The sequence below is a fragment of the Betta splendens genome, chromosome 19 (assembly GCF_900634795.4).
Source record: "Betta splendens chromosome 19, fBetSpl5.4, whole genome shotgun sequence".
Taxonomy (NCBI): domain Eukaryota; kingdom Metazoa; phylum Chordata; class Actinopteri; order Anabantiformes; family Osphronemidae; genus Betta; species Betta splendens.
Window position 1 is genome coordinate 1,789,624 of NC_040898.2, and position 142,169 is coordinate 1,931,792.

Sequence of the window (142,169 nt, forward strand, 5' to 3'; positions counted from 1 at the left end):
GTCCTTTTTCTTATATAGATATATTCGGCAGTACTTTTAACGTCTCAACAACGTTGAGCTATTTGTTCTAATGTTTCAGCATTTCTTCATCATTACATTACATAGTGAGTCATTGTTGGCACACCAAATGAAACTGCAGGTGGTAGTCGAAGGCAGGAGCCTAGGTGACCCAATCCCTGTATAACCAATCTGGCTATTGGGACATGGAATGTCACGTCACTGGGGGGGAAAGAGCCTGAGCTTGTGCAGGAGGTCGAGCGGTACCAGCTATAAATAGTTGGGGTTACCTCCACACACAGCCTGGGCTCTGGAACCCAACTCCTTGAGAGGGGCTGGACCCTCTTCTACTCTGAAGTTGCCTGCTGTGAGAGGCAGCGGGCTGGTGTGGGCTTGCTCATAGCTCCCTAGCTTAGCCGCCATGTGTTGCAGTTTTCCCCGGTGGACGAGAGGGTCGCTTCCCTGCGCCTTCAGGGGGAGGGGCAGGTCACTCACTGTCATTTGTGCTTACAGCCCAAGTGTGGAGTACCCGGCCTTCTTGGGGTCTCTGGAGGGAGTGTTGGAAAGCGCTCCAACTAGGGACCCCATCGTTCTTCTGGGAGATTTCAATGCCCACGTGGGTAAAGACAGTGATACCTGGAGAGGCGTGATTGGGAGGAATGGCCTTCCTGATCTGAACCCAAATGGTGTTATTTTATTGGACTTCTGTGCTAGGCACAGTTTGGCCATAAAAAACACCATGTTCGAACATAAGGGTGTCCATCGGTGCACATGTTTTGGACACTTGGGTGAAGAGAGGGGCTGAGCTGTCACCTGGTGGTGAGTAGGATCCCCTGGCAGGAAAGGACGCTGGAACGACTTGGCAAGCCCAAACGCATTGTGAGGGTCTGTTGGGAATGTCTGGCAGACCCCTCTGTCAGACGGACCTTTAACTCACACCTCCGGGAGAGCTTCGACCAGATTCCGAGGGAGGTTGGAGACATAGAGTCCGAGTGGACCATGTTCTCCACCTCCATTGTCAACACGGCCGTTCGGAGCTGTGGATGCAGGGTCTCCGGTGCCTGTCGGGGTGGTAATCCCTGAACCCGGTGGTGGATGCCAGAGGTAAGGGACGCCTTCAAGCTGAAGAAGGAGTCCTACCAGGTCTGGTTGACCTGTGGGACTGCTGAGGCAGCTGATGGGTACCGACAGGCCAAGCTGCTGCAGCTCGTGCCGTTGCGGAGGCAAAAAGTCGGGCCTAGGAAGAGTTCAGGAGGCCATGGAGGAGGACTAACGCTCCTCCTTGCTAAGAAATTCTGGCAAACCGTTCGGCGCCTCAGGAGGGGGAAGCAGTCCTTTACCAACTCTGTTTTCAGTGGAGGTGGGAAGCTGTTGACCTCAACTGGGAATGTTATTGGATGATGGAAGAAGTACTTTGAGGATCTCCTCAACCCCTTCGACATGCCTTCTGCTGAGGAAGCAGAGGCAGGGGACCCAGATGTGGACTCGCCCATCACCCAGGCCGAGGTCACCAACTCCAAGGTGCATGTTGGACTTCGACAGGGCTGCCCTTCGTCACCAGTTCTGTTCATTATTTTTATGAACAGATTTTCTAGGCGCAGCCAGGGGTCGGAGGGGGTCTGGTTTGGGGACCACAGGATAGCATGTCTACTCTTTGCAGATGATGTCCTGTTGTCTTCATCGGGCTAGGACCTTCAGCATGCGCTGGTGCGGTTTGCAGCTGAGTGTGCAGCAGCTGGGATGAGAATCAGTTCCTCCAAATCTGAGGCCATGGTTCTCGACCGGAAAAAGGTGGTTTGCTCTCTCCAGGTTGGAGGTGAGTTCCTGCCCCAAGTGGAGGAGTTCAAGCGTGAGTTTGACGGATCGGTGCGGCGGCTGCGGTGTATTGGTCCATCGTGGTGAAAGGCAAAGCTCTCAATTTACCGGTCAATCTACGTGCCTACCCTGACCTATGGTCATGAGCTTTAGGGGTTGAAAGGGCAAGGTCAAGGGAAGGTGTTCCGGGCATGTTCCACCGGAGGCCCTGAGGAAGACCCAGGACACGCTGGAGAGACTATGTCTCTCGGCTGGCCTGGGAATGCCTTGGGGTCCCACCGGAAGAGCTGGAAGAAGTGTCTATGGAGAGGGAAGTCTAGAACTCTCTGCTCAGACTGCTGCCCCCGCGACTCAGCCCCAGATAAAGCAGTTGAAAATGGATGGATGGATGGATGGATGGATGGATGGATGGATGGATGGATGGATGGATGGATGGATGGATGGATGGATGGATGGATGGATGGATGGATGGATGAAGTAAGCATATCTAGAACAAATAACTGCATTAATGTGTCATAGACGCGTAGCTGATAATGCGCTCCCATGCAGCCCAACCTCCGATGGAGCTTTGTCTTTGTCCCGAAACTGAAGAATTTGCACCTGATGATCGAGTAGTAACAACACATTAGCATGTCTAGTCACCTTTACAGAGTAGGGGGAAGGGATGTGAAGTTTGCCTTTTGCGACTGTGAGCAAACATGAGGCGCTGTGTTTACGGCGCAGTTTCCGTGGAAATCAGATCCCAGGATTGCGGGGGGGGCTGCTTTTCTGCTTTTAGACACTACATAACTACAGTTTAGTTGTGGCAGTTTAAAACCTAAATAAGCAGCTGTAGCCACAGATGGACTGCGCTTTACATCTTTACTTGGCCATGAGTATTCAAATCATATTAATCAAACCGCAACCCATAACCACGGAATTATGTGAAGCCCATATATTGTATCAGACGTTAGATTGGTGGGTATGTACATATTTAATACATATTTAAAGACATGAAAAAGCTGCGGAGAATGCAAAAAAGAATGTTTTGCTGCTGTGGCGCAGGTCTGACCTAAACTAGAGAGAGAGATTATAACTGTACTACTGCTGTAGTGCATTGGAGGCTTATAAACAATGTTGCGCCACCTGGTGGTTAAAAGAAGACTAGCGATTTCTTTCAGCCCGCTGCAGGATTAAACAATTAAAACAACACAAATTAAAATTCCTTAGTCGCTGACAGACCCGTTGCGCTGTGGTGATACAACTGTACTGTAGTGAAAACGCTAGTCACTATGAATTGCTACCACTGTATATCAGCCAAAATTAGTTAGGAAAAGACGGAATTAATACGTTTGAAGACCCCTGGAAACACATGTACATAAAGCCGTGGAGACCTTTCAGTTTCTAGATTTATCTGCTAAACTTGAACGAACAGACAACTCCAACCTCATCTGGAGAATTTGAGCTCACTCAGGCTGGACTTAGGATGAGACATGTAGTGGCCACAGGTTCATGTGATAGTTTTGGGGTCTGAGCAATCTATGATATCGTAGAGCCAATATATGATAGTTTTGACACTGCTGTTAATCATGTTTTGATGTTGTTTTGATTGAAGAGCACATCTCCAGAATTTTTTTCACTCGTAGCTGGTTGGCTCCTCCCCTCTGTCAATCACATCAGCAGCCCTGCTAATTGGTTTACTGATCTGCTCATCTTTTTTTGCACAGTTGCAATATTCATCCAGCATCACGACAACAGCGAAAATAAGACAACATGAGTTCAGAACTGAAGCAAAACACTAAAAGATAAGAGTCCGATGGTGCAGAGAATGGTGAGTAAACCAAGTAGCTTTATTGGCCTGTTTGTGAGTTACAGTAGACGCTATGTTTCAGGGACGGACTGAACTTGTTGAACAAGGCCTTTTGCCACTGCTGCGTTGTTCAAGTGGCATCGGACGTAAACGTTCGAAGTTCCTGTTTTACTTCTGTTAACAAAGTAGGAAAGAAGTACAGTGATCCTTTTTGATTAGATTTTAGCCTTATGTATATGTGTGGTGATTGAATACGTGTGTAGTGGTAGCGTTGTAGTGGTAGCGTTGTAGTGGTAGCTTTGTAGTGGTAGCGATTTCCGAATTCAAATCCCTGTGCGACAAATGCTTTAATTTAAGAAAATAGAGCGTTTTTTCATAGTTTTACTCATTTTAGTAAGTTTCCGCAATAATGAGTCGTTGATCTGCTGAAGGGATGTGAGGTTTGCCTTTGCAACTGTGATGAAACATGAGACTCCATGTTTACAGTGCAGAGCAAGTTCCAGATCCACTGTGTTGCCTGTTCCCATGTGCAGTTGGACTTTTATTTACATTGCGCTGAGTTCAGCCCGGCTGTGAGTTCATCATGTCCCTTCTCCCACGGACGGGCATATTCATATGATAATGTATCCTTATCTTGGCTGAAAGTTCTGTTGAAAAATGCATCTTAACTTCACCATCAACCGGTCTGCTAGACTACTTCATTAAAACTTTACGTTCAGTACAATAATTAGCCAATTGATTTAACCAAAAAACATGTTAATTATTTAGGTGGACTGTATGAGCTGTATGAACATCTCTTCTATATAACCATTCCCATTAAAGAGTGAAGGACCTTTATTTTGATCGTAAAATAAGCACAGCAGTACTACGTATGTATTCATATAAACCATAGCGGTAAATGTCCGCGAACCAATCCACATGGCAATCAAATTAACTGTCGACTATCAACGGACTGCCACCATGACATACTTCTCTATGGCAACCGTTTTCTAGAACCCCTTAGCTGTACGCTCAGATGCCTGACTTAAAAACGTAAGACGGCGGTATATCAATAATAATAATAACAATAACAATGGGAATTTACAACAAAACATTTATATTAATTCAGTGGCTTTAGAGAACAATGTTTTGCTGCTGTGGCTCAGATCTGTCCTAAACTAGACAGGATGCTTATACCTTTGTATTGAACAGAAAATAAAAAAGACATCTACTATGTTGTTCAGAAAGACAATAAGTCAAGTCAAGATAATAGTCAGACCAGTAACCACTGGACTATCGGAGAACATAGAAATGCCTCCATAGAATAGTCATGGATAATGTCTCTGTGAATGCGACAATGGTTTTGAGAGCTAGTTGATGTGCTTCATACACTCCACATTTGCGCACACAACAAATACTTCATAGTAAAATAGGTTCACTGTAATATATGTATGTTACAGATACAAACGAAGCGCTGTGGCGATGAACGGTACTGCAGTGAAAACGCTTGTCACTTTAGACTGCTACCACTGTATTTGTTACTTTAAATTGTGTTTATTAGAGTTTACCAGCAATTTGATTGAGGACACGTTGGATCTATTTGATTGAAAATCTCTAGACAATTGAGTTTCTGTGTTTGACCATCTGCTAATTTGTTTAGTTCTTTAGAGTACTACAGAAACAGGAGTATTCTACAGTAAAATGTTACAAGGGTTAATAGGAGAATGGCTACTCTACAAGGCTACAGGTACAGTAGTCCAATGATATTAACTTAGTATATTCACCTGCTTAACCAAAATATAAAAGTTAAATCATAACATTGTGTTTACAGGTGGTGATGTGGAAATCTTATAAAGAAACCAACTGGAGATCATTAGTATCATAAACCATCTCAAAGTTTACTCTCATGTCGACACGGATTGGATCACAATTACAGTACATCTAAGACGTAAGGCACATCTTATTTTGTAAAAAGTATCCACTGAAGGACTGAGGACACATGCCCTGTATTTATACCCTGTTACAAACCCCCACATGAACTCTTGACTGGTCTTTGAAATACATGAGTGCAGTAAACCCCCCTTTTACTTCCTTAACAATCTTCCTGTGGTCACCAAAGTAAAACCCCCACCATTTGATAACTAAATGCTTGTTGAACGACCAAGAGCAACCCACAGAGGCACAGCATGTCATGACAAACACACAGTGGTCAGGCAAAAAGAAGACTTATTATGATTCCACCTGATTAGGAGGCTAACACTCCCTCTAATCTGCAATTTACTGGAACAGGGAAAAAACATTATTTACATTGTTCCTACTGTATGAAGCAAGAGTTCAACCTTGCACCTCTACCTCCAGATTCCTTTCAGTTTTTCAATATGCCAAAAGGAGAATGGCAACCATGCAAAGTGAGCTTTCCATTGTTGTAGGCTGCTGTTATTTTGTCAAAACCAGAGTGGGCGCTGCAACTGTACAGCACAGGAATGAATACTGCTCACATGAGTGAATCAAGAGGCTGTTGCAGGCAATTACTAACCGAGTTGCTGCGTGAACACAAAGCAACGACATGTTGCACTAACTAACTTGACTTGTAGCATGTAGCCCACATCAGCTTTCACTGCTACGAGTAAAATTTGGTGATGTTATATATCAATAAGCCAATTATAATGTGAACCAGTAGTTCAGAAGCCATATGCATTTAAGAAACTTCATAGCACTTAAACAAAAAATAAATAAATCAATAAAGGTCCTACTCATACGAGATCACAGTTGTGTAAAATGGCTCACCACTGCCACTGGGGTTCCCTTAGCCTTTACGGCACAGGGAGAATCCCAGCAGAAGGAATCTTCCACTGTTGAAATCAGGAACACGAACCAAGGAAAGAAAAAGACCTGGCCTGTATCGGCCAAAAGAGGATTATAATAATATTCTTAAGACTAAATACATATTATTAATGTATATCAGTACATTCAACTGTCATTCTTAGTGTCAGGAAACCAAATTGTTACCAACATCATTTCGCCAACACTCGCGCCATAAAAACAGAAAGACAGGGATTGTATTTAAGATTGTTATTATAAACAGGGTTTTTATTTAGGCATAACACATACGAACTTAACACTTCCTCCCTACATGCTATCATTAGCATAAACACATATTAATGACTAGCGTGAGTAACTCACTCACCAGAGGTTCAAGAATCAAACACAAACACTGTATTATAAATGCAGGTCACATGGCTCCAGGTTTTGGACACAGGAATTCAGTGATGCACAATTTCGAGCTACAAACCTAGCAAGGCTCATGCGACTACTAGGCCAAGCTAGTGCCATAACGGCTAACAAGCATAACTCACTTTTCTCTCCGTATTTCTCACAAAATACACGCTTGTCTCACCAATCCACAGTCAAAAACTTGAACTGTCTGACTCTTTTCTACAAAAGGCTTCAACAATGTCCTGCAAAGCGTTAGCGCCCAGTCACCTTGACATTGACTCCTAACTAACTCATGACCGTGTCTGACCAGTCACATCGCATCACATCACGATGGACAGTCATCCCCCTTCTTGTTCTGTCTGGGGAAGGTGTTAAAATTTTGAGGCAACGCCCATTTTTAGCACCAAAGAGGCAATTCCAGGGTAAAACCAAAAGGTGGAGCTTTAATATCTGACCTGTAGAGTTAGGGTCTAATACCAAGTATAGGCACAGTTCTGAGAACAGGACACAGATCTGATAATGTCAGTTCTACACTGTTTGCTAGGGCAGACAGACAAACAGACAGGCAGGCAATAGTCTGTCTAAACAGTCGACTAAAAAGTTAAGAAAACTTGAAAAGTTGACTTCATGTCAGAGTTGAATGTTGTACTTACTTTTTTTAATCATAGATAAGCATTGGCAGAGCTCACGCTGCCACAGCTGCCAAATTACCTTCTGGAGGTTTATCAGTTACTGGGTGTATTAGGTTGACTTGGACTTTACAAATGTACCTAATGAAATTAAATTATCATTCTATATTTTCGGCCTCACTTGGATGTAGTGTGCGTCAGTTTGTCTGCTTCAGGAGCTGTTTTAAATTAAAAAAAGAGCATTTGAATCTTCTAATCAAGCTTAGATGAACATAACAATAGAGAGCCTCTTTTCAGACAGAACGACCAATCCACAGCACTAGTTAGACTGGTTTCACACCACCCCCTTCTCCCCAAAGCATCAGAGTCCTGCAGTTCGGTTACCTGATGTGATGTAACCAGATACATTTGTGAACTACTTAAACAGAAGATCCTTCAGAGATCAATCACTTCAAAGAGCCTAGTGGTTAAAGCACAACACTTCCCACCCACAGTTTTTTAAATAAACCTTTTTTGTTAGTTGGTGGTTTAATATAAGCAACTTTTTTATCTTGAAGCCATAAACTTAACACTTTCTTTTTAACAAATTTTATTTACAATTTGTATAAACGTCCAGTTCATTTGACCATTTTCTAAACCAGGTTATCTGAAAGTTGGGTCACTACATTCCTTTAGAGCAGAAATGTTTCTTAAGGAGCTTCTACGTTATACGTCTTTCATGGGGGATGTGGTCTTCACACCTTCTCACAGTCCTTTGTTCAACTGATGAGACAGTTCTTTACAGGTGTGAAGTGAAGCCTATTGTAAATGGAGGACAATGTGTAACTTTACTCAGACTGAAGGTTCCTGCACTTTTGGTAATGTTTCTACTTTAAGAAAAGTCTGTAAGTTTGTGAGTCTGTGACTTTTTTTGTGGTGACATTTGGCATCAAATGATGAGCCATTTCTTTACAGTTGTGAAGTGAAGCCTATTGTAAATGGATCCATTAAGAATTTTCTTGTTAAGCAGTTTACAAATATATTTGGTTTTCATGGCTCAGGTGAAGTGAATGTTGAGTCATTTCAACTCTTTCAGTCTGAGGCAGAATCCTCATGAACCCTCCCCCCTTCTTGGGGGGAGGGTTCAAAATATCCATGTGGATGTTGACTGAATGTAACGAATCCCCGTTATATCCCCGTTCGAATAAGGGCAAGAGGTAAGCTACCGCCTACCTCATATCATGAGAGACAATGAACCACATGAGATACTGGCTCAGACGTCGCCCGGTCTAACAAGGTCTGCGTCAGGTGTTGGGGAACCAGAGCACCTTGACGAGAAGTGGGCTACTGGAACAAGAAAGAAATGGCTAAGATGCGAGAACAAGGCTCTGTTGGAATGCTACTACTCAAGTAACCCTAGTCAGAGGGGTTACATGCAAAGAATGTGCTGTGAATGGGAACGGAGAAACCCACATTCAAGACTGACGGCGAAGCAACTAGTAGTTCAGTGTTCCAACATCCACAAACGGCAACTGCTATCACAACTTGAGATTGACGAGATACAACACAAATGGTATGGCAGGGGGCAGCCAGGACGCCAGGTCAGAGGGGAGGTTTCACCATCTCCCCAACCGGAAATTGGGTACGAAGCCCCAATGAGCACAGATATGCTGAGCGAGGCAGCGACTGACCTGAAAGACAAGATCATGGCGAGATTGAACAGGCAACCCCGAAGCCAACTACAACGGCTAAGTGAAGTACCATCAGAAAGTCTCATGGAAGATGTGAATGCAGCATTGAGAGCGATCCCTACCACAACAATCACAGAAACCAATGAGCTGATATACGCTTCAGCATCAGTGATCCTAGAGGTGCTTGGCTATAAGAGCAACCATGGGATGGGACTCACCCTGAATGGCTAACCGAAGGGCGAACGATCCTGATAATGAAGGATCCCTCAAAGGGTACAGTCCCATCCAACTACCGGCCAATAACCTGCCTCTCCACGACATGGAAGCTCATGTCAGGCATCATCGCGGCTAAGATAAGTGGGCACATGGGTCAATACATGAGCGAAGCACAGAAGGGCATTGGTAAGGATACCAGAGGAGCCAAACACCAACTCCTGGTAGACAGAACAAGTGCCCAAGACTGCAGAGTGCGAAACACCAACCTGTGCACAGCCTGGATCGACTACAAAAAAGCCTATGACTCAATGCCGCACAAATGGATCACTGAATGCTTGGAGCTGTACAACATCAACAGAACTCTAAGGGCCTTCATTGCAAACTCGATGAGGTTGTGGAGAACCACCCTTGAAGCCAATGGGAAGCCACTTGCCCAAGTGTCCATCAAATGTGGCATATACCAAGGAGATGCACTGTCCCCACTGCTGTTCTGCATAGGTCTGAACCCCCTCAGCCAAATAATAAACAAGACTGGCTATGGATACTGACTCCGGAACGGGGCCACCATAAGTCACCTCCTCTACATGGATGACATCAAGCTGTACGCCAAGAGTGAGCGAGACATCGACTCGTTGATCAACACCACCAGGATCTACAGCTCGGACATCGGGATGTCATTCGGCTCGAGAAATGTGGGAGAATGGTGACAAAGAGAGGCAAGGTAATCCACAAAGAAGGGGTCTCACTCCCAGAAGTAACAATAGCAGACATTAAAGACAATTACAAGTACCTTGGAATACCACAGGCAAATGGCAACCTTGAACAGGCAACAAGGAATGCGGCAACAGCCAAATACCTCCAACGAGTACGGCAAGTCCTAAGAAGCCAGCTCAATGGCAAGAACAAATCCCGGGCAATAAACAGCTACGCCCTGCCAGTGATCAGATACCCTGCGGGAATAATAAGGTGGCCAAAGGAAGTGATACAGACCACAGATGTTAAGACACGAAAGCTCCTCACCATACATGGAGGGTTCCACCCCAAATCCAGCACCCTGAAACTGTACGCTAGCCGCAAGGAAGGAGGCCGAGGACTAGTGAGCGTGAGAGCCACTATCCAGGATGAAACATCTAAGATCCATAAGTACATCAAGGATAAGGCCCCGACAGATGACGTGCTGAGTGAATGTCTCAGGCAGTGGAGAACAGAGGATGAGATGCTGGAAGAGGGACCATCATGGCAGGACAAGCCCTTACACGGGATGTACCACCGGAACATAACTGAAGTGGCTGATCTCAACAAATCCTACCAATGGCTTGAAAGGGCTGGGCTGAAGGACAGCACAGAGGCACTCATCCTGGCTGCACAGGAGCAGGCCCTGAGCACCAGAGCCATAGAGGCCCAGATCTACCACACCAGACAAGACCCAAGGTGTAGACTGTGCAAAGAGGCCCCTGAGACGGTCCAGCACATAACTGCAGGGTGTAAGATGCTGGCAGGGAAAGCATACATGGAACGCCATAACCAAGTGGCTGGCATAGTATACAGGAACATCTGCGCAGAGTATGGACTGGAAACCCCAAGGTCAAAGTGGGAAACACCTCCCAAGGTGGTAGAGAACGAGCGAGCCAAGATCCTGTGGGACTTCCAGATACAGACAGACAGAATGGTAATGGCAAGCCAACCAGACATTGTGGTGGTGGACAAAGAACAGAGGAAAGCCGTAGTGGTGGATGTGGCAATACCAAGCGATGGCAACATCAGGAAAAAGGAGTATGAGAAAATAGAGAAATACCAAGGGCTCAGAGAAGAACTGGAGAAGGCTTGAAAGGTGAAGGCCACAGTGGTGCCTGTGGTGATTGGAGCACTGGGGGCAGTGACCCCCAAACTGGAGGAGTGGCTACAACAGATCCCTGGAAAATCATCCGACATCTCAGCCCAGAAAAGTCGAAAGTGGATGAGAATAGAGTGTGTATATATATATATATATATATATATATATATATATATAGTCGCAGGACTAACACACAGGGGCTCCTTGGTTCGACCCACACTGCCCCGATGGGGCAAAGTGAGCATCCAGTGTGGTTCTTTGGGCAAGACCCTTCAAGCTACTGCCTACCTCATATGATAATAAGAGACAATGAAGCACATGAGATACCGGCTCAGACGTCGCCCAGTCTGACAAGGTCTGTGTCAGGTGTTGGGGAACCAGAGCACCTTGGCGAGAAGTGGAATACTGGAACATGAAGGAAATGGCTGAGATGCGGGAACAAGGCTCGGTTGGAATGCTACTACTCAAGTAACCCTATTCAGAGGGGTTAAATACAAAGTGTGGTGAATGGGAATGGAGAAATCCACATTCAAGGCTGACGACATCCACAAACGGCAACTGCTATCACAACTTGAGATTGACGAGGTACAACACAAGGGCAAGGGGGAGCCAGGACGCCAGGTCAGAGGGGAGATTTCATCATCTCCCCAACCGGAAATTGGGTACGAAGCCCCAATGAGCACAGACACACTGAGCGAGGCAGCAACTGACCTGAAAGATAAGATCATGGCGAGATTGAACAGGCAACCCCAAAGACAACTACAACAGCTAAGGGAAGTACCATCAGAAAGTCTCATGGAAGATGCATGCAGCATTGAAAATGATCCCAACCACAACAATCACTGAAACCAATGAGCGGATATACGCTTTAGCATTAGTGATCCTGGAGGTGTTTGGCTATAAGAGCAACCATGGGAGCCATGAGAAACAATACCCACCATGGAAACGAAGGTTGGAGTGAATGTGCAATTGCAGGTCATTTCTTAAGAAAGATTTAGGGGGCGTTAACAAGGCAGCTACGCATTAAGTAGGTCACAGTGGGGGCCAAGACTGGTGTAAGGGGGCTTGTTGGAATGGTGGAGTGTTCAGGTGAAGAGATCAGCGTGAAATCCGGCTGGAACGAGGTAGGGAAAATTTGCCGCTCCATCTGTATACTCTGACACAAAATAATAAAATATGACAATATTAATAACAGCAACAACAACAACAATAATAATATTAATAATAATAATATCACATTATGGACACAATAAATGCACCATATAAACATATTAGGGAACTTATTGTTACATTTTCTTTAAAAGTCTCCCTGTGTTAGACAATAATGGCAGGGAAGATTTTTTGTGCATTTTGTGTATTATAATTTGTCCGCTGAAGCAAACCATATTGTCTTCAGTATATAGTGTTTTTGTACAATGCCCCCAAGAGGGTTACAGCACTGCCTGCTGAATGAAGGTGTCAGGCTTCGGCAGATGTCAGACGCACATGCACAGTAGACTCCAGGGCTTGATGAGTAAAACAGTGTTTATTGTATTGGCGTAGTCAGGCAGTCCGGGTCATACACAGTGTATCTCAGTTCTTCAGGTACAAAGAGGGACAGGCAAGATCAGATCCAATAGACAGGCAGAGGTTCGGTTCACAGATAGGCTCGGCAAAGGTACAGGCAAGGGCTATGCAAAACTCAATGGTCAGACGGTCAGACAATGTACCGCAATCCAAGGCGAAGGTACAGACGAGGGTCAGGCAGGAATCGGAGGTGGCAGGCGAGATCAGCAAACAAGGTAACTATACAAGAACGCTGGAATGTGGTGCTAGGACTCAACAATCTGGCAGCTACAGTAGAGTGTGTAAGAGGTGGAGGCTATATACTGGTGTGGATTACTAATTGCAGACAGGTGTGGATAATGGGAACTGGTAATGACAGAGAAACAGCTGAGATGAGATGTGAACAGGAAGTCCTTTCAAAGTAAAACAGGAACTGACATAGATCGTGACAGAAGGAAATGAACAAATGGCTCAAAACTATTCATTCACTTTACCGTTCGAGAGTTGGAGATTAAAGTCAGCTAAAACAATTAAACTTCCCATCTCTGCAGTCTAGAGGTAACAAATGTATTGTAGCGATCCGGGGGGGGGGGGGGGGGTGTACATAGTTTGGTTGAATGTTCCAGTTCGTATTGTGTTATGTGGCTCTTTTATTTTGAAGCGCAGATTGTTGCGTGATGCCAGGTGTGCTTCCGGGAAAAGAAGGGACCCGGGAGAGAGAGGCGGGAGTTTTTTTGTTCTGTGTAGTTCCGGGGGAGCTAAAACGACTGTGGTGAGACTTGTTGTGACCCCGCTGTTGTTATAAGAAAATAAAAGAAGTGCTGTTCACACGGAGGCTCGTAACATTGGTGTCAGAAGTGGGATCTTTAACCGTCTTGTTAGACTAGAAAGAGGAACCATGGAAGGAGAACTGCGGGAGCTGGAGCGAGCTGTGCTGGAAAGCAGCTTGCTTCTGAATAACCTGATGCGGGAGAGGCCAACGCGGGGCGGCCGCGATCCAGACGCACCAGATGGCTCCAGCGTCCCCAGGTTTCCTCTGCATAAAACGAGCAAAGCCCGCGGTGATGAACAACCGTTACGAACAGAGACAGTCCCGGACAGCGCTGCACCGAGCCCGACACCCAAAACACCAGTCAAGCTCCCGAGGTTCAACGGGCTGACTCCCCTGGAGCCCTACCTCGCTCAGGTCCAGCTCGCAGCGCTGCACGGTGGTTGGAGCGGCAAAGACACGGCGACGCAGCTGGCCCTGGCTCTGGAAGGTCCCGCTCTGCAGGTGCTAATTGATGTCGCACCGGACCAACGGCAGGAGTTACCGGTGATCACCGCGGCGCTGGAGAGACGCTTCGGACAGCGGACATCGACAGAACAGGCTCGCGAGCAGTTAGCCCTTCGTCGTCGCAGTAAGGGGGAGAGTCTGGGGACGTTCGCCGCCGATCTACAACTCCACTCGCGGCGCGGCTACCCATCATTTCCTGCCGCCGCTCAGGAAGAGCTGAGTTTGCACGCTTTCCTGCGGGGACTCACGCCAGAGCGGCTCCGCCAGCACGTCCGCCTCTCCATGCCTAACTCCCTGGAAGAGGCGCTTCGCGAAGCAGAGCGGGCCGAGGAGGTACTGAGCCCAAGACCATCACAGCGGAGGCTCCTGGACCAGCCATCGCTAGCGAGGGCGGCCAAGTGCAGCGGTGAGACGGAGGCGTCAGAGGAGAACGTCAGCCGAGCCCAACCAGCTGCCGTTCCGGCGCGTCGACCTCGCCGGGAGGACAGCGGCTGTTTCCGTTGTGGTGAACTGGGACATTTTGCTCGTGACTGCCCCGCCCCCTCACCGAAAGCTAAGGCCGGGTCACCGTCGGGAAACGGGAGCGGAGTGAGGTGGTGAGGGGATACTCACTCCAATCACACACACCCCTCTCCGGGAACTTTCACACAGTGGGTCGCTGCGGATTTATTAAAGGACTATATGTGGACTGTGTTATAGAGGGTCAGCAATGTCGGGCCCTGGTGGATACGGGGTCTACCATCTGCTTGCTGCGACGGGGGTTTCTCCCGGGGACAACCGGTCCACTCCCGGAGGGGTGGACCCCCACTACAACAGAATTAGTGACTGTTACTGGGGAAAAGACTGTGATGCCAGGAAAACGGGCGCTGCAGGTCACTGTGAAGGAGCTAGAGGTGAGCCATGAGTTTTGGCTTGCTGACATCCGCGACGAGTGCATCATTGGCCTAGACCTGCTAACCCGCTGGGGTGCGTGTGTTGATGTGTCGGGGCTAGCCCTATGCTTCGGCACGGAGACCGTGCCACTTCAGTCGGGTCGGGGAAGGAGCGTCAAACCCAGGGGACGCCGGGCTCGTCGGCGCACTGAGGCCAACGCACTCAAATCGTCACCTCCATTAGCCAGCATCCCGACAACAGAGACCGCCAACGCTGTGAGGGAGCTGGGTCTGCGTAGCGGCGCACATCTGGGAGAGCAGCAGAGAAAGCAGCTACAGCAGTTGTTAGCGGAGTTTGTGGATATTTTCGCTGCACGTGATGAAGATTGCAACAGAACAGGGCTGGTGCAACACCACATCAACACCGGTGAGGCACAGCCCATCCGCCTGCGACCCCACCGGCTTTGGCTTGCTGACATCCGCGACGAGTGCATCATTGGCCTAGACCTGCTAACCCGCTGGGGTGCGTGTGTTGATGTGTCGGGGCTAGCCCTATGCTTCGGCACGGAGACCGTGCCACTTCAGTCGGGTCGGGGAAGGAGCGTCAAACCCAGGGGACGCCGGGCTCGTCGGCGCACTGAGGCCAACGCACTCAAATCGTCACCTCCATTAGCCAGCATCCCGACAACAGAGACCGCCAACGCTGTGAGGGAGCTGGGTCAGCGTAGCGGCGCACATCTGGGAGAGCAGCAGAGAAAGCAGCTACAGCAGTTGTTAGCGGAGTTTGTGGATATTTTCGCTGCACGTGATGAAGATTGCAACAGAACAGGGCTGGTGCAACACCACATCAACACCGGTGAGGCACAGCCCATCCGCCTGCGACCCCACCGGCTGCTCCTCTCCAAACGCCAAGCGGCAGCAGAGCTGATTACCGGAATGGCCAAAAACGGCATCATCGAGCCGTCGGACGGCCCCTGGGCTGCCCCGGTGGTGATGGTGAGGAAGAAAGGGGGTAGCTGGCGACTCTGTGTGGACTACAGACGCCTTAACGCCGTCACCCTGAAAGACTCTTACCCACTACCCCGCATCGATGACGCTCTGGATCATGTGGCGGGGTCGTGTTGGTTCAGTTCTCTAGACCTGAGGAGCGGTTACTGGCAAGTGGAGCTGGCCCCGGAGGATCGAGCCAAAACGGCTTTTACCATCGGCCAGGGACTGTGGCAGTTCCGAGTCATGCCATTTGGACTGTGTAATGCCCCTGCCACCTTTGAGCGCCTCATGGAGAGGGTACTGAAGGACATTCCCCGGAGCCGCTGTGTGGTGTATCTGGACGATTTGTTAGTGCACGCCAGAGACTTTGAGGGTGCGCTTGTAAACATGCGGGAGGTCTTCACCGTCATCCGCCAGGCTGGGCTCCGGCTGAACCCAGCAAAGTGCAATCTGCTGGCCAGAGAAACGGTGTTCCTGGGTCATGTGGTCAGCGCACGTGGGGTGTCCACACACCAGGCCAAGGTATCGGCTGTCCGGGACTGGCCAACGCCCACCACCGCTAGTGAACTGAGGAGTTTCCTGGGGCTAGCCTCCTATTACCGGAGGTTCGTTCGGGGCTTCGCCACTATCGCCAGCCCACTCCATCGACTGACGGAGAAGGGCAAGCGGTTCGAGTGGTCTAGCGCCTGCGCCACTGCCTTCCAGCAACTGAAGGCGGCCTTGGTTGATGCTCCGGTCCTGGCCCTCCCTGACCCCCAGCAGCCTTTCATCCTTGACACCGATGCCAGCAATGTGGGGGTCGGGGCCGTCCTCTCTCAAGGGGGGGAGGCAGGTGAGAGAGCGGTGGCTTTCTACAGCTGCAGTCTGAACCGAGCAGAGCGCAACTACTGTGTGACCAGGCGGGAGTTGCTAGCAGTGGTCCTGGCTGTGCGGCACTACAGACCCTACCTGCTTGGCAATCGGTTCACCCTGCGCACTGACCATGCCTCTCTCACTTGGCTGCTCAACTTCCGGCAACCTGAGGGTCAGGTGGCGAGGTGGCTGGAGGTGTTGCAGGAGTATGATTTCGAGATCCAACATCGACCGGGGCGACAGCACAGCAACGCCGATGCCCTCTCCAGGCGACCCTGCGCTGCAGAGGAGTGTCGCCACTGCCAGCGTCAGGAAGAGAGAGAGCGGGCACCCGGGGCAGCCGCCGCCCGCCTTGGAGGCGACAGCGCAGAGGCAGAGCAATTGTTCACCGAGGAACAGTTACGCCATCACCAAGGGGCCGACCCTGTACTAGTAATGGCGAGAGCCTGGCTGGAAGCTCGGCAGCGCCCAGACTGGACAGCAGTGTCTGCAGAGGAGCCTGAGGTAAAGGTCCTCTATTCTCAGTGGTGTAACTTGGAGCTGCACGGCGGAGTGCTGTACCGACGGTGGCGAGCGCCAGGCCAAGGATCGGACAAACTACAGCTTGTGGTTCCTCGCGCCCTGCGGCCCGAGGTCCTCCAACTGGTCCATGGAACGGCAGGGGCTGGTCACTACGGCAACACCAAAACGATTCGCCGTCTGAGGCAGAGGTTCTACTGGCCTGGCTGTCGTCAGGATGTGGAGCTCCACGTCCAGTGCTGTGACACCTGCACTGCTCAGAAAGGACCCTGTCAGCGCTCCAAGGGTCCGCTGCAGCAGTACTTGGTGGGGGCCCCGATGGAGAGGGTCGGGGTGGACATTTTAGGGCCATTTCCCCTCACGGAGTCCGGTAACCGCTACGTACTTGTTGCAATGGATTATTTCACTAAGTGGCCAGAGGCGTATGCGGTGCCGGACCAGAGTGCCATCACATCAGCACAGAAACTGGTGGACGAGATGTTCACCAGGTTTGGGGTTCCCGCAGAGCTCCACAGTGACCAGGGGCGTAACTTTGAGAGCCGGCTGTTTGGTGAGGTGTGCCAGCGAATGGGAGTGAGGAAAACGCGGACCACTCCACTGCACCCACAGAGCGACGGGCTGGTGGAGCACTTCAACCGAACCCTGGCCACCCAGCTTGCCATTTTGACCAGCCATCAACAGCGAGATTGGGACCAGCACCTGCCTCTGGTCCTATGGTCATACAGGACTGCTGTACAGGAGTCCAGCCAGTGCACACCTGCTGCACTGATGTTTGGTAGGGAGCTCCGCACCCCAGTCGACTTGGTTTTTGGATCACCGCCAGAACCGGAGATAGCTGGCGGCCCGGAGATGGACTATTACAGGCGCCTGAGAGAGAGACTCAGACTGGTGCACGATTTGACTCGACGCGCACAGAAGGACGCTGTGGTCAAACAAAAAAGAGCATATGACGCTCGCTGTCAGGGGCACACATTTACACCTGGGGACAAAGTGTGGGTGTATTGCCCGGTGAGGAAGAGGGGGATCTCACCAAAGCTCTGCAACCACTGGCAAGGGCCAGGGGAAGTGTTGGAACGGCTCTCAGAGGTGGTTTTTCGGGTTCAGATGCCTGGGCGGAGGTGGAGGGTGGTGTTGCACCGGGATCGGCTGGCACCCTACCACCCGCTTGCTCCGGCGGGAGATGATGACGAGGGTGAGGACGACCCTCCACCTGTCATTTCTAGTGACAGTGACAGAGACACAAATGGACTTAGGACAATTTTGGACACTGGGGGTGGGGATCGGGGGAGGCCGGCGCGGCAACGGCGCCGGCCTGATCATTTAAGGGACTTTGTCACCGGGTCTGAGGTTAGTGGGGACACTTAAACCTCTTGACGGGGGGGCTGTGTAGCGATCCCTTGTACATAGTTTGGTTGACTGTTCCAGTTCGTATTGTGTTATGTGGCTCTTTTATTTTGAAGCGCAGATTGTTGCGTGACGCCAGGTGTGCTTCCGGGAAAAGAAGGGACCCGGGAGAGAGAGGCGGGAGTTTTTTTGTTCTGTGTAGTTCCGGGGGAGCTAAAACGACTGTGGTGAGACCTGTTGTGACCCCGCTGTTGTTATAAGAAAATAAAAGAAGTGCTGTTCACACGGAGGCTCGTAACAGTATGTTTCTCAAGTTAACCTTTGCCAACTATTTAATTCAAAACTGTGGCCCAATAATAATAAGGAAGGATAATAATAATAATAAGGAAATTATGGGATATCCAGCATTTGACCTCTTAAATAATAATTTTGACTGATGTTGATGTTGTTGGGGCAGTGTGAGGGTTGTGGTAGTGCCAAGTGAATTAGCAACACCACCTAGTCTCAAAAAGGGCTGAGTTTGATTAGCCTCACACGGGTTTGCACCAGTTATGTTGGGCATATGCAAGGAACACAAATTATAATAGTTGGATTTATAGCTACTGAATGGAGATACCAATTATGTTTATAATTTAGATTCACAAACTTTGTTTATTAGCTTAAATATATAACTATATGACAAAGGTCTATAGTTTGGTAAATGAAACACTTAACTATTAATGATTTAATAATTATTAATTGAATTAATAATTACTTAATTTACAGGGAACTACCCTGTTACCAGGGACCAATAACCAATTTGTAATAGCCAATACATTCTCAATTGTATTTAAGTTAGTTGAAGGGTGAACTCCGTACCATAACCAACTCAATTCACCAGTGCTGCAGAACCATATACAAATAATCACAGACGATCAATTAAATTATGAACGCTTTATTAAACAATTAATATTAACTCTAGTGTCAACCCTATCTTGAATAACTCAGAAAATCACAACTTAATCTTATGGTGTGTTAGTCTGGACGTACTGTATGTGTATGCGCGTTACCTGAGATGTGTGTGTGTGTGTGTGTGTGTGTGTGTGTGTGTGTGTGTGTGTGTGTGTGTGTGTGTGTGTGTGTGTGTGTGTGTGAGTGAGAGAGAGAGAGAGAGACAGAAGAAAGGAGGAAGGAGAGCGGGTGTGGTGAGATGACACAGCTGCGCGTGTGTGTCAGTGAGCCCTTTGAATGGAGCGCGCGTGTCTGGTGCTCACAGGGAGAGAAGCGTGTAAAGGAGTGTGAAGTGGGACTAGCGTGAATAAGGCTTGCGGTCTCACAAACACGTGAGGTTATGTTCAGCGATATAGTCACGTGATTGCGAAAGCACGCAGTGGTTGAAACGTGCGCTTGGCGTGGTCACAGCAGAGACAGAACAACCACACAATACCACAATAAAGCAAGCTTAAGTTAGCAAAATCACAGATTACACCACCTCAATATGCCCCTCTTTACGCAGATCTATAACGGCGTTACAGTCACTTGATCGTGGAAATGCACAGTGATCAGATCCCATGTTCAGCAACAGGAAAAGAAAACAACATAACAATAAAACAATTACTGATCCCCTAAGAGTTCTACTCTGCTCAGACTTAAAAGAATGCCTCTGCCTTACTGCTCACTCCTGGTAGGAAGATCCGGCGTTGCGTGCGTGCTTGCGCTGTTGCGGTCCGGTCCGGTCCAGGTGGTCGTCGCGGTGATCAAGTCGTGATCGGATTTAGGGGGCGGTTAGACGATTAAGCTGGCGGTTTCCTGCTGGGTGGCTGGAAGTAGATGGGTGATCACGTCCGTTCTCTGTGACAAAGTCCATGTTGGTTCAGCTGCAGGCTGCGGTGGAGGCTCCAGGTGTGCCAGGGCAGAGGGAAGCTCCAGATGGACAGAGAGACAGAGAGGACAAGGAGAGCAAAGGTTGCTTGATCCTGGTGAGAAGGTCCGGTGTTTTGTCGCGGAGAGAACAAAGGGAAGGAACAAGGGGGGGTCTTTGGTCACGGCAGCTTTTTATAACCATGTTTTTGGTCACGCCCGTCCATATAGTTTGGTCCAATCAGGATGGCTGAAGTCCAAGTTCCTTCTTCGTTTGTCACTTGTATCAGCGGGGAGTCCGGACGTCTTAGCAGGGAAGCCAGGTATGGTTCCCTAGCCTGGCGCCTGGTTTTGGCGCTCAGATATGAAATCTCTTTGTTTCCACTCACTACTATCAGGATGAAGACGTTACATGCAGGCCGCAGTACCTCCTTTGTTTTAACATGTGGGACCTTAATAATAATTGTGTTAATAACAGATTATACAGACAACAATGTGTTCAATTTGGTTCCAAAGACAGATATAGTTAAGTGTCATCTGCATAGCAATGAAAATTTAGTGTTTCCTAGTAATATTACCTATAGTAGACATACACAGAGTCTAGTATAGTCAAACACAGAACCCCACAGAACTACCAAACGTATTTTTGTGCAGAGGGAAAATTTGTCTTAATTCAAACTGGAATCTGTTCAACAGTGTGGAAGAGACAAATCTTCTATCAACACAAAAATTACCCAAACTAGACATTTTTACTCTAGGTCATTTGCTATGCAACTGACACTCATTAATATCTGTGTAATGAAACCCACAGAAGTGGGGAGGTGGTGGACTGAGCCAGGCCCTTCTGCCGCCCAGCTAACAGCAACTTGTGTCAGACCCGATTGCTTAGTTTTAGAATTTGTTTAAAAGCTAAATTAATGTGCCTAAATAGTTTCATTTCTTTCCACTGTATGAGGAATGGCAGCTTTCTTGAATAGTGACCCTGGAAATTCTACCATGATAAAGAGCCTTTACAAGTGTTTTTAAAAAGATAAGTTTAGCACAAATCAAGGGATTTATGCAGATTTATGCATTTCTGACAATTTTGCCCTTTTAATGTGTAGTGAATGACCCTTTGCTCATTCAAGACGTGGAAAATAATGTTCGAGGGAAAATAAAACTCCAACGGGATCATGGCTTACTTCACAGATGGTAAGTTTAATGGCAGCCAAAGTGCAGTACAAAAAACAACCAAGTGCACTATTTAAAAGGTGACTGACACAAAAACCCCAGTGGCACAAAAATGAAACCATACAAAAACACAGGTCTCCAAACGTTTCTTCTGCTCTCGCTCCAACGATATTTTGCCAACTTGCTCTCTCCAATTCCGACCTACTCTCCCCCCTAACTGGTGTTTGGCCACAGGCCTTAATGGCCAGGCTCCTCCCTCTTCTACCGGGCAGATCCATTGCCGGGGGAATTCTGGAACATTCTTACTTCCCGTACATAATAATCAGCAACTACTTCAGAGACGTAAGTAAAAACAAACATAACACAGACCAATTATAAGTAACCCCTATATGTGTGGTGTGTGAGGCTGTGTGAGAGGTTGGGATAATATGGCGTAATCTAAGCCGGAAGGTGGTGGACTGTCCAGTGCCCGTGCAATGGCGTGTGCACCCGCTATTGGCACCTACCAGCTGACTGGGATGTGGGTGTGTCTGCATGTGCTCCGACAGGCCCGCTGCTCCGTCAGCGGGAGGGACAGCCTAGCGGTTTGTCACATATTGATTTTTTAATTTTGCAATATAATATTACAGAATAATCTGGATAATATTTCAGTCATAATAATAATTACAAGCCCTATTGAACATTGATTAGTAACATGCAGGCTAAACATGATGGCAGGAGAGAAAGGCTAAGCCCACATATAGGCTAGATACGGTGCACCATCAATAGAAGGTTAAGGCGTTTAAGTGTCTTAACCATATAAAAAGTAACGCTATAGGTTTACCAACTGAATATTGTACTTGTATTGTATTCTGTTTACCCCCATCAGATTTGCCCTGGTGCTGGCCTGTTGTTGTGTGTGGGAGGGGGAGTAGGTAATCAGCACTAGGTCGGTCATGCGAGAGTAGCTACAGTGCTTGTGGTCATTACCAGAGTAAAATCTCAACATTGCAACCCCAATTAGTTTTGACCCAGAAGGAATAGTCTGTAGACTGGGAAGGGTCTTCACTCCATCCACAGCAGATTCAGATGGACGCACAGTGGCTTGTATATGAAGTTTTACTTCATGGAACATTATTTTATCTACCTTTACATCAGCCACATTTGGATGAACGTGTTGAATGCCAGAGCTTAGCAAGGATTGGAATGTTTTACTTTAAACAACCATTTTAGGGTTTTATGATTATAATTGATCTGTTAAAGGTTCATATTACTTCTATATAGGGGTCCTACCTTTTCTGTACAGTAATAACTGCAGCTTGTAAAAATGTGACATGCATGTTATTGGTACTAGAAAATTCACTGATGATACGTTAACACGCCAAAAAGCAGTTGTTGTTTTTTTCAAATTTGTTCTAACACATTCAAAACAACAGGAAGGTAGACAGGATACTAATTTAGCCACGTCAGATTGGCTCAAGTTATTTTCTTATAAAAACAGTAATTAAACAGTCAGTGAAATAGATGTGCGCCTTCTGTCTTATTGAAAGGAATTTACAGAACAAAAGGAGAATTGTGATGAGCTAGGATAATATAGAGATATTTCTCAGGGGTGATCTTGTGATAAAGCATTCTACACTGAACCAACAAAGATGCATGTAAGTCCTTGTGGTCTTCTCCTCTCACTGTGTCCAGCTTGGCCTAGACTCCTCTCTGATTTGTTAAGGAAATTATCTAATCTGTGGCCATTAGGGAGAGCAGTCTTTAGTGTATAATGTGTGGCCAGGTGGTACAGCTGCCAAACTCCACAAATTAAAGATCCTGGGCATGAAAATAATCAGTAATGAGCTGTATTTAAACACTGCCATAACCAAGCCTGCACGATCAAGCCTCAATATGGCTAGGTTAAACTGAATAACTTGACTGTTTTTTTACTCCCCAGATGCTCAGAATACTGCACACACTGTAAATAGACATTTAACGACTGTCTTCAGTTAGCAACCTTTAAGTTTCATTTACGTTTCTTTTTGCTTTTATATTTTCTATGTATTCACTTATAGCTGCATGAATTCCTATTTCAGATATCTCAGTGGAGTTAAATATAGAGTTAAATATATAACATTTATATGAATTCTAATGTTCTGGCCTCCTCATTTACAAAAGCATGGAGGGTAAAAACATTAAAACCCAACTTGTCTGGAACATCTGTTCTTTGTTATGAATTAATAACTATAGTATATAGTTATTAATTCAAACAAAACTATATATATATATACTATATGGATAGTAACTATAGCAGTCACATTGCTGTATAACAAATATTAGTGAACACAGGTTAAATTTCAGCCCTGTCCACAAAACCTGTTCTCGTTTAGTCTACAGATACAGTTTAGTCTACTGATTATTTGCATTCATAGATAAAATGTCATGACTCTGGACCTTTTGCCATTTCCGGTGTTATTTTGGTATTACCTGTTTTGTTCCTGCTGGTCTTACAGTAGTTCTAGCTTTACTTTGTCATATGTCATCAGTTCCTGTTAAACTTTTGTCACTTCCTGTCCTGCATTTAGTTCTTGCTTTCTCATTACTCATCAGCTGTAGTCAATGAATTCCTTAGTTTTCCTCACGCTTGCCGCCATATTGTCCCTGTGTCTACTATCCAGCCTTCATTCAACTAAGTCCTTATGTGTACCGACCCTGGATCTCGTTTTTAAACGTGTCTTGCTTGCTCCCTGTCTGTACTGTTTTGGACTCTGCCTTTTTCACTGAACCTAGCCTAGAAACTTACTGCCATTGCCTGATCCCTCTCTGTACCGTTGCCTTCATCCTGCTACTCTGTGTGACTTTTGCCTGCTTGACCATGAGTATTAAACGTATTAAAATTCCCTCACAGACAGCGTTGCATTAGGTCCTACACCACACCGCGTCCCTGACAGAACAATCTAGCCACTCTTGGACCCAGCCAGCCCATCCTGTTGGTGATTAATTTAGGTTATTTTTGTTTTTTGTGGACAACGTTTTGTTTTTGCCATGGCTTTCATCTAACCGGATTTGCCTGAGGAACTCCACTGGTGTTTCACAGAGCTCACTAAGCACTATGCGGAAGCGCCCAGCCGGAATGTCCGGCTTCGCGTAGTGAAGCTGCCGACATTTTGGAGGAGGAGTACTAGTGGTTTGATAACCCTGGTGTGAGGACGCTTTTCGCTAAGCTTGACTCCATGCGGAAGAATTTGGCATGCGCTCTGCGCACAAGGAAACACCAGCACTTTGGCCCCACCTCACCGGGTGCTCCTGCTATCGTCTTCACCAGTGCATCGGTCCCCGCTTCGCTGGCTCAAATTCCAGCGCAACCACCATGCCTAGCTCATGCAGGCATGCAGGCTCCCAGCCGTCGACATCCCAGGACTCGTGGGAGAGGCACAAGAAATCCCACCTAGTGCTCGGAGCCTGCGCCCTGTCCTGCTGACACGACTGATCCCAGCTCAGAGTCAGTGGGCACCCTAGTTCCAGCCATCGGGTCTCAACCTGCATCCACTACTGGACCCCAGCCACGCCTGAATCTGGCTGCACCTGTCGTTCAGCCAACTCAAACTCCAGTGCAGCCGTACCGTGCCCATCTCAAGCTCCAGTGCAGCCATCATGCCCAGCTCAAGCTCCCAGGCAGCCACGTTGCCCAGATCATGCTCCAGCTCGACCTCCACAGCCTGCTCAAGCACCTGTCCCTTATCCCTAATCTATTTCCCTGTCATTCCAAGCTCCAGCCCTGTTTCGACAAGCTCCAGTCCTCTTGGAGGAAACCCATGTTTAAGCTCCAGCTCAGCCATGTCTCGCTCTTGCTCCAGCTCTCAGTCTCAGCTTCTATATTCTATAGCTAGCTCTTCTATATATATAACTGTCTATATTGTTTTGGACTTAGCCTGGAGACTGACTGCCATTGCCTGATCCCGGTCTGTACCGTTGCCTTCATCCTGCTACTCTGTGTACAGACCTTTGCTTGCCTGACCACAAGACGTATTAAAATTCCCTTACTCGAAGCGTTGTCTTCTGTGCTGTGCATTTGGGTCCTACACCACACGTCGTCCTTGACATACAATATTATAACATCTCGTTATTATTTTATTGAAGTTGCATCAGAACAATGTGCACAGCATACTTTGCAATTTGGTGATTTGAGCTGCTTTCAATTCAAAAATAACTAATGAAATAACCGCTGCAGTTTAGAGATGAGGTTTGGTGTAAAAAGGTTAGTGTCCAACAGTCAACCCTCAGTGTGACACAAAGTACAACATCCTTCCAGAAGGCATCAAGTGCAGTATGTACCTCCACTGCCAGTCTCAGTCTTGAGTCAGTGAGTCCAGTATTGTGTACTAGGTAACGAACTGAGGCCCATCCTGGCCAAACACCAACTTATCTTGAAGTTTTCCCATTGTTCCATGGGTCCAGTTTCTCCATGTAGCTCCAGGTTTCCCCAGAGTGAGTGCAGTTCTGTGCTCCCTACATGCTCCTCCGCTGTCTTCCATGCCCACCACCTAGACCAGTAGGTGGCAGGGCATGGGTTTACTGGACGGTGTCCCGGCCTTAGCACCTCATTGGACTGCCCTACTTTTCTCAGGGCCTACCTGAGGGCTATGATGGGATACCTAGCATAGGTGTTGCGTAGCTAAGGCAGCTAATGTAGCATACTACATAAGCTAATACGGCTAGAAGTGTGCTAGTAGCTACAGTGAACATACATGTAAACTAAGATGAGTGCATCCCAAGCATGACTCATACAACAAACAGCCGCAGGGTAACTGAGTTGTAGAGAAAACACAAACATCACCACAAACGGCTATTTATAGCAAATTTATTACTAACCACTATTTATAGCAAATCACTCAACACATGTCCAAAAGAAAAAGAAGAAACTACACAACCCCAGATTAGAGCAATCGGTCAAACATACATGTTACAATTTAGGTCTCTAGCAATTTTTACCCATAATACTTAGAAAGATTATCACATTAAGCTTTATTTATTTGAAGAATTTAATTTAAACTGTCTTTCTTTGAACAGACAACAATATGAACACTATTATTGCCCAAACAAAAAACAGACCAGTCTTAATTGAAATGTGTTACAAACTCATATCTCTCCAAAGTCTCTCAATAAAATGAAAGCCACATACAGTAAATGAAGCTAGATTGCTGATTAATTTAATTGGCATTGAAAAACATATGTTGTCATTGAAAACTGACTCAAATAAAAAAGGAAATCTTTCAAGATGAAGAAGGTGCACTAAAAAATAAAAAATGGGTTTAAATATATCCACACATTAAGCCATTTATTACATTGATTATGTTTTTTTTTTCAATGACAATCTTCTTATGGTGTGTATTTTTCATTTGCAATGGCAGTTTTTTTAAAGGATGTTCCTGTTTAATATGCCAAATTACTGTCAGTGCTTTAGAGCTGTGAGGCAGGCTTTAAGGGGCAGGGGCAGCAGAGGGTGACTAATCTACAAAACAATTCAAAATTCACTCACTTTCAACCACTTTATCTTTGTAGGGATTGAAGGCCTGCTGGAGACTATCCCAGCTGTATGTCGGGCAAAAAGCAGGATACATCCTGGACAGTCCATTACTGGGCTGCACACAAAAACAACCACTCAGGAACCAAAGAACCTGGAGAAAATGCACACAGACATGCAGAGAACATGCAACTCTACACAGAAAGTCACCTAGACAACCCTGGGATTCAAACCCAAGTTCAAATAACTGAATAAAAGATACATTTCTATATACAGTATCAGATCTATATATTATCATTTATCATCATAATTGTTATTTAAATAGTGTTTTTAACTGCATTTTTTGTTGACAAACTAAAAAAAAAGACCATAGACCATTGGACCATAGTCCAACTGACAGCTTATCCACAGGTGAACTTTTGGAAGAAAGAGGTAATGCTGCACATAACAGTTCAAAGAAAAGAACATCTCATGACTTTGTTTCTTCATTTTTCTATGTGTCTGTAGTGGGCAGTAATATCGCAGTTTATTGCACCAGACACTGATCTGTCATGTAATATTTACAATGCATGTTTTTTTTTCCATTATCAGCTTCATTTATTTAAGCAGGATTTATATACACCAAGTGCACTCCATGCTCTTCGTTGACAAGAAGAAGAAAAAGATCAACTACATATATGTGCACGAGTGGTAAAAAATCTAGTTGCCAAAAAGAAATGCAGCACTACCTAGCACTTTCAGATACATTCAGTTAGAAATGTACTAAAGAGCTAAAGATCCTGCAGTGAGTGGCAACCAGACCCCGCCATGAAACCACATATGTCCTGAATTGCACATATTAACCCTATATCTCTATCTATCTGTTCTCTGTCTGTCTTTCTCTGTATTTGGTGTGATATACAGTTGCAATCTTAGATTTCCTTGGCATATTTTCAATGTGTTTTTTTTAATAAAATTCTGACATAAATTTGAAATCTGTCATAATTCCTATGTGATACATTTTTAGCTCCCTCACAACAGAATACAGAAAAAGCTCTAGTTTTATTCAGATGACAGTTTGACACCTCCCTAACTGCTGCTGTCATGAAAAAGTTAGAAGCCACAGGCCAGCGAAGGCTGAGAAGCTACATACTAAATACAGAGCCTGCTATGCAACAAATTCTGTATGTGTACATACAGTATAACTCCTTATATTCTGTCTTTGGTAGTAATTAGATTTCAGGGCCATTGTCCTACTGGCGGAGGGGATTTTCATATCTAAATATCCAGCTAATTATATTAGTAATGCACTTTTTTCCTTTTTTAGTATGTTTTAGTTTGTCTAAAACTAATTAGATCTTTGAGTGCAGCTCTGAATGCTGGCTCTGCACTTAGGTCAGCCTGTCCACCCGGCCAGACTCCTTGTCGGGGCTGATTGACCCCAACTTTAATTTCATGCACATGTGCTGAAGAGCTGTCATTAAGCAATGTGATTTGAATATTCAGATGACTGTTTTAATTGAAGAGAACAAGTGTTCACACATGGCAGGGCAGGCGGTGTTATTGAGTGCCCGAGGCCATGTCCCAGTGTGGCCCAGACCCATCTGATCATGGCTCAGTGGAGACCATGAGCCACCAACACTACTGCAAATCCCTGGCTGCTTTAAATGCCCCCAGGCTTGCATAGGATCCGCATCACACTAACACACCCACACACCCACCCACACACACACACACACACACACACACACACACACACACACACACACACACACACACACACACACACACACAAACACACAGGCCTCCATAACATAGGCAAGGCAGGGGAATGAAGGAAGAGAGAAACAGGAGAGGGCAATAAAGAGGTGGAGGGAAGGGATGAATGAAGTGTGTGACAGCATAATTTGAAGCAACAGGCTCATTAAAATACACAACAAATGGGATTTAAATAATGTGAGTCAAATACAAACTCTTTATGCTGAGCAGAATCTGGCTTCAGTTTCCATGAGCAGTAAAACATGCAATTTACTCAGATTCTACTGTCATTCGTAAGCATGTATCATCATAAGTAAATTAGTTAGTTACAGGGTATGTTATTTAATCCAGCTCAAATGTGAAAAGGTTTTTAAATGTATTTGTAATATTATTTTTTATTTGTGTGTTTGGTCCAGATAGCAGCAAATATTTCAGTTACCCCACAAAGCCAATAAAATATTTTCAGAGTCACAAAGGAAAGTTTTTTTTGGCTTACAGAGCTTTGCTGCGCTATAAGCACAATAGCAAATAACCAGTTACACAGAAAGAGAACATTATATAGAGAGATGGTAGCATTCAAACTTCAACTGAACAATTGGAACAACAAATGGAAAGAAATGCAAAGCAGCAATAATAGCAGTAGGTAACAGTAGTGCACTACATCACTCACTATTATAATGACAAAGTTAAAATGTATATTCACACAGTAATTAACAGCACATTAAAACCATACTCTATTCATTTGAAGTAATTGGTAATGTTTTGTAAACCCACCTATTAATGTGTCACGTTGATATACTCACTTGACAAACCGTCTATTAACAAATAATAGAATCAATGTGTGTAGGGGATTGTAGCTACACAGAGGATTTTTGGTTGCCAGGATCGCTGTGGAGAAGGAAATGGTTGAGTGATGCGGGGGTCTGCTAACCCTTCACCCCCTCTCGCCTGGTACTCTTACCGTGCTCAGCCACCTCCTGTCCTGCCCAGATCACCTACTTCCCATCCACATTAATTGGTTGTCAAAAATGTGCTGAATTAACGGATTAATGAGGGGGGGTTGAATCCTAAGTTTGGCAAAGAGAGGATGTTTCCCTGCTGTGGTGTAGGCTCCCCCTGCCTCCCCTCTCGTGTGCGCAGGCCTGTTACAGATATGCATCCAGGACATTTGAGCGGATTGCATTTCATTAGTTTGATTTGAGCGGACAGCACTAAGCTGCTGAGGGCTCTGCGCTGACAGCTAATTACAGGAATCAGCCTTGTCCACTGATAGAGAACAATGGGCTGGGATGAGCCCGCCTCGCCAGGGGGACTGGTCCTGCATACAGCCCCAGCATTTGGCTCCCTTATAGTCCCCAGTATGAAGAACCATTATTTGTGTTAAAATATATGGAAAGCCTAATTGAGTGCCATATATTTGCCAGCTTTCACCTCGTTTTGAGACAGATACACAAAAATATGGTAGAGTGATAGGAGAAACAGCATTCCTGCCTCCCGCCGAACACACACACCTCTCTCTCTGTCTACCTAACCACTCTACCCTCTAACCCAGAGCCGTCCAGCTGCGTGCATTGATCTGTCCACTTCCATAACTCCGTCCATCTTTAAATCATCAACATTAGAACATGCCGTTCACTCATGTGAACACTTTCCCCCTTAAAAGAGAATTAAATGGATTAGCACAAATGTCAGTAAATCTAGTGGTGCATTACTCTCGCAATATTCCAAATGGCAGAATGCAGTCAAACAACTGGATTAGCGAAGTTCCTGCTCCCTGCCTACAATCTATTGCCAGAAATATTATTTTTTCTCTGTTTCTTCTGTTGAGAAGTTTACTTTAATTTCATTGTCTAATAATCAACTTTGTTTGTAAAGCAAAACTACTTTGGATCTCCTGTGTTTGTTTAAGCTGCCACACTAATGGTAGAGGCAATTTTAGACAGGATGTCCATTTTTTGCTCCTCCGTCTTGTTTGTGAGGCACTGATATGGCCAGTGGCTAGTGGCTAGGTGTGCTGACACTGACTATTATATTGGGAGAGAGTAGCACCATCTCTCAGCTTTTTGTGCCATTTTCAGGTCAGGCCTTTAGGTCATTTTCCCCTACAGATTCTACCAGTCTCTTTTACAGTTGGCTGATGGAAGGTAATGACTGAAAGGCTGATGGTGTTGCTGGCTGTGCCTGCATGTGACCATGTCATCTCAGCTCAGTGACAGGGCCTGCTTTGGCCATCGTCTGCCAGGTTAGCACAGAGAAATAGGCAGATCCCAACGTCTGGTCCGGAGGGTCAATGTGAGGTGGCCCCTACACTGACTGACAGGACACTGGGGTTTGTTAGGGAGATTTGTCCTTGCTGCAGATCTCCTGTCGGCCCGGTTGTGGCAGTTGTGTCAATTTGCACCCCATGCACATCGCCAGTCTAGCTGACAGGTAAGCCGTGGTATGGCGTTGTGTCCGCCTAATTGTACCCCACAGTCCTTCCTGTATGTGGTTGCACAAAGGACAGTAGAGGCCTGGGCCTGTTAATGCCCTGCATGCCCTGGCGGCAAGGCCCAGAGCAGCCTTCTCAGCATGGAAGTAATCCAAGGTGAGGGCCTGTCGCTCAGTCAGCTGGTTGACTACTGGCTGCTTCCCTGAATGAAATGCAGATATGTATCCTCAGTCCCCTGCCTGCACACAAAGAGCATGCGCATTCAAACATATTCACAAACACCCACACACAACACAGGCAAACAATGAATTAAACTACATTTAAATAAAATCCAGGGATAGCTACAGAGATAGACATACATTCATGTCATGCTTGCTGTATTCTTTAGGGACTCTAAGGAAGAGGGGGGAGGGTTGTAATTGTCAAATTGTCCATTTTTGAATTCCCCAATGGACTCTGTATGTAAATATCTTGAGCATGATTCTTAAGCAATTCCTGTGTTTTGTTTCTTTTGTTTGTTTCTGCTACATAATAAATGGGCACAAATGATTGTTACTAAACTCAGAATGTAGCCATTCTGTAACCATACAGTATAAAACAAGTAGAAGGCATGTGGGGGTCTAGTCGGGGAGGTGTGCCATTTCCTGGCTCATGAAGGCCTCAGTGCCAGCTGCACAGGACTGATGCTGCTTCCTGGGGGCAGATGCCTGCAGTGCTGCCTCCATGATCCCAGCTCTGTTTCTGCACCAGCCCCTGCAGTCTGCTTCACACCCCAGGGGGTGAAGTAACACACATAAACACACAACACACACACATTTTGAGCTTGTGCATACACAGTCGCACAAAGGACATATGACTGAAAGTGCAAATACACACACCTCCTAGGCTCTGGAGCATTAATTAGGCAGCCTACAAGTCTGCCACAGCACATCACACACTGCAGAAACAGACAGAGAGAACAAGTTGCACAATTCAACATACACATTGTAGAATTCAAAGGATGTTGTGAGGTGCAATCCAATCCTACTGTAACAAAAAAATGAAAAATATTTCACTCACTTGGAAACTCCACTCATCAGGTCCCCCCTCACTTTTAACCAGATCACCCGTCTCCTTTATCGGCGTTCCCTCTTCCCTCAGTTTTCCCGCTCCTCTCCAGGCACATTGCTACTGACACTGTACTGGCATCCAGCGGCCTAGTCAAGTACTGCAGCCCTTCAATCAATCTCTCCCACACCACACACACACACACACACACACACACACACACACACACACACACACACACACACACACACACACACGTAAGGATACAAAAACACACACTCCTAACACCAAGTCTATAAATACACTTTAATTAACCACAATGCAGTACCTTTGAAGAAGATGTTTGGAGTAGAAGAGTGTGTCTGAGAGTGATTTCTGTGTCTAAAGGGTGACTGAATGTGTCCTAACATTTGCAAATTTCATTGGAGAGATGTAATCTGCTGATTAGCCAAAATGTAAAAATAACAATAACTAAGCAGGTCAGGTCAGGTTGCAGCATCCTATATATTTTAACAAGAAAATACAATTGAGGTTTCTTTCTGAATTTGGCAATTGTGTAACCAGATTGTGAAACAAAACAAGAATGTAGAATATAAGTCCTGGATTGAATTTTGATTCTTATGGAGTCAGAAAATCTTGGTTTAGGAAATGAATACAGTAATTATTAAAAATATAAATCATAATAATACCAATACCATAATATACTAAATAGAGATCCCTAAAGTGTTTGCATAATTACATCATTTTTACAAATTATATGCTATGGTTTTAAAGACTGAAGTGTTTAGCAGAATTATTGCAATGTTTTGTTTATTTGTTTAGTTATATGCTACACCATACTGTTAAGGATAATTGGAATTGTTTCAATGCTGTTAACGATAAAAAAGTTGAATGTTTTAATATCAACTAATAATATCATTTTGTTCTGTTGGTGGATCTTGATCTTAAACAGCCTAAATGTTAATTTTAATAATTAGAGTGCGATGTACCCAGCTGCAGACAGCTGCAGCTGCCCATATGGGGCCCAAGCGCTCATGGTGCACTGATTTCCAATAGGTCTTCACCTCCTCTACTGCTCATTGCCTGCGGCTTGTCCCTCCTTCTCCATCTCCTCCTCTGCACTTAATCAATCGACTGATGCTACTGACCAGCTCCCACAGCACGCTGCCGGGGGTGGGATGTTATTAGAGTCGTGTGTGTATGTCTCTGCATCAGACACGTTAGAGGGCTTGTGCATCCTGTAATATTTGAATAATCTGTGGAAAAAAATATATATTTAAAAAAATGCTAAGAAAGCAAGTGATGCATGTAGACTGGCCACAGCAATGCTTGGTATGGTGTTAAATATTGCTTTGTCTTAAACGCATCTCGGAAGGTTTTGCATTGTAATTGCATTGCTTATTTTATTTTACTATCAATCACATGCTTAGAACTTTATAAGCTTAGTTGTTCTGTTTTGTCTGCATATTTTAACAGAAACCTTACAGTATAACCCCACCGTACCATGTAATGTGCCCTGAGGTGAATTTGATTTTCATCCACTTCTAAAATAATCAACTAAATTAAATGAACTGAGATTTTGATTGCAGTAAGTAATGTTGCTCAAGTAAATCGGTGTAATCATTAAAACCAACACAGCATCAAGGCTTTAGTATTACAGGTAAACGGTAAAAGCAGAACTACCTAATGAGTATACATCATGCATCAGCATTATGTTGGTTCCCAACGGTTCAGGAAGTCAATGAAGCTACACATTTTAGCCCATGGGTGAGCAGATTCAGTCAGTCAGTGGGAAAACTGATTAGGGATTTAAAAATTCAGTTCTCACTTTTTGCATAAATAAGTTCAAATAATTGGGAATGTGATGGAAATAGGAAAGGAAAGAAATGTCATTTCAAGACTTCTAGTACTTGGACTTACTTAAACAACAAAAAGAAATATCTCACTGTGATAGAGGTTATTTACATAATTCTTTACTTATATATATATATATATATATATATATATACAACACTCTATTCTCACCCTCCGCGGGTGGTCTCATCCACTTTCCAAGCTCGGGTCCTCTACCAGAGGCCAGGGAGCTTGAGGGTTCTGCGCAGTATCCTTGCTGTTCCTAGGATTGCACTTTTCTGGACTGAGATTTCGGATGTTTTTCCAGGGATCTGTCGTAGCCACTCCTCCAGTTTGGGGGTCACAGCCCCTAGTGCTCCGATCACCACAGGCACCACTGTGGCCTTCACCTTCCAAGCCTTCTCCAGTTCTTCTCTGAGCCCTTGGTATTTCTCTAGTTTCTCATGTTCCTTTTTCCTGATGTTGCCATCGCTTGGTATTGCCACATCCACCACTACGGCTTTCCTCTGTTCTTTGTCCACCACCACAATGTCTGGTTGGTTCGCCATTACCATTCTGTCAGTCTGGATCTGGAAGTCCCACAGGATCTTGGCTCGCTCGTTCTCTACCACCTTGGGAGGTGTTTCCCACTTTGACCTTGGGGTTTCCAGTCCATACTCCGCGCAGATGTTCCTGTATACTATGCCAGCCACTTGGTTATGGCGTTCCATGTATGCTTTGCCTGCCAGCATCTTACACCCTGCAGTTATGTGCTGGACCGTCTCTGGGGCCTCTTTGCACAGTCTACACCTTGGGTCTTGTCTGGTGTGGTAGATCTGGGCCTCTATGGCTCTGGTGCTCAGGGCCTGCTCCTGTGCGGCCAGGATGAGTGCCTCTGTGCTGTCCTTCAGCCCAGCCCTTTCAAGCCATTGGTAGGATTTGTTGAGATCAGCCACTTCAGTTATGTTCCGGTGGTACATCCCATGCAAGGGCTTGTCCTCCCATGATAGTCCCTCTTCCAGCATCTCATCCTCTGTTCTCCACTGCCTGAGACATTCACTCAGCACGTCATCTGTCGGGGCCTTATCCTTGATGTACTTATGGATCTTGGATGTTTCATCCTGGATAGTGGCTCTCACGCACACTAGTCCTCGGCCTCCTTCCTTGCGGCTAGCGTACAGTCTCAGGGTGCTGGATTTGGGGTGGAACCCTCCATGCATGGTGAGGAGTTTTCGTGTCTTAACATCTGTGGTCTGTATCTCTTCCTTTGGCCATATATATATATATATATATATATATATATATATATATATATATATATATATATATATATATATATATATATATATATATATATATATAGTTCAGTCAATTGTTATTGACCCCAAATCAATTAATTGTTAATAAAAAATGGTGAGCCCAGCTTGTTAACTACTGCATTATAACTGATATTAACTTCCTATTCCAATAAATTAAATCCTCCATTATTCACTGTGCATCACTCCTTTCTGATGCACAGATTATCAGATGCTGCCAATATGTGAATCCAGCCAAATATATCAAATGTCACCAGACTTATGTGGGGGATCAGTTTTTATTTTCCCACAGTCACCACTGTGATTTTAAAACATTTATGTGAAAACAAATTGTTGGTCTGTTATTGTGTAGTGAGATTTCACCTTTGTGACAGGGAAGATGTAGAAGCCAGGTGTGTTATAGAAAGCACCTTCCGCAGGGAGTACCTGCTGTCATAGACACCAGCGCAGGTGTGTGTGTGTGTGTGTGTGTGTGTGTGTGTGTGTGTGTGTGTGTGTGTGTGTGTGTGTGTGTGTGTGTGTGTGTGTGTGTGTGTGTGTGTGTGTGTGTGTGTGTGTGTGACTGAATGGGTTAGTGTGTGGCCACCACCCCAGGGAGCTGGTCAGCTGTTGTTTCATGCAGGAGATTACACAGCTTAATCAGGCAGCCAGATCAGGTGCAGCTGATGCTGTAGAGTCTCAACACACACAAACACCTGACGGCACAACACATACACACCCTCCCTTTACACCTAATTAGCCTTGTTACCAGGCCATACATGCCAGGGGACCACAGACACACTCACAGCACCCAGGTAAGCACAACCTTATTCATGTGCAGGTCTATACTTGTAGGATAATAGTCCACACACACATGCAAATTGAGCACATGGCTGTCACATGTCATTTTAAATAGAGAGAACAAACAAATACAATTCAGACATTGTGATGAACAGCTGCTCCAAGACGGTTTTCTATTCAACCGTATGTAGTAAATGACTCCACATAATGTAAAGTGCTTTAGGATGAATTTTGCTCAGATTTGGCTTCAGTTTTTAAAACATGATGTTCCCATACAACAATCCCAGATATGCTTCTTGAGTGCAACCCAGTAAGATTGGAAAAGCACAGTTAATACCATGAATGTAAAGGTCAGAGTAGAAATAAATGACAAATACATTGATACAAGCTAAGATAAACGAATACCAACATCAACAATGATCAACCTTAATCAACATTTTCCTCAGTTAATGCTTTTAGTGTCTTTGACTGACCTGATCTAACGACATAGATGGATCAAAGGCAACACAGAGGTTCCTAAGGCTTGACTGAACAGAGAAGCAGTGGGCCCACTGGTTTTTCTTCCAGATGATGACTACTGCTGGCCATATCTTGTTATTTAATATTTCTGAGATTGTCTGCTGGTGCTATCTAAGGCAAAAAGGTTTTCTGGCAAAGTTTGTTTATGCTAATTTAACAGGTAAAGTTCAGCTGTCACCACTGAAGGCCACCAGTTGGAAGGGTAGCAAGGAGGAAAGGCAGTCAGGACTGAGGGGACAGAAATACCAAAAGGCAAGATAGCAGATGTGGAGGATAGCTACGAATGCCTTGGAATCCCACAGGCAAATGGTAACCACGAAGAGGCCGCAAGGACAACAGCAACCACTTAGTACCTCCAATGGGTAAGGCAAGTCCTGAGAAGTCAGCTGAATGGGAAGAACAAAGTCCAGGTGTTAAACACCTATGCCCTCCTGGTCATTAGGTACCCTGCTGGCATAATAAACTGGCCAAAAGTGGAGATGGAAGCCACTGACATCAAGACAAGGAAGTTCCTTACAAAATTTCACCCCAAATCCAGCACCCTGAGACTGTACGCTAAGCGAAAGGAAGGAGGCACTCTTCTGCACTCTGAGTTAGGTAGTGTTTTGTGGGAAGTGAGGAGGAAGGACCAGGTAGTGCAGCTGTGTGTTAGAGATAGCGAAATCAAATCCTCACGAATCACTGAGCAACATAGTTGGGTTGAAATCGTCACATTTCTCGACACCATTTGACACAGTCAGAACATCAACATCTGCTGTTTGTGTAAGAGAACTGCATCAGAGCAAACTAACCATCAAACCCTCACTGATACGTGGTTGTTCAGGATCACAGTCCATGTATTATTTTCAAATAAAAGTAATTTAATCAAAGGTGTGTAATTGTGTTTCTCTATGGATAATAATATATCAGTAGCCTTGATATGGCAAACATGTTGATAGCCAAATGTTATAAACACTGTATATTGTGCTTACACATCTTACAACATCGAGCAGACATGTCAGACATGTTTATCATTTTGTTAAATCAAGATTTTTATTTTAAAATCGTTTCCACAGAATGTGGCTTTAACTAGTTCTTCAGCTTAGAAGAAGAGAAGGCACTGATGTCTGACTGGGAAAAATAATTGCTTTGCTGAGTTATTTTCTTGCTTGTTTTTTCTATTTTTGTAAATATGTATCCTACACAGCTGTAAATAAATCACCAGTTCCGGAACTTCAACACAGTTGCAGGGTCTGCCTCCTACATTATTAGCCCACGTGTTAAGTTACAGGACACTTTGAAATAATAATTGAACACAGAACCACAGCGGACTAAGCAAATAACTAAAGAGCAAAATCTCTTAACATAACTTTAGATAGTAGTCTTTAGGGGAAGTTGACAAATTTCGGATTTTACAAAGTCTGCACTCAGATTTCTGTCCCCAATATCATTGAAATGCATCCAGATGCTGCTTTTTAAGTTAAGTTAGTTAAGTTTTCAAATCTGCCTCCCCATCTGTGTACCTGTACCACCACTACACTCACTGTCTTAGGAACGTCTGGCCTCCTGACTCAAGCCGCTGCACAACTGAACAAAACTCTATCAGCTTAATCACAGATAAACTTTTTAACCCTGGTCATAAAGTAGAGTGTGTCTGCTTCTAGAACCTGGACTGAAGCTGGTTCCGCAGAAGAGTTTGGTAGATAAAGGCTCTGCCTCCCATTCTACATGTAGAGCCTCTAGCTATGAGGTCTGGAGGACAAGATGGAGCTGATTAAGAGATTTAGAATGTGAGGAAAGGTTTTGAATTATATTCTAAATTTTACAAGCTGATGGAGGAGAAATATGATCACTCATCCTGAGTCCAGTTATACTCTGGTTGCAGTAGTTTCAATTAATTTGACAAACGAGAGAATTGTTTAGACAATCTTCGAGTATGGAGGTAATACATAGATTCATTTTTCAGTATCACTCTGAGAAAGAATGCTCAGATGCAATTTAGAGCGCTTGGTCAAAGATGACACCAAGGTTCCTCTCAGTAGAACCTGAAGCTAACATTATGCCATCAAGAGTAACTGTCTCCATTTTTTATTTATTCTATTAGTGGTACTATACTAATATCAATAACAGAAGCAGGGGAGGCCTTACACATACGTACTGTAAAGCAGCGGGCCAGAAAGAGTCAATACAGATATAAAATAATAGATAATGATTAAATAGATGTGGAGAAATAAACAGTTCCAACATAACAGCAACAAACCTCGATAACTCGATATAAGTGACACAGTACGCTTACTGTCAGTCAGCCAATTAGAACAGATGAGATCTGAGGACACAGGACTTTAAAGGGTTTATAAATATACATATTTGTAACTCTCACAGTTAATTAGAAAACACACAAATTACAGACTAGGGAAAGGTTTAAAGGAAAACTACACAGATTTTCTATAAGGGTTGACCAAAATTACCTCAGGTAATATTTAGAATGCGCCATAATGTGACATTCTGCTTCCGCGCCGCTAGAGGTGCTCCTGGGGCTTTTTGGTGTGGGTCTGTGAGTTTACATTTCCTGTTTAATTAGTTGACCCACCTGTTTTGGTTGTATTTAAGGCATGTCTTTTGTTCACACACTTGTTGGTGTGTACGCGGTCGTAGCTGGATGCTACACCAAGTTATATTTAAAGAGGGGAGAGTTAAAGAAGTAGAGTTCCTTTTGTTCATTTGATGTCCTGTCTCACCAGTTAAGGTTTGTGAGTGTCTTGTGTTTTATGTTTCAGTTTTAGGATCTTGCCCGTGTTACGGAGCGTGTTTTGTTAAGCCTGTTAGACAGTGCTGTGATTTAGTTCTTAGTTGTATTGAGTTATGTCTTGTGTTCATGTTAGTTTTAGCCCATAGTGTATGGAGCGTGTTAGTGTCCTTAGTAGACGTTACCTGCACTGCAGTGATTTTTAGTTTCCTTCCGTTGTGTCTGAACTAGATCCAGCTGTGCAGTGAGTTTTTTGTTGTATTTAAATAAACCATGTTAATTATTCGACTGGGTGGGGCTGTGCATTTGGGGTATTCCCTCTCCTGTGTTTCCTCTTACTCAGTGTTTTATTAGCATGGCGTGTCCGCGCGGTACCGGAGGCACGTCGGCCGTGGTGCCTGAATCCTCCGCTCAGTGTGAGCGCGTTCTCCTCCCGGCTCCGTGAGAGCCGTAGTTTTCCCTGCTCGGAGCGGGTGCAGTCATTGTTCCTCTCCACTGCATCTCCTCTCCTGTCTCAGGGTTCCGTCGGTTCAGGACCGACGGGGCGAGTTCGTAACACATAATTTCTATGCTGAGAAATTATCATTTATTCCTCAGCACAGAGACATGATGCTCTCCCGAACGCCAGCTCTCAGCTCTCTACTGCAGGTGCCGGACCCTCACAGGCAGCCTTGTACTCATACAGCGTAACTTGTCGACGCTGTACTCTGACTCATACAACTAACAACGAATATCAGGCTGTGCGTGCTGAAGTACTTGCTGTTTTCTAAATAATCTACAGTGGGACCTCCAGCCATTGAATATTAGTGTTTTAAGCGTATGCGAGGAAAACAGTGGCGGACTGAGCATTTGTGCTCCAGCAGGCTGGCTCCGCCCCCCTCTCAGTCCGACAGTTGCTGGGGCAGATATGGACAAAACACTAGTTGTAGTCTGTGAGCCCATCGCAAATAATTCGCCAGCGTGTGTTGGAGGAGGAATGAATGATAACTTTTCTGCATATAAATTATGGAGGAATCTGAGTGTCATTCTTAAATACTACCCGACCCTAATTGAAACCGGTGAAGTTTTCCTTTAAAATGTAGGTAAAGTCTACTCGACAATTTTATTCCACTTAATAATACTAGTATTTCTTTACATAGAGAAAGTTAAATAGTCAATACTATGATTAGTTTTGTTCAAACTTAAGGCGCTTTAACTTTATGGTGCAGCACACCTCAGAATCAGCAACAATCACTGCTTTCCCTTTGTTATCTGACCTAATCTATCTGCCCACTGGAAAAAGCCTCCCTTGCACACAATGCATTAATCTTTGCATATACAGCTTTATTCCCCTATTGTACATTCACTGAGCTAGAAACTAAGCAACACTGGGGCAATGCATTGTAATGAATGCCAAAGCTCACCACCATAAGAGCTATTTTGTTCTTTTTGCTCTTAAGAAATATGGATTATGAATGAGGGCAGGATCAGACCTGCTGTGGTTTCAATATGTATGATTCTTTTCATATGCACCTAGCCTGCTGCTTTATCTACCACAGCAGGCAAGGATCAGGCAGCACTTTGGACACTGGTGGAAAGCAGCTACATGGTTTTAGGTTTTAATTTCAGTCTCTTTTTTTTTCGTTTCTTTAACAAAAAATATATTATTCATTTGTACCAGTGCTCATTTGGTCGGTAATTTTGACTTAGAAATATTACTTTAGACATTATTGAGACATTATTATTAAATTTCTTTCCTCATGATGATTGCATCTATTTGTCAATTAGGCAACATATTTGATTAACTTTTGTCACTTTATTTATTATTGATATACCTAATGTTGGGGTACAAGGACAATCATTTTATATTGTTGACTGATTAAACAATTCACAATTAAAAACCCCTGTAGTGCTTGATAATAATTTGGCCAAGTGTTATCCCATCACCTCTTTCCCTCACATGCCACGCCCCTGCTCTGGACCACACCGGTTCCCTTTTTTCCCTCTGTGAACTCTGTTATGGGAAAAATTGTCTCTTCCTTATTTTTATGTGTCTTCCTTATTTCTATGCATTTCTATGCAGTTATTATACGAGTTATGACTTATGTTCTGCGATTAATATCTTATGTTTTGTCTTACTGTATGCATTTGACATTTCACCTAGATTGTTCAATGGTTGTCTCTGCCTGATAGACTCTCAACTCTAGCTCCCAAACCCAAGGTCGGGGAGTTGTGTCTCTGTCTGTTGAGACTTGGTGCTCCTTTCTCACAGATAGTTGGACGTCAGCGATGCAGGTGTGAGAAAGTAAAAATCTTCACACACACTGCGACAGGGAGGAGATGGTGCATGTAATTTGATTGGGTTGGAAAGACATTCCACCCTAGTCGGACAGAGAAGCTAAAAGGCAGAAGCAACTTGAGGATCGTGGGCTCTTTGCATCACACCTTCGTGGTGTGTGCAATGATCTCCCCAGCTGGTTTTTGGTTTGTTGATGTGCACGATCAACATCCATGCTTTTTATTTGCTTTCCCCATTATTTTTATTTTCTTTATTATTTCAATAAATCGCACAAAAGGACAACTCTCTCTCATCTACTTCTTTATGGAAAATTTCCACCACAGAAATTGGCGTTGTCGGCAGGATCCCGCGGCAGGTCGTCTGGACGGTGTGACCAGGGACGATAGTCCTGAGGACTAGGGTCGCTCAGCCTCCAAACCTCTACAGACATTCAGAGCTGGGAGGACTGCTCACCCGTCTGGATCGCCTCTGACGAGATCCACGAACTCAGATTCAAACTCAAATCCTAATTTGGCTCGGCGAGAGAGATTCCTTTTGATTCGGGAAAAAACAAAAAGATTGGAACTTTTATTTTTAATTTAGCTGAAACATTTCAATTGGTTGAAAAAAAAAAGAAAAGAAATCTTCTATTTGGTTGAAACACTAAATTTGATTAGGAAAATTATTTTTTTCGAGGAAAAAAAATATAGTAATCCCAATAATACATGTTCTTAATTAGGTCAAAGTCTGCTCTGGGTGGTGAGACGGCGGTTGCTAAGGTTTGGCTCGTGGAACCGAGCTTCCGTCTGTACTGAGGATACAGACATGTTTTTTTGATCTGTGCGTGGTCCACACATGGGGGACTGAGTATAAAAGACGGCTTCTGAAAGATGGAGTGCGTTTGCAGAGTGAAGTATTTTCAAGATACGAGGGACCCGGGCCTAGAGGGGCCTAACGTTGAGGAAATACTTCGTGAAAGGCTCTGTCGCCAGATCAGGTTGGTTCCCTTTTTACGGAGACGTCCGATAAAAAGGCATTTTGGGAAGGTTCCGGCCGGAACACACAAAAAATCTAAGGCAGGAAACCGCCGGACTCTGAAAGACGGGTTCGGGGCAATTTGAGTCTTCACCACCAGACAGCAACCGTACAAAACTAAAGGTAATTAAAAGTAAAAAGTTAATATGGTTATTAGTGCGTTTCATGTTTCCATGAGTGGGAAACTGGTTATGGGTTCAAAAGGAGAATCGCTTTGTGTAAGGACATACGCACCTTAAAAGAAAAATTAGAGACAAAAGAAAATACTTGAAAAAGCAAAACTATCAAAACTAAAGCCCTAAAAGAAACAAAAGAGAGATGAGAGTAACAGGAAAAAAGGAGATAAAAACTCTGGGGAAGAATTGTTTGCACTCTGCCACACACACACCACACACACACATATCATGCCAAGAGCAAATGCTCCCATTGTTTCTGCTCTTTGTCCTAATGCAGAACTGAGCGTGATGAGGGTAAATCCGGATCTGGACTCCTTTCCCACCATCAGCAGAAGAACCGAAGGAGAAGAAGCGCCGACCAACAACCAGAACAGGGTGGAAGCTCTGACACCACAGCAGCTGGAGGACACACACCACAGCATGGACGCCTCAGCGACTCTCACAACGTCTGCAGCCATCACGTTCTGGGCTCATCAGATGAACCAGCTAATACAAGCGTGTGTGTCTGACACAGACACCTGCTTATGACAATCAGCAAAGGAAAACAAGGACAGAGCAACAGCAGAGAAGACGTGCTCTGACACAGACACTGGTTGAAACAACAGGAGAGGCTTCAGACGTGATCGGCCCAATAGAGCTGCAACCGAGGATCCAGGAAAGGTCTGTCATCGAGGAACAACTGTCCCATTGAAAGGCTTCACCCGCTGGCGCTCACATCAGACTGATGGTTGGGGAAGGAGGAAGGTGACGGTTCCTTTTCACGTGACGTACAAGACGGTACCGCAAACACACACACACATTCATACACGCAATGAAGAAACACGCTTACAGCTGATACACGCTCAAATTCATGTTCATGCTTATCTGCTCGCAATGAAGAATCACTTTTTGCTCAAAAAGAATCCCACAGAGTGATTTTACAATGATGACAAACAGCTAAACGACAACTGCTGCATGACTTTGCAGTCTGATGGGTTTAAACTATTTTAACTTGCAACAAATTCAGTAATAAAATCCTTCATGTTTCTAAAAATACTTGTGCACAATATAGGTTTGTCTGGCCAGACTATAGAAAAACAAAACAGACTATAGGAAGACTGACTGAAACTGACTATTAATGACTATTAAAGGGAATACGACTATTAGAGAGAAGTAATAATAATTACTGTACGTACCAGACTATTAAAGAAAACTCATTTTTTCACTGTCTTATGCAACATCTGACAGCGAGACACCTTGAGATTTATTGTTGCTTTCAAATTTATGCCCAGTTAATTTTTAGGAAGAGATCCCATGTGTAGTTTAGGTATTTGATTTATTTCCACTCCAGACGGAGTGCAGGTTACATCTACAGACATTCTAAATAATCCCTCTTTTGTTGGTGTTAACTTCAGCTCAGCTGTGCTCTTATCATTAGCTGCTGAGGGGGGGCTGTAACTGAGGCCCTCACACAGGCTGCATCACAGCCTGTTTATGATTTCACACACACTCAAACTGACCTCAACTTCCCTCTATTGGGATGAACACAGGTCTGCGCTTGCGATTTCTTTTACTAACGAACAAAAAAGATTTTTATTTTTATTCTACAGTTCCACACGTCCCTCTGTGACAACATGATGGAGACAGATGACAGGACGTGGGTCCTTTCGTGAACAGATGTCAACGGGGTGGAGACTGGTGAACGACTTCTGACCCCATGTGATGTATTCACCTACTTTGCATACTTTAGAAAACTTTTTTTTTTATTCTGCCTGTCATGTGCAGCAAACAGTGAACTGGGTACCTCCACATTCTAATGACACACATTACACACTTTTGTTTTTATTTTTATTTTTCAGAGGACGCTCTGACCCAACACTCAGCCTTACAGGAAGCCCTGCTTCCCTGTGGCTCACAGTCAGATATGATGTAGGTTTGATCAGAGGATGTGAACCAGTGGTCATCACACCTAAATCTGACCACAGACCATGTGAACAACAACACCCTCTTAAAGGAAGCCATAGATGGTGTTACTGCAGACACCACTAAGCTACTGAAACATTGGATGCTATAGGCCACAAAGAGAGCCTGTCTAAATTACACTTTGTTCAGACAAAGGTTATTTTCTGGGTCATTGTAATTACAGCTAATGGCAAATCCATCTCACCCAACAGACTTAAAGCAATTTGAGACCTGCCTAAACCGTGCACGTATAAACAGCTGATGTCTTTTCTAGGTTTTTGTTCTTATTGTAGGACTTTCGTTCCTAACTTTACTGTCTTTGAGGCCCCACTCAGGGTTCTGATGCAGACGTCTTCATCGTCCACTTCTTGTCTCACGTGGACGTCTGAGGCTGAACAACGTTCACCGACCTCATGCTTGCTCTTCAGTTGGCTCCTACCTTGGGTCTTCCTGATCTGACCCTACGCGAGCTTTCACTCAAACAGTGGATGAGAGATCAGGTTGTACGACTTCTGTTCTTTTGTCCTCATACTGTGTCTTTGATTCTTTTGGAATAGATCCCACGTTCTACAGCCTGATGGCTTAGATGCAACACCACTTTGCTCAACATGCTGAACATTACTATCAAGAGTCCGTCTTGAAGTCTGGCTCTTGCTAAGACACTACTCTGCTCAGGCTGCAGAGTTGATCGCGTTGACTGAAGCTAGTAAACTAGCAGAAGGAGAGTCTGTTACCATCTACAGACTCCACAGATGCTTGTCACACGTTGGTTCTCCTTGGAAGCATGGGAAGCTTTGAAGTCTGATTGCAAACCTATCTTACATCATGATAAGGTTCTGCTTTGCTGGACGCTGTCCTGCTGCCTACAGCTAATGCTGTTTGTAACTGTCCAACATCAGTGACGACTTTGTTTCTGCCGACATGCAGCTGCAGACGCTGCTGCGAAGGTCGCTGCCCAACAACCCCTCCCTTCTCTGATCCTCGTTTTCTCTCCTGATCCTTGTTCCCTCTCCAACTCTCTCTATCCTTTCCTTCCTCATCTCCCTGTGCTTTAAACATTTTCTACCTCACAGGAACGCAGACTCTGGCTGACGAATGGTTCCACCTGTAGCCATGGAGTCTGGTTTGGGCCTGATGGCAGCCGTGCCGCCCAAACACCTTTTTCCCCACAATTCAGATTTCCCAACAGGTGAAAACAGGCGACAGGACCATTACACCATCCAACCAGGGGACTGGGCGATCGTTAAGGACTTCAGGAGGAAGCATTGGGACTCCAAACGATGGCGAGGCCCCTTCCAGGTCCTTCTGACGACCCACACGGCTGAAAGATCGCAGTGAGAGTGACTTGGATCCACTCCATCCACTGCAGGAAGGTCCCAGATCCAACAGACGACCATCCATCTACATCCCACGGAGAAAACCACCACTGACATAAAGAACTGAGAAGGACGACCCTCGCTGTGCTCACGCACGCACTGAGGCGAGGCTGCGTTGACCGTTCAGCTAAAGGTGTGAGCCAAGCGCCGCCTAAAGCTGCACCGATGAATCACACTATCAGACCATACATCTACACACACGTTCCTGAGAAAACACACACACGAGCAGCCTTGAGTTGCCGACGCTGGACGACGTGTAGACTCTTCACATCACGGGAGTGACAGTGACTCAGACGACATTGGGAGGAAACCTGGCAGTGATAACGAATCCCATGTGTCTCTGTGATCAGCTGATCACAACCTGAAGAACTCCAACGAACTGGCAATACATCAACACACAGGTTGGAAACAATCTAACGCTACTGTTCAACAGGAAGAAGCAGATTGTTAAGAGACATCAATTGTAAACATGCTTTGTTAGGCTTCATTTTATGTTACTTGGATTGTTGCCTTTATCATATGATGTTTTTATGTAACTTTACACACTACTTTTGAATGAGAAAATTTCACATAATTCACAACACTGAGTTTAAATATCCTAAAGTTGATTTGGTGTTTAATTTGCTCACAATCACTTATTCACTGCTACAATTAGTTTTTATCCTTCATCTACAGATGACAGAGGTTATGAGACAAAACGCATCATCATTCTGGTTAAATCCCTGAATCTCCTATTCGCTCTAGACGCAAATGTACAATTAAAGATCCGAAAGCATTAAATCTATCTTAAGAATATATGAAACAGAACCCCACCGGAAACCTATGGCTATCATACATTAATTGTCTTTATTACATTACAATTGAATGGCTGTAGACACGTTGTTAGCAGAGAAAAGAGGCGTTTGTGTTATGTTTGGAGAGGCATGTTGTACTTACATCCTGAATAACACTGATTCTAATGGTATTGTGGCGAAGGCGCTACACGGCCTTCAGAATCTCAGCTAACTCTGGTATAGATTCTTCCTCTTGGAATTGGCTAGACGAAATGTCTGGAAAATGGAAATCTGTTCTCATGCCCACAGCTGTTTCCTTTATAATTGAGATGGCTGTGATTCTCTTGTTTGGTTTTTGCGTTATCCCACTGGTTAGAGGTCTCATCGTGCGTGCGACCTCAGCAACACTCTCGTATGAGATGACACAATGCACTATGTTCAAAAACCCCAACTCTAACTCACTTAATGACTTTGACGATGGTATGGGCTCATTTTCTTCACATGCCGATACAGAAGTTATTCTTGTATAACTACCCACCAAAAACAGCTCCCAACCTTTTGTCCCTTAGTTACTTCCATTTTATGTGAAGGTGTATTTTGAATCTTGATGAGTTAATACCCTTATTGTTTCATTTGCAAGGATCTTTTATTATTACAGAATGTGATGTTGACAATTTTTATTCCTTTATGGTTTGATTAATGTGTAATCAAAAGGGGGGAGTGTTATGGGAAAAATTGTCTCTTCCTTATTTTTATGTGTCTTCCTTATTTCTATGCATTTCTATTCAGTTATTATACGAGTTATGACTTATGTTCTGCAATTAATATCTTATGTTTTGTCTTACTGTATGCATTTGACATTTCACCTAGATTGTTCAATGGTTGTCTCTGCCTGATAGACTCTCAACTCTAGCTCCCAAACCCAAGGTCGGGGAGTTGTGTCTCTGTCTGTTGAGACTTGGGGCTCCTTTCTCACAGATAGTTGGACGTCAGCGATGCAGATGTGAGAAAGTAAAAATCTTCACACACACTGCGACAGGGAGGAGATGGTGCATGTAATTTGATTGGGTTGGAAAGACATTCCACCCTAGTCGGACAGAGAAGCTAAAAGGCAGAAGCAACTTGAGGATCGTGGGCTCTTTGCATCACACCTTCGTGGTGTGTGCAATGATCTCCCCAGCTGGTTTTTGGTTTGTTGATGTGCACGATCAACATCCATGCTTTTTATTTGCTTTCCCCATTATTTTTATTTTCTTTATTATTTCAATAAATCGCACAAAAGGACAACTCTCTCTCATCTACTTCTTTATGGAAAATTTCCACCACAAACTCTCCCTACAATCAGGATAATTTCACACACCTGTATCCTGCTCTCTGCCTCCCTGTAAATACCCACAAGCCAAAGGGTGGGCGATGAAGTGGGGTTTCAGGTTCTCAGTAGGGAAAACTCATTTAATGAAGAGTGTGGTGGAAATTTCCCATAAAGAGGCAGATGAGAAAGTTGTCTTTTGTGTGATTTATTATAAAAATAAAGAAAAATAAAAAACATGGATGTTGATCGTGCACATCAACAAACCAATCAGACTGCATGCACCATCTCATCCCTGTTGCCGTGTGTGTGGATATATATACATTCTCACACCTGCATCGATGGCATCTGAATATCAGAGAGGAAGTCTCAACTGACAGAAAGACACAACTCCCCGGCCCTGGGTTTGGGAGCTAGAGTCCAGAGTCTATCAGGCAAAGACAACCATTGAACAATCTAGGTGAAATGTCAAATACATAAAACAGATGTAAGACAAAACATAAGATATTGATAGCAAAACATAAGTCATAAATCATATAATAACTGCATAGAATAATGAAGAAACTATTTGAAAAAGTCAAATTATATGGGCAAACAATAGAAAGTGACAGTAGTTTTAAATACCTTGGGCTGTGGTTTGACGAGTTTATCCTGGGGAGAACATGTTAAGAAAATTGTAGAAACAAAAGCATATTAAACGTAATGAGATATTTGAGGGGACGGAAATGGGGAGCGGACATATATATAATGGACTAATACGATCAGTAATAGACTATGGTTGTATTATATACTCTTCAGGGTCAAAAACGTTGCTGGGAAAACTGGATGTAATATGATAGCAAATTGTTAGATTATGCAGTGGAGCAATGAGAACCACACAGTATCAGTTCTACACAGGTGGAGATGAACTAAATGCCGCTAGAGTTGAGGAGACAACAGTTAATAAGAAATAAGAAATAAGAAAACCTTTAATAGTCCCGCAGTGGGGAAATTACCTCTCACAACAGCAGTACAGATGAGCAAGAATACAGGTACAGAACAGTTTGTGTTGGCACAGTACAAAGCAGTACAGTACAGTTAGAGTGAGTATGAGGTCATTGCAGGGTTATTGCACAGTAATGGGTATAAGATTTGTACCGGTAACAATATACATGATTGTTCACAGATTTACACAAATATTGTGCAGAGCAGGTTGCTATATAAACCACTGATGCAGTGGGTGAGTGACTGTGGTGGGATGTGGTCAACAGTTCTGATTGTACAGTCTGACAGCAGCAGGTAGGAAGGATCTACGATATCTCTCCTTCACACAGCGAGGGTGGATCAGTCTGCTACTGAAGCTGCTCTCCAGAGCAGACAGTGAGTCCTCCAGTGGGTGAGAGACCTGGTCCATGATGGATGTCAGTTTAGCCAGGACCCTTCTCTCACCCACCTCCTGCACCGTGTCCAGAGTGCAGCCCAGGACAGAGCTGGACTTTCTGATGATCCTGTCCAGTCTCTTCCTGTCCCTCGCTGTGATGCTGCTGCCCCAGCAGACCACACCGTACAGGATGGCTGATGCCACCACAGAGTCATAGAAGGTCTTCAGGAGTGGCCCCTTCACTCCAAAAGACCGCAGTCTCCTCAGCAGGTAGAGTCTGCTCTGACCCTTCCTGTACAGTGCATCCGTGTTATGAGTCCAGTCCAGTTTATTGTTCAGATGCACTCCCAGGTACTTGTAAGAGTCCACTCTCTCAATGTCCCTTCCCTGGATGTGCATCGGTGGGATGAGAGCAGGCTGCTGTCTGCGGAAATCCACCACCATCTCCTTCGTTTTCCCTACATTGATCAGGAGGTGGTTCCGCTGGCACCAGTCCACAAAGTTCTGAGTGAGTCTTCTGTACTCTGCATCGTCATCATCGGTGATCAGTCCGACGATCGCAGAGTCATCAGAGAACTTCTGCAGAACACAGCTGTCCGTGTTGTGTCTGAAGTCTGACGTGTAGAGGGTGAAAAGGAAGGGGGCCAGTACAGTCCCCTGTGGGGCCCCCACACTGCAGGTCAGAGTGTCAGACACACAGTCCCTGGCTCTCACAAACTGAGGCCTGTTTGTGAGATAGTCCATAATCCACTCCGTCAGATGAAGGTCCACACCAGCCTCCTCCAGTTTGTGTTTCAGAAGCATCGGCTGGATGGTGTTGAAGGCACTGGAGAAGTCAAAGAACATGATCCTCACAGTGCTGCCGGGCTTCTCTAGGTGGGAAAGGGCTCGATGTAGGAGGAAGATGACTTTGAGATCTACTCCTATGCCGTGTCGGTAGGCGAACTGCAGCGGGTCCAGGTAGGTTCCCACTGCAGAGCGGAGGTGACCCAGGACCAGTCTCTCCAGTGTCTTCATCAGGTGTGATGTCAGAGCCACTGGTCTGAAGCTGCTGGGGTCTTTGGCGTGCGGTGTCTTGGGCACTGGTACCACGCAGGAGGTCTTCCAGAGCTGTGGTACCACCCTCAGCTTGAGGCTCAGGTTGAAGACATGCTCCATAACTCCACACAGTTCGCCTGCACAGGACTTTAGGAGTCTGGAGCTGATGCCGTCTGGTCCGGCTGCTTTCCTGGCCTTGATCTTCCTGAGCTCACTTCTCACCTGGGTGCTGGAGAAGGATAGGGGTGGAGGGAGTGTCTTAGTGTGGTGTGAAATGAGGGGTTGAGGAAGTGACTCAGTGTGGTGTGAAGTGAGGGGGTGTGGTTGGGATGAGTCACCAGTCGTCAGGGCTGAGGGTAGAGGGCTTTGTGTAAAGGTGTGAAGGGCTGTGGGGGCTGGTAATCCAGTGGTATGAGGTGACAAGAGGTTCGGAGGCAGCTGCTGGGAGGTGTGAGTGGGTGCTTGGTCAAACCTATTAAAGTGTGAGTTCAGCTCGTTGACCCAGCTCAGGTCCCCCTCAGCCTGTGGGTGTGGAGCTTTGAAGCCTGAGATGGTTTTCAGGCTCCTCCACAGCTCACTGACATTGTTCTGCTGCAGCTGCTCCTCCATCTTCCTCCTGTAGCTGGACTTCCCCTCACGGATTTTCCTCCTCAGCTCCTTCTGCACCCTCCTCAGCTCCTCCCTGTCCCCTGATTTAAATGCTCTCTTCTTCTCCTTTAGCAGAGCTTTAATATCAGGGGTGACCCATGGTTTGCTGTTAGTGAAACACCGAACCCGCCTGGTGGGAACAGTGTTTTCACAGCAGAAGTTTATGTAGTCCGTTACACAGTCTGTTATTGCGTTAAACAATAATAGCTACCTACTGGGTGAATCTAAGAGGTCACAATAAGAACCATCTTACAAATCTGTTAATGCCATGTCAAGAAAAAAATAAAGGACAAGTCAGGAGATTTGGGTGGATTATCATCTAGATTAGCTATAGGAAGTAAGGACAACAATAACATATTCTGGAAAACCTTCGTGGCTTTGGGAGGAGGCAGCGGTGGATTTAAGACTGATGGAGAAAAGGAGCGAGGGATATAGTGGGGATGAAGAAGTTGTGAGATATATTGGGTTAAAGTATAGTGATTATATTACAGTTTATACATACATACATATATATTTCTTTTGTTGTTCCAGAACTAAATTATATGTCATATGAAAGAGTTAACGACAACTTATCTGTTTGGCAGGATGAGTGTAATAAAGGGGAAAAGGGTAAGTTTAATTACAAGATTCAAAGGAAGGTAGGAAGGATAGTTGGGTGTAGTGGAAATAGGACCAGGGATGACATTTGGGGCAGATCGCGATTTGGCCACACGGGACTCAATTGCACACCAAAGATGATGAGGAAACATGAGACAGGCAGTTTGATTGTGGTGAGGGTGAAACATTAGAGCATGTGGTATTATATTATATATATATTATATTCTTTCTATAGTCGACAAAGAAAGAAAATGACAGATTGTTTGACCTTGCAGGAGATTAGGATAGAGTTTTATTGAGGCTTTTTTCACTGGATTATTGGAGGAGACCAAAAAAAGGAGGACTCTGTTGCTGTCACGGTTCGATTCTGTTTGTTGTAACATGGCCTTGGTGTTAGTCATGCAGTGTGTTACATGTAAGACGTGCGGAGTCAAGTAATGTGTCTACCAAGCTAAGATCTTGTTAGCCGTAACCGGTGTATATTATGTACCCATATTTTGGTTGTTATTGTACAGGAGGGTTTTTGGTCATGGTACTGGTTGTACACGCCCTGCTTTGTTAAAGAACCTTTAATTATTTTACTTGCATTATCTGTGGCTCTGACTTGAATCCCACAGTACGCCGGAACCCTCCAAGACACATTCTACCATCTTCCCATGATAGAATGTAACACTATCACTGATTTACCAACCAAAATTCACTAACAATTAAACTATAGCTATTGATCATAATCTATACTGTTTCAATTCAACAAGGCCAAGATTGCCATTCTATAAACTATGCAATTCTGTATATTTAGGTTAGCACTACAACAACAATACCCAAATCTAATTGGTTCAATATTAATTTTATTATTACGTCCAACCTCAGACTGGAGTGCTCTTACCTGTTCTGGCTGGGTTTCTGGAGCATGCTAATACATAAGATAGCCACAAGATGGCCAGCTACATACACATTTCACATTCCTGTGAATTATTATATGGTTTATTTGTGACACATGCACTGACCATAAGAGCCAGACTACAGCTTTTGCTTATAGACATAAATGTCCACTAACTCTACACTGCACTAATTTTTACAGTAGTCTCACTGACTGAATGAAAAGGCAAATATATAAATTTTCAATTCAGCTTCTTGACATTTTAAAAATAAAAGTACTTTATTTTGAAAGGACATGCTGGATGTAGTAGTGGGTAATGACTAAATCGTATTTACCTAGTATAAGCTGAATTTACTATTTCAATTTAGTTTTATTTCATGCCTTTATTTTGAAATGACATAGTAATGGAGAGTTTGAAATTATAACTAAAAAAGTTAATTTCTCAAAAAAATATGTGGTAGAGGTGCAACAACAATGCCAAATACTGATTAAGCTGCAGACGTCAAAAAGTTGAGTACGACAAAACGATAAAAACGACAAAATGTTGACATCAATGACATTGAATTAAAATGATGACATTGAATTAAAACGATGACAGCGATTAAAATGATGACGAATAAAAAGTTGACCAAGGTAAAAACATGACATGTCAATGATTAAAGAGTTTACCAAGGTGCATTCTTGACAATCATGCAAAAGCTGACTAGCTTTTTAATTTGAAAGGATTTGAAGAAAGTATTTGTAATTAATTGCTTAACTGTGTAATAGTTTAATAACTAGTCATAATTAACCAGTCAGAACCAAAAATCTTGCTATTTGAGGTAATAAATAGCATTGGCGCTTTTACTTGAAAGGATTTAGACGTTGTGTGAGTGATTACTAAACAACAAAATAGTCGCTAAATAGTCGTTAAAGAGTCACAATTTATTATTCAAAAGCAAAAATGGTGCAGTTAAAGATAATAATTGCATTGCCACTTAAATTGTGAAAGGTGTAGCGGATTCAAATTAATAGTTTGATATTAATGCAGAAACATTAATATTCCTCAAAGTTGGGGCACCAGGTTTGTTTTAAAGCTGAAACCACGCTTGTAGCAATCTAGTCAATGCCAGATGTCATTTCAATAAGTTACTAGTTATGAACAACATAACAACTTTCTTGCAATAAAACCAAATCAGTTTCTAATGTTGTGAATTCTTGTTGTGGTTCAGTGCCCTCTGTTCAAATCTGAAGAACAATGCACACAAAACCAGATTCCTTTTTAAGGTGCATACGAGCGCCTGGTGGCACGTCGCTCCTTCGGGCTGTGCCCGGCCGGGCCCCGTGGAAATAATGGGGCCCGGCCGGGCACAGCCCGAAGGAGCGACGTGGGACCGTCCTCAAGTGGACCCACCATCCGCAGGAGGAACCGTAGGGGGCCGGTGCAAAGTGGATTGGGCAGCAGTTGAAGGCCCCATTGTTCTTCTGGGAGATTTCAATGCCCACGTGGGCAACGACAGTGATACCTGGGGAGGCGTGATTGGGAGGAACGGCCTCCCTGATCTGAACCCAAATGGTGTTATGTTATTGGACTTCTGTGATAGGCACAATTTGGCCATAACAAACACCATGTTCGAACATAAGGGTGTCCATCGGTGCACATTGCACCAGGACACCCTAGGCCCGAGGTCGATGATAGAGTTTGTAGACGTTTCACCTGACCTTCGGCCATATGTTTTGGACACTCGGGTGAAGAGAGGGGCTGAGCTGTCAACTGATCACCACCTGGTGGTGAGTAGGATCCGCTGGCAGGGAAGGAGGCTGGAACGACTTGGCAGGCCCAAACGTATTGTGAGGGTCTGTTGGGAACGCCTGGCTGAACCCTCTGTCAGACGGACCTTCAACTCACACCTCCGGAAAAGCTTTGACCAGATTCCGAGGGAGGTTGGAGACATAGAGTCCAAGTGGACCATGTTCTCCGTCTCCATCGTCAACACGGCCGTTCTGAGCTGTGGATGCAGGGTCTCCGGTGCCTTTCGTGGTGGTAATCCCCGAACCCGGTGGTGGATGCCGGAGGTAAGGGATGCCATCAAGCTGAAGAAGGAGTCCTACCAGGTCTGGTTGACCTGTGGGACTCCTGAGGCAGCTGATGGGTACTGGCAGGCCAAGTGTGCTGCAGCCTGTGCCGTTGCAGAGGCGAAAACTCGGGCCTGGGAGGAGTTCGGGGAGGCCATGGAGGAGGACTATCGCTCTGCCTCAAAGAGATTCTGGGAAACTGTTCGGCGCCTCAGGGGGGAAAGCAGTCCTTTACCAACTCTGTTATCAGTGGAGGTGGGGAACTGTTGACCTCAACTGGGAATGTTATTGGATGGTGGAAGGAGTACTTTGAGGATCTCCTCAACCCCTTCGACATGCCTTCTGCTGAGGAAGCAGAGGCAGGGGACTCAGAGGTGGACTCGCCCATCACCAGGCTGAGGTCACCGAGGTAGTTAGTAAGCTCCTCCGTGGCAGAGCAGCGGGGGTGGATGAGATCCGTCCTGAGTACCTCAAGTCTCTGGATGTTGTGGGGCTGTCCTGGGTGACACGCCTCTGCAACATCGCGTGGACGAGGAGGACAGTTCCTCTGGACTGGACAAACGGGGTGGTTGTCCCTCTTTACAAAAAGGGGGACAGGAGAGTGTGTTCCAACTATAGGGGGATCACACTTCTCAGCCTCCCTGGGAAAGTCTATGCCAGGGTACTAGAGAGGAGAATTCGGCCGATGAACCTCAGATACAGGAGGAACAATGTGGTTTTCAGCCTGGTCGTGGAACGCTGGACCAGCTTTATACCCTCAGCAAGGTGCTTGAGGGTTTGTGGGAGTTTGCCCAAACAGTCTACATGTGTTTTGTGGATCTGGAGAAGGCATCCAAACATCCTGTGCGGAGTCCAGGGCTCTTTGCTAAGGGCTGTTCGGTCTCTGTACAACCGAAGCAGGAGCTTGGTTCGCATTGCCAGCAGTAAGTCAGACCTGTTCCCGGTGCATGTTGGACTTTGGCAGGGCTGCCCTTTGTCACCGGTTCTGTTCATTATTTTTATGGACAGAATTTCTAGACGCAGCCAGGGGCCGGAGGGGGGTCTGGTTTGGGGACCACAGGATAGCATCTCTGCTTTTTGTGGATGATGTTGTCTTTTTGGCTTCATCGAACCAGGACCTCCAGCGTGCGCTGGTGCGGTTTGCAGCTGAGTGTGAAGCGGCTAGGATGAGAATCAGTTTCTCCAAATCTAAGGCCATGGTTCTCAAATGGAAAAAGGTGGTTTGCTCCCTCCAGGTTGGAGGAGAGTTCCTGCCCCAAGTGGAGGAGTTCAAGTATCTTGGGGTCTTGGGGTTTACGAGTGAGGGAAGGAAGGAGCGTGAGTTTGACAGACGGATCGGTGCGGCGGCTGCAGTAATGCGGTTGGTGTATCGGTCCATCGTGGTGAAAAGGGGGCTAAGCCGAAAGGCAAAGCTCTCAATTTACCGGTCAATCTACGTGCATACACTCATCTATGGTCATGAGCTTTGGGTCATGCCGAAAGGACAAGGTCACAGATACAAGCAGCTGAAATGAGCTTCCTCCGTAGGGTGGCTGGACGCTCCCTTAGAGATAAGGTGAGGAGCTCTGTCACCCGGGAGGAGCTCAGGGTAGAATCACTGCTCCTCCACATCGAGAGGAGCCAGTTGAGGAGGCTCAGGCATCTGGTTCGGATGCCTCCTGAACACCTGGATGTTCCGGGCATGTCCCACCGGTAGGAGGCCCCGATGAAGACCCAGGACAAGCCGGAGAGACTATGTCTCTCAGCTGGCCTGGGATCGTCTTGGGTTCCCACCGGAAGAACTGGAGGAAGTGTCCAGGTAGAAGGAAGTCTGGCACTCTCTGCTCAGACTGCTGCTCCCCCGGATAAGCGGATGAAAATGGATGGATGAAATAATAATAATAATAATAATAATAATAATAATAATAATAATAATAATAATAATAATAATAATAATAATAATAATAATAATAATACTTATTATTATTATTATTATTATGTCACGTTTTGGCCAAGATAAATGCACCAATGCACCAGGTAAATATTTTAGGGAACTTATTGTTACTTTGTGCTTTAAAAGTCTCACTAATTGTCAAAATAAGTTTTACTTTCACTTTACCAGCCGTCATGTAAAAGGGAGCTTGGCTGCGCGGTTTAGTTCATCATTCTCGTTCATAGTTCATCGTTCACAGCTCAGGCTCTGTGGCGAGCACCAAGTACTACAGTTCTTTTGGGACTCGTTTCCATAGGTCGTTCGTTCACTCACTAGTCACGTGACAGCCGAGCCGCGCAGGCTCTGTAGCGAGCAGTTCCTACCGCTACCAAGCAACTGTCGCGCTGTTAAACAACAATGGCAGGGAAGATGCAGGACATAAGTCACGTTAATGTGGCGCGTATTTGCTAGGTTTTCATATGGTTTGAATTGCTAGTGGTCAGTATATAGTGTTTGAGAATCGCGGCCATTATTACAACGCCCACAGCGCCACCTGCTGTAAATAAACAAAATGACTGACTCGAAATGATTCGTTCACTTTACTGAACGAGACTTAAAGATCCGAGTCAGTTGAAAGAACAGAACTTCCAATCACTGATGGACATATCCTATATGTATGTTGCACAGATTAAAAGAAGTAAAGAAGTTGAGTATCTGTATTTCAACTTTGTACATTCACATAAAAGGAAAGCATGGTGATAAGTTGAAGTTCCTATGTTGTTCTTGCGGAATTTCCTGGCAAATCTGTAGGTCAGGCATTGAACATCATACAGAAATCAATCTAATATCAAATAATAGCATTTTGTTTACATAATACAATGGCATCAGTTTCATGGCAGTTCTGGTGCATCTGAACCAGAACTTGTGTCCAATTGAAGAGTTTTCCTTTTATTATTTCACTTTCCTGGTTTCAGTCCAGATCTACTGGGCTAGTGGGAGAGTCAATGAAGTGAGTCTTGGTAGAGACAAGTTATTATGAGACAAGTCTTGGTCTGTTTACTGATAAGGTGGTGGAGGAGACTGGTGAGATTTAGGTTGTGTCACCTAAAAGTATCCATGGTTATTTGATGTGCACTTAGCCATATGTGTGTTGTTTATGTTAAATTCACAGTTCTGTTGTGAGAGGAAACAGTGTCCAAGGTCCAGACATGGATTGCTACAATCTCTCTGCTCTTTGAGGTCGATAGCGACCTCAAAGAAGTGTAGGTCTGAGGGCATAGCCAGACACATTATTAGAAAGAAAACAAATATGACTATGATTTATTAAAAACATTACATACAAAAAGGAAATACCAATGCTAACACTAGAAAAAGCATTTCCAAAAGAAAATGCACAGTGAATGCTTCAACGCTGAATGTATTGCTGAAGAAATGCTGAAAACAGCTGAAACATTTAAAACATATCTGTAAGTAGCTTAAGCACATAAAGTATGATTACATGTATCTGAACAGAACTGGGAGTTGTTTAAACAGAGCTGAATATTTTCAGAAGAAGCTGTTGAAGCAGTTGAATTCAAGAAATGCTAAAATGAAGGAAGTATTTAAAGAATTGCTGAATTTGATGAAATATAGCTGAATGTATCAAAATAGGTAAATAGAGCTCAAGAGCTTAAAGAATAGTTACAAGTTGCCGAAACATCTAAAACTACAAAAATCTATAGACGTGAGTGACACAGCACAATTGTGCTTTTTTTTCGAATGGTGTTTACTGACATGACTGCAAAAGAGGAGCTGTTGACAGTACTGCCCATGAAAGAACAAACCCGAGGGGAGGACATATTTTAGTCTTTCAAAAACTTTATCAAGAAAACCCAGCTCCCAGTCTGCAAATTGGTGTCCATCACCACAGATGGTGCACCCGCCATGGTTGGCCGCTCGAATGGATTTACAGTATCGCCAAGTGCAGGGAGGACAATGATTTTTCGGACTCCCTCAGTTACCACTGTATTATACACCAACAAGCATTATGTGCAAAAATGCTCAACATGAGAGAGATAATGGATGTGGCAACAAAGATTGCCTGTTCTATTCTGGACAGATCTCTTTAACGACAGCTGTTCCGTGCACATCTGGAGAAGGCTGAGTGCGACCACTCTGAGTTGTTGTTGCACACCGACGTGAGATGGCTAAGTCGGGGGAAATTCCTGCAGATTTCGAGAGCTTTTGCCGGAGATTAAGGAGTTTCTCCGTGAAGGTAAACATGCAGATTATAGCCAACTAAATGACCATCAGTGGCAGCTGGACTTGCCATTCTTAACCGATCTGACCAACATGCTGAATGACCTGAATCTAGAGCGGCAAGGAAAGGACAAAACTGTGATCAGTATAATCAGCTCAATTAATGCTTTCAAGTGAAAAATGTAACATCTCTCCTCAAAGCTCCACCGCCATGATTTTTGCAAACTTCCAGAACCTCGCGGCAGAACTGAAGACACAAGAGCAGTCATGTGCGCAGCTTGACAGTGCACGTTACATAAAGCAAATTGACAATTGTCTGTCAGAGTTCGACAGACACTTTCAAGACTTTGCTTTACTTGAGCCAGTCGCTACATTCATCTGCTACCCTTTCCAGGAAGATGCTGAGGTTGTTTCACTGGCATCAAAAGTTGCAACCCTGTTTCACCTAAACTCTTCTGGAGTGGAGGATGAGATTTTGACACTTCAAGCCAACATTCAGCTGAAGGCCAGAGCTCATGGACAATTCTGGAACTTACTCACAAAAGAAAAGTACCCCAACATCAGGACATGTGCTACCTTCTTGACTGCATAATTTGGCTCCACTTTTTTATGTGAGTCAGCCTTTTCCCACATGAAGATCATTAAGTCCAAGTACCGTTCCACCATGACTGATGTGCATCTGGAAGTCTGCTTGAGGCTGGCTATCAACAGTTACTGTCCGGACTATGCATCCACGGCTGATTCCATTCAGTGCAAGTCATCAGAGTAAGGTAGGAAAAATGTATAGAGTTGTATAGTTGCATATACTATAGATAAGTATTTATAAAATAAATAATTCTCAATATATTTATAATCAGTGTGTTTTGCATTTTTAGTAGGAGGTAGATCATTTTGACTCGGTCATGTCATAAGTAGCTCTTAGCCTGAAAAAGTGTGTACACCCCTGATATAGATGAAAGTTGCTGATATATTAAATACATAACTCAATTTATCTGAAGGAAATCAATGTAGTTATATTAAGAACTGAATGCATAAACATGCCTCCAATGGGAATCAAAACTAGATCTCCTACTCCCGGGTCAAGGATTTATACCATTGAGCCACAGGATATGAGTGGTGAATAAGGAAAAAGCTGCAGTAGTTGAAAACCTTTCTACGAAAGCTAATGGTTTTGACTTGTGCTTTAATTTGGGGGATGTGTGTGCTTAACTGGTAGTTAAAACAGTGCCAGTAACTATCCAGTCAAAAGCAGAAAACATGGTAATAAGCAATTAGATTGCTTTTACTGTGAAAAGATTTTGAGGGAGGCAGTGTTGTTTTTTATTACTGTATACTGTAAAATAATCTAATTAACTATTTGTAATTAATCAATTAAAACATTACTGAAACTACCTGATGAGTTGAATGCATAGCTGTTTAGATCTGCAAAGAAAAATTTGCAGAGCTGAATGTGCATAAATAAAACGGATAAGGTTTGTACTCTGCTAAATTAGTGTCCAAAAAGAAACAATCTCTGGGGTTGTCCGCTTTATAAAACACAGATATTCTCACAGATTAGCATAAGAATTAGCTGCTAGTCAATTGGCATATCTTAGCTCTTGATAAATATTTATTTTAAGCAAAGACTTGAATGTTGCAACAGTTTCAAATGTGTACACCTAGACAAATGTTGATATTTACAACATATTTAATGTGTAATGCTGATGTAAATGTGAAGAGTCACTCCTATTTACACCAGTTTCTGTTATGGTGCCCTACCCACATAGCATTGTGCTATAAATTTGCATATATATAATTTGCTCATCAGTAATATACACAGAGCTGTTGTGGAGACTGAGCATTAGGAGCTTGACTTCTCAGTCAAACTGAACTTAACCAGGCACATCATTAGAAAGAAGACATGTATGACTATGACTAAGTGAAAAAATATGTTCATGAAAGTGAAGTGAAAACTGTGGCTGTAGTGACAAGTTAGAGAAAAAAGTTCTGTTTTAAAAAAACGATAAACGAAAAAAAGATATTCAAATGGTGTCTGTAGCTTAAAGCATGCGTACAGTAGTTAAAGCTGAAAGAGAATTTGGATATGAAACATATGAATGAGAAAAATAATTGCACACTTCTCCTGAAAAAGCTGAACATTTTGATATTAGAATCGTTTCTGTAGCTAAAAGTATGCGGGACCAGTTAGATGCAGAAGAACATACAGGAGAAAGATAATAATACAGATTCAGATCTCAATACAGTGAATGCTGGAAGCCTCGAAGCACTGTGATGAAGAGCGAAGAAAACAATAGTGTGAGAGCTGTTGGCAGCTCTCCCATTAATAACACTTGGATTTAAAGCAAAAACACTGATTTTTAGGAAACAGATTTAAGATTATGTGAATGACGGTATGTGTGGGTGTCCATTTCTGAATGTGTGTTTTCTATCAATATGAGAGGTCCTTACATTCACAGACTGGTGTGTGAGTGTTAAGCTGTGTGTGTGTGTATGATGTGGTGTGCAAATCTATTTCTGGGCTACAGGATCCTCTCCTGCAGGTCTAATTACTTTAATGAGGGATGTCTCCCTCTCTATCAGCTTTGCCCAAGGGTGCACATTACCATCCCCCCCACATAATCATACACACCAACATTCACAGTTAACCACAAATTAATCAGCAGAGTAAATATTCTCACTTGTCTTTGTGTGAAAGTTAAATTCAAACTCCGTGAGAAAGCAGGTCCTCTTCACTTGTCTTCTTCAAGTGGAGCAATTCATCCCAGACTGTGTTTGACTCCTAGAGCACTTTAAGTCTATCTGACTTGATTTCCATTAAACACTAAAGAGTTGAAGAGTCTTTTTAACTGATCAGATCATATGCAATTGAGTCATTATTTGACAACGCTGCATCATTCTCACCCACTCATTCAATGTAGAATGCAACAAAGTGGCTGACAGCTGGACGTCTAATGATGATGCTTATGTGACCCTAACTATTACCCATGTGCTTTTCTTGTGTGTGTTTCTGAGTGGCTGTGTGTTAGGTTTGAGAAAGCAGTCTAGCGTTGCCAAGAGACACTGCAGACTTCTACTAAGGGCCACAGCTTTATTCATGAGAGAGGGATGGAGATTGGAAGGGTTAGTTCTTTAAACTGATCTGATGCGCAAAGCCCAAGGATATTAAATAAACATGCTGAAACTCGGACGTTGTCTCTTTTACCAGCCTCAATCACTGCTGCAGCTTATGTGTGCCCTCTAGTGGACCAGATCATTAACCACAAGCCTAAAAAGGTTAGAAAGTCTGCTACAGAAGCTTGAGGGTGTAAAATAACTACTGAAGAAAGAATTCTATCTTATATTTATGCTTTAGGATTTATGACAAATAATAAATCCATTTGATGAACCCACAAGATTTAACTTTTTAATTTATGTTTCATGTTACTGAATTACCAGCGTGTACCTGTGGGCTGGGAACAGACATCATCATTACTACTCAGCTTGTTTAATTGGACTTTTTGATTCCGGTGATGTCATCCAATTACCTCATTCTTTAAACTGCATTCATGAAGTTTATGGGAAGGAAAAATAGACTGAGAAGAACCATTGTTTTAGGATTTTCACCTTAACTATTCAATGATATTATTTGTCACCTGTGACATTTATGAATTAAAAAGTCATTTGTGCCAGTCTGAATATCATCGTAACCCATGCATTAGGAATAAGTCAGAGGGACCAGATTGGAAACATAATTTTTTTGTGTCAATGAAACACATAAAAAACAAATACAATGCTGTTTTCCTTGTAGAGGGATTCTCGACTTAATTGTTGGGATGCATGTTACGTTTATGGTATTGTTATTGATCTTGCTGCCTGAATATTGAAAATGTTTTTGTTTTTTAAAGTTATGCACTGAGCTAGTGAAGCAACTAGATAACATAAGTTTGCACCCCAAAAAATTTAAAAAGTATTAAAAAAATTTTATTGCTCACGAAAATAACAACAGTGCTATAAAAATAAGATCAATAAAAATTTTACAAATGCAGCCTTTATCAGGCACAGTTGAGACAGAAGCCTTTAAAGAGGAAACCCAGTTTTGTCAGGGTTTAGAGGCATCAGTTGGCTGTAAGGCTGCTGTATCATACAGCATCTATCTGTGCTGTCAAGTCTCAGAAACATACACCTCTAATCTCACCCCCATTTCTGCTTCCCCTCAACCATAACACATAGAAAAAATGACAACCTGTGTAAATATTAAACATCTTCCAAGACCTACTCCAACGTCTTCTCTTCTCTGACACTGTTTTACCCCCCTACCTTCCTTTATGCACTCTCCCCTTTTCATTGTTTCTCTCTTCCGTGTTGTCCTTGTCTCTTCAGTAGCCTTGGCAGCTGGATCATCTCTGTCTCTTAGTGTCAATTAAAAGTGAAATATCTGCATTTGTCAACATATCATTTGCGGTAGGCCTACTGATGCACTACTGATTTGTCGACCGATTCCTGACACCAGGAACAGCAGTCTCCCTCATTAGACATAGAACTGGCACTATGATGGCTGACACCGCCGGGAGACTTCACTCCCCGCCAACATGATCCTAACCCTGGAGCAGGCCTCGTCTGTCAATCCTGTCACTTGCCAGCCAGCCATCCAGTCAGGAAAAGCAAGGGGCAGATGGGTGGAGGGTGACGCTGAGGAAGGGTGAACAATGCGCCACAGTCTGACAGCCGAGGAGGGAGAAATTTAACTCTAAATACATTCATTCTGAATTTAAAAATAGTGTCAATATTTGGCATACAGTAGTGTCTAAAGAAAATGTATTGTGGGGACAAAGACTGTGCATTGTTCTAGTAATGAATTAAACTTTGGTCAGACTGCAATCAAACAAGCACAATACAGCTGAAAAGCTAAAGACAGTAAAGAAACAAAGAGACGTCAACAGATGAGGTCAGATGATAGGAGGGAGAATCACAGGTGCTAGTTAGATCTCCTCGTTATGGTATAGTTCTGGCAGCAATATTTGTATAAGACAAGCGTGTTTTTATAATTAGACTTTCATCTTCTAAGCCCAGAATGAATTTGTTAACAGACCCAGTGCTATATGTTTTCCTGTTTTTAAAATGATGTATCCACACAGAAACCGTTCCAAATATCAATAGATGTGCCCCTGTCCACACGTACTAGCCCTTATTAGTTGTATTAACCCCTGAGTGCACTTTGCAAGCCACTGTACTTGAACGCCTCCTCTGTAGACCCACACACCACTGAAGTCACTCAGTGAAAGAGCAAATTAAGTGTGACTGTCGTCTGTGAGTAGTTAATCCAGAGAATGAGAGTGTAGGTGGGGGAAGGGCACAATAAAGTTACTTACTGTGAAAGCAATGACAATAAAGGTGCTGAATGCATTTATTTATTTGGAATAAATTCTATCCATTTTACGTAACAAATAAATCCTCTACTGTACTGTACAATTTTTAAAGCTGAAATATTGCATTCCTCTGTGTTTTAGTGACTCCCACCTTGGCTGGTGGCTTTGTCAGTGCTGATGCTACTAATGATGGCAAGCAAATCAGGAGACACATCCTCCTCCTTGCTCTCCTCCCTGATCCCAGTGTGGGGGCGGATTACCAAGGAATGCTGGCGTGAAAACCTGAAATAGTTTTACTCTGGGGGAAGTTTCAATACGGAAGTTTTAGACTCAAAATCCAATTCACAATACATTCGTCAATTGGCAACTCAATATGCAATATTGTCGTTCAATTTAAAACTGCATTTTGCATTTGGCAATTCAATATGCAATTTGGTCATGTAATTTGAAAATGCATTTTACAATTCAATATTAAAAGTGACAATTTAATACCCAGTTGTATTAATTAAAAGTTTAAATAAAAACTTAATAAATTGAATTTTGTATTGTCATGTTTTTTTGTAGTCTGTAGTATGCATTTTGCAATTGACAATTCAATATGCTATTTGATCATTTAATTTGAAAATGCATTTTGCAAATGACTATACAATATACATTTTGAAAATGCATTCGGCAATTGGCAATTCAATATGCATTTTGAAAATGTATTTTGGAATTGACCATTCAATATACGTTTTGAAAATGCATTCTGCAATTGACAATTCAATATGCATTTTGAAAAAGCATTCTGCAAATGGAAATGCATTATTAAAAAGTGTTAATTACATACCCAGTTTCAAATAAAGACTTAATGAATTGCATTAAGTGTGTGTCAGAACCACGGAGATATCGGACCCACATGCACAGCGTCAGACAAGGTGTTTCACCGGTGGTTCACTGGAGACAGACTTTATTGGTACAATAGTGGTCAAGGCAGGCAGGGTCATACACGAGTGAGCTTCAGCGACAGTACAAAGAGAGCAGGCTGGTTCAGGTCCAGGCGAGGTTGTCAACATGTAAGCACGGCAGAGGTACAGATAAGGATCAGGCGGTCTCAGGTTAAAACAGTCAGGTACGTTACCGGGTTTTCTCAGCAAAGGTACAGGCAAGGAGCAGGCAGGAATCAGGAGTAGAAACAAGATCAGGATCAAGGTAAGCTAATACAGCAATGCTGGAAAGTGATGAGTACACGCAACAATCTGGCAACTAACTAGTGTGAGATCTGGTGCTTAAGTATTGGAGCTGAAAACTGATTACTGTCAGGTGTGCATGATGAGGACCGGCGATGGTGTGAGAACAGCTGTGATGTGACTGGAACAGGAAGTCTTTCAAAACAAAACAGGAAATGTGACCGCACAGATGGTGAGAGGGTTTTGGGGAAGAACTATTAAATTATCAATTTCAAATCCATATTTCAGGACGAGATCGAGGGTATGATTAAAACGATTAGTGGGTTCATTTACCTGCTGAGTAAAACCAATATTGTCTATTAATGAGTTAAAAGCAGTGCTGAGACAGATCCTGTCAACCTCTACATGAATGTTAAAGTCTCCCACTACAATGACTTTATCTGTGCTAAGAACTAAGTCAGATAAGAATTCAGAGAATTCAGTTAAGAACTCTGAATATGGAGCAGGAGGACAGTAAACAATACAAAACACAACTGAGTTCTGAGTTTTAGAGTCTGGGTGAGAAAGGCTCAGAGTGAGGCTCTCAAATATGTTATAACTATGTTTAAGTTTAGGAGTAATTAATAAATCTGAGTTATACTTTAAATTGCTGCTACTCCTCCACCTCTACCGGTACTTCTAGGAACATGATAGTTAATGTGACTCATTGGAATTGACTAATTTAAATTAACATATTCCTCCTGCTGCAGCCAGGTTTCAGTGAGACAGAACAGAACAGTAGGACGCCCAGCTGATGGAGTGGATGAATGTGGAGAAATGTAGTTGGGAGGCAAAGCACCGGGGTCCGCAGAGCCAGGTTCCCGACTAGCTCTGCAAGCGTCTGTCATCTTTCAACTTACTTTGTGTAAATCAGAGCCCCTGTAGCGTCTATATAGTTTTCGACTTGTGAGCGTTTAAATATCAGGTATTTTTTTAAAAAATTTCCAGCTTTTTTCCAGTGGTGTGTATTGTGTGAGCATGGCGTGATGTCACAGCTAGAGGGTGATAGATTGTTTTTTTTAAGCTAGAAATTCTGTCTTTAACTCGTCACTAGCTAGAAAATTCTTTCAAAATAAAAGCACAAATGAAAATTATTAGTTTTAATATCAATATTTTTTGCTTTAGAATGGTTAATTATAATTGACAGTTTAGTAAATACCCCCACACAGGTCATTTAAGTCCTTTTAAAATAAAAGCAAAAAGCCAAATATTTATCTTTAATAGCACTATTTTTGTATTTGAATGATAAATTATGACTATTTAAAGACTATTTTAAAGTTTAGCAATCACCCACGCGCATGCCCTCTAAATCTTTTCAAAATAAAAGCACTAATGTAATTCATGACCTTAAATGGCAAAATTTTGGATTAATTGGAATTTTTTTAAGAGTTAAGCAATGAACCATAAATACTTCCTTCAATCTTTTTCAAATGGCTTTTTCATGATTGTCAAAGATGCACCTTGGTCTGTATTTTCAGTTACCAGTTAAGGAGTTGTAAAAACTACATCTTAATAATTAAGTATAATGTTACACTTGGACTGTCAGATTGAAAAGACAGATCTAGAAATTGAAATTCTCAAACAAAAGCTGCAGGGGTCTGGGTTTTCGTGTCACATTTCCTGTTTTATTCTGTAGTAATTTCTGTTCTGACATACCCTTTGCCCGGGTTGTCTTTAGTCACGTGATGCTGCTTGTAATCATCGTCTCTGCCTGTCTCACCTTAACTGTAGCATCTGAGGATGTTGATTTATCGTGTTGCCACAGGAAACAGTTTTGTAATTGGAAATTACGGAGTTATTGCAGGGTCAGTGAATGTGACACAAAGGTAACTGTTTTCAATGGTCTTTGAATACACCACAAGAACGAGGTGCGCTCGAAAGCGAAAAAGGTGGACACGGCGGAGAACAGAAAATACTACACGGGGAGAGACATTAAGGAAGGAAGAGGCAAATTACGGCAACGGTATTTTTTGTTTTGGTTTGTTTAGCTCCGGTCAAAGTGGCAACGAGCTCTTAAGGCAGGTTTGAGGTGACCTCCACAATAAAGAAAGCCTTCAGACCACCAGTAAAGCTTGATTTTTTTTGACTGGACGCTACATTAACACCTTTGGACATCCCTGCCGGTACCGTAGCCTGAATTTATTTTTCGTGTACTGACCTAGTGCCTGTTTAACCATCCGCCTGCCTGCCATCTAAGTACGTTCGCCTATCTGCTTACCTGGTCATGACCTCTGCCTGTACCTGACCTGTGAGAACATTAAACTGTCTTCATCTAAGCCTGTGAGTCTCTCGAGCTGTGCATGTGGGTGCGCCAACGTTCGATCACACACTGCCCTGTGACAGCAGGTGAGTGTATAGTCACAGGTAAATTGTTGGAATTATTGGAAGAATCTTAAAATCTAACAATTGCCTTTGTATTTGTAGGAAATTAGGAAAAAAAACAATAAATTATGATTTACGATTTGCATTTATTGGTGGTGGTGGTAGTGATGGTTGATTAAGACATTACGGCAAATCACATCTCTGTCTGTCCTTCCATCCCGGTAATCTGCAGGGTGGATGGAGTCTTTATTTGTAGTGTAGGGTGTTGTTCCCTTCTAATAATTGCAATATTGTGAAGAACAACACATGTCACAATAATGTCACAGACCCTCTCAGGTGTTACCCTGAAGTGACGTAGGCACTGAAGACATGCTTTCAACAGGCCTCTGGTCATTTCCACCCGGACTCTTGTTCTGCAGGGCCAGATTAAAGCGCTGCTGGGGGCCTGCTTCAGGTTCTGGGTGAGGGGTCAGTAGTGTGGGCTGGTGCGGGTGCCCCTATCTCCCAGCAGAAAGCCTTCAATCTCTACTAGAAGAAAGTTCACATTACTTTAGTGCTGCATAGAAGTGTTCCTGTGAGTGTGTAGTGCATGCATTGAAATAAGTGTTTAGGGCGTACTTACCACAGTGCAGTCTGTTACTCCACGTTTGTAATAATATGTGCAGCATTACATACTGTATGATCTTGGTGTAAAAAATGATACATGTCAGTTACAGTGACCATTAGTCCAATTACAAAACTGTTTCCTGTGGCAACACGATAAATCAACATCCTCAGATGCTACAGTTAAGGTGAGACAGGCAGAGACGATGATTACAAGCAGGTAAACAAGGTGCAGGAACAGAACAAGAACTCAACAAACAAACGATCTGGCTATATGCTGAACTAAAGACCGTATTAAAAAACAGCTGCATGATCACGTGACTAAAGAGAAGAGGGTATGTCAGAACAGAAATTACTACAGAATAAAACAGGAAATGTGACACGAAAACCCAGACCCCTGCAGCTTTTGTTTGAGAATTTCAATTTCTAGATCTGTCTTTTCAATCTGACAGTCCAAGTGTAACATTATACTTAATTATTAAGATGTAGTTTTTACAACTCCTTAACTGGTAACTGAAAATACAGACCAAGGTGCGTCTTTGACAATCATGAAAAAGCCATTTTAAAAAGATTGAAGGAAGTATTTGTGGTTCATTGCTTAACTCTTAAAAAAATTCCAATTAATCCAAAATTTTGCCATTTAAGGTCATGAATTACATTAGTGCTTTTATTTTGAAAAGATTTAGAGGGCATGCGCGTGGGTGATTGCTAAACTTTAAAATAGTCTTTAAATAGTCATAATTTATCATTCAAATACAAAAATAGTGCTATTAAAGATAAATATTTGGCTTTTTGCTTTTATTTTAAAAGGACTTAAATGACCTGTGTGGGGGTATTTACTAAACTGTCAATTAGTCTTTAAATAGTCATAATTAACCATTCTAAAGCAAAAAATATTGATATTAAAACTAATAATTTTCATTTGTGCTTTTATTTTGAAAGAATTTTCTAGCTAGTGACGAGTTAAAGACAGAATTTCTAGCTTAAAAAAACGATCTATCACCCTCTAGCTGTGACATCACGCCATGTACCTGCACATTTATTAGTTTATTTCCAGAGGTCACAGCAAGATGTTATTAGCTGATCATCATTTTTCAGATTAGCCTTACTGAAACTAATTAAATACCACATACCTACAACCCTGTGCAACTCCTCTCTAATAGCTCTGAGGAGTTTGTGGACAGGAAACACAACAAAGATTTGTGGGAAAGCGCTTGAGGACGAGGCACACCATAGAGTGCCCTTACTAATGTGCTCAGCATCCCCATGTTATAAAGAAAACTACCGTTTGCAAAAAATCGTAACGCAACACAATAAATGTGCTAGAATGTAAGAGCACGGCCATGATGGGTGATGTGTCTGATGTATGGGTGGATAAGATTTTTGATATATGTTATGGAGTCTTGAGAAAAACAGTATCCGCTCAAATCAATATGCACAGGTATGATATGAGATATGACAGAAAGTTAACTTGTGGCCTCAAAATCCTCTCGTGGCGTGAATTCAATGCCCTGCGAAGTAATACAGCCTTCTCATCTACAGGATCCTCTAGAAACAGATGCCATTTTGGTCTCTGCGCGAAGTAAACAGGTGCAATCTATGAATGTACTGAAAGATTAAACGAGGTAGGCCTATTTAAACACTGTTCACTTTAAAAAGGGACGGGGACCAAACAAAACTCTGGGTTTCCCAAACAGACAATCTGGCAGAGAAAAGAAGTAAGGACTGGTGACTAAAGAAGGCACGTGACTATAAATGTAAAGCAGAAACTAACATGACAGAACAAAACCTGGAAATCAATAAACTAAAACAGGAAATGGCAGAGGTAGTGGCATAAAAGTCCAGAGTCGTGACAACGTGACCTTACGACCCTCTCACAGTAGAAAAAACCTCTAATAAGCTGCGCCTCCACATCCAAAGGCTCGTCATCAAACTGGCATGCCCTGCTCAGTAGCCTCCGAAATGTCTTCCCCCGAAACATAACCTGCTCCGGAGACTAAGTTGCTATGGTTACATACATACCTTGAAAATTACCTCCGTTTTGGAACCAAAAGCTGAAGTTAATCACTAATATACCCTCAAACCTACCTGGGTATGTCACATAACCTGCTTTCTATGGGGTGCCAAATGTAAAAGGAGCACCTACAGTATAACTAGTTTTCTCACATTTAACTAAATGACACAACATGTTTTCTCACATTTAGTTAAATGTGCAAAAGTCTAAATGTAAATGTTAAATGTAAATGTTAAATGTTAAATGTTAAATGTAAATGTTAAATGTAAATGTTAAATGGAAATGGAAATGTTAAATGTTAAATGGAAATGTTAAATGGAAATGTTAAATGTTAAATGTAAATGTTAAATGTTTGCCGAGTGTAAAACTGAATATTCATGAATGGGCAAGTAGACTCTATCCCTACCCTCAAACAGCGCTGGTCTCAGATCAGAGACGTGAACTCAATCACCTCAAACAGTGCGCGCAAACCCCGCCCACATCTGATCTGGAAACTTTTGTTTTTAGCCTGGACGTAACTTCGGCTAGCTAGTATAGTTAGCCAACTAATTCTCCACCGGCGCCACAGAAATATTCTTTTAAAACCTACTTGACTCCTCATTGATGGTGTTTACGACAGAACGGCAGTTTGAAGCGGAGCCTCAGCCCGCACACCTGCCATTACAGCCCGTTCAATCTCCCCCAACGGGAGGGAGTCGGAGCTGGCGGCCATGATGGCTTCGACTTCAGGCTTCTCTCCAGTATTTTCGTGCACCGATCCAGAGTCAGATGTGGGCGGAGCTATGCGTACTGTTTGACGTGTTTGAGTCCGCGTCACTGATCTTAGACCAGCGCTGTTTGAGGGTAGGGATGGAGTCTACTTGCCCATTCATGAATATTCAGTTTTACACTCGGCAAACATTTAACATTTACATTTAACATTTAACATTTACATTTAACATTTACATTTAACATTTAGCATTTAAAATTTACATTTAACATTTACATTTAACATTTATATTTAACATTTAACATTTATATTTAACATTTAACATTTGCATTTATATTTAACATTTACATTTATATTTAACATTTACATTTAGACTTTTGCAAATTTAACTAAATGTGAGAAAACATGTTGTGTCATTTAGTTAAATGTGAGAAAACTAGTTATAGGTGCTACTTTTACATTTGGCACCCCATAGCTTTCTGGAACACACCCCTTTTGGATGGATGACAAGTGCCCAGGTGTCATAGAACACAAAATAAGAGGAATTGCCAAGCAGACAATAATGCAATGGTCATGAGGAGATGGTTCAGTGTTTATTGGAATTCTGTTAAGTTTACACTCCCTCATCAGGATCTGTGGTTTGTGTCTTCATTTCCTGTTTTATTTTGTACTGTATGTACATCCGTTTTTTGTCATCCCATGTTTAGTCTTTACCTCCGGTCATGATCCACCACCTGTTTCTCATCCTGTAATCTATTCAGTGAATTTAGTCACCAGTCCTTACCTCAGTTCTCTGCCAGATCATAGTGGATGTGTCTCTTGCGTATCCTGTACCTCGTTTCAGCGTTTTCTGTATGTATAGTTACCTTTGCCGAAGCTTTCTTGATCATCTCAGTCTGTACCGTAGCCTTGTCTGATTACCTCATTGCCTGTCTGCCTGTTTGTGAGACTCCGCTTTTGCCTGCTTCCTTTGTGCCTTCGCCCATCGGCCACCTGTGTACCAAATCATGCCTGTATTCTGACATGGAGACTTTGATTAAACTTGAATTTACCAGATTGTGTCTGAGCTGTGCATGTGGGTCCGCCGCCTGAGAAACCCTGACACTCATTCCTGTTTTCTCGCCGAGCACTGTCATGTCAGTTGTTTTGCAGTGTGTGAATGAAAGGCAATGGCAAAATCCAGTTATGGGACACATTTGTCTTGGGCAGTGATTCACTTGTATGTGTGAGATGATTTTATTTTTATGTGTGTGTATACAGTATAGCAGATGACTTATGTCCCTCACTGCACCTCATACTAGTCGGTGTTGACTAATTCTGGGACAAGATTAGACTAATGACTTACTTACAGTACAAATTATTAAACTAATTAGCAAAATGTGAAGAAAGGAGGACACGCAGGTTATACTCAGAACATACTCTGTGTGGTTAAACAGGGACAATAGAGGCAGTCAAATAAAAGGGCAATTACAAAACTCCAAAGGTATCACTGGACAAAAGCTTATTGCTACTTTTTGCCAGATTGACTCAAATTTATAAATTAATTAAATTTATTTCAATACATTCTACCTTATTAGACCTTAAAAAACATTTAAAAGTTTTACTATTGATGAACCCTAAAATCAAACACCATAATTGTTACCAGACTATCAGCATTAGAAGCACTATGACAGTCTGGTGGGACTTTCTCTCCACCTGCTCCTTTCCAGTACACACCATTATGGAATGATCTCAACAACCCACTAAATAAAAAATTGAGCAATACATTTTTCAATTCGTCACAATAAAAGGAAAAATACTTGAAATGTGTGACTTCCATTTGAAAATTGTGTGTCTAGTTATTGATTAAGTAGTAGTAAGTAGGTAAGAAGGTCAGCAACTCAAGTCTACATTTGACGTACTCCCCGTCTGTTTGGCTTCTCTCCAGGTATAAACATGCTTAGCCCTGTCTCTAAATTGGTTGAGTGTAAGTCATTGTGTAAGTCTGTCTGTGTAGACCTGTGATGGAAATATCAGCTTGGATAAAATCCAGGAACCCTGCAACCTTACAAGGATACAGCAGTTCTGGAGATAAGTGACTGAATGAATTACAGTATCGCATGCTCCTTGTTGGTGTAAATATGATTTATTGACTGATTTATGATCACTCACAAGGTTGATTGACTTTTCTGGAGCTGCACCCTAAACACAGACATAGAAACAGAAAGTGGTTTGGGCCTGCTGACTTATTTTGAGTAAGCTGGAAAAGCCAGAAAAGGGTCAGCAGTCTTAGGGTTGAACAGTTCATGATGATATACGCCTATACTTATGCTTATGCAAATCAATCAAGTGTTTCATCCTTATATGGAATTTTCTTGTCTTCAGTATAATCTTAATGTATTCATTGTAACCATACCATACGCCCATATCATGCAACTTCAAGACGTGCCCCATTTTCTAACAAAAAGCTTGCACCAAGGAGGGCTCGCCGGAGTCCGAGTTGGCAGTTTCTGGGTGAAGCCCTTACAACTCTGAGACCTCAGGCGGGCTCCCCTTGCAAGTAAAACAAAGTTGTAGCTTGTTGTGCTTTGTTGTCTTCGTCTCTCACCGTATGTGTTGTGGCTATTTTAGACCCAACACTCCTCTTCAGCGAAGGTTAACCATCAGTGTTACAATTGCTGAGCTCATGGTCATTTTTTTGTATGTTTTACTCTTTCTATAGGTTTTAATTTATTTCATTATGTAGTCCTAACTATTAAATTTACTGTATTGTGTGCGTACTTTTGTACGTACTTAATACTGTTAAGGACGCTTTACACACCAACATTTTTATTTCATTATATACTAAATAGAGTCAAGCTATCAACTTTGAAAGTATACATGTACAGTACATGTTATGCAAACCATTACCTAGTGTACGCCAGAACACTTAATTTTGATGGTCTAAAATGAACAAAATGGCTCAAAGTTATTGCAAATGTGTGTTAAAGAGTGGTTTACATCAGTGCATAACCCATTAGATAACGTTGACCAAGGTGTAATATCATATTTTGGAGTAGAGCTCCTGCATCCTGCACTGATCCATAATTAACTGCACATTGGTAGAGATTTATCATGAACTTTGTGTAGATCCGCTTCCATTGTGTAACAAATAACATCAAAACAACCACACAATTCTTAAAGTTAATGGATGCAAGAGAACATAAAGGCACAGCTTGCGTATACCTGTAAATGTCCTGCAGCCATTTTAACAGAGCAAATAGCAAATGACATTTCATTGGAAAACTAGTAGGAGTAAAGAATAAGTCTTGCAATCCTGTTTTGTTATCTGAAGCCATACAAAGCAAACACAAAAGACTAATAATAATGAAGAAAACTTTAAAGGAGACTGTGTGAGGTAGAAGTGCACTGCCAGCTACAGTATGACAGCTTATATTTAGAATACATGGCCATTTCAAGTCAGAGTCATCCTGTAAGTTCAGTGTCTCTTACTCCTTTATTTGGTTCTTTGTTCTGGTTGATGTTAAGATGCCATCAACAGAAACAGCCTTCTAAGTAATTAGTTCAAAACTATGGAAGACATGCAGAGTTTGATTTACCTAAGGTTAACATCAAACTCCATACAAAGAGTTATTCTTACTTAGGTGAAACAAAAGCGTAGAATTGCATATTTAGCACCAACTTACGTACTACTTCTACTGTCCAGATCATAATCTTATGCCATCCTCAATATTTCACAATGTATTTAACACATTTAATAGCACTGACCAGTGTATGTGTAATTCATATTTAGCGTGCCCGTGGTTTCCCTTTGACAAAGTAGCACAGTTACAGCATATCAGTGTGGATTCTAATTAGCAGCACTAGAGAGAGGAGAAAGTAAGGCAAGTTGAAGAAAAAAGTTGCACCATACTTTCATACATAAAGGGCTTAAATGTGTCAGCCACTTTAGCTGCAGGGTGATCAGTCTGATCAGTATTTGTGATCGTGATTTTATTTTCAGCAGCCAGGCTCACAGCATGATGACGACTCATTAAAAACATTTTTTCCTTTCTTTCAGTGAGAAGAGATATGTTTAGTAGTCATAAAGTAGTTAGTGCAATTACTTAAAATAATTAAATGTACTTCATGTTTTAAGCATTGATAATCTTCAACGGCCGCCACTTTACTGTTACTATAATGACATAAGCTGCCTAATAAAGAGAGCTGGGATCGGCTCCAGCACTTCCCCAGCCCTTACGAGGATAAAGCAGTTTAGATAACTGAGTTAAAAACCTTAGTCATTAGCAATAAGAATTGATTGTGTTCATCAGTGATCATAGAGCAGCTGTTCTCTAGTCTAGTGATCAGTGTGAGCTAAGGTAGGCTAACTACTATTCTGTCTTCACACAGAGAGACAGGTTTCATGAACTGCACTGGCAGGCATTCATAAATTAAGTGAATACACTCTATTTTTTGCTAGCATTGTGTTTCTGACCCTTGGAGTGTTCACAAATACTGATGGGACTTTTTTAGACCAGCATTAAAACAAAACACACTGAAGTGAACCTTTACATCACAGATAACACATACTGTAAATTTACAAAAGACAGCAAAGATGCAGTAACATGAACATTGACAGAATACTTACAGATTAACTAAGGATGGTCCGAGTGGTTAGACTGTAAAGCCTCAGTGCACATTCAGAGAAAAATACAACAGTTATTGACATCTTTGTCTCTTGCACAGGCAACAGTGACGTCCATTCACACCCCTCACATAAGACATCTACAAATTTACACTGACATTAAAACCGGAAACATAAGGAGGCTGAAATGCACTAACTAAACAGATCAATGTAGATACTAATCCTGTAAATACATGGAACCGCCCGGAGAAAGTAGCTGAATCTTCATTACTAGTGCACAAGACTATTAGTCATTAATAAATAAAACAGCTCTGACTGAAATATGAAGTTTGTGTCAGGAACACATTTCTCCAGACACATTTTTTCCAGTAGAAGAAGAAAGATTAGTTTGGTTAGGATTGGAGTTCTCTAACCATATAAAGCCAGGATCTAAATATTTTCTCTCAATAACCTAGAAATAATGTAAAATGTATATTCTAGAAGGCATGTGTCGGCAACTGAAATGGATACAGATGAACCTGTAACTTAGCTGAATTGGTTTGGTGTCTTTTTCCAGTGTTTACATTCATGTTTTTCTCTTTCCAACCATAAATGATAAATTACTTGCTCTTTCATAGTTTCATGCAGAGAATCACTGCTCAGTCTAAATTTTTTTTTTAGTATCCCCATGTCTATGCTCCTTAAGTCCTGTTCGGAACACAGGATTTTGGTCCCAACATATTTAAAACTGAAATTGTTTTCCTTTCCTAACATATGTGGGGACATTTACAGTCCTTTTGACACAAGGACTGTACAAGAAAGCCTGAAGCCTGAGACTGCTCCGCTCAGTCACTGGTTCCTACCCGTCCACCTCTCAGGTGAAGTTGTGACTCATCTCAGTCCTCTTTACCCTTTAAACATATGAATCCACTGTCTGGAAGGCTGAGAAAGAGGTCTGCAGGCCTCAGATTAGCCTCTCCTCAGGGGGCACTTTGAGGACACTGCCCATCTCCAGCCTAGCACCAGCCACCTCCTGCGAGCTGGGGCTGTATGTACCCTCCGACTGACGCTTCTTTCGGGCTGTCATAATGAGGAAAAACACTACGAGGATGATGAGTAACACACACAGAGTGGTGAGAGGAATCGCCACCGCCAACCAAGGAATTTGTTCGAGGTGCTCCTTTTTCTGCAGAGAACATGGACAAGTCTAAAATCAAGTCTGTTTTCATAATGACCAACCACGTCTACAAGTACAAAAAGTCAGCTTGTTCTTTGATTTCTTTCATTCTGAATTTTTGCATAGTGTATATTGAACAATACAATGTGATTTCAATATGTATTTACAGTAGTTTTTGTGTGTCGGTTATTTCAGATCTCTGGAGCAATTAAAACTTGGATGTAAATCATGAATATTAAACCTGTGTTTCACATTAAATGCAAAGTAAAATAACCTGAAGCCAGTGTAATGAAAAAATCCGTTACTCACGCTTGTCTCGCAGCGTTTGCCGGTAAATCCACGCACACACACACACTGGAAGTGGTTGAGTCTGTCCAGACAGGTGGCTCCGTTGACGCAAGGGTTAGACTCGCATTCATCTATTTCTGTCTCACACCTGAAACGCATCAACAGGGTTTTAGCACAACACTGACTGACAGAGCTGCAGCTAATACCCCCACACTCTCCGAACTTTGAACTTGGATCAGACACACTTTCTCCAGTGGACAGGGGTGCAGTAAGTGTGCTCTCACCTGGCTCCTGTGTATCCAAGCTTGCAGGTGCAGTTTCCTCCTGAGTCATCTCCTATGCACACCCCTCCATTGAGACACTGCGTCTTCACATCACATGCCGCTGGAGGAAAACGCCACCTGATAGACACATGCAGTGCACTCTATCAGTCTGCAATAGAGTTCAGGATTTCACAAGTGCTAATTTATGTAAACAGACCCTAAGGTTACACCCCTACAGCGTGTGTTAAGTGTTAAGGCAGCACTGAACAGGATACAGTGAACTTAACCTCAACAAATGATTTACTAAAGAGATTTAAGAGTCAGCGTTTGTCTCAGATGTTATTCATTTGAGAATGTTTTATTAGTGATATTAAAATGAATTTATGTTGTTTTTGTTGTTTTATTTCAGTTGCTGACTTGGTATGTTAAGACCATCTCAACAATACAGAAATACATGTAGGAGAATATCCTTAGAAAAGTATTTACAGGTAGAGATAATGAGTCTTTTTTTCTGTGTACTCACTGGCAGCGTTTTCCGACGTAGCCAGAGAGACATAAACACGTGTGACTTTCATTTGTGCTGATGCAGGTTCCTCCATTTACACATCTGAACTCGAGGCAGTTATCCACCTCCTGCTCACAGTCTTTCCCTTTGTATCCAGGTTCACAGTCACACTCGTAGTCCGCCATGAGGTCTTTACATGTCCCGTAAGCACAGGGAGCTGAGGAGCATTCATTTACCTCGGCCTCGCATCGCTCTCCCTCCCATCCTGCTTTACAGCTACAGTTAAAGTCATTAAACTGGTCCTTACACTCGCCATGGTTGCCACAGGGGTTGGAATCACAAACAGGTTCACCCTGACATCCTTTTTTTGGTTCATGTCCTCCCACTTTAGAGAATCGGCTCAGCTGAGGGGGTTCTGGCACCGTGGTGAGGGGCAGGTAGACTCCACCCACCCTCACCTCCCCTAAACAGCCAGTATATTTTTCAGCCAGCCAGATTTTGGTATGGTTGAGGAAGTTGAGGTTGCCACCCATGCTGAAGCTGCCGCCTACTCTTCGCCCATCCACATTGAGGTGCCAGCGAGATGCTGACTGTTCAGGGTCAACCATTGTCAGCTGTACACGGTGCCAGCCTCCATCTGCAATGGTCTGGTCGCTGGTGAAGGCCAGCAGCTCGGCATGCAGCCCAGTGTGCAGTTTGACCAACAGAGACGAGTTAAGCAGACCGAGGCAGAAGACCTCAGAACTGCTGGTGGCTCTCAGCAACATTCCATTCTCATCCCGTGTTCGTATGTCCATGGTGATGTTGGTCACAGGACCCACCAGGGAGCTGTTGGCGACATACTGGAGAGAGTTGTTCTGAAAGATGGCTTCAGTTAAACCTGCAGGAGAAGACGCTGTGAGAGCAGCTACTAAAAGAACTATTAAAAGTGAACAAAAGGTTGAGTGATTAACAGTATTCGGAAAAAACACAATTAAACCAAGTTTATATTTCTCCAATTATGAGATCATTTTGTCAAATTAAATTTCTTCAGGCAACTCCTGAACATTTAAGGTCATTTTTTGTTTTGTTTTGTTTTTAATGTTTGTCAGGGTCCTAAGGTTGGCAGGCTGCCTGTAGCACTTAAAGTTCAATAAATCTTAAGATACCAAGTTTACTAAAGCCAATTAGGTTAAACACAAACTACCTGTGACCAAAACCAAAGGCTAACGTACATTCATAACCATCCAGCAGGTCAACACATCGCACTCCGTCAGGACAAGGCTGCTCCACACACCACAGACGTGTGTCACACAGACGGCCTGAGTAGTGAACAGAGCAGTCACACCTAAAGTCGTTCCAGGTGATCCGACACTCTCCACCATTGTGACAGGGTTCATCCTGGGCACAGTCAAACACAGATGGTTCACAGATAAGTCTACAGACAGGACTCCACTTTGCTAACACACTGTTAGAGCCACATTTTATTACTGTATGATAATAATAAAAGTGATGCAATATACATATATTTTTGAAGAGCGGCTATTAAAAGGCAGTAAAGTTATGATTTGAGCCATGTTTGACTTGATGTTGCAGGAATGTGTTTGTTTGTAGGTTAGACTACTTTCCGTCGTGTCCTTTTACCTTGCACGTGTTGTCACTCTGACATCCTGACAGCACATTCTCCTGTGTGCTGGCAAGGTAAACATCAGCTCCCTCTGGAGGAACATCAGTGGTCAGATGTCTGTGGTCCAGCCGGATGTCCTGCAGGCAGCCCTTGAAGCTTCCACCCCAGGCGATCATGCTCACACCTGCAGGAAGCCCCCCAACAAATGCCATGTCCCCTGCTTCTACAGTCACGTTCCCTAAGGCACGGCGGTTCCCTGCTTTGGTGAAGACCACGTGGCCATATTGCACCTTTATGATCACCAAGTGACGGTTTCCATCTGCGACCAACTTGGCCTCTGTCAGCAGTGTGGTGTGAGGGCTGTAAAGAGCAACGGTGCCTTCCTTGAGGTAGACTGTGAGGTAGGGCTGGCTCTCCCGGTGAAGCTGCAGCAGCAGGCCGCTGGGTTTGAGCGAGCGCATCAAAAAGGAAACGGTGAAGTTGTCTCCGTGGGTTTCTGTGATATTGAATGTGGAGTAGCTACTGGAGTTCTCATGACCGAAGGTCCAGATTGGAAATTCTACAAAGCGGGTAACAGAAAGGAACACACTGTCATACACTGCAGCCATATCTGTAATAATGATACTTTACTGTAGTTTAAGTCTTACATAAAATCTCTCGACTGATTTAAAAGCCACTAAGAATACTGAAAATTTCAATACGTTTTTATCGAGTTAACACTCGCCACTTAACACAACGAATAATAATTTGCCCTATGTTTGATAACTTGATCTGATGACACATACCCACAGCAACTTTATGGGCATGATATGTTACAAAGTGTGTGCTCTACATATAGTCAAAACAATTGATGCAGCTTTCCTAACTTTTCCTAAATTCAGGATTTAACCTCTTTCAGAGTTTTTATGTATGTTTGTAACTGACCCAGCTCTAATTGATGATAAAACGGTTAAAAGAAAAAGTAATCCACCCAATGATCTGTGATTGTAGTACTACATTGTAATGATTCACCTTTCTCACAGCTTTCTCCGTAGTAGGGCCGGTGACACTGGCAACTTGCTTGAACCCACATGTCCATGCAGCGCCCACGTTGCATGCATGGGTCCTCCTCACACCAGTCTGCTTTGGTACATCCCAGTTCCAAACCCTGGTTTTCCTCTCTGATGAGGTCCTGAGGCAGAAGCAGCTTGTGGTCGACGTGAAAGTCTTCCATGCAGCCAATGAAGCCCTTCTTGCTGGACAGCTGGCCTAAATATTGCTGCGGTACCAATCCTATGTACAGCTGTTGAAAGGAACTGAGCTGCAAGAACAGCAGGTGGTTGTGGCCCTCATCTTTTACCTGGCACCCTTTATCACAGCCAGGTCCAGTTACAGTCATAACCAGCGTTTCGTCCATGGTCACAGTGACCTGGTACCAGTCGCTGTTATTAACTAGACCAGGGTGCGTGGCCTGAAGTACCTTCCCTGACTTCACCTTGGCTCGAAGGGAGCCACCGATAAGCTCGAGAGACACAAACTGATCCATGGTTCCCCGAAAGAACAGAACCATGTCAGGAAGGGTGCTCCTGAATCGAAGCTGCATGTAGAGGCCGTGCTTATGCTCGGTTTCCCGCCTGTTCCTGTTTTTAGAAAAGGGCAGCTGCATATGAACATAGCCCTCTGAGTTAAAGGAGAAGGTGGTGGAGGTGTTGCAAAGTTCCCCCGTCCAGCCGTAGGGACACAGGCAGCTGTAGCCATGCTCTCCTTTATCAGTCAGCTTGGGGACACACTCGGCCTTGTGCTGACACTGGTTCTGCTCGCAGCCAACCAGGCGAATGTCACAGTCCTGCCCACCCCAGGGCTCCTGTCCCGGTTCTGGCAGTGGGCAGTGACATCGATAGGCGTTAGCAGCATCCTCACATGTGGCACCGTTCTGGCAGGGACTGCTGTCACACTCATTGATGTCCACCTCACAGTGCACACCTGTGTGAAAAAGCAGCCGAGTTTAATGCCACAACACATTTAACTGCCAAAACACATTTGCTACAATCAAATGATTTTCCTCCAACAGAACCTTAAAACAGACTGACACCAAAGCTTACAACCTGTATAATGTGCTTTGTTTGACACATGTCAGTTGCAGAGGAAACGACTGGATAAATTGTCCTCCATCTGTTGGATTTTTAGTCCGAACACTAATAAACTGCTGTCTGTCATAGCGATGGGAGCAACTAAACAGACGAAGTGTTACCTGCTTCATCAAACTGAACCGACATTAAGCCCTGGCAGTAGCAGTCAACCTGCATTAACATTTAGTCCTTTAAAATACTCTACACCCAAGGAACCTAAAGCTCTTCATCCTCTCTATGCCAAGACTCCACCGACACACACAAGCACACAGCGTTTCTCTCTGTTAATTAAGCATTATTAAAACTGCAGTGCCATACTGTACCTGTCAGACACCAGGGCCCAAAGCAGCAGCAGTAGCAGCACAGCAGCAGCAGCATCAACCTCCTTCTCCCCATGATTCAAAATGCTGGATGACAGAAGTGACACAACCAGGCCTTTCTCTCTCTCTCTCTCTCTCTCTCTCTCTCTCTCTCTCTCTCTCTCTCTCTCTCTCTCTCTCTCTCTCTCTCTCTCTCTCTCTCTCTCTCTCTCTCTCTGTATCTGATTAGCTTACAAGGCAGAAGTGCCACCGCTCCTTCACCGTGCATCAGGCAGACAGGCAGAAGCAATTACAAGTCAGCCCTGCCCATTTTTCCCTCTAGTTCACCCTCCTTCATTTCTCTTAGAATCCCTCCCTGACTCACAAACACCCACACTCCTCTTCTGCCTGCAGCCCAGCCCAGGCAGAGCAGTAAGCAGGAGGTTCCAGACAAAGTTTGGACGAGGAATGCAGTTATGCAATGCCGTCCCTGCAGCCCACTAGTGGCAGACACTACTGGAGTCAAATACAGAAGCTGCAGCATCTTCACATTTAACTTTTACTTATAAAGTCAAAGTATCTGGTGTTTACATTTATTGTAAATAGTCCACAGTTTTGTTATTAGTTTAAATTTAATAGTTGAAATTTAAAAAAATAGTTGGTAAATATCAGATTGAAGGCTTTATATATTGTTTTTTATTACTTAAGCCTTGTTATCTTGTAGAGTTTTTATTATTCTCTTAATATTTTTTACAAAGCTAAGATGTTTGTTTTAATTCATCATCATTTCACTACCTATAATATTGCATCATAGACTTTCACAGATCAGTAACTAATATAATCCTGTGGAAACCAGTATTAACCAATAACAATACCACTGCTATTAAACTGAGCTAAAATAAATTATAATATATAATCTATGAATTAAAGATTTTCTGTGACCTGTAATTCACCTGCAAACATGTTGTTAGTGATGGGATAAATAAACACTAGGAAGCTACAATGTTGGAAGCTGCATTTATGGGAACATGTAAATATTGAATATAACAAATAAGCATCTTGTTAACCCACTTAGTACTCAAAACAAAATATCCTGTAATAGGCTACAATGCAGGCTGTGTAAACCCACAACCCATGCGGCAGCAGAACCTGCTTAAGAGCTACTGGATTAACAGACTCGTGTCTGCCTGCTGTTGAGCCAGTGACACAGAGACAGACATTGTATTTTGTACGTATTTGGGACAAAGCAAAACCTTTTTGTTTATGGAGTTCTGTTTCATCAGGTTTTAATTAGACTTCTAAGCAGCTTTGTTATAATCCCTCATCCCCTTGACAAATATCTTAGCAGACCCATTCAGCCTGACATATGGCACTTTTTATTGGATTTAGTGTTTTTTGCAACACTATGTTCTGTCTGCTTCCACCTAACCAAGCTGCCATCACACAGCAAAATCACACAAAATAACTTACTGACAACAATATTCTAAACTAATATAAAAATCTGAATTAGTAACAAATAAATGAATGACTTCAGCACCAACTCTGAAGTCAGCCAATGTCATGCCACTGCACACAATAAAACCATCTGGTCGTAGAAACACGGTGGTGCTTCAATTTCTGTTAGGACCATCAAAGTTCTGGCTTAACCATTCTGCCCAAAATTGAGTTTTCAGTTGAATTAACTATTTTTTGTATGTTTAATTCCAGTTCCAGTCATTCATGTAAATCTTGTAAAGAAGCAGCAGAGGCAAACTCTAGTGATTCATTTGCTGTTCTGTTTCTGATTCATGTCCTTTGCTTATGTGTGATGAGTATGCCTTTAGTGCCTCCCACAAAACACAAAGTTGGGTTCCTGGTACACATGTAATGCTAAACTGTGTGTTTTGCATTTAGAAGGATTCACATGATGCCACCACAGATCGGTCCCTCTTAGTGCCTGGCCTCCGGGCGGCTGATGTTCTGTTAGTGGACTTGTGTGTGCTCAGACACTGCAATGCACTCTTTAGAAAGGTACAAAGCTCTCCTACCTATGAAGCCACCTGGGCAGATACACTGGTATGAATTGACCTGATCCTGGCAGCTGCCTCCTTGCTGACATGGAGCAGACTGACACTCATCCACATTGACTGAACAGACATCTCCTGCAAGAGCAACCATGTGATTATGTCCTCATCACTTCTGGCATTAATGATGCAACATCACAATAAATGGCGCACTTGAATGTGAGCTGACGCACCTGTGAATCCCGGTGGACAGTGGCAGATAAAACCATCTGCCTCTTCATAGCTGAAGTTGGTAGAAGCAAGTTCAGGCAGCTTCTTGTAGTTTTCCATTTCTGAGCGCTGAAAACACTCACCACCATTTTCACAGGGTAGCTGGTCACACTCATTGATATCAACCTGGCAGTTCTCTCCCTTGTAACCTGGACACACACAGATGCACACGGTTCGACTTACAGTAGGACAGCAGTGTCTTAAAAACTGTTGTCTACAGATGAAAGGGTTGGTGGTTTGATTCCTGGCTTCCCATGTCATGTGCCAAAGTTTCCTTGGGCAAGACAAGATTGAACCCCAAGTTGCCCCTGGTGTCAGCATTAGCTGTATAGCAGTTTGTTACTTGTTAGACTAGACAACTGTCACCGATTCAGAATGCTACACCATTCATATGCAGCACAAGGAATCCCTCCATGGCTTCCTGTAAGATCCTAAAAACAACCATCATTCTTCTATCTAGTCCATCATATTTTTCTAGTGGAGTTCTCTGTTCATGCCATGTACCTTGGCCTATGGAGCTTCAATCCCTTCCACTCATGTCAGTCTCAGCTCTTTCACTAAATATTCCTGTAAGTGACTAATCTGAAGCCTGCTCTGTCTCACATTCCTCATCTAGATCTTTTTTCAGAGGGAGGAGAGGTTCAACTTTGGTTCAATCTCCTAGTTTGGCAGGGAAGAAACCTTTCGTTCCTTTCTCTGTTTGTCCTCTACATATGTACTTACATGTAATGTAATATAATTTATAAACAGTAGTATATTTGGACAGGATGCTTAGATTAGAATATTATTTCACAACCAAGCTAGGAATCCTGCTGTACATTTTGGGCTTCCTACACCATATACTTTAATTTTTCTCAATTTAGACCTGTTATCCTCTAACCAAGGGCGGCACGGTGGTGCATTAGGTTGATTGGCTTCTCTCCATTGCCCGTAGGTGTGAGTGTGTGAGTGAATGGTTGTCTGTCTATGTGTTGCCCTGCCCTGCGATGGACTGGCGACCTGTCCAGGGTGTACCCTGCGTCTCGCCCGTAGCCAGCTGGGATAGGCTCCAGCACCCCCGTGACCCCGCACTAGGGAGTAAGCGGTTAAGAAAATGGATGGATGGATGGATGGATCCTCTAACCAATTGTACCACCATCCTGTGGTAAGAAAAGTGTATTACACGTGTTAATTTAAATCCAACGTGGCGTCAATCTCAACCAAGATGTGCTACAGCACATACTGAGAGAAAAATGCACAGGGTACAAAACTTAAAAACATTTCATGGTTGAAACGTGCTAAATTATGCTTTTAAATGTCTGTAGTTTCAGTTGGTATATAAATTTGACATGTTTTAGCAGTAGTAACAATCAAACTCAACACAGACGTTGATGCAATTTATCATTTTTATCAACAACAAATATTTTAACACATTTTGCCATGGTCTGGAATCGTTTTGTTGTGTCTAACACCAATTTTACGCAATATGAGGGGGATAATTTTTCTCAAAAACGACTTCATAGTCAAAGACCATACTTGGATTTTATCATTATCAATTCAATTTTATTTATATAGCGCTAAATCACAACAAAGTTATCTCAAGGCACTTTACAAAGTAAGGTTTAAGACCTTACACAACTAAACCCAACAGATCCCATATACAGCAAGCCTTTAATTTGACAGCAACAGTGGAAAGGAAAAACTCCCTCTCTAACGAGGAAGAAACCTTCAGTAGAACCAGGCTGGATGCGGGCGGCCATCTGCCTCGACCGGTTGGGGTGAGGTGATATAGAGAGAGAAAAGCACAGCAACAACAACAAACAAAAAAAGAGCAACACCTTGGAAGAGTTAATTATTGAAGTTAACTCCATATGAGTTATGGGGAAGAAGCTTTCTAGGTAAGACAAAGTACTTGGTAAATTTAAATTTGATTGATCTAGACAGTGATTTCTGTCATTTGGAGGAAGTCACTGCTGAATTTCTTCTCTAATGGTGATAATTTTATTAGTAAAGTAATTCATAAAATCATTGCTGCTGAAATTTAAGGAGATAAAAGGCTAAGCATAGCTATGACTCTTTTTGTTTTCCTCAATTAAGGAGGAATGATATGTTTTTTGTAACAGCACAAAGTGCTTTTTCATATTTTATTAGACTGTCCTTCCATGCTATGCAGTTTACATTTATTTTGTTGGAACGCCACTGCCTTTCTAGTTGTCTGGTCCTGTGCTTCAGGCTGCGTATCTCTCAGTTATACTATGGAGCTAACCTCCTCTGATTCACTACCTTCTTCAGAGGAACCACTGTGTCTAAAATTGTACGTAGAGAAGCTGCAGCATCATCTACAAGACAGTCAACCTGTTCATAAGGATTAAGGTGACTGTTCTCCTCTATGTAGCTACAAGACTATGAGGCAAAAGATGATGGAATCATCTGCTTGAATTTGGCAACAGCATTGTCAGATAAACATCTGCTATAGTAAGATTTCTTTCCAGCTGCTGTGAGGTCAATTATGGTAAATTCAAAAGTTAATAAGAAATGGTCAGATAACAGAGGGTTTTGGGGAAGAACTATTAAATTATCAATTTCAACCCCATATGTTATGACAAGATCGAGGGTATGATTAAAACGCTGAGTGGGTTCATTTACATGCTGAGTAAAACCAATAGTCTCTATTTAAGGAGTTAAAAGCAGTGCGGAGACAGTTGCTGTCAACATCTACATGAATGTTAAAGTCTCCCACTACAATGACTTTTTCTGTGCTAAGAACTAAGTCAGAAAGAATTCAGAGAATTCAGTTAAGAATATGGAGCAGGAGGACGGTAAACAATTAATAATTCTGAGTTATAAATTGCTGTTACTCCTCCACCTCTACTCTTAGGAACATGATAGTAGATGTGGCTCATTGGAGTTGACTCATTTAAACTAACATATTCATCCTGCTGCAGCCAGGTTTCAGTGAGACAGAACAGATCTATGTGATGGTCACTTATCAAGTCATGTATTAACCAGGATTTAGATCAGAGAGATCTGATATTTAATAAACCACACTTTATTGGCTTACGGTTACTTTGTTTTGTAAGAGGAATCGTTTTAATGTTTATTAAATTCTGGTAAGTCACTCCTTTTTGATTATAATGCCCCAATAATCCCAAATAGATAGGAAAAATTCAAAATGCAATGAAACCAAAGCTCGGGTCTCTAGAGGCTATGATGGTGCTAAGATTAGTGCTTACCTGGCCAACAGAGGCACTTGTAATGATTGACTCCTTCCAGGCAGGTAGCTCCATGCTGGCAGGGGTCAGAAGCACATTCTGGGATGTCGTCTTCACAGTGGCTGCCCACAAACCCTGTTCCATCACAGTCACATTTATAGCTGTGGAAAAGCATAAACACAATAGTCCCATGATGAGCTCTCTCTCTTTTTCTTTTTGCTCATGCCTTTTGCTCTGACCATTCTATTTTCCAGTCCAAAGGTTGATGTTACTAGTATTCATTAAAAACTTATATCATCAATCCAGGTGAGTGTAACAAACTTCGCATACATATATCCTCCTGAAAAAGCAAAACTTGACAACACAACAAGGCAACTAACCCAGCACATGTTGCACATTGAGCTGCTGGACACGACAGAAGAGAGTGACAAACAACACAGTTAGGAACAATACAGCCTAATATCTGGCAATAAGACTCCACCAAAGCTCCCATGGGTTTTCTGGATACACTTTAGTATGATGCACAATGAACTTCAACTGTTACAGAGCCTGGCATTTGTGTGTGATTCATGGGAAGATACATTTTCTAAAAACGTCTTTGTCAAAATAAAACTTCAAAAACATTTCATCGTTACCATCATCCACATTACAGCAGTTTTGTTATAATGTGCTGCAATGTAATTTGCAATGGCTGTCATTATCTACAGGACATACAATCATAAAACTTAGGCAGTCTGAAGTTCCTGAACTACACTGAAAGAGCTTGTTCATTGGGCTATTGGACAGCACTGCATTTAGAACAGACTATGAAACCACAAGTGTGGCTTCATAGAACAAGAGCTGCACCACTACAACTGTCAATTCCCAGATGTTCACAGACTGATGTTGAAAGAAGAGGGGATGTTACATCATGTATTTCATCTGCTTTATTCTAAGAAAATACTTCTTACGCAGCATCTCAGTTCCTTGGGAAGGGTGGGTTTTTTTTTTCATTACTTCACTGCACCAACACTGTGGTGCCAGTTGACCTACCTGTCAACCTCGTCTATACACCTGCCATCATTCTGACAAGGAATACTGGCACATTCGTCGATGTTGACCTCGCAGTCTTGACCCTGGAAGCCGGCCACACACTCACACACGTAGGCAGCGACGTAATCGCGACACGTGGCACCATTCTGACAGGGATGTACCTCACACTCATCAATCTCCACCTCACAGTTGATCCCTGATGGGGACAGAGCAGGGATGGCACTGAGTAAAGACATGAGAATAGTTTGTGTGTTGAGATTAGCAACACACAGAGGAATTTAAACATGCATCCAGATATAAATGTAAAACAGCAACACTAGAGCTGCGGAGGACAGCAAAGGTCATGCAACTTCTTTTTGGTTTTGTAAAGATCTAATAGTGAAAAGTATTATTTTAAAATGTCTTTCGCTCCGTGAGTTGATAATCACAACATACTACAAAGAACAAAGGACTTAGGGTATTTAGGGGGATTCAGTCTCTGCTAAAAATACATTTACTATATATGCTATATATACATAGAACCTGAAATATGCATGCATGATGTGGTAACTACTGTACTGTCCACCCAAAAAGTTCCAAATCCTGGGAGTTCCAGCAAAATACTTAACTAATTTATAACTACTTTCAACCTTTCAGCTCAAAGTTTGAAAAAATAAATAAACCTGAAATACCTTTGAAGCCTGGAACACAGTCACAATTATAGTAATCCACTTTATCCAGACAGGTGCCGTTATTCTGACAGGGCTGGGATGCACATTCGTTGATGTCAAGGTCACAGTGGTAGCCTTGGAAACCAGGCACACAGAAGCATTGGTAGCCATTGACCCTATCTTTACAGATGGCGCCATTCTTACAGGGCTCAGACCAACATTCATCAATGTTTTCCTCACAGTTTGTTCCCCCGTACCCAGGAGCACATTGGCACAAATGCCCAGTGTCAGGAACATCAAAACAGGTGCCACCATTTTTGCATCTTTCCTCTGAACATGTGGTCACATTGTTCTGGCAGTCGTTGCCTCCTAGTCCAGTGACACAGTGGCAGGAATAGCCATTGATTTCATTGACACACAGGGACTTGGTGCCATTGCAAGGGTTGCTCTGACATTCATCTATATCATGGGTGCAGTTGAGACCTGTGAAGCCATCTGGGCAGTGGCAGGTGAACTCATCAGTCCCAAGGTTGCTTGTACAGTTTGTACAGGGTGCCAGGAGACAGGCATTGTATAGCTCATCGCAGTTTTTACCCATATACCACACGGGCCCTTTGGGGCAAATGCACACGTAGTCACCAAGATGGTCAAGACACGTGGCACCATTGTGGCAGGGAGAAGAAAGACACATGTCGGCTGTGACTGTGCACAGGAGACCTGGAACAGGAGAGAACACTGCTGTTAATGGAACAATGCTGCAGATTTATCAGGTTCAAGAGAGACATGATCACTTTGCGTCTAATTCAGACATTGTAAACCCATGTTCTTCTGTTATAATGACCAATCTGCTTAGATACAAGTAAGCCTGTTTCATGTGGCATTGCACTTCTTTGTATATCATTTGTAGCTTATCTTAACTCGATACTTTATAGGTAACTTAGTGTTTAATACATTTAAAGCCTGAAATGTCATGATATAATCAGTTTTTTGATCGAGTGTTAACTGCTGTCTAGATCCACTATCACTCATTTCATTTCCTCCAACAAATACAGTACCTGAATAAAACAAATACAAATGTTACAGTGTTATAAAAGTGTAACTAATATACTGTGGTGAACATATAAGAAAGAATTTTGAAGCTAAAGATTCTGATATTAGATAGGTCTCAGTGGAAAACAGGTCCAAACTTAATTTCCTCCAGAAAAACACAAGATTTTCTAATGTTTACGTGGATTTTTCTATGCTACGCTATGATCATCATAATACTTTGTGTTCTTATTTGACGTGTGGAACATAATTGCCTGTGGTTATTACAAGTGGTAGTTAGTTTATGATTGGTATTTAGAAGGAAAGGCCTTTTGATGAGTAATGTTCTGCTGCTTTGTAAGCAGGTGCCTGCGACTCTTTGCTGCAACGTCTATTTTCCTCATTCTTCCCTGTATCCACTTAACACCCCTGTTCTTCTCACATGCATCTGCCATCATCTCCTTTGTCCCTGTCAGACTAACCCTTTCTCCTCACACCAGTTTCCCACCTCTTCTCCTGGCTCCATGCTTTCTACACCTGAGAACTGCTTGTTTAAGCTTTGGCCATTTCCATTTGAATAGAATTCATCCATTGATTTTCAAAAAGCTGTTGCTCAGATTTATAAGATTTAAATTTTTCACATTAAGTGCTACAGTAGTGAGATAAATATAAGCACTAAGCCCAGGTTAGAACTAGAACTAGAACTAGACCTAGAACTGTAACCCAGAGACAAGCTGAGGACCTGTGTAGGCTTTCTAGCCACCACATAAAAAGCCACCTGAAAGGCCAGGGTTCAGGCCAAGCTGTTAATGGGACAGTTGCTGTTGATGTTAGTTAACCTTTATTTTGGTTTGATTCTCATATACTGTAATGTGTCTGTTTTAATGTCAGCCCTTTGAGCTACAGTAAGCACTTTACCTGCCTAAAAACATGATACACAACAACAGATAATACAAAACTAATACAAACCAAAAGAAAGCAGTTTATCACATGTTTATTCTTACTGAAAGAAATATATTGTTCCTAAATAGGGGAAGTCCTGCTGTTTTTCAGCAGCTCTATTTCTATAAAAAGGGATGAGGATTAAGACTGGAGGAAAAGGAGCAGAAGCTTCATCACATCTAGCCCTGTTTACCTGCTCATTTCAGATTATAAACATTCTGACATCTAGTGGCCAAACAGACTCTAACATAACACAAGTTATTATGTTCCACAGCATGAATATTACAGACTAATGTTGTCATTGTTGAGATTTGTCAGTGATGTGAATATTACACACACAGCTTTGTGTAAAGTGGGCTGCAATTAAAACTAATTTACATAGCATGATAAGTAATTATATATATTTATATTTTTTATATATTTTATTTGTTGCTCATATTTTTCCTAGAAATAGCCTCCTGCAGCCATTTGCCATGTTTTTGCACTCTCACTGTTTTTACATCTTACTGTTTCATGTAAGTACAATTTATCCTTATTTTTACTGTATTTTGGATCTCTGGGTGAGATCATGGTCATCGCCGCTCTTACTGTCACTGACTTATCACCAGTGCTGAAACAATTGGTTAAGATGTTTTGTTTTCCCTCAGCACTTTTCATTAAGACTGTGATTCTAGAGTGGCTTTTATATTGTTATGAGCCTAAAAGGTTTTTTTACTTTTACTACATTTTATTGATTTTCTCTATTCAGAACTATGAAAGCTTCGTGGTAATAGTTATAAAGTGCCATTGCTTTATCCAAATATCACACCAAATATTACAACAGAACAATGATGTTAGAGTAGGAAAAGGTTGGGAGCCGCCTTTTTGCCAATATATGCAGATCAATTGTAAATCTTAAACCCCCAATACTGCAATTTTTAACAAAAAATTAATTATTTCATTGGATAGTTAAATGTTGTGTTTTTGTGTGAAATTAAAAGTAGGGGACAAGTGGAGACAGAGCTTGTTTGCTTACCTCATGACCCTGAACCTCAAAAACAAACTCAACCAAATGCCCAGAGCTTAGTTAACTAACGAGTTCATCACCCACTTTAGGGTGAATGGCCATGACTACTACAGTGTGACCACTTTCCAAAGATAGGAGAAAATGGCCCAGACTAGACTCTAAAGCAATGTTTTTGCCCTAACAGGGTATTGTTCTATGTGTCACTATGGCCCATACACCAGTAACAAGCTTACTCATAAAATGATGACAAAATACAATCCATAATAAATAAATACCACAAGTAAAATCAATTAGGATAATAGTCTATGCTGATTCTGTTTGGGAATGCTGACAGATACCAGTACCAGAAACAAAATTAGCTGCAGCAACACAACTGTGTAGACTTTGAAACGCAGCTCAAACAACAGACAAAGACAGACAATCAGATATTTATTTATAGATTTCTGTGACATAGAAATGCTTTCATTGGCCCTGTGGCGTGTGTAAACCTCAAGCATCAGAATGTGTGACTAGACATTTGATGGTAACAGTGGTGTTTTCTTCCCTTGCAGATGTTACATCATCAACCAAACAAGTCATTTTCTTTGTCTCCTATTTTTACATGTTGTATTGTGTTTTGTATTTTACTGCCTTTCACTAGCCTTTCACTATTTTTCTGTAGAAGTGGGCTGGGTCTATTCACTCTTCACCCCACCATCTAAACATAATTAACCCCTCATACATTCCTCAGAGCTGATAACCGCTCCTCCCACACGCATCACCCTAACCCCCTTATCATAGATCACAGTTATGGCCAAACAGGGCTGATGCCTGGCACTGACTGGTACGAGTAACGCTAAGCAGAGCTCTGACTGTTAAGTTAAAGGGGGGTAAAACCTAATTCTGTCCAAATATATAGGCCTGCATCTTCAAGGTGGTTAAAAGTCCACTGCTAGGTCTGATGTTCATTTAAGAAAAGAGAAAAGAAACTTTTAGCAGGTTTTCTAGTCAAATCCAATGAATTTATGAACACCTTTTTACTAAACAAGCATCACTTTCAAAGAAAGAAAAAGCCTAGAAACAATCATTATATACTGCTGTCACACTGGACATGCCACACTGCATTAATAGCAGGTCTTCAGAGCTTAACAAAGAAGGACCATGTTATTTGTTTTGCTTCTGCTTCAGTTTTTACCTAAACTTTACTATTAAGATCATACTTTATTAAAAACAATGGTAAGGAAACAACATGAAAAACAGTAGAAGGACTAAAATGTTGTTTTTGGCCCATAATTACATCAGTTGACACGAACAGTGAACTATAAAATAATACCAGACTTATTTTTTTAATATATATGAACATACTGTAGGTAAACCCATGTTGTGCACATGTGCACATGCACAAGTGTTTAAGACAGGTACAATATGAAATAGGTTCCTGTATTTTTGGAGGCAGGGTTGACCCCATGTAACCCAGAGAAATCAGACAGGTGGTGTTTGCTGCTGGGCAGAGAAAGCAGTAGTGCTGGGAATCCCAGAGAGGGGGAAGTCCCATGCTAATACAAGTTGAGCTTAGGACAGTCACTCTGAATCACTGAAATAACGGCAGCACTGATTCACTCCAGTGCTCCTGTGGCTAGGCAGATGGTAGCTTCACTTCAAACTTAAAAATGCATCTGTGGCCGTTTGTTTTAAGATTATAACTTTAATTTAAATAATTAGACTCATTGAAGAGTTCCTTAAAATCATACTTATCTAAAAGGTGACATTGCTTTTGAGAAGCTAAGTAGTGAATGAATGAAGTTTAATAAAAACTCCTGAAAACGGAAATCATCTTTATTAGCCTATGCTCTGCTTCCTGTCAGTTTGTGTTTTTAGTTTTAATCCTTAGGCACCCAGTGCCAGGTCTCTTACCAGGCTTCTTAATACGCATCGCTCCCTCCCATTCAGAGATTGAGACAAAAAAGCTGCGCAACACTGGAGCCACACGCTCAGCTCGTTACCATGGTGACCTTTAACAATGCGGCTGGCGGCCAATCCCTGCTGCTCGCCCTCCACTATTTAAATGCGCTTCAGACACTTCACAAAAATGAAGGTTGCAGGAAAAATGGGTCAACAGGGTTTCAGAAGGTGCCGGGGGTCGATCCCTCTTCACCTCTTCAGTTCAAACACATTCCAGGGCTGGAGCTACACAATACATTTATAACTTGCTCACTTCAAGACATATGTATCTATGCATATAGTTCTAAACACACATGATGCAAACAAAACTTGTGGGGATGTACAGCGTCAGATAGAGTTGTGTAATTATAAAAAGCTAAGATTTGTGCCTCTCGTCTGCAATTACTTACCTAGTTTGAACATCATTACAGTGATCAGTACTGTCTTCTGGTACTTAGACCAAATTTTTCCAAACTCCATTGTGATGTAGTCTGCTAAAGTTTCCAGGTACAACAATGCTGTCACTTCTCCATCCAGCACACTGCAGTGCTACATCCAGCTACGGATGATGAGTCCTAGTGCCTCCATGTCAGACCAGAAGGACGCTGGGTATGAATGTGGATCAACATATGCCTGAGTCTCTGTGAAGACCGCTGGTTCTGATCACTGTGAGGGGCGGAAAACATGGGGTGGAATCCAGGAATCCAGGCTCCCACCCGCTGAGACTTTCTCAGGATATCTCAGTATATAAACAGCCAACATGAGCCCCTCGCTTTTATCCTAATCATCCAATATGTTGAGTTACTTACCAAACAGCTTTAAAGACAGTCCTTCCGTGGTGCTATTTTGTTCACGTCTTGTTCATAATCGTTTTGTTATTCTTGTTTGTAGTTGTTGTTAGTAGTAAAACACAGGAAAACTTATTAAGTATAGTAAACTTAATTAAGTAATAGTAAACTTATTAAAATTGCCAATGCATTAATTATGAAAATTGTTATTTTTAGTCTTTTATGGGCTGATATAATTCATTTATTGCTTGACGTTTAATAAATTAATTATTACAACATTCCTTGTTTTTGTTAATCTTTGACCACAATCCATATTTAAATCCTGATCATTACCCTGAAATTTGTTTTTCCTTTACTTGCCCTCATGTAGAGCACTTTGCTAAACTGTTGCTTGAGGTAAAATAGTTACCACTTTTTCTACACTCACATATCTATCATTTACGAGTGATTCATAACCTGTTATTTACTGAACACACCTGATCTAATCAATCAGTATTAGCTAGGGAAGAGTTGGAAAACCTACAGGACAGTAGCTCTCAAGGACCAGGAATGGACATCCCTGGCTTAGACAATGGGTTGTCCATGGCTTAGACTATGTTTAGTACAACATGGATGTGTCAAGATGTCCACCAGTTCAGAGTACATTTAGCAATGAGAGTATGTTTTTAAAAGCAAGATCTCGCAACTGCTGATTTTTATTCTGTTAGGAGTCATGTGATTGGTTGAGCCTCAGTGAACTAACCCAGCAGGGTCAGCAGTCGAATATGAAACTCTGCAAGAAGATGAGTTAAAAGCTGCAACAAAACCTGAAAACCTAAAATAACAGTTTTGTGTTAGCAAAACAAAATTCAAAGCAGTAAAACCAATTAATACAAATATTCAGGCATTCAAATCTTATTTTCTAACCTGTGCTTTGTATTGTTCATTGTTTTAACTGTCTCGTTAGTGGAACGTGTTTACTGTCAAATGCCGGAGTGTTTCGTTACATTTGAAGCTCCATATTATCTCTATGGACACAATATCCCCTGTACATTTCAAACCCAACAACATACTGGTGGACTAGTGGACCAGACACAAAAAATCTATTTAGTGTATGCAGTTTAGTGCAGTAAAGAATGTAAAGATGCATATGTAGGGGAAACCGAACAACAGCTTCTCCAACAAGCACAACAGAACAGTCAAGTCAGTCAGGATTGAGCAGGCCACCTCCATCAGAAACGGAAGGGCAACCAGTTCAGGAAGCCACGGTTCTACTCTCGAAAGAGAAAACAGTTTAAAAGGGGAGTCAGACAGTCTACTTACATCAAAGTTGATAATCTCTCAACTGATGAGGGGGGCTAAGGCACAAATTACTGGCTGTTACTTCACAAAATGGTGAAATGAGCTACTTAGTTTAATGTGTGGACACAGTTTTTGGCAGAAAACTGGAGTTGAGCAGAAAATAAATGAAAATAATAAACGAATGACCATTACCTTGCCTTAACTACTTAGATAAACATAACAAAAAACTTGACAACATGGAAAAGCAACAAACACACTTGAGCTCCTAAGATTTTTGGCATAGAATCGTGAATGAAAGCAGATAATCTGGTCCTGTGGATGTGAATGTGTACTGAAGCTTGAGGGAAGGCATTGGTGTAAATTAAAGCTCTGTTAGAGAGCGAGTATAATAGAGCAGACCAGACCTGCAGACAGAAAGTGGAAATGAACTGAAAGGAATATGGATGGAGAGTGAATATGCTTTTATAGCTTGAAGAATACTTTTATTCATTTTTATTCAGAAATATAATTTTTTTCAGTGCCTGAATGATGTGATTGAAGTCCAGTCACTTTAACCTTTGGGCCACCAGGCCAAACACATTTCCCTGCCCCCCAAGAAAAACTTCTGTAAAAAGACAGAATAAATTATTAACATCACAACAATAATCATAAATTATTAACAGCACATATGTCACTTGATACACGCTTCAGGATTTCCAGGGTTACTGGGCACACGCTTTGAAGTCTCCGAATGACTTAACCCATCAACTGACATCGTCCACTCACAGTTATTAACACTTTAGTTCAGGTTGCCACAGTGACACACATCCACATCATCAGAACTAAAGAAGTCTTCTGAATGGAAGTTAAATGTCTTTATAAAGGTAAAACAGTTTCTGTTGAACAGAAGCTTTGGGATAAACATAAGGAATAAGAATATTAACTAGCCCCAACTTCTTTCTTGTTCATTGTGTCTCGTGTTTATTCTCTCCTCAGTTTGAAGTTTCTTGACAGTTTGAAGGAAACATAAATCTGCTTTAGATGCTGTCTAGTAATATGGCCACTTCTAGTAGACATCAAGAAACCAAGACCATCCACAGTGAAGCCCATGATGCAGAAATTAAGTCTCCCTGCAGGTTCTCTACAGTCAACACAGTGCCCCTGAAGATTGCAGCAGTATGAATGTGACAGTCACTAAGTCATGTGATCTATAATGTTCCTAGAAAAACAGTTTGAGCTGGAGGAGTAGTTGCAATCTATACCTCAAGCCTAGACTGAAACACACTTAAAATATAAAATATATCTAATCTATTTATCTAAGTCTTTTTCACCCAAACTGGAAAAACTCAAAAAACAGTTTTGTTTCTTATTTTGTCTTATTGAGATTTTGATGGAATGTCCAGAATTTCAATCTAATTTAATCCTTTGCACTGATATTCATCAGCATATGCATCAGATCATTTAGTAGTTTTTTTCTCTCAAAACTCTTAAGTTATCTGACGAGTGTTATCAATTGAATTCTATAACAGCAATTCCACAAATTCACCACAAATAGTTGTTTTGTTTTGGGTTTTTTTTAAAGCTGATACTACGTTTAAGGAAGTGATGACATTATCATTCTCATGTACTGTAGCAACACAAAGAAAAGCAGGCATCTTCAACATACAAATACATAGAGACAGCATCTGACACTCCCTGTAAATATTTGGGGACATCATGAATCTCTGATTCAAGTTGAATTCCAGTGAAAAACCCTGGATTCCTTGATTTGCTGTTGCCTCTTCTATTGTGTGGCAGCGACAGCCAATCACTGAGGAATGTAAAGCTGGGAGGCTTCTGTTCTCCACATTTGCATTTTACAGAAGTTCGAAGACCTGTGTCTTATCAACACCCTCCCTTATTAGGTGATTAATTAAATTTTGTTGTTGTGATGGCAGCAGATTGGAGATAAGCCTGAAGTTGGGCTCAGGACATTGGGATAGAGGGGGGGTGGGGATGTGTGGCAGAGGGGGAGTAGTCCATAGGGACATCTGCTAGGCAGATAGTTGGTGGATAATCTCCCTGCACCCCAAATGGAGGGAGGAGGAGCAACAGCCCACTCAGCCAAGATGTACACTCTACCCTTTAAGGTGCATGCTGGTGTCACTGCTGCATAACCAGTCTGTCACTGCTCATGAGGCTTATACTTTATAGTACTATGCTGGTTACTGTGTTACATAAGACATAGAAGATGCTGCATTTGGTAAATGTGTAAATCTTCTTTTCCGCATTGTATTATTGTATTCTTAGTGGAAGCAGTATACTGTCAATCATTTACTGACTCACTTTGGAAAAATCTTTTCAGTTTACAGATTTCCTTGCCTAAAGATAATGAAAAACATTTCAGGTAGAGCTGTGCCACATACACTTAATGAGCTGAAAATGATGAGCTAAAATCATAGTCCATCATGTTCAGCTGTCATTTAATTAATTATTTTATTTAAAAAAAACATAAACTATACAGATATAACAGTAGATGATTAGTATTATACAAATAACAAAAACTCCTGAGCAGCCTGTGCAGAATACAATGTTGGACTAGTGGTAGTTTGGAGCTGTTAAAACTGGTTTGAACTGAGGCACAGACAACTTGACAGAGCTGAGTGGTAGGAACTCCTGTAGCCACAAGATGTCTCCTGATTTACTTGAACTCTCTAAGACCAGCTAAAAGCCAACAACACTAACTAGTCCCACATAGGGAATAACTAATATACTCTGGCTACTCAACTGACAGCTGGGTCAGAACTGAGAAACATTAGGGATGACCCAACAATATTCATGCTTCAATAACTGCCAATAATTAAAGATGGAAACATAAGAATCACTGCTGGGCAAAAGGTCCAAACTTACGAACTGTGACTACTGCAGAAGCAGGACATGAACTAACACAGGACATTAACATTAATTTAACAAGAACACTGTCAAACTATTAGAGTTAATTACAGGGACAAATAACCAACAGTCTGAGAAATGTAGTCTAAATTAGTAACAAATAAAGGGCCGTCTCAAATATAGATAGTCACTTTAAGATGAATACAGATACTGTTCATGCCTTTCAGTATAAACTGATTGGTGGAGGTAGCTGTCGTGATTTTGCCCTCCGGCCTGCTGGAGGAACTTTTGGGTTGTGTTCTTTTGTCTTGATTTGTCGTCATGTGACTTTGTATATGAGTTCCTCTGTGTAATTTGTGTAAGCTATTTCACCTGTTTTGTAAGTATTTAAATTCCTAGTTAGTGTTCCTGTGTTGTTAATTGTCCTGTCTTGCAACTCAGTTTCCTCACTTTGTATGTTTAGTTTATAGTGTGTTTAGTATGCCTGTATATTACCTGCGTAGCATTGATTTTTATTTCATGTTCATGTTTCTGGTTTCTGGTTTAGCCTTGTCAGTGTATTATGCTCCCAGTCTAGTACTTGTGTTTATTTTGTAATCCTGGCTTAGTTCTGTGTGTTCTTTGTAGATGTTTTCGCTCACGTAATTTGTTTAGTGTTACATTTAAATTACTTAAAAGTTCAGGTTGCTTCTCTGCCCTGAGCTCTAAGTTGAGCAGGCCTGATGCACTGAGGTGCTTAGGCATATTAGCCTCCCTGGTAAGTGCAGCTTGTGTGAGTTGTAAGTGTGAGCCCTGAGTGTGTGTGTGTGTATAAATGACAATAGAAGTGAACAGACAACTCAACAATTCAAATAGATAGAAGCATTTCTGACAAGAAAATGGTTGTGATTTACAGGTGACAGAAATATGAATATAGAGCAACTAGACAGTGGACAAGGACATAATCTGAATTGTTGCTTATTTTTCTAGAGGTAAAATTTGTGGTCGTCTTATGACAAGAAAGACTAAATTCCCCAAGAAAAACTGGAAAAGTAACAATTAAATTGTGACCTGTAGCAGGAGATCTTAAATGTAAGATATAAATACAGGGTGTACATTGTCAAAGCGCCTATAGAAACTCAAACGTTGGTGATAAAATACAATAAACAGAGAGAGCTAATGAAAAACCCGAGAGGCAGTGCACTTTAGTTTACAGTCCTCAGAGCTGAAGATGGAATGAGAGGAAAGGCTGTAGGCCTCAGAGGCCAAACTAGAATCAAAGAAAGCCTCTTTGGACTCAAAAAAAAAACTCATGGAATGAAAAAAGGGAGTTTGTGTTTTATGAAAGGCCTCAGAAGAAAAAAAATAAATGAGAGAAGTCTGCCCCAAGCAGATAAACCTAGATGTTGTCCAAGCTATGAGTGAGGAAATGACTGGAGTCTGAGCATTTTCAACCTGTGGAAGAAGAATGTGAAGAGAAGCCAGTATTAATGATTGATACCAGTCATTCATGTAAGTGGCATTAACACTAAAGTAGGAGGAGAAGACAGGAATGAAGAACAAATTAAGGAAATTTGACAGAAACTTGATAAAATGTGTCAGAGGAAGTTTAATCACTGAACTGTATCTGGATATCTGGAGTGAGAGACCTTTGACTTATGTGTTTATTTGGTGGTTACAGGCTTGGTGCACCAGTATAAAAAACTAAACAGTGTGTCACCACTCAGGTTTGTACAATAATAATAATAATAATAATAATAATAATAATAATAATAATAATAATAATAATAATAATAATAATAATAATAATAATAATAATAATAATATTTAATAATATATAATTATAATTAATTATTATTATTGTATATAACAATAATTATATTATATAATTATAATTTATTATTATTATTATTATTATTATTATTATTATTATTATTATTATTACTAGTAGTAGTAGTAGTATTTTATTTATTTTTTATTCACCAGGTTTGCACAAGACTAACAAGGAATTGTATCCAGTCTGACTCCGTCCTTTCATACCCTCATACCAAACAGAAACAACGAATAGAATAAAATAAATTAAAAAGTCCTTTCTCTGTGTGATTGAGTTCAGCTCGAACACAGCCTGGGGGAAGAAGCTAGCTCTGTGTCTGGTGGTTCTGGTGGCTATGGCTCTGTGGCACCTGCCAGAGAGGAGGAGTTTAAACAGTTTGTGTGCGGGGTGTGTGGGGTCAGCAGTGATGCTTGCTGCCTGTTTTTTGAGTTTGGCCCGGTACAGATGCTCAATGGATGTAGGCTCAGTCCCAGTGATTTTTTTCTGGTGACTGGCTCACTCGCTGCAGTCTGTGTCTGTCCTGTTTGATGGCTGAACCAAACCACCCATTGATGGAGGTGCAGAGGACAGACTAGATGATGGCAGTATAGAAGATGGGGCTGGTTGAACTTCCTGAGCTGTCTTAGAAAGTACAACTCTGCTAGGCCTTTTCGTGGGGGGGCACTTGAGGTCCTGGGAGATTGTGGACCCTAGGAAGTTGAATGAGTCCATAGTAGACTGTATGCAGACTCATCACCTACCTGGATGAGCCCAACAACGGTCAAGTCATCGGCATACTTCAGGAGTATCACAGACGGGTTCCCTGAGGTGCAGTCATTAGTGTACAGGGAGAAGAGCAGTGCGGAGAGTAAACACCCCTGTGGTGCGCCGGGGCAGATGGTATTGAAGGCAGAGCTAACATCCACAAACAAGATCCTGGCATATGTGCCAGGGAGAGCCAGGTGCTGCAGGATGTATTGGAGTCACAGGTTTACTGCATCATCAGCAGACCTGTTTTTCCTGTAGCTAAACTGAGGTTGGTCCAGCAGGGGGTCTATGATGTCCTTCAGATGCCTCAACACCACCCTCTCAAAGTTCTTCATAATTACGGACGTCAAGGCGTCAGGCCTGTAGGCATTAAAGCTGGTGATGGTGGACGTAGGGAGGGGCACGGCGGTGGACTGTCTGAAGAAGTTGGGCACTGTAGACAGCTGCAGAGACCAGTTGAAGATCTCAGTGAGGATCGGTGCCATCCAGTCAGCACAGACTCTGTAGTAGGTTGGGGAAATACCGTTAGGTCTGGGGGCCTTTCTGGCTTCCTGCCTCTGAAGGAGTCGGCAGGCGTCACTTTTACAAATCCTTAGTGCCAGCAGGGGGGTCTGGTGACGAGAGGGTGTGAGTCAGCCTCACTCACTGTCGTTTGTGCCTATGGGCAGAATTGGCGCTGTTGAGTACCAGGCCTTCTTGGATTCTCTGCAGGGAGTGTGGTATTATGTTATTGGACCTTTGTGCACAGTATGGCCATAACAAACACCTTGTTCGAACATAGGGGTGTCTATATCAGTGCACATGGCACCAGGACACCCTAGGCCGGAATCTGATGGTAGACTTTGTAGTTGTGTCACCTGACCTTCGGCCATTTGTTTTGGAAACTGCGGTAAAGAGAGGAGCTGAGCTGTCAACTGATCACCACCTGGTGGTGAGTAGGATCCGCTGGCAGGTACGGAGGGTGGAACGACTTGGCAGGCCCAAACATATCATGAGGGTTTGTTGGGAATGTCTGGCCGAACCCTCAATCAGAGGGATCTATAACTCACACCTCAGGGAGAGCTTCGACCAGATTCCGATGGAGGCTGGAGAAAGTCCACCTCCATCATCAGCGTGGGCATTCAGAGCTGGGGACACAAGGTCTCCTGTGCCTGTTGTGGTGGCAATCCCCAAACCCAGTGGTGGACACCAGAGGATGCCATCAAGCTAAAGAAGGAGTCCTATCGGGTCTGGATGACTTTTGGGACTCCTGGGGCAGCTGATGGGTACTGACAGGCTAAGCGTGTGAGTCAAAATCTCTTAAGGAGTACAGGGAGGCCATGGGGTAGGACTATCCTTCGGCCTCAAAGAGATTCCGACAAACCATTCGACGCCTCAGAAGGTGGAAGCAGTTCTCCACCAACTCTGTTTTCAGTGTAGTTGGGCAGCTGTTGGCATCGACTGAGGATGTCATCGGACAATGGAAGGAGTACCTTAAGGATCTCCTCAGTCCCTACAACACGCCTTCTGCTGAGAAAGCGGAGGCAGGGGTCTCAGAGGTGGACTTGCCCGTCACCCAGGCTGAGGTCACCAAGGTAGTTACCAAGCTCCTCAGTGGCAGGGCAGCAGGGGTGGATGGCTCTTTGCTAAGGTCTCTGAACAACCGGAGCAGGAGCTTTGTTCACATTGCCGGCAGTAAGTCAGACCCAATCCTGGTGCACGTTGGACTTTGGCAGGGCTGCCATTTTTCACCAGTTCTGTTCATTATGTTTTTGGACAGAATTTCTAAGCGCAGCCAGGGGCCGGAGGGTGTCTGGTTCAGGGACCACAGGATTGCGTCTCTGCTTCTTGTGGATGACGTTGTCCTGTTGGCCTCATCGGGCCAGGACCTCCAGAGTGCACTGGGTTTTTTGTAGCTGAGTGCGAAGCGGCTGGGATGAGAATCACTTCCTCCAAGTCTGGGCCATGGTTCTCGACCGAAAATAGGTGGTTGGCTCTCTCCAGGTTGGAGGAGAGCTCCTGCCCCAAGTAAAAGAGTATCTTGAGGTCTTGTTCACGAGTGAGGAAAGGAAGGAGCGCAAGATTGACAGATAGATTAGTGCGGCGGCTGCAGTAATGTGGTCGGTGTACAGATCTGTCGTGATTTTAATTCAATTTACCGTTCAATCTATGTTCCTTCCCTCACCTATGGCCTGAGCTTAGGGGTCATGACCAAAAGAACAAGATCTGGTCAAGATCACAGAAGAGCAGGAGGAAGTGCCTGGGGAGAGGGTATAGTTTAGAATAGTTCTGTGACTTTTGATGTTGTTCACGCTTCACTGTGTTTAGTTTATTTACATTAAATGTTCTTACTGACTAATTCAGTAAGCAAGCTCTGCACAACAATGCATATCAGAAAAACTGCTGACCTCCTTTTAATGACATATATTTTTCTGTGTGTGGTGTAAACAGATTGTCAGGTCTCACTCTGTGCTGTCCTTTGGGTTCCTGTACACAATAATGATGAGAGTCTAATAACGCAGGAAGACAGCACCTTCCAGCAGTGGCCCCCACTGGGTTCTACCATATTTTAGAATGTTCCCCATTTGTCACCCAAACCTTGTCTGAAGTATACCCACTGAGAGTTTGAAGTAATGAAAGGGATTTAAGTTAAGCTTGGATCTGTAAATACAATAGTAAAACAGTCCATTCCATTTACCTTTTAAGGCTACCTTAGCTCACATTCCGGAGAGGGATGCACAGCAGGGGAGTCAAGACAGGCCAGATAGACACAACCTTCTATTATGCTGCTATGTTATGAACACTATGCAGTTTAATATTGTTTGTCTGTTGAAAGTTTACCAGTGTGAACCACTGCCTTTTATTATATCAACAACTGAAAGTGTTGTCTTCTCTCTATAGTTCTGCTTCATCCCTTTACTGCATTGATGTGAAATGAAAAGTGTAAATGTCCTAGAAAGTAAATACAACAGTCAATCAAGATTATAACAGTTTAAGAGGGCAACTTCAGTGGTTAATACCAAAAGGAACTTGGTAAATTGAGCAGACAACCTGGCACGTCATTGAGAGGAGCTTATTTACAGAGAGAGAAACAGGAGAGAATTATGACACTGTCAGCAGCTTAATTACATTACAGTTTGTTGTTGTTTTAGTCCTTCTAAGGCTATGTTGTCTTCTTGCTTCTCTCATGTCCTCTCATGTTTCTTCAACTCTTGAATTGGAGGCTAACTTCAGCGTTGTTGTTGTTGTTGTTGTTGTTGTTGTTGTTGTTGTTGTTGTTGTTGTTGTTGTTGTTGTTGTTGTTGTTGTTGTTGTTGTTGTTGTTGTTGTTGTTGTTGTTGTTGTTGTTGTTGTTGTTGTTGTTGTTGTTGTTGTCTTTCAGCATGTACACATCAGCAAACCATACGAGGATAATGCAGTTCAGAGGATGAGAATTCAAATACATGTGTGACAGAACAGCTAATGTGAAGTGCACAGGACCCAGCATGAAGTCAAACTCAACAACAAAATGAAAAATTCTCTGTGCCTATAAAGAGGACGTAATCCCAGCTTGCAGATACAACATATGAACAGTAGAGGTCGTAGTTAGACCATTTATCAGTCATGAGTCCAACATCTGAAAAAGAGACAGACTGAATAACAGCGTCAGGCAGACTTATTAAGACAGGAGCGACACAGACACACTGTTTAGAAAAAAAAATTGCTGGAGGTGACAGATTTAAAACAGAACTGTAGTAAATGTAGGTGCAGATGATGAGGTAATGGAGAAACCAGAGAACTGACCCAAAAATAACAAATGTGGCAGATGGAATCAAAAAACATGGTGTTCAACTAAATGTGTAACAGATAAAACTGATTTATCTTCATTATAAAAATATGGTTAACAATTAACAAGCCACCTTCCACAAACTGTATGTGCAGCTCCTGCATCCTGTGTAGTACACTACTAAATAATAAAGATAAAGGTGGGGGATAGAATATAGCCTTATTAATGTAAGATCAGCGATAGAGCAATGACAGTGACAGTGACCCTGACATTACCTTTAGTGTATGTTTTAAATGCTAAATCTGTATGTTGTTCTAGAAACAATTGATGAATATTGTCTTTTGTTAATTCTGAATCTCACTTCTCTGAATCACTTCTCTTATGGTGTTGTCTATGTGACGTGGTATCTGGCTTAAGTGTAAAATACGACCAATGTGTCTCACACTTTATTATCAAAATACACAAAAGCTGTAATAATCCTGATAATATAACCAGTGCTGAATGCTGAATTACCCTGAGAAATGCTGAGTCATCAGCAGCAGCACTGGTTTCACCAGGCTTCAAAGTGCACAGTGGATGTGCTTAATCATGACGCATTGGGCTCATAAAGTGCAGTGCAGAAATCTCCCCCTTCTTCTGAGTGAACTGGTCAAGCTCTCACCACAAAGCTTTCAATGCACACCGACCCCACCCTGAAGGAAACAATGAATAATTCAGTGAATAACTGATCTGTTGTACAGTAGAACAAAGCAAAGACTGCTGAGAAACAAAACCAATTGAGACCAAAGAGAATAACAGAGTTCTGAGGCTGCCTGCGGCATTCGAATATTTGTTTGACTTTTACACAGGCCTGTTCAAGTTCATACATCCATATTCCCTACAAGTCATTAACAAAAACTAAAACATAACCACCAACATGTATTCAGCTATTTTTGGTGTTTTTTTTTTTTAACAGACTCCCTCTTGATCACAGGGATGAAATGCTGCCAACGATATCTATAGTAGTTCATCTTAGTGTATGTTAGCTTGCATTGCTGACAAACAGCTGAACTCAACCAATATGTGTCTTACATTCCAATAGATTTGAATAAATGCATGAAATAAATCTATTAGCTTTTTGTCCTATGTTTTAAACATCCATGTGTTCAGATTTTTAATCCAGGTTAACTGGATCCGTCATCAAAAACAGACGTATCACCTCGCTGGTGTAATTGCAGGATGTCATTATTATTCATTCTAACATAGTATTTGTCACCGAACAGCAAAGAGAGGACCCAAATGCACAGCGCCAGGACACGATGTGTAGAGGGTGAAAAACGGGGGTTTATTCCAGAATCAAAGTCACAAAACAGTCCGGGTCATACACAGGTCAATATCAAAAAAAGGCTCAGCTCTCAGAGTTAGAATCGGCGGGCTTAGATCGGTCCAGATACAGGCAGAGTTGAGCAACAGAGTCAGGGATTCACATACCGGTCAGGATCAGACGAGAAGCGATGGTCAGAGATACGGAGCTGAACAATAACTGCTGGAACGTGAGGTCACGGAATCAACGATCTGGCCACTGGGGTCTGTGAGTGGTGAGACTATATACTGGTACTGATTACTGATTGGTAACAGGTGTGGATACTGGGAACCGGAGAGTGACGACTGGGTGAACAGGAAGTTAACAAAATAAAACCGGATGTGACAGATGGCGTGAAACATGACAGTACCCCCCCCCCATGGCGTCTTCCACGGCGCCAACGAGCCCCTCCCCCCTCCGCCCAGGGCGGGTGGAGGGAGGTCGTAGGAGGAGGGCCCGAATCCCCCCCTACGGCCGGACGTCGAAGCAGGGTGGGCGGAGGGAGGACATCAGGAGGAGGGACAAAACAAAACCCCACAATGGTCCAAACTGTCCCTTCCAGGAGGCCAAGGGGCGCGGCGGTCGGCTGCGGCAGAAGCAACGCCATCGCCACCGCAGGAAACGGCGCCCCGGGCCGGGAGTCGCCCCCGGAACTAGACAGCCGAGGTGGCCGACGACGCAGGAGGCAGCGCCATCCTCGCCACAGGATGCGCCAAAGGCGAGGCCACCCATCAGGCCAACGAGGTACCAGCCGGCGGAATGCCGGCACCAAGGAGCAGAACAGACGCGACCGATAGGACCGAGGTCCGCAGCAACTCCAGCCGGCGCGACCTCCGGGTCATACACAGGTCATTATCAAAAAAAGGCTCAGCTCTCAGAGTTAGAATCGGCGGGCTTAGATCGGTCCAGATACAGGCAGAGTTGAGCAACAGAGTCAGGGATTCACATACCGGTCAGGATCAGACGAGAAGCGATGGTCAGAGATACGGAGCTGGGTTGGCAACAGGATAAGCTGAACAATAACTGCTGGAACATGAGGTCACGGAATCAACGATCTGGCCACTGGGGTCTGTGAGTGGTGAGACTATATACTGGTACTGATTACTGATTGGTAACAGGTGTGGATACTGGGAACCGGAGAGTGACGACTGGGTGAACAGGAAGTTAACAAAATAAAATCGGATGTGACAGATGGCGTGAAACATGACAGTACCCCCCCCCCCATGGTGTCTTCCACGGCGCCAACGAGCCCCTCCCCCCTCCGCCCAGGGCTGGGTGGAGGAGGTCGTAGGAGGAGGCCCGAATCCCCCCCTACGGCCGGACGTCGAAGCAGTGGCGGAGGAGGACATCAGGAGGAGGACAAACAAAACCCCACAATGGTCCAAACTGTCCCTTCCAGAAGGCCAAGGGCGGCGCGGTCGGCTGCGGCAGAAGCAACGCCATCGCCACCGCAGAAAACGGCCCGCGGGCCGGCCCCCGGAACTAGACAGCCGAGGTGGCCGACGACGCAGGAGGCAGCGCCATCCTCGCCACAGGATGCGCCAAAGGAGAGGCCACCCATCAGGCCGACGAGGTACCAGCCGGCGGAATGCCGGCACCAAGGAGCAGAACAGACGTGGAGACGTGGTCAGCGCCGGACCACCAGGAACCGAAGCAGATGCGGTCAGCGCCGGACCACCAGGAACCGAAGCAGATTCGGCCAGCGCCGGGCAGCCAGGAACCGATGCAGGTGCGGCCGGAGCCGGGCCGCCAGGAACCGATGCAGGTGCGGCCGGAGCCGGGCCGCCAGGAACCGATGCAGGTGCGGCCGGAGCCGGGCCGCCAGGAACCGATGCAGGTGCGGCCGGAGCCGGGCCGCCAGGAACCGATGACCCCCTCCTGGAGGTCTGCCGGGACTGCGATGGGCGCGACCCCCGCCTGGAGGTCCGCCGGGACTGCGGCTGGCGCGACCCCCTCCTGGAGTCCTCCGTCCTTCTTCCCTCCTCCTGGAGGTCCTGGAGGACCTCTACCTGGCCGACAGGGACTGGGACGACCTCTACCTGGCCGACAGGGACTGGGACGACCTCTACCTGGCCGACAGGGACTGGGACGACCTCTACCTGGCCGACAGGGACTGGGACGACCTCTACTTGGCCGACAGGGACTGGGACGACCTCCACTTGGCCGACAGGGACTGGGACGACCTCCACTTGGCCGACAGGAACAAGAACGGCGTCTACTTGGCCGACAGGGACAGGAACGGCGTCTACTTGGCCGACAGGGACAGGAACGGCGTCTACTTGGCCGACAGGGACAGGAACGGCATCTACTTGGCCGACAGGGACAGGAACGGCATCTACTTGGCCGACAGGAACGGCATCTACTTGGCCGACAGGGACAGGAACGGCATCTACTTGGCCGACAGGGACAGGAACGGCATCTACTCTAGAGCCGGCGGCGCTGCCCTCAGGCTCTACACTAGAGCCGGCGGCGCTGCCCTCAGGCTCCTCACTAGAGCCGGCGGCGCTGCCCTCAGGCTCCTCACTAGAGCCGGCGGCGCTGCCCTCAGGCTCCTCACTAGAGCCGGCGGCGCTGCCCTCAGGCTTCTCACTAGAGCCGGCGGCGCTGCCCTCAGGCTCCTCACTAGAGCCGGCGGCGCTGCCCTCAGGCTCCTCACTAGAGCCGGCAAGGACTGAAACGGCGTCTCCTCTGGAGCTGGCATGGCTACTTGCCGCTGCCAAGCTCGACGGAGCTGACGTCGGGCCTGATCGGGTGTGCATAGCACCTGTCCGACAGGTGGTGCCCTCTGGCTGGGACAAGACCTGCGCGTGACTGGACTGAACTGGGACAGGAACGTGACTGGACTGAACTGGGACAGGAATGTGACTGGACTGAACTGGGACAGGAACGTGACTGGACTGAACGGAGGCAGGGCTCGACTGTGCTAGAACCGGGGCAGGACTCGACTGAACTGGGGCCGGGGCAGGACTCGACTGAACTGGGGCCGGGGCAGGACTCGACTGAACTGGGGCCGGGGCAGGACTCGAATGAACTGGGGCCGGGGCAGGACTCGACTGAACTGGAGACTGAACTGGGCTCGACTGGACTGGAGACTGAACTGGGCTCGACTGGACTGGAGACTGAACTGGGCTCGACTGGACTGGAGACTGAACTGGGCTCGACTGGAGACTGAGCAGCGCGCGGCTGGACTGGAGACTGTGCAGCGCGCGGCTGGACTGGAGACTGAGCAGCGCGCGGCTGGACTGGAGACTGAGCAGCGCGCGCGGCTGGACTGGAGACTGAGCAGAGCGCGGCTGGACTGGAGACTGAACAGCGCGTGACTGAGCTGAGACCTGAGCATGGCAAGGCTGAGCTGGAACCTGAACGGGGGACGACTGAACTGCGACTGGAGTCTGAACAGAGCATGGCTGAACTAGGGCTGGAGACTGAGCGTGGCTTGACTGACCTGACTGAGACGGGGGATCAGGCGTGACTGCTGGTTGCAGACCTGGGAGTTGCAGAGCCGCACGCAGGGCAGGTTCCCTCCGAATGAGGGCAGCTGCCTCCTCAAACAGTTGGTCCCTTGTGCCCGGGTCTGCTGCTGAATCAGCCGTGTCCATCAGATGAGCGAAGAGGAACGTAACCGGGGGAGAACAGTGGAGGTGGACCCGTCGGGCGACGCTGTCTGGGATACCTGCTATCAGAGGGACACAGTCAGTCGGAGAATCCAGGGGCTCCTCTGCCGGAGAAGAGGGCTGCTCGGTCCCCATGACCGGGGTCTCGGGACCCGGGGTTCTGGAACTGCGCCGTCGCCGACGTCGTCCGGAGCGGCTGCGACTGTCCGTCGTTTGAGATGCTGGGAGCGGCGGGGGCCGGATCTCTGTACCGGGGTCCGCGTGGCGAACCGAGTCGGCGGCGTCTGGGGCTTGGACTGGAGCCGCCGGCGCGGCAACGGAAACGGAAACCGCCGGAGCGGCGACAGGAACGGGAACCGCCGGAGCGGCGACAGGAACGGGAACCGCCGGAGCGGCAACGGAGGCGCGGCCAGGCGATACGCGCAGAGCGCGTGTCAAGTCCCTCCGCGTTAGTCGGAGTCCATCAAAATACGCTTGCACTCCGGGGTACTCACGCCACCAGTATTCGTCCTCCAGTATCTCGATGGCCAGTTCTACCACGGAGAGCCGAACCTGGGGGCTGGGTGCTTCCGCATATTTCCTGGCTAAGCCCTGGAGATCGCCATGGATGTCCTCCGGTAGACTTAGGCAAACGAAATCCATTGCTCCGGTGAGCGACTTGTACACGGAGCCAAACAGAGAGGGAAAAAAGGAGAGACAGTGGCGACTGACCGGGGTGGAGGCTGGGCGCTGGCTGGGTCCAAGTCGGGCCAGATCGTTCTGTCACCGAACGGCAAAGAGAGGACCCAAATGCACAGCGCCAGGACACGATGTAGATGGTGAAAAACGGGGGTTTATTCCAGAATCAAAGTCACAAAACAGTCCGGGTCATACACAGGTCAATATCAAAAAAAGGCTCAGCTCTCAGAGTTAGAATCGGCGGGCTTAGATCGGTCCAGATACAGGCAGAGTTGAGCAACAGAGTCAGGGATTCACATACCGGTCAGGATCAGACGAGAAGCGATGGTCAGAGATACGGAGCTGGGTTGGCAACAGGATAAGCTGAACAATAACTGCTGGAACGTGAGGTCACGGAATCAACGATCTGGCCACTGGGGTCTGTGAGTGGTGAGACTATATACTGGTACTGATTACTGATTGGTAACAGGTGTGGATACTGGGAACCGGAGAGTGACGACTGGGTGAACAGGAAGTTAACAAAATAAAACCGGATGTGACAGATGGCGTAAAACATGACAGTATTATGCCCTAAAGGTTGTAGAAGTCCATCTGTTCACTACACAAAGCTCAGACTATACACCCAAGATGTATAATTATATATTATTATGTATTATGTATAATACTGTGTATAACTATGTTAAGACGCAATAAATTAAAACTAAATAAAATAGGTATATTATGGTTATTCTAATTGAGCAATTGTAGATTACTGATATTGTAGTAAAAGTACTATTGTTGGAAATGTATTCTCTTTGGTAATAATATAATGTTGTGTGACTGTGTTTGAAAACAAAAACACCAATTACGCCAGCATAATATATGGTATGTGTTTATTCTTCGACCCAACCCAAATCCAGGTTCACTCTTTTCCGAATATCTCAGTCAAGCATTCTTGGGAGACGCCTGTTGTCATGTCTGCAGACAGTTCCTGTTGGAACAAAAAGTGCAAGAACACTTCCGAGTATTTAGCCTGTAGTTGGCTGGATGTGTACAGTACCTTGTATTGGAAGTTTACTTGGCCTTTGGCTGGCAAGATTTCACAAGAACAGAAGCACAGAAAAGTACACATGCATCTTGATGAAAGAGTCACCAAAAGTAGTGTGACTCCAGATATTTTATTACACCAAAACAGAGACAGTTCTCTTTGTGTTTTACTACTAGCTGTGATCATTATTAATCCCCTGGGTTCAATCCCCTCAGAGAGGGGTTGCGTTAGAAAGGGCATTCAGCGTAAGAAACTTGCCAAATCTACCATGCGAATCATTTGCTGTGGCAACCACTTACAAAATAAAGCCGAAAGGAGTTACCTTACTAAGGTTGATTGTAAACATTTATTTATATTGGCCTTCATCTGATCTGATCATAATTTCACTTATTGTATTGTTATTGATTTTGCTAGCTTTTGTAAGTTACTAACTGCACTGAAGTGAGCTATAGCTGTTTGTTATGGGTTAGATAACACAACAAAACTGTAGATCGAGTACAGATGAACGTATTAACAGTTAGCGCCACTGATGGACCGACAGGGTGGGGGACACCTCCCATTCTCATCATGACGAGTAGACTTTCCCTCTCTGCATTGCAGACTTCTATAGTAGAGCAAAATATTTTAAAGGCCTGTATTTGCACTGCAGGACAGCACATCATATAATGTGAATCAGTTGTAGTATATATCCTGAGAAATGCTCAATAGAATGATCAGCATTTATGGTCACTCCCAAATGATGGCACACATTCTGAAAAGCTCCACACAACAAAACACACAATGAATAGTAATTTATTTTACTATGAAATTGCAGGATTATGATTGATTGTATAATTGTTACTGTCACTAAAATCTAAAACGCCCCTTACAGAATCTTTTCCTCATTTTATTGAATCTTAACTAGAAAGAAAAACAACTAAGTGTAAATCCATACGGCAAACGACTGACAAATCACTGTTGAGTCACTGTGGCCAGTCCCGTTGCGACAGACAGTTTCCTCTAATGAAACATCTTGTAGCCTGGACCTTGTGTTCTGTTACCGATCCACGTGTTCTTCTTCTAAGTGGCAGTTCACTATGTTTACTTTTTAGTATTCTTAAAACCCATACATTTAATTGGGTTTCCAAGATAAAAGCTCGCGTTGTCTGTAATATACGCCAATGTGGAGCAGTGACACGTACACTAGGATCACATCGCATTGCCGTGCCGCCATCACAAAGGAAGTAGGCCGACATCTAGAATTAAACCTTGCTTATTCGTTCGACATATGTTTGATTGACAGAGACAATAATCCAATGGCAAAGAGCATGTGATGATTTGATTGACGTAAACGTGTGTCTGTAAACGGTGCAGCCGTGTATCAACCAATAACATTTTGAGACGCAGAGGAATGGGTGGGTCTAAAAGTACTATAAAGTGGGGAGCGCAGACGTAATGCGCACATACGTAAAGAACAGACAATTCATTCGTGGACAACGTCAGTCTACCACCAAGAACAAAAAAATGAGGGAAATCGTACATCTGCAAGCCGGCCAGTGCGGTAACCAGATTGGTGCCAAGGTTTGTTAAGTCGTTTAATTAATTTTTAGCGCTACATTCGGTTTCTCTTTATAGGAAACGTGTGTCCCGTGGTTCTGGAACCGCTGCTTTGTCTCTTACGTTATGCGCCGAAGAAACCACACCCTAACATTCATATGGCCTACTTACTGAAATGTATTGAAATCTTACACTTCTACACATTTCCTTTTATCGTTTTGTTTAGGATAGCTTTTTATTCATGAATTATTGCATGCAATTTAAAAAAAAATTCAATTTTGTAATTTCTAAATTTGCTGGTTAAAACATTGCAATTTGCTGGTTGCTGGTTAAAACATTGTCCGCCTCCCTAAACGTTACATTAAAAAGCTCGTCGGTCAGTTTTTACGCTAATATAATTTTTCATTGTCGAGTCACGTTTCCTCATTTTAAATCATATGACATTGGTTACGATTAGCTTGGTTACGAAACCGAAGTATATTTGATTTGATGTTACAATTATTCAACGTTATGTGAAGCGTGCAATGGCCGAAGTCGAAAAAACAAGCTTTTAATACAAGGTGGATTATGGTAAACGCAGTTACCGGCTTCTTGCGGCCTACTGAGCTGCTCCTCCATTGAGCCTTGCTTTGCCAGCGGTGGGCGGTCTCGGCAGTTAGTGACGTAGCACTGAATTTTCAAATTCCCGAGGACGAGCAGCCAGTAGGTGCGGAGACCGCGCGCGCCTAATGCGACATGGCGGGAAATTTTTTAATTTTGTTTAATATGCTATTTTTAATGTACCAAAAATTGAAATGTTCTTAATTTTCAGTTCTGGGAGGTGATAAGCGATGAACATGGCATTGACCCAACTGGTACATACCATGGAGACAGCGACCTGCAGCTGGACAGGATCAATGTCTATTACAATGAAGCCTCAGGTAATTAATTTAATTGGTTGTAATTAAATTTGCATTAACCCATACTGTTATTACTGTTTTTTATAAAATTTGCTCCTCATGGTCTTAGGTGGTAAATATGTTCCCCGTGCTGTGTTGGTTGACCTGGAACCCGGTACTATGGACTCCGTGAGGTCTGGACCTTTTGGACAGGTCTTCAGGCCAGACAATTTTGTTTTTGGTAAGCACATGTCAGTGTTCTGTCAAACTGAGTCTGTTGGTTGCTGTAATATTTAAACTTGTTTCCTGGTGGTCACAGGTCAGAGCGGTGCTGGAAACAACTGGGCTAAGGGTCATTACACAGAGGGTGCAGAGCTGGTGGACTCTGTCTTGGATGTAGTGAGGAAGGAAGCAGAGAGCTGTGACTGCTTGCAGGGCTTTCAGCTTACCCACTCCCTGGGTGGCGGTACTGGCTCTGGTATGGGCACACTGCTTATTAGCAAGATCCGTGAAGAGTACCCAGACCGAATTATGAACACCTTTAGCGTGGTGCCTTCCCCAAAAGTATCGGACACAGTTGTTGAGCCCTACAATGCTACATTGTCAGTCCATCAGCTTGTAGAAAACACTGATGAAACTTACTGTATTGACAACGAGGCTCTCTATGACATCTGCTTCCGCACCCTCAAACTTACAACTCCCTCATATGGTGACCTCAACCACTTAGTTTCTGCAACCATGAGTGGTGTCACCACTTGTCTCAGATTCCCAGGACAGCTAAATGCTGACCTGCGTAAGTTGGCAGTAAATATGGTGCCATTTCCTCGTCTGCATTTCTTTATGCCAGGCTTTGCCCCCCTCACAAGTAGAGGCAGCCAGCAGTACAGATCACTCACAGTGCCAGAGCTCACCCAACAAATGTTCGATGCCAAGAATATGATGGCTGCCTGTGACCCACGTCATGGCCGGTACCTGACAGTGGCTGCAATCTTCCGTGGTCGCATGTCCATGAAAGAAGTGGATGAGCAGATGCTCAACGTGCAGAATAAGAACAGCAGCTACTTTGTTGAGTGGATCCCCAACAACGTCAAGACTGCTGTGTGTGACATTCCTCCCCGTGGCCTCAAGATGGCTGCCACCTTCATTGGCAACAGCACTGCCATCCAGGAGCTATTCAAGCGCATCTCTGAGCAGTTCACAGCCATGTTTAGGCGCAAAGCTTTCCTCCACTGGTACACTGGTGAAGGTATGGATGAGATGGAGTTCACAGAAGCGGAGAGCAACATGAACGACCTGGTGTCAGAGTACCAGCAGTACCAGGATGCCACTGCTGAGGAGGAGGGTGAGTTCGAGGAGGAGGGTGAAGAGGAGCTGGCTTAGTGTTCATTTCCACAAAGCTCTGCTGTTTTCAGAAAGATGCAACATTCAGTGTCTCGGTGTTGTCTGTAAATGGTAATAAATTCTCATGCATATTGGAAGTCTGCCTCTGGTTTTAATTATGCATATACATGTTTACAATTTTCTTTAATAGTGGGGTAGGTTTTTAAAAGGTTTAGTGCTTTACTAATTGCAAATAAAGCTTGACTAATATGATGCATACTGACCTGTGTCTGATCTATGATAATGGACCTTTTGCAGATTTTGAGTTGGTGGTTGTATTCACAAAAAATGAAAACCTTCTACAATTTTTGGAAAAGTGGTGTATCTTTAGTCTTCAGGCTATATTAGGATTTTTCATAAACTATTCAATTCTTGACATTTAAAGCCCATTTAAAACGGCATCTCCTGCATGATGGTGATTCCACATGCAAAGACTCCATTGTGCCCCCCTGGTAATGCTGTTACTGGTAGTGTAACAGAAGATACCTCCCTGTGCTCAAAGGATGAGGCAGAACTGGGGTGGACTGTCATCTAAACAAGATAAAGAACTGGGTGAGGAGCTCATCTCCACCATCGCAGGACCAGTGGTCTTATTGCAAGATGGGCTCTTGTAGTGGCTAAATGCATTTAAAGTTAAATCATTAGCATGGGAAGAGGATATCTCCTAAAATCTGAATATTTATAGTTTACAATCTTGTTACTAAATTTAAAGCAGCCATCAGGTGCCAGTAGTTCCATCGTCCCCTAAATAAAGATTTTTTTTTCTTGTTAAATACTGACACTGATCCTCAGGCTTACACAATGTCCCTGCTCCAAAAGAAGAGTATGGAGGGAAGTATGCCGGCTGTACAGTACATGAGTGCAACTGCATTTGTATGACCCAGAATCAGATTTAAGATCATTTAACACTTGCTGTAATTCTGAATATTTAAAGAGATTAAATGTTAAAGTAAAACAGACCTGCTTCAGCAAGTACTTATGTCCTAGGTGAAATATGTACAAAGTCCGAGATCTGTTTTGGTCTTATAATATATCATTTGATTATTTATGATATTTAAGTTAATTATAAAATTTAAATTGAAATATTAATAAATATAAATATTTAAATGCGTAATTCTTTGTTCCACCACATGGTGGCAACATCACTCACGCTATTTGGGTTTGCATTCTTGGTCCAAACCCTTCTTTGCTCATTGCATTGCTAATTGCTAATAACACAAACTACGCTAAGCCTGGTTAAATAGTTTAGTCAAAATGGCGGAGTGTTACAATTGGCAAATGTTCTGTAGTGTTCAATAGTCCATAACAAACACAAGCACTTGTATCTGCCTTCCTCCGTTACATGTGTATCCTCCCTACATAGGTTTCATTCACCTCACAGGTTTCATTATGCTTGTACAACGACAGCAACATGTTTTCTGTAGGGTTCAATGTGGCTTTGCTTCCCATGTAACTGATTAACCACATTCTAAAACAAAAGATCATGTACTGTTGAATGAAATCATAATTGTTTCTACTGACATTTTCCTTCACTTTATTTATTCTGGGAATCATATCAGTATAGATTCGGTTATTTATTCATTGTGTAATTGTCCACCCATACCACTGCAAAAAAGAAAACTCCACTAACAGCCACAAGGTTATAGAGGAAGGTTGAACAAAGTAGGACGACAAAAACCAACCTCCTCCTGCTTCTGCCCACCATCCTGCAGTCAAAAATTGCAGGCCATTCCTCCTCAGTTCAGAACGCCTATAAGCCCCTCGGTGGGAGGTCTGCTCAGAAAGAGAAGGAAATTGCTCTAAATTTGTGGGTAATTGAAAACACCTATATCCCCTAGTGTCTCCATCCTCATAGGCCTCCACTCTGTCTTCTTCCCTAGTGCTTACCTCCATACCACTATGCAGCTAATGGCACCTTTCTTCAGCCTGTCCTCTGTCTCCCACTGTACTGAATTGATACAAACGATTGCTGGCCCATTTGTTGTTCAGTCACACCTCCTGTGTGACCCACTTGTGTGGTTTACTTACGGCCCCACCTTCTCTCAATTGCAGAAATATTGCTTCCCCATCATAATTTTGCCCCTGTCCAGGGGGTGAAGTGGTTTTTGGGAAAATTGGTATAACCTTCAGGCATTTGATAGCTTTTATCGATCACACCAGACTTTCCATCTGTCATTTACCCTGTACTACACCACAACAGGCTTCTTAGTTGAAGGCTGTATGTGCACAGTATTGTGTCAACTCAAACAATTGAAACATTTAATAACAATTGTCTAATCACTGTGCGTCTACTTTACTTTTCTTGTTTCAGTTTACCTGAAGATATGGAGGTTAAAAATAACTTCATTTATATAAATATAAAAAAAAATCCCCACTCACCCCTTTCTTGGAGCGTCTTACTCCTACAAGCCCGGGTCCTCTACCTGAAGCCTGGGAGCTTGAGGGTCTGCGCAGTATCCTGTTCCTAATGATGCACTCTTCTGGACAGAGATCTCAGATGTTGTTCCTGGGATCTGCTGGAGCCGCTCTCCCAGCTTGGGAGTTACAGCCCGTAGTCTTCCTATGACCACGGATTGTGTCCTCATCCTACACATCTTCTCTTCACGTCTCTCCTTTCAAGCCCTTGGTACTCCTCGATCTTCTCATGCTCCTTCTTCCTGTTGCTATCACCTGGGATTGCTACATCTATCTGTTTGTCCACCACTTCTATGTCGGTTTGGTTGTCCATTACCAGTTTGTCAGTCTGTGTCCAGAAGTCCCACAGGATCTTAGCTCTGTCATTTTCCACCTTTGTGGAAGTGTGTCCCATGTGGACCTTGGGACTTTCAGCCTGTACTCAGCACAGATGTCCCTGTACACTATGCCAGCTACTTTGTTTCATGTATTCCCTGCCTGCTAGCATCTTTCATCCCGCCGTTATGTGCTGGATTGTTTCAGGAGCATCTTTTGTGCCGTCTTGACAAAAGTAATAAAACTTTGTCACCAGTCTCAAAATTCCGTGTCTGGGCTGAAAGATCATACCAGGCCTTCTGCTTGGCCTGGGACTGCAGGAGGTTGTCAAAAGCTAAGGCAGTGGTCAGTATTCAGCTGCTGTCTCATCTTAATGACTAAAGAAATCACATTCACACCTTCTAAGTCAGACTCTTTCCACGACTCCCGGAGAACATCCAGAGGTCCGCCGACATGGTGACCATAGATAAGTTTGAAAGTTGAGAATCACAATGGGCTCTGGGGAACCTCTTGGTAAGCAAATAGCAGAAAGCACAGCCACTTATGCCAGTCCTTCCCAGTCTCTGAAACAAATTTCCTTAACATGTGTAACAATGTTTAATTTAAATGCTCTACAAGACCTTCAGTCTGAGGGTGTTAATGTGTGGTTCTAACCCAAGAGCTGATACACTTGAGAAATTGTCCAACTCGTAAAATTAGGCCCTTGGTCTGTAAGCACCACCTTAGGAATCCCCACCTGGCTGAAAAACCTAAGCATAGCTACCTGCTTAGCGATGACCTCTTGTTAAAGGATAGGCCTCTGTGTACCTAGTTGCATAATCACAAATGACCAAAATTAATCTATTACCTGACTGACTCCTCTTAACTGGGCCAACAATGTCAACACCAAGACACTCAAATGGTGTGGACACTACAGACAAGGGAATCAGAGGAACAGGGACTGAAGGCTTGCCCGCCGCCAAGTGACATTCTGGACATGTCTTACAGTACTCTTTGAGCTGTGTATACATGCCAGGCCAGTAAGCTACTACCAAAGCACTTAGCTCTGGTGCCTGAACTTTCTGCATTAATTGCTCCTCTAAATCAAGTAGCAAATCGTTCACCTGTTCTCTACACTTACTCAGCTTTTCCTCTTTGGTAACACTGGACCCCTCACCCCCCTGTTCATTGTAGAATCTAAAGACATGTAGTGTACCACTGGTGGCTGGTGGCTGGTCCGAGGGCTTCTGACATTCTGTATTTGGAGCTTGTCTGCCAAAGAACCCTGCCCCTGTCAAAGACATCTCCACAACCCCTGGCTCCGACCCAAAGGAGGCTGGCAAAGAAGCATCAAAAGCAGTGGCATGAGAAACTATTGGGGTCGGCTGAACTCATCCTGGGCGCTCCTCCATGGTTGATCCAGGTGCAGGTTTATTAAAGAAATAATTTTAAAAAATCCGAAGCAACGAAACTACATCTTCGTGAGGGGGACTAAATCCACAATACAATAGGGAAAAAAATAAGGAAAAGGAACTGGGGAATTCAATAGTGATGTGAGGTTCCACTTCTGAGGAGGCGTGTGCTGAGTCGGGAGGAGGCATTTTTGCAATGCGCGTACAGAGGCTTGCTTCATTTAGGGGAGGGGCTGAAAATGCTGGAGCCCGATGCCTCGCTGCCCGGCTGTACCATGTGACTGACTCAAAAAGTGGCTCGAATTTTGTCTCAAGTTTTGACAGCTTTATAAACCCCTCAGCCTCCATTCAAGATGTGGGTGTTTGATGAAGAGTTGCAGTCAGTGAAAGTTTGGAGACAGTTTGGAGACAGTTAGAGATAATTTGGAGAGACTTTAGAGATTCAGTAGAGGAAGGAGAGAGTCAGGAGAGAATGGAGCCAGTTAAGAAGAGGAGCATGTCCTCTGTGTGGGAACATTTTGATCTAATTTCTCCCAACAAGGTATGCACAGCAATCATAAGTGTACAAAGCAATTTCCCTCTGGAATTAATAATGTTTTTTGAATTTTGAATCTTGAGAATGAATCTAATAGCTCTACAGAAGATTTCTTTTTCATAATAATAATGATAATGGTGAGCTATCAAAAATGCAATGATCATATAGCATTCATCAATGTGGCTAAATGATATAACAATATTGTACAGCTGTAATATACAGAGCCCCCGAAAGGACATGGAGAAAAAAATTTGTGGGGAAAAAAAATAGGTAAACTATCTCAGGATCCCAAGAAAGTTTTCTGAGATCCCGAGATAGTTTTGCGAGATCCCGAAAAAGTTTTGCTTCATGTGGACAGAGGATCTACAAAGTAGCTTCAGAATGCTCAGAAGAAACTGCAAAAACAGCCGGGACAGTATAGTTGAAAGAGCCCGGATGACAGTGTCAGGCAGACACAAACACAAAATGTGATAGCAGACGCAACCATTGAGGTCTAACGCTACATGATGGAGCCAAATATTGGAAGACTGGAGGACCCCCTGCAATACTGGGAGAGATAGAAATATGTCTATCCCCATTCATATAATTTAGCAGTGGCATTCCTGTGTATGCCTGCCTCATCTGTGCCCTGTTAGCTGGTGGGCAGTATGATACAATATTTTTATTTCAATTATTTTAGGAGTCATTTCATTGAGAGTGATAACATGAAAGTGAAATAATGGTTAACCCAAAACAAGTCTTGTGCGTCCACTGTGGGAATTTAACCTAAGCCCAAGAGGTCCTCACAAAGCTGTGGAGATTTAACAAATACAGTATTAGAAACAGGCAGAAGCTCTTGTGTGGTTCTGGAGTTGCTGTACAGCTTGAAGTTACCTTGAGGTTTTTATTATACAGGGTTAGCTGTGCCTTTTAATAGCTCAGAAAACTATATAGTGTAAGAAACATTCACGAAGTCCTTCACAGACAACACTACAAACTACAACAATTACAGCTGCAGCTGAAGAAGCTTATGTGCAAACTTGTGTTACCCTGACATTGTAGGACAACAGCCAATGTTAACCTGCTTTTGATTAATCCAAATAGGTTAAAGTGAGGGAATTCATCCAGTTTAATAATTCAGTTAAATTAAGTATACACCACACAAGTACACAGTTCAGAGATCAACATCAATTTGTGGGTTTTAATTATTTCAGTTAGGTAGAACAAATCCAGGTCGTTATACAGGCAGGCACATATCGACGAAGGCAGGGTTGAGGCAAAACAGTGGTTAAAACAGGTAAGGGTAAAGATGTCCAACTCGAGACCTCCTACTCCAGCATCGATCTTTTTGAACTGGAAGTGTCGTTAAAGTAAGTGCCGAACAGCAGTCACGTGAAATGTAATTAAAGACTACAACTACATTTTGACATGTCACAATTTCAATAAAAATATCTTTATTAGTCACTGCCATTTAAGCAGCTCTTCTCCAAAGCTATAGAGGTAGTGAGAAGGTGATTAAAATCATGTTCTGTGGAAACAATTTTAAAATAAAAGTATTTGATTTAACTAAATGACAAACATGTCTCCTCAATGTAGTAATAAACAGAGTGGCAGAAGCACCAAATACGGCTCTATTAACATCAGACTATCAAACATATTTGCCACATCAAGGCTACTTATATACTATTATCCACAGAGAAACACAATTACACACCTTTTGATTACATAACTTTTATTTGACAATAAAACATAGATCGTGATCCTAAACAGCCACGTATCAGCAAGGGTTTGATGGTCAGTTTGCGCTGATGCAGTTCTCACACACAACCAGCAGATGTCAGTGTTCTTACTGTGTCAAATAGTGTCGGAGCAATGTGTCGATTTCAGCCCAACTGTGTCATAGTTGCTCAGTGATTCATGAGGCTTCGATTTCGCCATCTCTAGGTTATGGTCAAAACACAACTGGGCAGAATCTGGTGACGAGATGCAGGAACAGACAAGACAGAGTAAAACAGTTCAGTTCACGGGTTAAACTTACTGGCCACGAATTCTGGATGTTAGTATGATGACAGATATCAATCTGGCAACTGGTCATACTGAATAATGGTGCTTAAATACATGGGATGATTACTGATAGACTGCAGCTGATGAATCACATGACTGGGTGTAAAGCAGGGCGGAACTAGGATAAGAGCAAAAGAGGAAGTACCAAAATAAAAGAAAATGGCAACACAAAACTAAGGCAAGATCCATGGCATCTGTTCTTGTAGTTCTATGTAGAACCTTTAGAACGACCAGTACGCCAGCTCTCCAAGATTGAAGTGTTCTGTTGGGAAGGAATACAGCTATGAGGAAATCATCATCATCATCATTGTGCTTTGTAATTAAAATGAAGGGTTCAAAATTCTGAATTTTACATAGAGGTAATGCAGAGAGGCTTATGTACAGTAGAACAAATATAATGTCTTTTGCTAATTCCAGCCTGAAGAATTATAGTAGTGTAGCCTAGAAGTATTGCAAAAGATGTGATGGGAAGACAAATTATAATAATTGGTTACACCACCTAAAACTAGGCACCAGATATATTAATTTAATTGTTCTAATTTAAAATGTTTAACATTTTTCTGTTCTAGGTTTTGTTGGAAAATATTTCTTACCAGTTCTCATTCTAGTCTAGTAATGCACCAATAATAATTAATTCTCTTCCTAGATGTCTGATCAGACAGAAACTATGTACATTTTTATATTACTCTATGTTTATCTTAAATGTTCCTTTTTTTTAAAAGGGAGGTCCAGCATAATGTTTGTGTATTGCAAAGGTGAGAAGGGCCTCGCTGCAGATGCACCAAGTGCAGAGTTAGCATCATTAATGGTGCTGGTCTCTGTCTGAGGATTGGGTACGTGCAAGGATTGTAAAACTTGAAAGACATCATGATCATTTGGTACTGGCAACTTTAGGGAGAGACTCCTAAAAAATTAAAAATGGAGACATAGACCTTATCCGTGGAAGTGCCTCATGAAGAGCACTATGTTGCTTCACATCAACTGTTAAACACCTTTTACTGCTGATTGACTTTGCATTTTGGGAGAACTTAATGTTGTTTTTTTATTGTATTTCTTGACTAAAATCCACCCCTTATTATGTCAAGTTTTAGCATTAGCTGCATTACCTTCCAACTATTTTGGTATGAGGCCAAGCTTTATTTTCAGGTGGACCTCCTGAAAATAAAGCAATAAATAAAGCAGGACAAAGATTTTTATATTTTTTATGAACTTTCAAATTTTAGTCAGTTTTCTTTTTTGTACAAATTCTTTCTTATTTAGCAATATTTGCTCACACGCGGTGCCAGAGGCAGAACCAGGGATGTTCTGCCTCCCAGGCCGATGTGCTACCCATTGAGCTTCCAGGTCAGTCACACCTTCATCACTGTTTGGTTTGTGTAAGCCACCAAATTGAAAGCATTTTACAAAAGTAGCATTATTGGTGTCAGTAGGTGCTAGAGCATCAGGGCATAAAACAAAACTTTTCATCTGCCTTATTATCACCCAGGCCTTTATATAATATCTGTAAGCAGCACCTTAAACATGTGACTACAGAATAGAAGCATGCATGTTACTACAGTATAACAGTGTATATTATAAAAAGACTACAACTTGCACAGAACCAGCAAATCACAGTTTAACCTAAGCCTCTTTACCCTAGACTCAAATTATCATCTGACTATTGTCAACACGCCACTTCTTATAAACTGAACTGAATCTACAGATTTCAAATATATTATTGTATGAGAAAGCTTTTAGCCACTTTAAAGTGGCTTCACATTGTGCTCTGAGCATAACAGAGTGAGTAGATTCACCTGTTTGACAGTGTAGCTCTTCTGTTGTGCTTTGAAGTTCTGTATTGTATTAGTATGAACATTGGGCAGCAAGCTGTTCAAACAGAGTGGGTGTCTGTGCTGGGCCTGATCTCGGGCTAAAGGTGTGGAAATGGTGCCAACAGGTCTGGACCCCACAGAGTGGAACCAATCAAATTTGTCACTATTTGAGTTTAAACTAAGCAAAGGTTAATCAAATTTGTGACTTTGGGACAATTACCTCATTGATGTTATATTGGGTGGTGAGATGATAATTTATTGGTTGAAAAAATGCAGTTTAACCATAGCTGCATTCTGACTGTACTGGGTCTGATTCCATCACCTGTTATGTTAAACAGCTAAAAATGTTACCAATATCTACACAGAACAAATATTCAGTATATGAAACAAATAACAACAGTTACCTCCTGTGTAAACATTACATTAACAATAGTTCTATTATATTTCATTGTGTCAGTGAATATGTTTTACCAACTATTATGTTGTGCACCAAAAAATGCTGGAGAAGCCAAAACTGCAAGAAAACACTGTCATGGCCCAGGCCATATTTGTGTTTGTGTGCATATGTAGACGTGTCGGGGGTGGGTTTTCTGCAGGCCATTGGATTGGTGGAGAAGGAGGTAGAGGCTGGACCCCACTGGCTGCAGCGAAGAGGAGCCAGCTTCAAAAGCCCGTCTCTCCCGGCATTAGCGAGGGGCCGGTTTTGAGCAGCAACAACAGCACTGTGGCTTTGCAGACTGTGTGTGTGTGTTTCTGTGCCAGATTACGGATTGTATTGTAGGAATCACAAATAGGGGTGAGCTGCCTTTTCTTTTGCAAGAGTTTTGTGTTTTATGGCTAGGAAATCAGTTTTAGTAAAGAGTATTTTGTTTGGTTTTTCTGACCACCCTGTGTTTGCTGCTGTTGCTGCTCAGCCGTCCTCTGTGTTTCCTGCTTGTGCTGTTATGCGCCCACAGGTGCGATTTGTCAGACTCTATCCTGAATGAACCAGTAGAATGTAAAAATGTTAATCTGTTGCTGTCAAAGTGGCTTTATTTTTTGACGGTCTGATTTTATCCAGAAGCAACAGACCGACCCAACTCTGGCCTCATGTTTCGCAACTGCAGCCAACTCTAACATGGCAAGTGGCAGTTTTTTCTTTAACAAAGATGGCGTGTTAATGCTGGCATCCTCCAACATCAAGTGATCTTAGTTTGCTTGCTTCAGCAGGTTGTGGTGCCACAAAAGATCAGTTCACAAGCTCATGATAATTATTACCTACTGTATCAGTGCTTCCTGCATTATTTTTTCTGGCCTGGTTTGAGAAAAAACATAACTGTTTTTCCATTCATACCCTGCTTGCCAACTCACGGGGAAGCCATCCATCCATCCATCTTCCATTCCCCTCAATCCCGTACGCAGGGTCACGGGGGGCTGGAGCCTATCACAGTTGAAGCCATGTATTTTATATATAAAGAATGTTATATACAAACTTAAAAGAATCATATGTAGATCACAAACTTGGGGTGAACCTCCCCGGCCTCAAAAGAGGCTCGGATGACCCAGGAATCATGGACGTGGTGTGGCTGGACCAGAGGTTATAACTGAACCTGTAAGCTTCACGTGAGAATGCACGCTCCATAAATCATGGAGTGAACACCGTAGTGGGACATGTGCAGGGTGTTCATTGATAGACTAGATCTATGTAATGACACAAGTTGTATTTGTGAGTTATTCTGTGATTTTTTTAAAATGCAGTGAAAACAAAGACAATGTGATATCAGCCACTTTTAAAGCCACTGAGACCCTTTGCTCTGGTTTGCTTTTGACATTTTGTCAATTCCTGTTACTGAGGGTTTTGCTGCTGTACATACACTTTTGCTCAATCACATCCTGTTGTTGAGGCCTCCGCCCAATGTAAAGTGTGTTGTATAGGGTCCACTACCCTTATCAGGGTCTGAGCAGGCAGCATGTGGATGAGTGACAGTCTGTGGGAAATACAGACCTTTTACCCAGTTGTCTACAAAGCAAACAAAAAAACACAGCAACACGATGGCATCAGGACAGAAGTACAGAGACACATAAACAAAAGGCTAAATTAATTATACTAAACTTATAACATCGACACAAATCCTAACTTTAACTATAACACCACAAACACAAGAACTGTTATTTTCCCATCAGCCTTAGCAGCTCAAGGCTCAAGCCCCTTAGGCTACAATACATTACAAATATGAAACTAAAATTGGGTCCTTTGAAATAAAATAATGTGTTCAGTTCAGTGATCACTTCATCAATTTCCCTTTCTCTTACTGGAGTGTTGTGTCTGTTTACTATTCTCAGATGGCGGTAGTGTACTGTATGTACAGTATGTACAGTGGGTGCCACTCAAGTGATTGGGACCCAGAATGCACAGTCCTAGGGCCCACTGCAGCAGTACCTGGTGAGGGCACCTATGGAGCAGGTTGGGGTGAACATTTTAAGTTTTAACTTTTATTCCTGACTGAGTCTGGCAAAGTATGTCCTCATCCCGATGGACTATTTTACAAAGTAGCCAGATGCGGTGCCGAACCAGAGCGCTACCACAACGGTGCAAATACTGGTGGACCACATGTTCGCCAGGTTCAGTGTACCAGTTGAGCTAAACAAAAGAGAGCGTCATATGCTCGTACTCATGGACTCTTTTTAGCTGGAGATAGGGTTTGCATGTACAGCCCAGTGAGGAAGAGGGTGTCACCCAAGCTCATAAGTCTAGTCATAAGTCTATTGGGTCCGCCTACAAGGCCGGGATCAGAAAGTGGTGCTCCACCAGGACCGGTTGACACCCTCGCTCCCGCGGTCCAGACTGAGATAGTTCCTGCCTCTTCTCCCAGCGCTGGGGGAGACACTCGGAGGCCCGGGCGACCTCGCCGCTTGCCACCGAGGTTGGCGGACTTTGTAGTGGTGTGGTGGAAATTTCCCAGATGAGAGAGTTGTCTTTTGTGTGATTTGTTATAAACGTAAAGGGGAAATAATGGGGAAAGCAAATCAAAAACATGGATGTTGATTGTGCACATCAACAAACCAAAAACCAGCTGGGGAGATCAGTGCACACACCACGAAGGTGTGATGCAAAGAGCCCATGATCCTCAAGTTGCTTCTGCCTCTTAACCTTTCTGTCCGACTACAGTGGAACGTCTGTGTGGCCCAATCAGACTACATGCACCATCTCATCCCTGTCACCATGTGTGTGTGGAGATGTTTACATTTTCGCACCTGCTTCACCAGTGACTGGCTATCAGAGAAGAAGGAGCACTAAGTCTCAACATACAAAGAGACACATCTCCCTGGCCTTGGGTTTGGGAGCTAGAGTCTATCAGGCAGAGACAACCATTAAACAATGTAGGTGAAATGTCGAATACATAAAATAGATGTAAGGCAAAACATAAGATATTAATTATAACCGCATAGAATAAGGAAGGAACAATTTTTCCATTGCAGTGGGATGATCTTTTAAGGGTTGTGGGGACACTTAACCCTCTTTGGTGGGGCAGTGTAGCGGTCCAAGGGGATTATTCCCGCCATGAGCTGCTAAGGCTGATGGGAAAATAACAGTTCTTGTGTTTGTGGTGTTATAGTTAAAGTTAGGATTTAGGTAATGTTATAAGTTTAGTGAAATTAATTTAGCCTTTTATTTATGTGTCTGTCCCACTCTGAGTGACCCTCAGAGCTTTGAGATGCGTTCAATGTTCAAAAATGAAACTGGCCATCTGAGTGGATGCTTGAGTGGTAGCAAAAGACCAACATTCTTCTCTCTCCTTTGAGTTGCCTGGGGTTGTGCATGTGTATGGGGCACGGGCACTCTCACCACTAGACTAGCATAGTTAGCTGCAGAAGCTAGCTTGGCGTATTGGCTGCCTGTGGCGAGTGTCGACCCCGCGGTCGCCACAGTATTTTCCAAGGTGTTTATGAGAAACTAAATTTTTTAATTGTCAAAGTTACTCATTGTTGTGTGGTGTGTGATTGCTGCACCAGACACTCAGCTCCTTTCCGAACCTAGAAAGGGAGAGTGGGCTACAATTACCAACTCTACCAATCCCAACTAGAGCGGAAAGACAAAGCAATTTTCCCATTACAGTAGGAGCAGCAAATAGAGGGAGCTCAGCGTCTCCAAGTTCAAAAATACATGTGACAAACATGTTCACTAACACAGGAGCAGATATTGTTCATCTAATCATTTACCATTTAACCCCTATTTGCAGTCAGCTTCCTCCAGACCACTGTGACACAAAACCCAGCCACAGGTAATTCATGTCAGTGAGATGATTGTTTTTAATGTTTTTATGACACGGTGGGTAGATAAGCCAAATTTAGTACTTTTTGTCATGTGCGTTGATCCCTACAGACGTTTAGATATCCTATAAAGTATATCCAAGTATGGAAATTGACATTAAGCAGCTGCCTTTCCTCTTCAGCCTGTGTTCATAAGGGCACAAGAATGCAGAGCAGACACTCAGATGCTCATGACAACAAATGTCATTGTGATAACATCACCAGAACCAAGACTCTGATCTTTACCCACCACCCTAGCACTGATGAGATTAGTGAGATTAGTGTGTTTACCTGCTTCCTCAAAAGAGTGTATGTACAACGGTGTATGCCATTAAAAATGTACATGTGCCTATGGGAGCGGAGGCCTCTCGTTTTATCAGTATAGGCATCTCAAAGTGCCTGCTGCCTGTCTGGCTCCGCCAGGCTTATCAGTCCTCATTAGCAATTACAGAACACACACACACACACACACACACACACACACACACACACACACACACACACACACACACACACACACACACACACACACACACACACACAGCAGAGACGAGGAGAGGAGAGGAGAACTTTCCTCTCAGTTAAGAAAATGCCTTCTGTTTCATTGCTGTCCTATTTCTGAGGTCATGACCAGCTGAATAACCAAACAGAGCTAAAGATGGAGCTAGAGATTATTGGGGAACTGTCTTACCTAACAGTACCATTGCTGACCTCTACTGCAAATTGAAAAGTTCTGTTCTACAGCAGCTACAGCAACAAGAACATTAACTTGACAAACCTCAAACTTTCGGGTCTGTTTTTGACAAGAGATGTTTTCCTTCACACGCAGTGCAGCCAGGCGGGCCTTTCTCCGTCTATCTGTCCGGCCCCTCCCCCTGACCTATCTACCACCACAAACACATCCACGGCCTCTCATTGTCGTAACTGTGCAGGTGTATGGAGGCTGATAAGAGGCATAGGTGCCTCTTGGTTCAACAAGATGAGACCACAATGGGAAAGCTGTGCCCTTGGCCTGACTCTGGCATTTCCAGCAGGGAGAGGTTCTACCAAGAAGGGCAGAGATGACTACTTATCACAGCCTGCAGAGCCATGGGGACCTAAACTCCTACCCCGCATCTTTCCCACCGTTGGCTGTCATCAGGGTGTTGCTTGAATAAGGAAAATCACAGTGCACAGTGTCTCAGGGTGAGACTGGACAAACTACCCCACCACTCTCTAAATCACCTCTCACCCTGCTCTGAAATTATATCTTTGTCTGAAATGCCAAACGTCTATCACACACGCACACACACATACTGACATTTCAGTTGCACCTCTTTTTTTTTTTAACGCACTCATCTACCTGCACTTTACTTTGCACATGTGTAAATGTCTAAGTGGCTTTAGGTTGAACACCCTGGTACAAATCATTTAAGTTGACTTCACTCACTAAATTGATAACTCACATTATATTCTACCACGACCTCAAGCTGTGTCTACACCCAACGTGACAATAGGGGGGCAAGACTCCAGTGGGATGATATGAGTTAGGTTCTGATGGATTTTCTAGATGCAAACTGGATAAAAATCAGCGGTTATTAATTTTCTAAACTGGTGGTTTCTGTTGAAATTGTTCAGCTACTCCATTTTGAAGAATGTGTCTTCTTTCTGAGGACTGAGGATCCAGGATGATTCACAGGAATACACTGTACCATCCTTCACCAATGTGGTTTATGGGATCAACCTACCCCTTTAGTTGGTGATTGGATGATGACACCAATGCAGTTTCAAAGTAGTTGCGTCGACGTGAGAACCAAAAATGTACTTTCCTTTCAAAGTGAGGACATTTTGACGAAGTGAGTTTGGGTTCGGATTAGAGAAAGGGTTAGAAGTCTGCCTTTAGTTGTGATGGTTAGGGTTAGGATGTGTGACTAAGGAAGGCATTATGTCAATGGAGGTCCTCACTCCTTAAATATGTTTAAGTCAGACAAGATGAATGATGTTCTGCAAAGAGACATTATCCCTAGTCATAAAAAAAAGCTAACTCCTTTCAGCTTATCCCGTCAGGGGTCACCACAGAGAATGATTTGCATGATCAAGTTTTTAACTTGCCGGATACCCCTTTCTGACCAGTCTTAATGGACAATAATATGTAAAAAGCTCAGCCTCAGACCAACACGCTGCATTTCTTCAACTCCTACAGGTCACTAACGCTGACCTGGTCCAAGTAAAAACAGTTCAATGTATGGGAACTGATATATGATCTCAGTAACTCAACTAAAGTGGAAAAAATTGGCCTACATGCCTGAGCTGTGAAGAACTATGGTAGGACTGAATGAAAGAGCCAGTGTGTGTATACTGTGTACAGAATAAATGTTTGACAGTGTTAACTTGTGCATATGTTAATGGATATAAATACATATTAAAGTATAACTGTCTCATGTATTTGTCTGCCTTTGTGTTGAACTCTTCATGTGTGGGAGTAAAGGTGGCATCGTTACATCTGCTCCTCATTAAAGGGCGCTAATGAACACACATGCCTTCCACCTGGTTTGCGCAGTGGTGGTGGGGGTTCATGAGGGCCTGGCCTTAAAAACAGCTTGATCCCCAGACTCTCATCTGACAACAGTTTGGCAGTCATTTCTCTAATGAAGCAGTAGGACTTAGTTAAAGGAACAGGATCTCTTCTCCGTCCTTTCCATTTCTTCTCTCTCGTCCACAGAGATGTCTGATTTTTTTATTGCTGATCATGTTCATTTATATTTAATAATATATTTACAAAATGTATTTGAGGATGTGAATGAAATACAATCAAAAAAACAAAAATTATAGAAAGTTTTTAATTTTTCTTCTCATGTGTCTTGATCAATATTCTTTTGTATTTCCTTACGGTTCCTGAGCTTACATCCCATTTATTGTATTTTCTATTCCACCATGAACAAGGCATAAGTGCAACAGATGGTACTTATCACTAAGGGTGAACCCTAAAACCCTAAACCCTAAAACGAAACTTCGCTTAAAAATACATATATAAAATATGTTAGTGGCTGGCAAAACAAGACAGTCTCTATTGATGCGTGGCCGGCTGATATTGCCTACAAAATGAAGAATACTGAATTAGTATTAGAGTTGCTGCCAGCCACTCAAAACTAATGCACAAGCTACTGTTAGCAACGCAAGCTAGCACTACTCCAGACACTCTAACACACAAAGCATCAAAAACATCAGCATAACTCATAGTTTTCATATTTAGTTGTGTTTCTATCGCTGTGCGGTGCAGAGACACCATCAGCTGTCTCCTGCACACAGTTCAAACATGTAAATGTCACGATCTGGGTTTTGTTTCTTGTTGTTTCCTTGTTTTATTTTGGTTCCAGATTCCATTTCCGGTTTTATTTTGGTAGCACTCCCGGTTTCTGTTTCTGTTCCTGCTTTACTTCCTGTTTACCCGTTGTCACAGCTGTTTCCCTGTCAGTACCGGTCTTCATTACACACACCTGTTTAGTATCAGTAATCTAGTCACGTTGTATTTAACCACCACCAGTGTCCTCAGTTCCCCGCCAGATCGTTGCTTGTGCGTATCCGTCATAGTTCCCAGTTCCTTTGATCCTGTCCGGCCGTGTTTTACGTTTCTTGTTTTCTGGACTGCTGATGCCGAACCTGCCTAATCCCTGCCTGTTCTGTCTGCCTCGGTGTTGTATCTGCCTGTTACCGACCTTGCCTGCCCGACCACGATTCAACGCCTGACGTATTATTGGAATAAACTACGCTCGTTAACACCAGAAAAACCTTGTGTTGTGCTGTGCATGTGGGTCCTTCATCTGCCGTCCGTGACAGAACGATCTGGCCAGACTTGGACCCAGCCAGCGCCAACCCGCACCCTCCAGTCCAGCCGAGCCCAGTTCAGTCTCCAGTCCAGCCGCGCGCTGTTCAGTCTCCAGTCCAGCCGCGCGCTGTTCAGTCTCCGGTCCAGCTGCGCGCTGTTCAGTCTCCGGTCCAGCCGCGCGCTGTTCAGTCTCCGGTCCAGCCGAGCCCAGTTCAGTCTCCGGTCCAGCCGAGCCCAGTTCAGTCTCCGGTCCAGCCGCGCGCTGTTCAGTCTCCGGTCCAGCCGCGCGCTGTTCAGTCTCCGGTCCAGCCGTGCGCTGTTCAGTCTCCGGTCCAGCCGCGCGCTGTTCAGTCTCCGGTCCAGCCGCGCGCTGTTCAGTCTCTAGTCCACGTCCCAGTCCAGTCGAGCCCAGTCCCAGTCCAGTCGAGCCCAGTCCCAGTCCAGTGGAGCCCAGTCCCAGTCCAGTCGAGCCCAGTCCGGTCGGGCCCAGTCCGGTCGGGCCCAGTCCAGTCGAGCCCAGTCCGGTCGAGTCCCGTCCCAGTCCGGTCGAACCCAGTCCACGTTCCAGCCGAACCCAGTCCACGTTCCAGCCCAGTCGAGTCCTGTCCCAGTTCAGTCCAGTCACGCGCAGGTCTTGTCCCAGTCAGAGGACACCACCTGTCGAACGGGTGCTATGCACACCCGATCAGGCCCGACGTCTGCTCCGTCGAGCTCGGCGGTTGCAAGCAGCCAAGCCGGCTCCAGAGTAGACGCCGTCTCAGTCGCTGCCGGCTCCAGTGAGGAGCCTGAGAGCAGCGCCGCCGGCTCTAGTGAGGAGCCTGAGAGCAGCGCCGCCGGCTCTAGTGAGGAGCCTGAGAGCAGCGCCGCCGGCTCTAGTGAGGAGCCTGAGAGCAGCGCCGCCGGCTCTAGTGAGGAGCCTGAGAGCAGCGCCGCCGGCTCTAGTGAGGAGCCTGAGAGCAGCGCCGCCGGCTCTAGTAAGGACGCCGCTCCTGTTCCTGTCGGCCAAGTAGAGGTCGTTCCTGTTCCTGTCGGCCAAGTAGAGGTCGTTCCTGTTCCTGTCGGCCAAGTAGAGGTCGTTCCTGTTCCTGTCGGCCAAGTAGAGGTCGTTCCTGTTCCTGTCGGCCATGTTGAGGCCGTTCCTGTCCCTGTCGGCCATGTTGCGGCCGTTCCAGTTCCTGTCCCTGTCCCTGTCGGCCATGTTGCGGCCGTTCCAGTTCCTGTCCCTGTTCCTGTCGGCCATGTTGCGGCCGTTCCAGTTCCTGTCCCTGTTCCTGTCGGCCATGTTGCGGCCGTTCCAGTCCCTGTTCCTGTCCGCCATGTTGCGGCCGTTCCAGTCCCTGTTCCTGTCCGCCATGTTGCGGCCGTTCCAGTCCCTGTCCCAGTCCCTGTCGGCCATGTTGCGGCCGTTCCAGTTCCTGCTCCTGTCGGCCATGTCGCGGCCGTTCCAGTTCCTGTCCCAGTCCCTGTCGGCCATGTCGCGGCCTTTCCAGTTCCTGTCCCAGTCCCTGTCGGCCATGTCGCGGCCGTTCCAGTCAGTCTCGGAGTGGCAGTCCCGGCGGACCTCCAGGAGGAGGTTGCGCCAGCTGCAGTTCCTGCGGACCTCCAGGAGGAGGTTGCGCCAGCTGCAGTTCCTGCGGACCTCCAGGAGGAGGTCGCGCCAGCTGCAGTTCCTGCGGACCTCCAGGAGGAGGTCGCGCCAGCTGCAGTTCCTGCGGACCTCCAGGAGGAGGTCGCGCCAGCTGCAGTTCCTGCGGACCTCCAGGAGGAGGTCGCGCCAGCGGCAGTTCCTGCGGACCTCCAGGAGGAGGTCGCGCCAGCTGCAGTTCCTGCGGACCTCCAGGAGGAGGTCGCGCCAGCGGCAGTTCCTGCGGACCTCCAGGAGGGGGTCGCGCCAGCCGCAGTTCCGGCGGACCTCCAGGAGGGGGTCGCGCCAGCCGCAGTTCCGGCGGACCTCCAGGAGGGGGTCGCGCCAGCCGCAGTTCCGGCGGGCCTCCAGGAGGGGGTCGCGCCAGCCGCAGTCCCGGCGGGCCCCCAGGAGGGGGTCGCGCCAGCCGCAGTCCCGGCGGGCCCCCAGGAGGGGGTCGCGCCCGTCGCAGTCCCGGCGGACCTCCAGGAGGGGGTCGCGCCCGTCGCAGTCCCGGCAGACCTCCACGGGGGGGTCGCGCCCGTCGCAGTCCCGGCGGACCTCCAGGAGGGGGTCGTTCCCGTCGCAGCTCCCGCTGCACCTGCATCGGTTCCTGTCTCGTCTCCACGTCTGTCTTCGCCTCTGGTTCCTGCCTCGTCTCCACGTCTGTCTTCGCCTCTGGTTCCTGCCTCGTCTCCACGTCTGTCTTCATCTCTGATTCCTGCCTCGTCTTTGTCGCGGCTGCCGGACTGGTGGCCTCGCCCTCGGCGCATCCTGCTGTTTGGATGGCGCTGCCTCCTGCGGCGCCGTCCGCCTCGACTCCTCAGCCTCCTGGATCAGCGTCCACCAGGAAGACATCGCCGTTCGGGGGGGTCCCCGGGGACGCTGGCCCAGCCCAAGGGCACTGGGTGTGCCCCTCTGCCTCAGCGGCGGCTGGGCAGGATCTCGCCGCGTCTCCACCCGCCTTAAGAGGGAGCGGCGAGACGTCGTTGTTGTTTTCCTGCTCATGGACTTTGTTTCGTGGACATTAACGTTGGTTTTCTTGATTATGGGACTCGTTCTGGTTTTGTTTTTCGGGTAGGTCCTCTGGTCTGTCGTGTACGGGCGTGCATTTTGTTTTGTTTTGATGGGGGTTCCCGTTTTTGCCCTCCCCCAGTCCGCCCTCCGCCCGCCCTGTCGGTGTTGCGTGCGGGTTGTTTTTGGTTCTTGCCCTCCGCTGGTCCTCCCTCCGCCCGCCCTGCTCGTTTTTTTTTTTTTCTTTGGTCGTCTGGAATCCGCCCTTGGGAGGGGGGTACTGTCACGATCTGGGTTTTGTTTATGTTGTTTCCTTGTTTTATTTTGGTTCCAGGTTCCATTTCCGGTTTTATTTTGGTAGCACTCCCGGTTTCTGTTTCTGTTCCTGCTTTACTTCCTGTTTACCCGTTGTCACAGCTGTTTCCCTGTCAGTACCGGTCTTCATTACACACACCTGTTTAGTATCAGTAATCTAGTCACGTTGTATTTAACCACCACCAGTGTCCTCAGTTCCCCGCCAGATCGTTGCTTGTGCGTATCCGTCATAGTTCCCAGTTCCTTTGATCCTGTCCGGCCGTGTTTTACGTTTCTTGTTTTCTGGACTGCTGATGCCGAACCTGCCTAATCCCTGCCTGTTCTGTCTGCCTCGGTGTTGTATCTGCCTGTTACCGACCTTGCCTGCCCGACCACGATTCAACGCCTGACGTATTATTGGAATAAACTACGCTCGTTAACACCAGAAAAACCTTGTGTTGTGCTGTGCATGTGGGCCCATCTGCCGTCCGTGACAGTAAAAGCAGTTAAAATACCAACACACATCCCACGCAAAAAGAGAACCATGACAGAATGTTAATATTCGTGCACCACAATCCAAGTTTAGCTTATCATTAGATTTATACAGTGGCATAACCTTTGCCATTTTCGTTCTTTGCATATCCCTTAACTACTCATTTAACAGTTGTCATGGTGACATCATGAATGAAAGTCTTGTTATCTTGTTATCACATTTGTTCACTATCTCTATAATTTCCTTTTCAGCTTAAAGTTTCCAAAACATAGAACTCAAGTACCTTTCGATAGTATTTTTGATTATGGATGCACAAATTAGCTCAGTGGTGAAGCTCAGCTTTTTTCATTTGAGAAAACTACTAGAGTTGCCATTACACATTAGACAGGCAAACTCACTTTCGGGTTTTAAATCCTTTCCTAAAAGTCATTACTTTTTGTTGGCATTTTAACCCATTTTAGATGTTGGCTTTTACTGTTTTACTGTTTTTCACTCTTATTTGTATTTTTAGTATTATATCTTGTTTTTTAACATTTATTTTGTGTCGGTTCCTTTAAAAATCTTGTTAAGTGTTTGTCTGTATACAGAATTTTGGCCAACTTAAGCTTAGCTTTATAAATAAAGCTAAGCTTAACTAGTCTACTATATCCGCCATTCTATAAACCGATGTGTCATTGTCCGCAAAAATATTGAGGGTATTTGTCCCTACAGTAACTGTTTCTAATCAGTTTATATAATATATTCCAAGTGCCTGTAACACACTGTAGAATTGGCTGAACCTGTCTTCCAAATAATCTACAGCAAGATCTTCAGCTATTATATATTTGGCTAGATAAGCTAGTGGTCAGGTACAGAGAAAACCAGGAAGGACTAGTTGTAGTCTGTAGGCACATGGCAAACAATCTGCCGAGATGTTTCGGCAGACTTCTGTAGAGGAATAAATGATTATCTTCATAGAAAATATGAAGGAATCTGAGTGTCCCTTCATTTTTAAATACCGCCTGACATTGTTTTGGTCAACCCCAATTGAAAATCAGTGAAGTATCGCTTTAAATCCTGTAGCCAAAACAAAAATAAGTTGACGTTTTGTGTCTCTTCTGTCTATGAAACGACATTTGGGACATAAAAAAAAACCTCTGATCACCAAAAGCTTAATAAAAAAATCATCATTTTTATAGTAAAGGTCACACAAACAATATAAAACAGTACTCACACTGACAATGACTGTCCATAACTAAGGTACATATGACTAAATTCATAAAAACATTATGTGAAACAAAATGGCCCATTATGGGCTCTGCAGCAGCAACCTTGGTACTGTTGATTCAGGTGTGAATAGCTCAGTTCAATAAAAGTGAATAAGATTGAACCACACCCGTTTAGACCACACCCCACATAGGGTCACAGCAAAGTCCACCTGTGAAGACAACCACACAGCACAGGGGTATATAAATATTAAGACATCCAGGGTAAGTGAAACAAATTCATCGTGGCTTTTTCCAGGATTAGTAGGAGCAGATAGACAATACCTGGTGTAGAAAGATGGGGTCATTGTGTGTTCACTGCTAAACATATTACTGTAAATGGACTAAACTCATGCAGCTAACTTTTCAACGATAGAGCAGCAGTTATATATGATAAGCTTTATGAGGAGTTGAAAGATGTACACTACCAGTCAAAGGTCTGGAAAAGAGGTTTTCTTCTTTTCTTCATGACAGTTCATTCAGTTCAATCCATTTATATTTATATAGCCCCCCCCCCGATAAATAAGGGGATTGTGTCAGGAAGGGCATCTGGTGTAAAACTTGCCAAAAACAACCATGCAAATCATCCAAGAATTTCATACCGGATCGGTCGCGGACCGGGCTAACAATGACAGACACCGATGCTGTTAACCTATAGGGTGCGGATGGAAATTGGACTACTGTTGGTTAAAGAAGGAGAGGAGGCAGAAGGGTTTGTGGACAGAGAGAGAGAAGGAAAGGCAGGAGCCTAGATCTAAGAATAGGGACTCTTAACCTTGGCGCAATGACAGGAAAGGCAGAGAGTTGGCAGACATGATGGAGAGAAGGAAGGTAGATGTACTGTGTGTAAAGGAGACAAGGTGGAAGGGAAGCAAAGCATGTACTATTAGAGGAGGATACAAACTGTTCTACCATGGTGTAGATAGGAAGAGAAACAGGGTAGGAGTGATACTGAAGGGGGAGTTTGTAAACAATGTTCTAGAGGTGAATGACAGGGTGATGAGACCTAAAGCTAGAAAACGAAGGGGTGATGGTGAAAGTTGTCAGTGGGTATGCTCCACAAGTTGGCTGTGAGTTATTAAAGAAGGAGAGATTCTGGAGTGAGTTTGATGAGGTCAGAGAGAGTATCCCCAGATGAGAGAGGGAGGTGGTTGGAGCAGATTTCAATGGGCATGTTGGTGAGGGGAATATAGGTGATGAGGAGGTGATGGGCAGGTTTGTGTAAAGGAAAGAAATGTAGAAGGACAGATGGCGGTAGTAAACAAAATGTCTGTAGTAAACACTTACTTCCAGAAGAGAGAAGAACACAGAGTGACATACAAGAGTGTCGGTAGGAGCATGCAGGTGGACTACATCCTATGTAGACAAGGTCATTTGAGAGAGGTTAGTGACTGCAAAGTGGTGGTAGGAGAGAGTGTAGCCAGACAGCATTGCATGGTGGTATGTAAGCTGACTTTGGTGGTCAGGAAAAAGAAGAGAGGAAAGACGGAAAAAAGAAGACCAAGTGGTGGAAGCTAAAGAATGAAGAAACTTCAGGCAGAAGCTGGGGCATGCTAGGACTTAGGAAAGTAGACAGGAGTACAAGGAAGCGCAGTACAGAGTGAAGAGGGAGGGTGATGAAAGACAGTGATGGTAAGGTGCTAACAACCCAGGAGAGTGTACAGAGAAGATGGAAGGAGTATTTTGAGGAGCTGATAAGTGAGGAGAATGACAGGTAAAGAAGGGAGGAAGATGTGGAGGTTGAGGAGCAGGAAATACCATAGAATAAAAAGGATGAGGTGAGGAAGGCTCTGAAAAGGATGGAAAGGCTGGAAGGATGGAAAGGATGGAAGAGTGGAAAGGCTGTTGGTCCTAATGACGTACCTGTAGAGGTGTGGAAGTATCTAGGAAAGACAGCAGTGGGGTTTCTAACTAGCTTGTTCAACAGGATTTTAGAGAGCGAGAACATGCCTGAGGAATGGAGGAGAAGCGTTCTGGTGCCGATCTTTAAGAACAAGGGTGACACGCAGAACTGCAGCAACTACAGAGGAATAAAGATGATTAGCCACACAGTGAAGCTGTGGGAAAGAGTAGTGGAAGGCCTAGGAAGAAGATGGAAATTTGTGAGCAGTAGTATGGTTTCATGCCCCGCAAGAGCACCACTGATGCCATTTTTCCTTTGAGAATGTTGATGGAAAAGTACAGAAATAGTCAGAATGAGCTGCATTTTGTCTTTGTGGATTTAGAGAAGGCATAGGACAGGGTGCGGAGGGAGGAGCTGTGGTACTGTATGAGGTTGTCAGGAGTGTTGTGTTACAGAAGAGTGTTAGTAAGACGCAAAGGAAAGGTGTAAAGGCAGTGGTGAGAGCAGCTCTGCTCTATGGGTTAAAGGCGGTAGCAGTGAGGAAGAGATGGAGGCAGCAGAGATGAAGATGTTGAGGTTCTCCTTATAGTGACGAGGTTGGATAGGATCAGCATCAAGCTCATCAGAGGGAAGGCCCACATTGCCTGTGTTAGCAACAGGCCAGACTGAGATGGTTTGGACTTGTGCAAAGGAGGGATAGTGAATATATTGGCAGAAGGATGTTAAAATAATCTGCCAGGCAAGAGAGCAAGAGGACGACCGAGGAGGAGATATATGGATGTGCTAACAGAGGACACGAGGTTGGCTGGTGTGCGTGTAGAAGATGCCCAGGTTATAATGAGGTGGATTAGGATGATTCGCTGTGGCAACCCCTGGTGGGAAAAGCCAAAAGAGAAGTAGTAGGAACCACAAGTAGCCCAGCACTCTGGGAACGAAGTGTTCTGCTGGGAACATAAGGGGAACTATGAGGTCTTTAACCTAATATAGAACTTTACCATTAAGTGCTTTGTAGGTGAGTAGGAGAATTATAAATTCTATCCTACATTTCACAGGCAGCCAGTGCAGAGATGCTAATTTTTCTAAGGCCCGTCAGAACTCTGGCTGCAGCATTTTGAATTAGCTGTAGAGTATGTATGTATGTATGTATGAGTAAAGAGTTACAGTAGTAGTAATTAATTAATTAATTAATTAATAATTAATTTATTTGAGTCATAAATTGCTGCTACTCCTCCACCTCAACCTGTACTTTTAGGAACATTATAGTTAATGTGAATCATCACATCAATGTGAGTCGACTCCTTTAAAATAACAGTGAGACAGAACAGATCTATTTGACGGTCACTTATCAAGTCATTTAATAACAGGGATTCAGACTTTTAGAGAGAGATCTGATATTTAATAAACCACATTTAATTGACTTATTGTTTCGATGTTTATTAAAATCTGATAAGTCACTCTTCTTTGATTTGTTTGTGACTTGTATAGTTTAGGTCGTCGGGGAGCAGACACAGTCTCTATGCGATAACTAATATAACTAAGACTAAGAGTGGGTGGCGGCTGTAGAAAACGTGCAGAGAGGCGTGTAAGACTGCGACTCTGCATCCTGGGCTCCACTCTAGACTAAGCAACATGGCCATGTTACTAGCAAGTAGAGAGGCTCCGTCCAATGTGGGATGGATGCCGTCAATTCATGACACCATTAAGGCAAGAAATTCCACCAATGAACCCTCTGAAACGTAAATCATGTCAGGTGACGACCTCATAAAGCTCACTGAGACAATGAAAGAGTCTCAGTGACTAAAGAGTGAAGTATTATTATACACATGTCCAATGTTTAACATGCTCTGCAACAAAATCTTTAAGAGCCTAATCACACAAAGTGGAACTGAATGGCTGTAGCAATGCATCTATGTTCTATATTAACATAAGAGTGTACTGTCATTTGAAAACAACACTTAATATTAATATAATATACTAAACTTATTCTTATATTTTATCCTAAACCAAATTGTGAAGCAGACGCACAGAGAATTTTTATCTATTGGGGTCACAAAGTGCATTTAATTGGTATTACACAGCCTCATACTGTCTGTGTTACAACCTCTTAACACACCATTTCTCAACCATGTCCTACAGTGACAGCCATGCAGTGGAACAGTCAATTACTCGTATAAATGGGAGTGGAGCAGTTTACTCAGAACTCTTAAATGCTTGTTAATTTAATATGCAAATACGTTCCTTGTCAATCTGAGTGCATTTAAATGAAAAGCTCCTGCTTCTGTGGGGTGGCAGTTTCTGCAGGTTGACTGTGTGTCAAGGAAAGAGACAAAATGGCAAGGAGCAGCACAGGAGGACGGGAAGGGGGTGGTTCAAGTGCAGATGCTCTAGTGCACATAAACAAGCTTTGTGAACAGTTGAACCATGAATATAAAGCCACTGTCACCTCCTCAGTGGCCAGTAGACAGACGTTATGGAGTTATGAAAGGGAAAAGCCAAACATGAATGCACACAATTCTCTAGCAGCATCCCCCTTAATGACAGACTTTGAACTGGGTGGCCCAGTGTGCTGCAAGTAAGGTGAGTGTGTTATTGGGGAGGTGGGGGTGGATTGCAGACAGCGTTAAGTCAAGCAGGAACCCTCAATGTTGCTAATTTATTTACAGATTTAATTAGATGGATAGAGTCCTCACCGATATAAGAAAGAAAGGAGTGATGTTGCCAGCGTTGCAGCACTTTAATTATGGGAGCAGGCTCCTGATCCCTGTGCTCTGCTGTCTGGGGAGCCAGTTAATTAAAATCCTCATTATTTTACTTTTAATTAGTTCCCCCCTCTTTTGTTTCCTTTCACCATATGGCCGTGTTCCGTGGTCAAATTAACGTAATTGAGCTAATTAAGCCGATCACTTTAATTATTCAAGGAGTTCCGATTGGCCAGGAGAACTTTTCTCTCTGCCCCCTCCCTCGAATAGCTCTGAGACTCAGAGTTGTAAAGTCGCTCTCTTTGTCATTATGTTCTCTCACTGAAGGCTGTAAATTGTGGCTGCAACATACCACATGTCTTGGATGTTCTCACACTGTTTCTGCCTTGTGGGTAAAGCACGGGAGACCTCAGCAAGTTCAAAGGAAATTTCAAAATCCTTAGCGCATTTACCACAGTAAGGTTTTGAAAATTAGGAGTGTGTTGGTAATTGCAGGGGCTAGGACCCAACAATCACCAATGTCCAGAAGATAGGAGTTCCATAGGTCTAAAATAAAATAAGTTTAACAAGAATATCTAC

At 43.7% G+C, this 142,169-nt stretch overlaps 2 protein-coding genes and 2 long non-coding RNA genes across 4 annotated transcripts; 2 read left to right on the forward strand and 2 right to left on the reverse strand.

Annotated features, from left to right (window-relative positions):
• The first annotated feature begins 42,518 nt into the window (after positions 1–42,518).
• Positions 42,519–46,265, forward strand: LOC129603375 (uncharacterized). The gene is made up of 2 exons (XR_008693161.1): positions 42,519–42,843; positions 43,174–46,265. It is a non-coding gene; the product is annotated as an uncharacterized LOC129603375 (long non-coding RNA).
• Positions 46,266–73,330: 27,065 nt separating this feature from the next.
• Positions 73,331–94,743, reverse strand: LOC114846017 (protein crumbs homolog 1-like). Its single transcript, XM_029134707.3, has 13 exons — positions 94,506–94,743; positions 89,223–89,918; positions 88,552–88,747; positions 87,541–87,680; positions 84,292–84,477; positions 84,083–84,196; positions 80,660–81,610; positions 79,666–80,207; positions 79,257–79,422; positions 78,061–78,922; positions 77,559–77,675; positions 77,296–77,422; positions 73,331–76,995 (listed from the first exon to the last, which is right to left on the reverse strand). The coding sequence occupies exons 1-13, from the start codon at positions 94,573–94,575 to the stop codon at positions 76,774–76,776; spliced, it is 4,389 nt and encodes a 1,462-aa protein (XP_028990540.1). The 5' UTR covers positions 94,576–94,743; the 3' UTR covers positions 73,331–76,773.
• Positions 94,744–104,788: 10,045 nt separating this feature from the next.
• On the reverse strand, positions 104,789–107,844 carry LOC129603409 (uncharacterized). Its single transcript, XR_008693232.1, has 2 exons — positions 105,833–107,844; positions 104,789–105,185 (listed from the first exon to the last, which is right to left on the reverse strand). It is a non-coding gene; the product is annotated as an uncharacterized LOC129603409 (long non-coding RNA).
• A 5,535-nt stretch (positions 107,845–113,379) lies between these two features.
• On the forward strand, positions 113,380–115,872 carry LOC114845982 (tubulin beta-1 chain). The gene is made up of 4 exons (XM_029134631.3): positions 113,380–113,540; positions 114,328–114,436; positions 114,525–114,635; positions 114,714–115,872. Exons 1-4 carry the CDS (start codon positions 113,415–113,417, stop codon positions 115,772–115,774), a joined length of 1,407 nt encoding a protein of 468 aa, XP_028990464.1. The 5' UTR covers positions 113,380–113,414; the 3' UTR covers positions 115,775–115,872.
• The last annotated feature ends 26,297 nt before the right edge of the window (positions 115,873–142,169 follow it).

What these genes read in the sequence shown, in the direction of transcription:
- LOC114846017 (XM_029134707.3), bottom strand. Translation starts at nt 94,575, where the DNA reads ATGGAGTTTGGAAAAATTTGGTCTAAGTACCAGAAGACAGTACTGATC. An exon ending in CTGTCCACCGGGATTCACAG is followed by an intron (nt 84,197 to 84,291) that starts GTGCGTCAGCTC and finishes TTGCTCTTGCAG; the next exon opens with GAGATGTCTGTTCAGTCAAT. An exon ending in CTGCCCAGGTGGCTTCATAG is followed by an intron (nt 81,611 to 84,082) that starts GTAGGAGAGCTT and finishes TTTTTCACACAG; the next exon opens with GTGTGCACTGTGAGGTGGAC.
- LOC114845982 (XM_029134631.3), top strand. Translation starts at nt 113,415, where the DNA reads ATGCGCACATACGTAAAGAACAGACAATTCATTCGTGGACAACGTCAG. An exon ending in GTAACCAGATTGGTGCCAAG is followed by an intron (nt 113,541 to 114,327) that starts GTTTGTTAAGTC and finishes CTTAATTTTCAG; the next exon opens with TTCTGGGAGGTGATAAGCGA. An exon ending in GCCAGACAATTTTGTTTTTG is followed by an intron (nt 114,636 to 114,713) that starts GTAAGCACATGT and finishes TGGTGGTCACAG; the next exon opens with GTCAGAGCGGTGCTGGAAAC.